The 144,179-nt window shown below is 43.3% G+C and overlaps 1 protein-coding gene across 4 annotated transcripts; it reads right to left on the bottom strand.

Annotated features, from left to right (window-relative positions):
- Positions 1 to 27,060: 27,060 nt before the first annotated feature.
- On the bottom strand, positions 27,061 to 135,196 carry LOC307096443 (gamma-taxilin-like). Of its 4 annotated transcripts, XM_079766056.1 has the most exons (11): positions 135,051 to 135,182; positions 131,000 to 131,131; positions 112,741 to 113,044; positions 110,988 to 111,079; positions 51,518 to 51,688; positions 48,067 to 48,261; positions 45,188 to 45,307; positions 41,746 to 41,820; positions 38,829 to 38,921; positions 30,189 to 30,284; positions 27,061 to 29,253 (listed from the first exon to the last, which is right to left on the bottom strand). In XM_079766056.1, exons 3-11 carry the CDS (start codon positions 113,027 to 113,029, stop codon positions 28,933 to 28,935), a joined length of 1,452 nt encoding a protein of 483 aa, XP_079622182.1. In that variant the 5' UTR covers positions 113,030 to 113,044; positions 131,000 to 131,131; positions 135,051 to 135,182; the 3' UTR covers positions 27,061 to 28,932. The 4 variants fall into 4 exon arrangements, with proteins under 4 accessions (XP_079622182.1, XP_079622181.1, XP_079622183.1 ...); XM_079766055.1 differs by lacking the exon at positions 131,000 to 131,131 and having other exon boundaries at positions 135,051 to 135,196; XM_079766057.1 differs by lacking the exons at positions 131,000 to 131,131; positions 135,051 to 135,182 and adding an exon at positions 134,917 to 135,040.
- Between the last annotated feature and the right edge of the window lie 8,983 nt (positions 135,197 to 144,179).

The following is a 144,179-nucleotide window of genomic DNA, read 5'->3' as shown; positions in this document are numbered from 1 at the left end:
TTCAATGCACTCCCCATCAAAATACCAACAGCATATTTCACAGACCTAGAAAGAACTCTCCAAAAATTCATCTGGAATAAAAAAGACCCCGAATAGCTGCAGCAATCCTGAGAAAGAAGAATAAAGTAGGAGGGATCTCAATACCAGATTTCAAGCTGTATTACAAAGCCACTGTTCTCAAAACAGCCTGGTACTGGCACAAGAACAGACATATAGATCAATGGAACAGAATAGAGAATCCAGATAGCGACCCAAACCACTATGCCCAATTAATATTTGACAAAGGAGGCATGAACATACAATGGAGTCAAGACAGTCTCTTCAATAAATGGTGTTGGGAAAATTGGACACACACATGCAAAAAAATGAAACTAGATCACCAACTTACACCATACACAAAAATAAACTCAAAATGGATACAGGACTTAAACATGAGACGGGAAACCATACAAATACTAGAGGAATCCACAGGCAACAAAATCTCAGACGTATGCCAAAAGAACTTCTTCACTGACACTGCCCCTAGGGCAATGAAAGCTAAAGAGAAAATTAACAAATGGGACTACATCAAAATAAAAAGCTTTTTTTACAGCAAAAGAAACCATCAACAAAACAACAAGAAATCCCACTGCATGGGAGAACATATTTGCAAATGCCATCACTGATAAAGGTTTAATCTCCAACATCTACAGGCAGCTTATGCAACTTAATAAAAGGAAGATAAATGATCCAATAAAAAAATGGGCAACGGACCTAAACAGAATATTTTTGAAAGAAGACAGAAGGAAGGCCAAGAGACACATGAAAACATGCTCAAAGTCACTTATTATCCGAGAGATGCAAATCAAAACAACAATGAGGTACCATCTCACACCTGTCAGAATGGCTATCATCAACAAATCAACCAACGACAAGTGTTGGTGAGGATGCGGAGAAAAAGGAACCCTCGTGCACTGCTGGTGGGAATGCAGACTGGTGCAGCCACTGTGGAGAACAGTATGGAGTTTCCTCAAAAAACTGAAAATGGAACTCCCATTTGACCCAGTAATCCCACTCCTAGGAATATATCCGAGGAAACTAGAAACACCAATCAGAAAGGATATATGCACCCCTATGTTCATAGCAGCACAATTTACAATAGCTAAGATTTGGAAACAGCCTAGGTGCCCGTCAGCAGATGACTGGATCAGAAAACTGTGGTACATCTACACAATGGAATACTATGCTGCCATAAAAAAGAAGGAATTCTCATCATTTGCAGCAACCTGGATGGAAGTGGAGAATATTATAAGTGAAATAAGCCAGTCAATGAAAGAAAAATACCACATGATCTCACTCATTTATGGATAATAAAGAACATTATAAACTGATGAACAAAAAGATAGATACAGAGACAGTAAAGCAACAAACAGACTTTCAAATTACAGGGGGAAAGTTAGGTAGAGGTGGGGGAGATAAGAAATCAAATGAAGGACTTGTATGCATGCATATAAGCATAAACAATGGACGCAAAACTCTGGGGGGTGAGGGCATGTATGGGTTTGGGGTGGGGGGGGTAATGGTAAGATATGTACACATATAATACCTCAATTTAAAAAAAAAAGACTGAAATACATTAGGGTAACACAAATAACTTAAGTAGAGGGCTTCCTAAAACACCCAAACTCAGGAGATCTAGAGACTGCACCATGTGTCCCCAAAATACAAACTATATATGACCTTCCCCCAAAACCTGGATGGCATAGAAATTTGATCTCAGACATAGAAACAAATACAGAGACAGCAAAAATGGAAAGACAAAGAAACAGTCCCTAATGGAAAAAAAAAAATCACCTGAAAAAGAAACAAATGAAATGAAGGCAAATGATGTGTCAGATAAAGAATTCAAAGTAATGGTTATAAGAATGCTCAAAATCTGACAGAATTACAAGCAACTCCATGAGAATTGTAAGGAGCTGGATGAGAAATTCACCAACATGAATAAGAATCAAGAGGAAATGAAGAATGATATAGCTGCAATAAAGAACAAAATGGAAGATTTCAACAGTAGAATAGAGGAGGCTGAGGACCTAATCAGCAAATTAGAAGACAAGGTAGAGAAAAACACTCAATCAGAGCAGCAACTGGGAAAAAAATTAAAAAGCAGAAGGAGAGCCCAAGGGAGCTGTAGGACAAAATGAGAGGAAGCAACATACGTGTAATAGGGAGCCAGAAGGAGAAGAGGCTGTACAAAGAAGAGAAAGCCTGTTTGAGGAATTAATGACAGAAGACGTCCCAGTCTTTGGAAGAAAAAAGTCACACAAGTCCAAGAAGCACACAGAGAAACAAGCAAGACCAACTCAGAAAGACCCATACCACGACACATCATAATTAAAATGGCAAATATAAAAGACAAAGAAAGAATTTTAAAGGCTGCCAAAGAGAGACAGAAAGTTATCAATAAGGAATCTCCCATTAGACTATAGGCTTATTTCTCAACAGAAACACATCAGCCCAGAATGGAATGAAGTATATAAAGCAAGGGACTGAATACAAGAATATTCTATCCAACAGTTTAAAATTGAAGGTGAAATCAGGAGCTTCACAGACAAAAACAAACAAACCACAAAAACTAAGGGAGTTTATTACCACCAAACCAACAATGCAAGAGATGCTAAAGGAACTGTTGTAAAAAGAAGGAGGAAGAGAGAGAGAAACACAGGCATCAAGAATAAAAATGGAAACATAATAACCTTAAATGTAAATAACCTTAAATATAAATGTAAACAACCTTAAATGATAATAACCTTAAATGCAAATGGATTAAATACTCCAATCAGAAACACAGAGTATCCGAGTGGATAAGGAAATGTGATGCATACATATGTGGTCTACAAGAGACCCACCTCAGAACAAAGGAATCACAAAGACTGAAAGTGAACGGATGGAAAAAATGTTCAGGCAAATGGAAATGAAGAAAAGCTATGGTAGCAATACCTATATCTAACAAAATAGACCTCAAAGCAAAAGCCATAACAAGAGATAAGGAAGGCCACTTCATAAAACTAAAGGTATTGATACAACAAGAGGATATAACACTGCTAAACATATATGCACCCAATACAAGAATATCCATAAAAATAAAAATTTCTGGAAGATATCAAGGGTGAAATCAATAGCACCATAAGCATAGCAGGGGACTTTAACATTGTGGGACCCTGTGAAGAATACATTGGATGTTCAAGCCACTCTAAGCATGGGCCAAATTGAGGTGCTTAAGACCAAGATATTTTTATATGGGTGCAAGGTTGCCTCAAGCCTCACATTGCACAGATGTGCCTTTCTGTAGTCCAATACCATGGTTATTGTTTGGCAAAAGCCTTCTTGTTTGAACTTGTTTGAGCATGTATATAAACTGTCACTGACCAGCCTGCCATGGCTGCTTTTGTGAGAAATAAAGCATGTCCCATTTGCCTGTTTGCACATGTGTGTTCTTCCAATTCCCGTTCCCAGGAGGGTCAGGTCCTTAGTTGAAGAGCTTGCATCCAACAAACACCCACTGATATCAAGGAATAAATTTTCTAGCCAAAAAAATCAACAAAGAAACAGCAATCCTAAATGACTCACTAGATTAGATGAAACTAATTGACATCTTCAGAACATTTCACCCCAAAGCTACAGAATACACATTCTTCTCAAGTGGGGGACATTTTCAAAGATAGACCACATGTTAGGACACAAGCTAAGTCTCTACAAATTCAAAAAGACTGAAATCATATCAAGCATCTTTTCATCACAATTTCATAAAATTAGATATCAACTATAATAAAAACACTCAAAAACAATTAAACATATGGAGGATAAATGCCATGCTATTAAACAATGATTGGGTTACCAAAGGATTCAAAGAAGAAATAAAAACCCTGGAAACAAATGACAATGAAAACACAACAATCCAAAAATCTATGGGACACAGTGAAAGCAGTCCTGAGAGGGAAGTTCATAGCATTACAGGCTTACCTCAAAAAGAAAAAAAAATTGGGCCCTAACCGGTTTGGCTCAGTGGATAGAGCATCGGCCTGTGGACTCATGGGTCCCAGGTTTGATTCTGGTCAAGGGCATCTACCTTGGTTGTGGGCACATCCCCAGTAGGGGGTGTGCAGGAGGCAGCTGATTGATGTTTCTCTCTCATCAATGTTTCTAATCCTCTCTCCCTCTCTCTTCCTCTCTGAAAAAAATCAATAATATATATTTAAAATTTTTGTAATAAATTATCTACTCCTACAACTTAAATAATTAGAAAGAGACTAACAAGAAAAGCCCAGAGTAAGTAGAGGGAAGGAAATAATAAAGACCAGTGTGGAAATAAATGATAGAAAGACCAAAGAAAAACAATACAAAAGATAAACAGAACCAAGAGCTGGTTCCTTGAAAGGATAAACAAGATTGATGAACCTCTAGCCAGGTTCACCAAGAAACAAAGAGAGAGGACCCAAGTAAAATCAGAAATGAAAGGGGTGAAGTAACAACCAACAATACAAAGTACAAAGGATTGTAAAAAAAAAATACTACAAGCAACTCTACTCCAACAAACTGGAAAACCTAGATAAAATGGACATATTCTTAGAAAAATACAACCTTCTAAAATTCAATAAGAATCAGAAAACCTGAATAGGCCAGTAACTAGTGGTGAAATTGAGCCAATAATAAAATAATTCCCAGGAAACAATAGCCCTGATCTGGACAGTGTCACAGGGGAGTTTTACCAAACATTCAAAGAAGAACTAACAGCTATCCTCAAACTATTCCAAAATAATTAAAGAGGAGGGAACACTTCCAAAATCTTTCTAAGAAGCCAGCATTATTTTAATTTCTAAAACAGATAAAGACACTGCAACAAAAGAGAATTAAAGGCCAATATTTCTGATGTACAAAATGCAAAAATCCTCAACAACAACAACAAAAATAGCAAATAGGATCCAACCATCATTAAAAAGACCATAACCATGACCAAGTGGGATTTATTCCAGGGATGCAAGGGTGGTATGATATCTGAAATCAATAAATGTGATACAGTACATGAAGGGATTGCAATACAAAATCACATGACCATATCAATTGATGCAGAAAAAGCATTCAACAAAATTCAACACGATTTATTGGAAAAAACTCTTAGCAAAGTGGGAATAGAGGGACTATACCTCCACATAATAAAAGCCTTATATGACAAACCTATAGCCAACATCAAACTCAATGGGCAAAAAACTAAAACCATTTCCTCTAATGACAGGGATGCCCACTTTCACCACTCCTGTTGGACATAGCACTGTGCATATATGCATAACCCATGGACACAGACAGTAAGGTGGTGAAGGCCTGGTATTGGGTAGGGATGCAGGGACAGGGTGGGAGAGGTCAATGGTGGTAAAGGGGACATATGTAATACTTTCAACAATAAAGATTAAAAAATAGGATAACCTACTTTAAAAAAAATAGATAAGATTTGAGCAGGCATTTTTTAAAAAGCAAAGAAAAACCCCACAAATAGCCAATTTACACATTAAAAGTGTTTCATATTACTAATACTCAGTGAAGTAAAAAGTGAAATTAGGTTAAGATCCATTACACTGAAACAAAATGACTATTTTCCTAAGTTCAACTATTTCAAATTTGGGGACATCTTAATCTCATACACAGCTCCTAAGAATTGATACATAACACTTTAGAAAAATTTGGCATTATTAATTAGAATGGAAAATAGCCCCAATGTGAGGATCCAACATTTTTATAATTTATAAAGATACAGAAGGAACTCCTGTTTGTGTATACTTGTTTACTCTACAACAATGGTTATAACAGCCTTGTTCATAATACAAAAATATAAAAAATAAACCAAAAAACAAATTGGAATCTATCTAAATATCAAATATCCATCTATAGATGATAGCCACAACTACATACAAGAACATACAAGTGGAAAACTATAGGAATTAGTAAGGAAATTGTTTATCATAAAAGTCAGGATTGTGGTTCCCTTTGGGGTGAGAAAATTGATTAGGATAGGCAAATGGTATGCTTCAAAGTGCTAATAAAGTTCATAACAAGGGTAGTGATTGTATGGATGAATTCTTGTAATTATCTATTATTTATGCTCATATATAATTTCATATTGCTAATGTGTTTAGATGTCACTATAAATTTGTAACTTAATATAGAAAAAGAAATAAAAAATGCAGAGGTGGAGGAAAAAAGATGGCAACTGGCAGGAAGGTAGGGAGAGAGAGAGTGTGAGTGAGGAACCCATAGAGGAGAGTGTACACATGTGTGATGTGTGTGTGTGTATGAGCTAGGGTCAGTTAGATTCTGCAGGTCTTCCAAGGGGCTGCCTAACCGGGCAGTCCTAGATGGCGGAGCCCCGCGCACAAAGTGGACACTTCCCGGTGGCTGGTGCGGACGCGGAGACCACGCCATCTTGGGAAACAGAGCTGCCTGAGACTCGGATCCTGGCTTCTGACACAAACCAGGACCCTGCAGCCACTGGGGACAGAGAACTGCTATCACAGCTTCAGACCAACAAACAACAAGAATCCAGACTTCCCGGCAGATTTCCGTGAGTCAAAGAGCCTATCCCCCTACCCACAGGCGCGCGGATAGCGCCATAGTAACTGATAGACCGGCCCCTCGCCCAAGCTGCAGAGCGCCCTCAGCCTCGCGATAGCGCCAAAGTAACTGATAGACCCGCCCCTCGCCCAAGCTGCAGAGCTTTGCGCAGGGACGCACTCCCCCTTAGGGAATTTGGCACGCGAGACAGAAGCAGCTCCCCTTCAGGGAAGTCTGTCAGTGCGCACAGAGGGCTCCCCTTCGGGGAATTTGGGGGAATTTGACTTGCGGGTCACAGCTCCCCTATGGGGAATCTTAGAGCGTGCACAGAGGGGCTTCCCTTTGGGAAATTTGGTGTGCAGGACGGACTCCGCCCCCTTCGGGGAATCTGGGAGAGTGCACGGAGCCAGCTCAACTTCAGGAATTTGAGAGTGTGCTCCCTAGCCGGTTTGGCTCAGTAGAGAGAGCACACACAGGACGCAGCTCCACTTCAGGGAATTAGGCCGGACACAGCTGCCTGGGATCCCTGACTCACAGCGCATTCACACTAAGAGCCAGCGACCCCAATTGTTGGTGCATGCACACACAGGGACCCTGATTCTCAACGAGAAACTGCACAAGGCAACAGAGACTCTGACACTCGATTCTTGGTGCAGACACAGGGAAACTCTGACTCCTGGCACATGCTAACGATCTCATTTTCGGCACATACCAACAGTGTGGTGCAGAAAGGGCCCCTGATTCTAAGTGTGCACATGAGACCACACAGAACACAGGGGACACTGACCCTGGGCAAGTCTGGTTCCCACCAACCAAAGGCAGACACACGTCCTAGTGTCAGAGCACTTCAGTGAAACTTGGGTTGAGCGAAGTCCCCACAGCACACGGCCCAGGTCCACGCAAACGGAAGTGTGAGCTTTCTGGTGATAGCCAGAATTGGAAAACAAAATAACTCACAGAGGAAAGAAAATGTGGAGTCGCCAAGAAAGGAAATTAGTGAAACTGAAGCTTGCAACATGACCGAAAAGGAGTTCAGAGTAATGGTCATGGAATTTATACATCGGATAGATGAGAAAATCAACAACTTATGCAAGAATCAGGAAGAAATGAAAAGTGATATAGCTACAATCAAAAACACCATGGAAAGTTTCAACAGTAGACTACAAGAAGCAGAGGACCGAATTAGTGAACTAGAAGATCAGGTACAGAAACAAGCTCAATCTGAACAGCAATTGGAGAAAAAAATTAAAAAGCAGGAGGAAAGCCTAAGGGAGCTTCGGGACAACATGAAACGAAGTAACATGCGTATAATAGGGCTGCCAGAAGGACAAGAAGAGCAGCAGGGATTAGAAAATATATTTGAAGAAATAATGTCAGAAAACTTCCCGGATATGGGAAAGATAAAAGTTATGCAAGTACAGAGATTCCCAAGCAGGATCAATCCCAAAAGACCCACACCAAGACATGTCATAATTTCAATGGAAAATATAAATGATAAAGAGAGAATCTTAAAGGCGGCAAGAGAGAGACAGAGAGTTACCTACAAAGGAACACCCATCAGATTGTCAAATGATTACTCAACAGAAACACAACAAGCTAGAAGTGAATGGAAGGAGGTATACAAAGTGTTGCAAAGCAAAGGACTGAATCCAAGAATACTATATCCAGCAAGACTATCAATCAAAATTGAAGGGGAAATCAGGAGCTTTGCAGACAAAAAAAGCCTCAGGGAGTTTATCACCACCAAACCAGCAATGCAAGAATTGCTAAAGGGAATACTGTAAAAAGAAGAAATAAACAGGTAAGAAGGAATACAGACACAAAAATAGATATGACTACAAACAAATACCTTTCAGTAATAACTTTAAATGTAAACGGACTAAATGCTCCAATCAAAAGACATCGAGTAGCTGAATGGATAAAAAAACACGACCCATATATATGCTGTCTACAAGAGACCCACCTCAGAACAAGAGACTCACACAGATTGAAAGTGAAGGGATGGAAAAATATCTTTCAGGCAAATGGAAATGAAAAAAAAGCTGGGGAAGCAATACTTATATCTGACAAAATAGACCTCAAAGTAAATGCCATAACAAGAGATAAGTAAGGCCACTTCATAATACTAAAGGGAGAAATCCAACAAGAAGAAATAATTCTGGTAAACATATATGCTCCCAATATAGGAGCACCCAAATACATAAAAAAAAACTCCTGGAGGATATCAAGGGAGAGATTAATAGCAATACAATCATAGTAGGAGACTTTAATACCCCACTATCACCACTGGACAAATCCTCTAAACAAAAAATCAGCAAAGAAACAGCAATCCTAAATGACTCACTAGACCAGATGGAATTAATTGACATCTTCAGAACATTTCACCCCAAAGCCACAGAATATACATTCTTCTCAAGTGCACATGGGTCATTTTCAAAGATAGACCATATGCTGGGTCACAGGCAAAGTCTCTTCAAATTCAAGAAGATAGAAATTATATCAAGCATCTTCTCAGATCACAGTGGCATAAAACTGGAAATCAACTACAATAAATACAATCCAAAGAAATCAAACACATGGAGACTAAACAGCATGCTATTAAACAAGGACTGGGTCACCAGAGAGATCAAGGAAGAAATAAAAAACATCATGGCAACAAATGACAATTAAAACACAACAATCCAAAATCTATGGGACACAGCGAAAGCAGTCTTGAGGGAAGTTCATAGCTCTACAAGCCTATTGCAAAAAACAAGAAACAATGGTAATAAATTACCTAACCCTACAACTCAAACAGCTAGAAAAAGAGCAGCAAGAAAAGCCCAGTGTAACTAGAAGGAAGGAAATAACAAAGATCAGAGCACAGATAAATGACATAGAGACCAAAGAAACAATACAAAAGATCAACAAAACCAAGAGCTGGTTCTTTGAAAGGATAAACAAGATTGATGGACCTCTAGCCAGGCTCACCAAGAAGCAAAGAGAGAGGACCCAAATAAACAAAATCAGAAATGAAAGAGGTAAAAAACAACAGACCCCGCTGAGATACAAAGGATTGTTACAAAATACTATGAACAACTCTATTCCAACAAACTGGACAATCTGGAGGAAATGGACATATTCCTAGAAAAATATAACCTTTCAAAACTAAATCAGGAAGAATCTAAACAGTTCAATAGGCCAATAACTATGAAATTGAAGCAGTTATCAAAAAGCTTCCGGCAAACAAAAGCCCGGGGCCTGACGGCTTCACAGGAGAGTTTTACCAAACATTCAAGGAAGAACTAAAACCTATCCTCCTCAGACTATTCCAAAAAATTCAAGAGGAAGGAACACTTCCAAGCTCCTTCTATGAAGCCAGCATCACCCTAATACCAAAACCAGATAAAGACAACACAATGAAAGAGAATTACAGACCAATATCCCTCATGAACATAGATGCCAAAATCCTCAACAAAATTCTAGCAAATCAGCTCCAGCAGTACATCAGAAAGATCACACACCATGACCAAGTAGGATCTATCCCAGGAATGCAAGGATGGTACAATATCCGCAAATCAATAAATGTGATACATCACATAAACAAATTGAGAGATAAAAATCACAGTCATATCAATTGATGCAGAAAAAGCATTTGACAAAATCCAACACCCTTTCTTGATAAAAACTCTCAACAAGGTGGGAATAGAAGGCTCATACCTTAACATAATAAAAGCTATATATGATAAACCCACAGCAAGCATCATAGTCAATGGACAAAAACTAAAAACATTTCCCCTAAGAACAGGAACAAGACAGGGATGCCCACTCTCACCACTCCTGTTTGACATAGTACTGGAAGTATTAGCCATTGCAATTAGACAAGAAGAAGAAATAAAAGGCATCCAAATTGGAAAAGAACAAGTAAAGCTGTCTTTATTTGCATACGACATAATATTGTACATAAAAAATCCGAAAGACTCAGTCAAAAAACTAATAGACTTAATAAATGAATTCGGCAATGTAGCAGGATACAAAATTAATGCCAAGAAATCTATGGCCTTTCTATACACCAATAGTGAACTTAAAGACAGAGAGACTAAAAAGGCAATCCCATTTACCATCGCACCAAAAAAATTAAGATACCTAGGAATAAACTTAACTAAGGAGGTAAAAGACCTATACACGGAAAACTACAGGACACTGAAAAAAGAGATAGAGAAAGATGTAAACAGATGGAAGAACATACCATGTTCATGGATTGGTAGAATCAACATCATTAAAATGTCCATACTACCCAAAGCAATCTATAGAATCATTGCACTCCCCATTAAAATACCAACGGCATATTTCACAGACCTTGAAAGAACTCTCCAAAAATTCATCTGGAATAAAAAAAAAAAGAACCCGAAAAGCCACAGCAATCCTGAAAAAAAAGAATAAAGTAGGAGGGATCTCAATACCAGATTTCAAGCTGTATTACAAAGCCACTATTCTCAAAACAGCCTGGTACTGGCACAAGAACAGACATATAGATCAATGGAACAGAATAGAGAATCCAGATATTGACCCAAACCACTATGCTCAATTAATATTTGACAAAGGAGGCATGAACATACAATGGAGTCAAGACAGTCTCTTCAACAAATGGTGTTGGGAAAATTGGACAGATACATGCAAAAAAATAGATCTAGATCACCAACTTATGCCATATACAAAAATAAACTCAAAATGGATACAGGACTTAAACATAAGACGGGAAACCATAAAAATACTAGAGGAATCCACAGGCAGCAAAATCTCAGACATATGCCAAAAGAACTTCTTCACAGATACTGCCCCTAGGGCAATTGAAGCTAAAGAGAAAATAAACCAATGGGACCTCATCAAAATAAAAAGCTTTTTTACAGCAAAAGAAACTATCAACAATAAGAAAGCCCACTTCATGGGAGAACATATTTGCAAATGCCATCACTGATAAAGGTTTAATCTCCAACATCTACAGGCATCTTATGCAACTTAATAAAAGGAAGATAAATGATCCAATAAAAAAATGGGCAACGGACCTAAATAGAATCTTTTCAAAAGAAGACAGAAGGAAGGCCAAGAGACACATGAAAACATGCTCAAAGTCACTTATTATCCGAGAGATGCAAATCAAAACAACAATGCGGTACCATCTCACACCTGTCAGAATGGCTATCATCAACAAATCAACAAACGACAAGTGTTGGCGAGGATGCGGAGAAAAAGGAACCCTCGTGCACTGCTGGTGGGAATGCAGACTGGTGCAGCCACTGTGGAGAACAGTATGGAGTTTCCTCAAAAAACTGAAAATGGAACTCCCATTTGACCCAGTAATCCCACTCCTAGGAATATATCCGAAGAAACTAGAAACACCAATCAGAAAGGATATATGCACCCCTATGTTCATAGCAGCACAATTTACAATAGCTAAGATTTGGAAACAGCCTAGGTGCCCGTCAGCAGATGACTGGATCAGAAAACTGTGGTACATCTACACAATGGAATACTATGCTGCCATAAAAAAGAAGGAATTCTCATCATTTGCAGCAACCTGGATGGAATTGGAGAACATTATGCTAAGTGAAATAAGCCAGTCAATGAAAGAAAAATACCACATGATCTCACTCATTTATGAATAACAAAGAACATTATAAACTGATGAACAAAAAGATAGATACAGAGACAGTAAAGCAACAAACAGACTTTCAAATTACAGGGGAAAATTTAGGGAGAGGTGGGGGAGATAAGAAATCAAACGAAGGACTTGTATGCATGCATATAAGCATAAACAATGGACGCAAACCTCTGGGGGGTGAGGGCATGTATGGGTGTGGGGTGGGGGGGGCAATGGTAAGATATGTACACATATAATACCTCAATAAAAAAAAAGGTTTAATCTCCAACATCTACAGGCAGTTTATACAACTTAATAAAAGGAAGATAAATAATCCAATAAAAAAATGGGCAACGGACCTAAATAGAATCTTTTCCAAAGAAGACAGAAGGAAGGCCAAGAGACACATGAAAACATGCTCAACGTCACTAATTATTAGAGAGATGCAAATCAAAACAACAATGCGGTACCATCTCACACCTGTCAGAATGGCTATCATCAACAAATCAACAAACGACAAGTGTTGGCGAGGATGCGGAGAAAAAGGAACCCTCGTGCACTGCTGGTGGGAATGCAGACTGGTGCAGCCACTGTGGAGAACAATATGGAGTTTCCTCAAAAAACTGAAAATGGAACTCCCATTTGACCCAGTAATCCCACTCCTGGGAATATATCCGAAGAAACTAGAAACACCAATCAGAAAGGATATATGCACCCCTATGTTCATAGCAGCACAATTTACAATAGCTAAGATTTGGAAACAGCCTAGGTGCCCGTCAGCAGATGACTGGATCAGAAAACTATGGTACATCTACACAATGGAATATTATGCTGCCATAAAAAGGAAGGAATTCTTACCATTTGCAGCAACCTGGATGGAATTGGAGAACATTATGTTAAGTGAAATAAGCCAGTCAATGAAAGAAAAATACCACATGATCTCACTCATTTATGGATAATAAAGAACATTATAAACTTGAACAAAAAGATAGATACAGAGGCAGTAAAGCATCAAACAGTCTGTCAAATTACAGCAGGAAGGTTAGGGAGAGGTGGGGAAGAGAAGAGATCAATCAAAGGACTTGTATGCATGCATATAAGCATAACCAATGGACACAAAACCCTGGGGGGTGAGGGCATATATGGGAGTGGGGTGGGGGTGGGCAATGGTAAGATATGTACACATATAATAGCTTAATAAAAAAAATTGGAAAAAAATGCAGAGGTTTTGCAGAGGTCATTATTATTCAACTAGTGGCCCGGTACACAAAATTCATGCATTCGGGACAGTGTGGGAGCCTCATGACCCATCACCCCAAAGAGGTAGTCCCTGCCCACCCATCTGGGGCTCTTTGATGGTTTGCCCCAAAGAGGTAGGCCAGAGCCGGGGAGGCCTGAAGACCCCTAGGCCAGGCCATGATGGAGGCCTGTGGACCCCCGGCGCAGACACATGGAGGCCCCGCCGCTTCCCTACCCCCGGGCCAGGCTGCAGTGGAGGGGCCTCTCCATGCACCTATGAACTCCCAGTGCAGGCATGCGGAGAGGCCTTTCTGGCATGGCCCTGCCCCCCATCCCTGACACTGCAAGTCCCCACCCACCCGGGCCTGCTGCACACACAGCCTGCTGATTGGTTGTTACTTTACCCTATTATTAGACTAGTAGCCCGGTGCATGAAATTTGTGTGGGGGGAGGTGTCCCTAAGCCCAGGCTGCACCCTCTCCAATCTGGGACATCCCTCTCATAATCCAGGACTGCTGGATCCTAACCATTCACCTGCCTGCCTGCCTGATCACCCCTAACCACTCTGCCTGCCGGCCTGCTCACCCCCAACTGCCCTCCCGCCAGCCTTCTTGCCCCCAACTGTCCCTCCCGCCAGCCTCATTGCCCCCAAATGTCACCCCTGCCAGCCTGATTGCCCCTAACTGCCTCCCCTGCCAGCCTGCTGTCCCCCAACTGCCCCACCCCCTACCAGCCTGATCTCTCCCATGGCCCCCCACTGCTGGCCTGCTGACCCCGAACTGTCCCCCGTGCCAGCCTTCTCACCCCAACTGCCCCCCACCAGCCTGTTTGCCCCCAACTGCCCCCCCCACCGGCCTGATTGCCCCCAACTGTTCCCCACTGCCTGCATGCCCACCCTGCCAGGGCTTTGTGATCAATGATGTGTAGAGGGTGGCCCTGGCCACCCGACTGGCTCTCTGGGATCAATGGCAGAGTAGAGGCAGGCGTTTCCCACCTGGCCTGGGCTCCCAACTGCTCACCTGCCTCCCTTCCTGATTGCCCCTAACCGCTTTGCCTGACAGCCTGATCACCCTTAACCACTCCCCTGACAGCCTGATTGATGCCTACCTGCTCCCCTGCCAACCTGTTTGCCCCTGACTGCCCTCCCCTGCAGGCCTGGTCACCCCTAACTGCCCTCCCCTGAAGGCCTGGTCCCCCCAACTGCCTTTCCCTGCAGACCCAGTCACCCCCAACTTCCCTCCTCTGCCGGCCTGGTCATCCTTAACTGCCCTCCCCTGCAGGCTTGATCACCCCCAACTGCCCTCCCCTGCTGGCCTGATCCCTCCCAACTGCCCTCCCCTGCTGGCCATCTTGTGTCCACATGGGGGCAGGATCTTTGACCACATGGGGGCAGCCATATTGTGTGTTGGAATGATGGTCAATTTTCATTACTCTTTTATTAGATAGGATAGAGGCCTGGTGCATGGGTGGGGGCTGGCTGGTTTGCCCTGAAGGGTGTCCCGGATCAGGGTGGGGGTTGTTATGGGGCGACCCATAAGAGATGACCACCAGAGACAGAGATCAAAATTTATGAGCCTTTAATAAACTGGCCAGTGACTGCAGTTGCAGCACTCTACCGTGGTAAAGGCCGAGCTGCAGTGCAGATCACAGGTGTTAAAGCAAATTTATACTCAGAAACCACAAGAGGGAGTTAGGACAGTTACAATGACAACCCAAAGGTTACAAAAGTTATTTCAGCCGTTTCCAAGAAACTCAGAGCACAGGTGCAACGCCTGGGCACGCTTGGCCTGAGCGTGACCCACTACATCCCTCCAAACTCTAACCGACCCATTGTTCAGTGACCTACTCCACCTCCCCCTGTCCCAAGGTATCCTGCCTCTAGGCAACGGAAGAGCTGTACAATGTTTGCAGCCCAGAACATTTCCTACTGGTCTTTACGGTGAATCAAATAATTGATTCAGATTCCTCTCCTCCTTCCCTGGGGATTCGCTGGTAATGCGTGTGGAGGACCATGAGCTTTACAGCCTGTATTCTACTTTGGATGAAGTTTAGTAAGCACTTGGCAAAGCATGGGCCAACAGTAAAATGAGGAGCAGGAGGACCAGAGGTCCAGCTATGGCTGACAAGAGGGTGGTTAGTCATGGTGACCAAAGTGAACAGGTTTTCATACCAATTTCCTTCGGCCCCTCTCCTTTCTTCCCGATCTAAGAGGCATTTCCTAAGCTGACTTAGACTCTCCCTAATGATGCCGGAGTGGTTTGTATAAAAACAACAGGCCTCCCCTAGTGCTAAGCACAAGCCTCCTTGTTTTAGAAACAATAAATCTAATCCCTTCGGGTTCTGCAGGACTACCTCAGCTAGGGAGCTTAAGGAGGCTTCTATCTGTCCTACCGATTTTTCAAGGGTGCTAAGGTCCTGATCGACCTATTGTCCTAGCTCTTTCTAGTTCTGATGTCCTGTTATTAGGGCGGCAGTTCCAATGGCGGTAGATCTGGCCAGGCCTAGTCCCACTAGAAGGGGGACCAGGACAGGTGCCCTCTTATACCTTCTAGGTTCTAATCTTAAGTGTTCCCTACCTCCTTCCCCCGAGTAATAGTATACTTGTGGTAGGATATGAGTAAGGATACATATGCCAGGATCTGTTGGTGAAAGCAAAGAAGGGAGGAAGGCACAAGGTACTATCTCATTGCTGCACACCCACCAAGTTCCCTCTCATGCTACAAAATACCTATTTAAGGATTCACCATACTCTTGAGGCAGTTCTGTTACCTGAGTGCATGAGGACAAGTATGGGGAGGACCCTAAGGGATGGTTCACTGGGGCTATGCATGTTCCAGCCCCATGTAGGTCCTCCAGAGTAAGGTGGGATTGATGTTCCCATACACAGCAGCCTTCCGGCAGGCTTTGGATAGAATAATTACGGATCTCAGACGCACTCTGCCCAAAGGAAATATTTGCCCAGATACCCACAAAATACGGGGGTTCAGGATTTAGGCACAGCAGCAGTCTTTGGTTATGTTGGGGGAGGTCTTACTAAGGAAGCGGAACATGGCCTCCCGTGTCCCCAGCAGGCCCCGATGGGACGTCTCCGGTAGGAGCCTAAGTTCTCCTTGTGCCTCGGTTGGTCCTGGAGCTGGTTTTGGAGTCTCCGTGTTGTTCCATCTGGGGGTTCTTGTCACCACGGGGGCCTGTGTCACCTTAGGGGGCCTCGGAGGTTCGGGTTGGAGAATGGGACGTAAGGGACCCACAGGGTCCCGGCCGGAGACATATAGCCGGATACCCCAGGTCTTACCTCCCTCCCAATAGTCTGCCCTCCAGTTTAAGGGTTGGATTATAATTGGGTTACAGTTCCCGATCGTGCAATTAGCGGTGGGGGCCCCTGGCCTTACTACCCGGGTGAGCTGGAGTGTTGGGTCAACTGTCTTCCACAGGGCTAATGTCTCACATCCCCACGAGGCACAAAAATAGTCCTCTTCACCTCCACACCCGGGGGGTCCTTCTCGAGGACATATATAACGTTGGGTTCTCCAAGTCCTCTCTCAAGGTCTAGCATCCCGTACCCATAGGTTTTTGCAGCAACATACCCAGTATTTCCTCTAGATAACCCTGTACCCCTTACTGTAGGAGGGCGATTCCATCCTTCTCCAAATATCTTACATAGGTCATCCCCAATTGTGGGGGCTCCAGAGGTGGTCACCCTACCGGTGGATTTTCCATCTAGGGTGCGGGTAACTTCCCACATATAAACCGGAGCTTGGTGGGGGTTTTCAATTGCTTGGATATTCTCTGCACAGGTAAGGAGGCATAAAAGAAGGGTATTTATGTGGGATCCCATGTTAGTCTGACCTTGAGGGGGCTCTCGGTGCGCCTTGCTGTCCATCTTTCAGCAGTCTCGTCAGCTTTATTGACCTGAGTCCGATGGATCCAACGCTTCTTTCCCCCAACCTTAACGGCAGTTGGGGTGCTCAGGATGACCTGGAATGGCCACTCCCACCGTGGCTTGAGTACCTGGGTCGTGCCTCTGCACCCAGACTAGGTCGCCAGGAGCACACACAGGTGGGCTGTCCGGGTCCGGTGGGTGGGCTTCCTGGTGTGCTGCCCTGACGATCCGCCTTGCAGCCGCTGTGCTGCTCTGGAGCGCCTGCAAAGGCCTGAGGAGATTTCTATTAGATAGCACAGCTAGCTCTTCCTCCCTTAGCTGCAAGAGGAGAGGTGGCGGACGGCCAAACATGATTTCAAAAGGAGTCAGCCCTTTTACATATGGGGTGCAGAGAGCCTTGAGTAGGGCAAAGGGGAGGAGACTTACCCAGTTCTCGCCAGTCTCTAATTTTAGTTTAGTTAGGGTTTCCTTAAGTGTCCGATTCATTCGCTCTACCTGCCCAGAACTCTGAGGTCTATAAACACAATGCAGTTTCCATGTGACCTTAAGGGCCTTAACTAACGATTGGGTTACCTTAGCAATGAACGCTGGGCCATTGTCAGATCCCATGAATAAAGGGAGGCCAAACCGGGGGAGAATTTCAGAGAGGAGTTTCTTAACTACTACCTGTGCTGTTCCAGCCCTGGTCGGGTATGCCTCTGGCCAGCCGGAGAAAGTGTCCACAAATACTAGGAGATATTGGTATCCTCCCGATCCACTGGGCAATTCAGTAAAGTCAACTTCTCAGTGTTCACCAGGGCTTGAACCTCGAAACCGGGTTCCTGGCGGGGTGGTTATCAGAGGTCTTGGGTTCACTTGTGCGCAGATCTGGCATCTTCTGGCTATATCCCGGGCCATTTTATGCAACCCAGGGATATAGTATTCTCTTCCTAAAAGCTCAGCTCACTTAGTTCCTCCTAGATGTGTGCTCCTGTGTGTTTGGGAGGCGATGGTCCGTCCAAGGGCTTCTGGGACTAATAGTCTCCCATCTGTTAACTTTAGCCACCCATTGGTAGTTTCCTTCGCCTGTAACCTCCTGGCTGTATCCTCTTCCTCGGGGGTGTACCTGGGGTTTGGCTCCAGATTCTGAGTGGGTATGGCTGCAGCACTTCTAGGGGCCCTACTGTTCTTTTTGCAGTCTCTTTAGCCATTTTGTCAGGAAATTGGTTGCCCTTTGTCACAGGGGAATTGTCCTTTTGATGCCCTTTGCAGTGGATGACTGCAACTTCTTTAGGGCCCCAAATGGCTGAAAGAAGGTTTAGTATCTCTGGAGCATTTTTAATCCTTCCCCCCTGAGGTAAGGAGGCCCCTCTCCTGATATAAGGCTCCATGTATATGCACTGTGGCAAAGGCATATCTACTGTCCGTGTAGATATTGATTCTCTTGTCCTTTCCCCACCGTAAGGCCTGGGTGAGGGCTATGAGTTCTGCCTTCTGTGCTGAAGTCCCATGTCCTAGGGATTGTGCCCATATGACTCTTTCTTGTGTAACTACAGCTGCCCCAGTATACCTGACACTGTCCTCCACAAAGCTGCTCCCACCGGTGAACAGGGTCTCCTCAGGGTTGGAGATGGGCTGGTCTGTTAGGTGGGCCCTCAAGGAGGTTAGGGTAGTCAGGGTCTCTTCACAGTCGTGGAGGTGAGTTTCAGCTCCCTCATTGGGGAGGAGAGTGGCGGGGTTTAGGGGTGTAGTCTTCAAGAAGCTTACCCTTGGGGGGTCTAGCAGGAGCACCTGGTACTGGGTAGTACGAGCATTTGACAACCAGCGCTCAGGTGGGCTGTGCAGTAGAGTTTCTACTGCGTGGGGCACAACCACTTGTAAGTCTTGGCCAAAAGTCTGTTTAGAGGCTTCCTTAACCAGTATGGCCGTGGCTGCTATAGCCTTCAGACAGCCTGGCCATCCTGCCTCTTGGGCAAGTAGGCAACTGGCCTCTTCCAGGGCCCCAGAGTTTGTGTTAGTACCCCTTTGATTCTGCCACAGAAAGCTGGAAGGGCTTGGTGAGGCCAGGCAGTGCCAGAGCTGGAGCACTCACGAGGGCCTGCTTTAACTTTTGGAACGCCTTTTCCTCTACGTCCATCCAGAAGAGGCTTGGGTTCTTACCCCCTGTAGCTGAATATAGGGGCTTGGCTATTTCAGCAAAACCCAGGATCCAAAGTCTGCAGTACCCTATGGCTCCCAGGAATTCCCGTACTTGCCGCTTTGTCTTTGGGGTGGGTATTGAGAGGATGGCCTGAACTCTATGATTTGAGAGGGTCCGCTTACCTTCTTCGATGTTATATCCTAGGTACATTACCTTGGTTGAGCACAGATGGGCCTTATTGGCTGACACACGGTACCCAAGTTGATCCAGCGTCACCAGCAGGTCCCAGGTTGCCTGTTGACATTTCTCCCGGTCCCCAGTAGCAAGTCATCGACATACTGGAGTAGGGTGACGCCCGGGTGACTATGACGGTACTCCTTTAAGTCCTGGTTCAGAGCCTCATCAAACAAGGTAGGGGAGTTCTTAAATCCCCGAGGAAGCCTTGTCCAGGTTAACTGTTCTGACTCCCCCTCTTCTGGTTTTGTCCATTCAAAAGCAAAAATTGGCTGGCTCTGTGGCACCAATGGGAGGGAGAAAAAGGCATCTTTTAAGTCTAAGACCGTATAATATCAGTGCTCAGGCCAGAGCCGGCTCAGGAGGGTGTACGGGTTGGGCACCATTGGGTGGATAGTCTCTACTCTTTTATTAACTTCTCGTAAGTCCTGGACTGGCCTAAAGTCCTCTGTCCCAGGCTTCTGGACGGGGAGTAAAGGGGTGTTCCATGCAGACTGGCAGGGAATCAGGATCCCAGCCTCCCTTAATCTTAGGATGTGCTTTTCTATCCCTATTTTCGCCTTCTGGCTCATAGGGTACTGCTGCACCCTAACTGGGGTGGCTGTACTGGTTAGCTGGATCACTATAGGGGGTCTGTGAGCTGCTAATCCGGTGGGTTTCCTTCCGCCCAGACCCCCGGTATTTCCTCTCGGAGCCTCCCAAGGTAAGGATCCTGCGGAGGGGGCTCTGAAGGTCCTTCATGCAGCCTGTATTCCTCCTCTAGGGGACAAGTGAGGAGGAGAATCGTTTTTCCTAGTCTGTGGGTCCCCAAGAAGCACCTGAGGTTCCCCTCCTTCAAAGGAAATTGTGGCCTGGAGTTTGCTGAGCAGATCCCTCCCTAGGAGGGGATAGGGACATTCAGGCATAACGAGGAAGGAATGGGTAACAGTCTTTTTCCCGAGGTTAGCAATCTGGGCTTGTGTCCGGGGTAAGACTTTATTCGTCCTGTGGCCCCCTGGATGGGAGTTCTGTCCTTAGAAACTGGCTCAGCTGGGTGTTGCAGTAAGAGAAGGCGGCTCCAGTGTCTATTAGAAAATCTACTGGCTTGGCCCCCACATTTAGCGTTACCCGGGGCTCCTGGGGGCCCACAGAGCCCTGACGCCTTCAGTCCACACCTTCCACTAACACCGGGACTGCCTCATTCCCTGGCCGCTCAGGACACTCCCGTTTCCAGTGCCCTTCTTTCTTACAGTAGGCACACTGGTTTTTCCCCAGCCGGGTCTTTTGGTTCTGTCCTCTCTTCTCCCATTCCATTCTTCCCATCCCTCTTTGCTGTCCCTTCACTTCATTCATGGCTAGAAGGACCTTTGCCATTCTGGTGTTTAGGTTAGCAGTCCGATCTTCTCGGTTGTTAAAGACCTTCTGGGCTACCTCAACCAGTTCTGAAAGTGACTTCCCCTCAAAGCCTTCTAACTTCTGTAATTTTTTTCTAATATCTGGGGCCGACTGGGACACAAACGCTACATTGATAGCCCGCCGATTCTCTGGGGCATCAGGGTCTATTGGGGTGTACACCCGATATGCCTCACAGAGCCTCTCAAGGAAGGCAATGGGGCTCTCGTTTGGTCCCTGGACTGTTTCTGTTACTTTGGAAAGGTTGGTGGGCTTCCTAGCTGCCGCTCGGATGCCCCTCAGGAGAGTCTGGCGATACCTGTCGAGAGCCTCCCTTCCCAGGTCAGTGTTGTGATCCCATTGTGGCCTTCCGGATGAAAAAGTAGCCTCGATCCTCCCTGGGTCTGTGGTGGGTTGGTCTTCTGGCCCAAGGACTAACTTTCTCCCTTCCCCTCTGACTCTCTCTCTCTTCTGAGGTGAAAAGGGTCTGAAGGAGCTGCTGGCAGTCATCCCAGGTTGGCTGGTGGGTGAAAAAGACTGACTCCAGGAGTGAAATCAGACCTTGGGGATTCTGGGAGAATGATGGGTTTTGGTTCTTCCAGTTGTATAGGTCACTGGTTGAAAATGGGACATAGATCATAAAAGGCTGACCATCAGGTCCTAAATCAGGGGGACTCGTCTGGCATAGAGGTAACATGGGAGCAGGGCCACTGAGATCTGTCTCTCTCTCCCCTCTGCTGGTCAGGTCCGGTGGGCCATAAGGGGTCCCGGTCCGGGTGTGGGGTGGACTGAAAGGGTTGTTCATGGACAGAGTCTGAGTGGGAGGCCAATTGTCCGGGCCCACAGGGGCCATGGACTTGGGTCCAGATTTTCTCTCACTCTGGGCGGAGGCACCTGCGGGAGTGTGGGGTAGAGGGGTGTTGCCAGGGTCAGGTTCCCAGGGGCTCCTCCTGCTTGTCCCGTTGATAATGTTGGTGCCAGAAGTGGCGGGACAATGGAACTAGGAGGCATTTGTGAGGGTACTGGGGCCTCCCCAGAGGCAGAGGGGCCCACCTACAGTTGGGGCTCTGGAGGGGGAACATAAGGGTAGGCCAGTGGTTGGGGACTATTCCTCGGGGTCATTTGGTAAGACCTTAGGGTCTACCTTCTTGTCTCCTTTTGGGGAATGAGCCAATAAAACGGTCTGTCTCTGTCCCAATTTCCTTTCTTGGCCCTGGCAATTTTTCAACCACCGGGGTTTTTCAGTGAGAATGTCAATTCAAATTTGAATATAAGGGATTTGGTCAGGGTGACCTGGATGGCCATAAACAATATGATGAACCTTATAAGCCATTCCTAAGTCATAGGTCCCGGTGGATGGCCACCCAACCCCAAATGTGGGCCATTCTAATTCACACAATCTCTGCAAATCAAGACTATTAACCAACGTCCCGTAGTCTCCTCCGCGCTGTTTGAAGCCTGAAAATTCTTAAGAAAACATTGTAAGGGGGTAGACGTAGACATAGACGACTGGCCCTGGCCCATTTTAACAAAGACAAGGACAACAAAGACAAGACAAACCAGACACGTGCACCCTAAGGTCACACGTAACAGGGACCCCAGGTGCCGTCGCACCCGGGTGTCCAGACTCGGAGGCTTCGCTGCATCCAGCCCTCCTGTAGTCCACCAGGGGAACATTCCACAAACAGAAACCAGGTGCTTACCTCCCCACTGGAGGTCCAGGTGGCTCTTACTTTCAGATCGCGAATTTTGGAGGAGACACTCCGCCTCCCTGGAACCCAGGATGGAGACTGGAGTGTCCTCACCTGGGGTGTCCACCGGCAACGTGGCTGGAGTGTATCTCGCTGGGGTCTCCAAATGTTATGGGGCAACCCGCAAGAGACAACCACCAGAGACAGAGATCAAAATTTATGAGCCTTTAATAAACTGGCCAGTGACTGCAGTTGCAGCACTCTACCGCGGTAAAGGCCGAGCTGCAGTGCAGATCACAGGTGTTAAAGCAAATTTATACTCAGAAACCACAAGAGGGAGTTAGGACAGTTACAATGACAACCTAAAGGTTACAAAAGTTATTTCAGCCGTTTCCAAGAAACTCAGGGCACAGGTGCAACGCCTGGGCACGCTTGGCCAGAGCTTGAACTTCTAACTCCCTCTAAACTCCAACCAACCCATTGTTCAGTGACCTACTCTACCTTCCTCTGTCCTAAGGCATCCTGCCTCTAGGCAACGAAGGAGCTGTACAATGTTTGCAGCTCAGAACAGGGTTCCCTTGGGGCATGGGGCAGCCTAGGCAAGGGGCCTGCGGTGGTTTGCAGGCCGGCCATGCCCCCACAGTGACCCAAGCAGAGGCCCTGGTCTAGGATTTATTTATCTTCTATAATTGAAACTTTGTAGCCTTGAGCGGAGCCAAGCCTCCTGTTGCTCTGTGGCCACAGCCATTTCTGTTGGAATTTATTTATCTTCTATAATTGAAACTTTGTAGCCTTGAGCAAAGGCCAAGGCAGGCCAGGGCTGCGGAAGCTTGGCTTCCTCCATCGCCAGGGGCAACTCAAGCCTCCTGCTCTCTCCAGCTCCGTGGCTGCGGCCATTTTTGTTGAGATTTATTTATCCTCTATAATTGAAACTTTGTAGCCTTGAGTGGAGGCCTGGGCCCGCCAGGGTGTGTGGAAAGCTTTGTTTCCTCCATTGCCGGGGAAACACAACCTCCTCCTCTCTCTGTGGCCACAGCCATCTTGGTTGGGTTAATTTACATACTCGCTCCTGATTGGCTGGTGGGCGTGGCTTGTGGTTATAGTGGAGTGATGGTTAATTTGCATATTACTCTTTTATTAGATAGTACTATATATACACGAAATTCATGCACTGGTGCTGGGGGGTGTCCCTCAGCCCTGCCTGAACCCTCTCCAATCTGGGACCCCTCAGGGGATGTCCTACTCCCAGTTTAGGTCCAATCCCACAGGCAGTCGGACATCCCTATCACAATCCAGGACTGCTGGATCCTAATCACTTGCCTGTCTGCCAGCCTGATCATCCCTTAACCACTCCCCTACAATCCTGATCGACGCCTAACTGCTCCCCTGCCAGTCCGATTGCCCCCAAATGCCCTCCCCTGCAGGCCTTGTTGCCCCCAACTCCCCTCATCTGCTGACCTGGTCACCCCCAACTGCCTTCCTCTGCAGGCCTGCTCACCACCAACTGCCTTCCCCTGCTGGCCATCTTTGACTACATGGGGCGGACATCTTCTGTGATGGCATAAAGGTCAATTTGCATATTACCTCCTTATTATATAGGCCCACTGCACGAATTCATTCATGGGTGGGGTCTGGCCAACCCAGCCCCAATCAGCGGATCAGGGCGGGCCTGTCGGGAGGAGACGGCGGGAGGTTAGCTGGTGGACCCGCCCTGATCAGGGCCTGATCAGGGACAGGCCAGCTGGAAGGAGGGGTAGTAGACAATTGGCTGGCCAGGCTCAGCCCCCATTGGGCTGGTTTGCTGGCCACAGTGGGTGTCATAATGACCGCTTATTCTGGTTGCTGGCTCTCTCTATATATAGACACCTGGTACACGATTTCATGCATGGGTGGGGTCCCTCAGCATGGTGGTGATTGAGGCCTATCAAGGGGAGGGACCATGCGAGACTGGCCAGCCAGAGGAGGGGCTGCAGAAGGTTGGCCGGCTAGGGGGAGGGGCCACAGGAAGTTAAGTTGGCCGGCCATGGGAGGTTGGCTGTGGGAACACACTGACCACCAGGGGGAAGCTCCTGCATTAAGAGTCCATCCCCGGTGGTCAGTGCACGTCATAGCAACTGGTCAACCGGTCATTCCAGTCGTTTGGTCGCTTAGGCTTATATATATATATACTAGTGGCCCTGGCCTGCTCACCCCCAACTACCCCCCTGCTGGCCTGCTCACTCCAAACTCCCCACCCCCACCCCCCACCCCGCTGTCCTGATCACCTCCAACTGACCCCCACTGATGGCCTGCTCACCCCCAAGCGGTCCCCCTGCTGGTCTGCTTACCCCCAATGGCTCCTGCCATCTCATCCTGGCCTGATCACCTGCTGGCAACCCAAGGTCCCAGCCCCTCTTTTTTTTTTTTTTTTTCAGCGCCTCCTTGAGTGGAGGGCCGGCTGGAAGCAAGTATCTAGGATTTATTAATCTTCTATAACTTAAACTTTGTAGCCTTGAGTGGAGGCCAGGGTCGGCCAGGAAGCTTGGCTTCCTCCATCACTGGGGGCAACCCAAGCCTGCTTCTTGCTCCAGCTCAGTGAAAAAAGTACCCAGAAAGAAATAGCCAACAGTATAGTGATTACCAGAATGAAAGGAGGGTGGGCAGATGGAAGATGATAAAGGGTGGGAAATAATTAAAGCGGAGGGACTTGACTTTGAGTGGTGAGTGCAGGATGCATTATGCAAATGATGTATTGAGTTGTACACGTGAAACCAATGTCACCTGGATAAATTAAATATAAATTCATTTAAAAATAAAATGAAGTTACACAATTTGTTTCTATGTGGAAACTTTTCTAGCATCATGTTATGTAGTATTTTAAAATGACTTCTTTCAAATATCCTATCTAATAAAAGAGTAATATGCAAATTGACCACACCTCCGCTATACCCACAAGCCACGCCCACCAGCCAATCAGGAGCAAGTATGCAAATTAACCCAACCAAGTTGGCTGCAGCCACAGAGAGAGCAGGAGGCTTGGGTTTCCCCGGTAATGGAGGAAGCCAAGCTTTCCGCCTGCCCTGGCGGGCCCAGGCTTCCACTCAAGGCTACAAAGTTTCAATTATAGAAGATAAATAAATCCCAACAAAAATGGCTGCAGCCACAGAGCGAGCAGTCGGGAGGGACCAGGTCTGCAAGGGAGGGCATTTGTGGTGATCAGGCCAGCAGGGGAGGGCAGTTGGGAGGGACCAGGCCTGAAAGGGAGGGCAGTTGGGGACAATCAAGCCTGCAGGGGAGGGCAGTTAGGGGTGACCAGGCCGGCAGAGGAGGGAAGTTGGGGGCAACCGGGCCAGCAGGGAAGGGCAGTTGGGGGGGGGGGACCCAGGCCTGCAGGGGAGAGCAGTTGGGGGGGACCAGGCCTGCAGGGGAGGGCAGTTAGGGGTGACCAGGCCTGCAGGGGAGGGCAGTTAGGGGTGACCAGGCCTGCAGGGGAGAGCAGTTAGGGATGACCAGGCCTGCAGGGGAGGGCAGTTAGGGGCAAACAGGCTGGCAGGGGAGCAGTTAGGCATCAATCAGGCTGTTAGGGAAGTGGTTAGGGGGTGATCAGGCTGGCAGGCAGAAGCGGTTAGGGGCAATCAGGAAGGCAGGCAGGCGAGCAGTTGGGAGCCGGCAGTCCTGGATTGTAGGCCAGCAGTCCTACCAGGATCGGGCCTAAACGGGCAGTGGGACATCCCTCGAGGGGTCCCAAATTGGAGAGGGTGCATGCTGGGCTGAGGGACACACACACCAACGTGCACTGGGCCTCTAGTTACAAATAAAAAGCTTATTGCTATAATTCTTACAATTTTGATAAAATAAGAAACTTGCTTACATAGGATTGAAGGACTTAACTTTTGCTTAAATATCACTGAAATCCTATATATAAGTATCCTTGCTAAGATCAGCTAGCACTAGAGAAATTCAAGTCTTGCCCAAGTTATATTATAGAAATATTCTAGAATCACCCACTTCAAAAGAAAAAAAATGCCAACAGAGCTCAGGCTGAATAAAATGACTTGCCAACCAATCAGAGAGTAGTCTCCTCTACTCTATTCTCATCTTATTTACATTGTGTAATAATTAACTAAGAGAAATTAGCTTTTTATAAGAATTATCTTGGAACTTGATAATAATTCATCATTAAATTTAAAGAACACACAGAGGCTGTTAAATTAATCATTTCATATTTACTAAACCTTAACAGAGTAGAAAAAATAAGATTCATATTAGTGAAAAATCTCTACAAAATATCTTTGAAAAATGAAGACTGCCTCATCAATTCTGTATTTCCATGAAGGATGTGAGCTATAAAAATAAAGCAGTGTATTTAGTACTACACCCTTTTTTTGGTTATTTTCATTTACAGTCTGAAAGAGGTAGATTTTTCTGCAACAACTGAGAAGTGAATTGTGATAACAGGTGTAATAAGACAGTCATACACAACTAAAAATTAAGTCTCATAACCACAAAATGTATTTCTATAAATTTGAAGATGAAATGCTTTGCTATTTTGCACCCACGTTCTTTTGTCTACATTAAAATCCACTACCTAATTGTTTTAGAAGTTTCCACAAAAAGGTGCACAACACAATTTAACTTATTTCAGCATTTAAACTTTTTGTGGGTGAGCTATAGTATTTTCCAAACACGGTTGAAAAACAAAGGGTCAGATACCATATATTTTAGATTTGCTCAAGTAGAAAAACAGACTTGGCCAACTTGGGTTCAAGAACATAGTAGAAACTGTGAATCCTACATACTAATTTAAAAAAGAACTATTCTCATTAGTTACCGTGACCTCTTTTTTTCACTTGGTTAACAAATTCTAAAAGGAAACTGAAAGCTTACCAAACAATCCAGTTCCTTTTAATATCTTCTACTACTACACAATATTATCTAATATACTTAGTTCACCTAAAACAATAGACAAAGTGCTGTCACTCATAAAGCTCTCAGCTCCATTACCTTCTACACAAAACAAGTGACCCAGAGAAGTGTGATGGGCTACACAACTACTTAATAAAATGTTAAGAGCTTACAAGCAGCAGGGTCCTAGTAAAATATGCTCAATTTTAAATTCTATTTCTGACATGTACCTTCATTTCTTTTCAAAGAATTGGGGACAATATTTCATTTAGTAGCTACTAATAAAATTTGGATGGGGGATTGTTTGATTATGCTAATTCTGGCATAGTAATTAGTCAAATTTCATGTACATTGTTTTTTCTTCAACATCTAGCCTGTTGATTATCATGGCCAATGATGGAAATTTTTAAATATTTCACACTCTAGGCTCTTTTTCTTATTGCATAATTTTGCATTTTAACCCATTTTAAATCACAAGTGTGACAAGGAAATTTAAATAAAATATTAAGTTTTTAGACACTGAAATAAAAGAAATTAAGGAATGAAATTACAATGTTCAGAAATTTCCCCATTTTATATGCAGAGACCTAGTACCGATTTCTTCTTTATATGTCTGTTCTAACCTGAAATTAAAGCAATATAATTGTTTTTAGTCACATACAACATTTAGCACGTTTGTCCAATGACTTGTCTATATATCCTGATTTCTTTACAAATGGTATGTTCATATATATGTAACTTACCAAAACTCTAAATCAAGATGTGCAGTTATCTCAATTTGTGAAGTGATTATTATCAAAAAGCTAGTATGAATTAAATATGCTCTGCTTGTTTCATATCCCACACTTAGGTTTTATTTTTCACTTGGTATTTAAATGAGCTATCACACGAAACTAATCATTTTTATATTTTCTTGTGTTATTGGCTAGAGAGTTTAAATTAATTTTTACATAGGAACCCATTGTCAGAACAAATCTAAATTTAATGATAATTATATGCAAAGGAACAGATAAGACAATGAACACAGAAACATACATTAAAAGGACAAGGTAATGAACACATATTCCAATAAAGGGAAAATAAGGCAGCTATGCAATGTAGCTCTGGAAATGTATACATTAAACAATACAAAACTGCTAGGCAGCCTCCTGTATCGAATAGTTCAGAAGTTCCAAGAAAATACAGAAGTGGTAGAAAATGTAATAAAACTTTCATCTGAAAATCAATACTAGCTGCTTCAGAAAAGTTATATAGAAAATATATCTTTCAATATAGTCATCAGTCTTAACTGAGTTCAGTAATCTCATTAACTGAATCAATGCCCTGAAGAGATTATGTGGGACGGGTCTTTTGAACAGTGTTTTGTTTTATTTTCTGTCTTGGTTTCATCCTGCAAGTAGATTCCTGGAGCTCTCTTAGAGGAAGTGTTCAATTCTTTCTGAAAAGCAACAGTAGTACAGGGCTTTATCACAGCTGTTGCTAAATCTACATCTGTTTCTTTTACAGAGACTTGCTCTTTCAGGACTTCCACCTTCTCATTGAGCTCATTTCTTTCCATTTGAAGAGCTCTAAACAGCTTCTCTAACCGTCCCAGTTTCATTTGAGAGGACTTGTATTCTTTATCACGAATAGTTTTCTGAAGAGAAAAAAAGACAGAATTTATGTAATCTTTGTATATATAAAAAGAAATTAGATTATTGTATACAAAATTAACTAATCTAAGCCATACTTGAAACTACTTTTTATCATCTCTTGGACATCACAGTATATATACTGATATTTAAAGTATTTATAATTATATGAAGCAATGCAAAAATTAAATTCTTTGTCATATTTTCTTCAAATAATCAAGATCTACTTCATGACTTTAAGCAGTAAGTATTAAGGAAATTCAGCATCTTAATTTAAAATGCTAGAAATAGGAATGTTTTTATGTCTACATAAATTTTTTTTTCTCTTCCACTTTTTAGAGCCCTAATGTTTTCACATTGTGAAATGTTATAAACTAGCCCTACCAAGTTTATGTAAGTGAGACATTTAGAAACTGTATATGGAATTCATTTCACTGTTATTTACAACAAGTATGACAAAAAGTAGTTTGTCACCTTTTGGAAAGAATAAGTCAGGGCAGAAAAGCAGTAAGTTACAAGTCTGTGTTCTCTCCATAGGAATTCTTAATCAAATTGTCTTTACTGAAGATCACTGACTCTCAGGTTTTGGCCTTTGAACCAACATCAGTATTACTTGGATAATGTTTAGAATTGCAAATTCTTGGGCTATATCCCAAATTTAATGAATCAAAAACTTTGAGGGGAGCAGTATGCCAAGTTTAATAAATTCTTAATCTGCATAAGCTCATTTACTATAGAAGAAAGCAAAATTGAGATACTTTAAAGCTGTCTATAACATACACCTGAACTAATTAGTTGGGGAAATAAGTTTACATACCTAAATCTAACTTAAATAAACTAATCAAACCAGCAATTACTTTAGTAAACATTGGATATTCCAGCCTGCCTTAATATTGAAATAAATAAGCATTCACTATTCAGTCATGTAAAACCTTCTCACCTCTTCAGCCATTTGTAGAAGTACTTTATTATTACTTTCCCATTTGGTACGCCATATTATCATTTCTTTTTCCAGTTTCTTAATTTTCTTTGTCATCTGTGAATCAACACAATATGAACTTAAATTCTATATTGAATTCTCTGACCTACCTACAACAGAAAGTTTTTTTTCTTTAAAAGCTCTTTTATTTTTATAAGTTTCCTAATAATCTTACTCTTTATTCTTTTGGCAATTTTTCCATTTGTACTTTCCTATTGATATTTTAGTGGAGGAATATGTTTTAATGTATTTGACCCCTGGATTATTATTTTTAATACTAGAGGCCTGGGGCATGGATTTGTGCACACTGAAAGGAAATTAATTAGAAAGTGGCTGGCGGGTTGGGACTGGGCAATTATAGGCCAGACATGCCCTGGAGCCAATCTCCTGTGGTCCCTCCCTGGCCTGTTGCACCTGAGGCACACTGGGGCTTGAAGGTCATTTGCGGAGTGAGCAGGGTCCCTCCTGCAGATGGGGTCCCTCGGCCTGGCTTGTGGGGATCGGGCTGAAACCGGCAGTATGACATCCCCCGAGGGGTCCCAGAGTGCAAGAGGACACTTTGCAAGACTGCTGTTGCTCTGCAGCTCCTGCATTGAGCATCTGCCTCTTGGTGGTCAGTGTGCATCATACCTACCAGCTGGTTGGCCAGTCGCTTAGCCTTTTACATTTGCAGATTTTTTTTTTTTTTTTACTGTTGATAGTATTACGTCTCCCATTTTCCCCCTTCAGAAACATTTTATAATATTCCTCCCCTCTCTCATCACTGCACTTGCCTCTACTAGCTGATAGTCTGCATGTCTTTATAAAAACCAAATTTTATGTTCTTAGTTTCAGAGGAAGAACTAAGTGCTAACTTCAGATACCGCACTTAACTCTCTCATAAGGCTGCAATGCATTTCATTCCAACGGAAGATACAAGACTTCCTACTTCCTCAGTTATATATAAAAAAAGTCCTTGTTCTTGAGTTTGCTGAATATAGTACACTAGAGGCCCGGTGCATGACATTCTTACACTGGGGGGAGGGGTATGGAAGGGGGTGTCCCTCACCCTGACCTGCACCCTCAGGGGATATTGCTACAACGTATGTCTGGTATTTTGCTGCCTGTGGATTCCTCTAATATTTTCATGGTTTCCTGTCTTATGTTTAAGGCCTTTATCCATTTTGAGTTTACTTTTGTGTATGGTGTAAGTTGGTGGTCTAGTTTCATTTTTTTTGCGTGTATCTGTCCAATTTTCCCAACATCATTTATTGGAGAGACTGTGTTGACTCCATTGTATGCTCTTGTCTCCTTTGTCAAATATTGAGCATAATGGCTTGGGTGGATTTCTGGGTTCTCTGTTCTGCTCCACTGGTCTATGTCTCTTCTTGTGCCAGTACCAGGCAGTTTTGAGAACAGTGGCTTTGTCATACAGCTTGAAATCTGGTATTGAGATCCCTCCTACTTTATTCTTCTTTCTCAGGATTGCTGCAGCTATTCGGGGTCTTTTTTTTTATTCCATAAGAATTTTTGGAGAGTCTGTGAAATATTCCATTGGTATCTTAATGGAGATTGCATTAAATTTATAGATTGCTTTGGGCAGTATGGACATTTTAATGATGTTGATTCTACCAATCCATGAACACTGTATATTCTTCCAACTGTTTATGTCTTCCTCTATCTCATTTTTCAACATCCTGTAGTTTTCCGAGTACAGCTCTTTTACCTCCTTAGTTAAATTTATCCTAGGTATCTTAATTTTTTTGTTGCAATAATAAATGGGTTTCTTTAGCTTCTCTTAATGTGAGTTCATTATTGGTTTATAAAAAAGCTATAGATTTCTGGGTGTTAATTTTGTATCCTGTTACATTGCCAAATTCATTTATTAAGTGTAGTTTTTTGATGGAATCTTTGGTGTTTTCTACAATATTAAATCATCTGCGAATAATGCCAGTTTTACTTCTTTCCCAATTTGGAAGCCTTTTATTGCTTGTCTGATCGCTATGACTAGCACTTTCAGTACTCTGTCCAACAGGAGTGGTGAAAGTGGGCATCCTTGCCTTGTTCCTGTTCTTAGGGGAAATGGTTTTAGCTTTTACCCATTGAGTATGATGTTGGCTGTAGGTTTGTCATATATGGCCTTTATCATGTTGAGATATACTCCCTCTATTCCCACTGTGCTGAGATTTTATTCTAGAAATGGGTGTTGAATTTTGTCAGATGCTTTTTCTGCGTCTATCACTATGATCGTGTGATTTTTGTATTTCAATTTGTTCATGTGATTTATCATGTTTATTGATTTGCAAATATTGTACCAGCTTTGCATACCTGGAATAAAACTCACTTGATCATGGTGTATGGTCTTTTTAATATATTGCTGGATGTGATTTGCTAACTTTTTTTGGGGATTTTAGGATCTACGTTCATCAGGGTTATTGGCCTATAATTCTCTTTCTTTGTAGTGTCTTTATCTGGTTATGCAATGAGGATAATTTTATGCTGGCTTCATAAAAGGAGTTTGGAAGTGTTCCTTCCTCTTGGGTTTTCTGAAATAGTTTGAGGAGTATAGGGGTTAGTAATTCTTTAAAGTTTGATAAAACTCCCTGTGATGCTGTCTGAACCCCGGTTTTGTTTGCTGAGAGTTTTTTTGATTACTGCTTCTATTTTATCAGTTGTTATTGGCCTATTCAGGTTTTTTGATTCTGCCTGATTCAGTTTTGGGAGATTGCATTTTTTCTAGGAATTTGTCTATTTTCTCTACATTGTCCAGCTTGTTGGCATGTAGTTATTCATAGTATTTTCTTACAATCCTCTGTATTTCTGTGGTGCCAGTGATTATTCCTCCACTTCTGTTTCTGATTTTGTGTCATGTCTGTTTCTTGATGAGTCTGGCTAATGGGTTATCAATTTTGTTCATCCTTTCAAAGAACCAGCTCTTGGTTTCAATGATCTTTTTGTATTTATTATTTAGTCTCTGTGCTATTTCTGCTCTAGTCTTTATTATTTCCTTCTATTTGCTCTGGGCTTTTGCTTTAAGTTGTATGGTTAAATAGTTTATTGCTTATTTTCTTGTTTTTAGAGGTATGCTGGTAGTGCTATGATCTTCCATTTCAGGACTGCTTTTGATGTCTCCCAGAGATTTTGGGTTATTGTGTGTTCATTTTCATTTGTTCCAGGAAGTTTTTTCTTTCTTTCTTGATCCTGTTGGTAACCCAGTCATCTTCTCTAATAAAATGGTAATATGCAAATTAACCATCACTCCGCTACATAAGCCACGCCCACCAGCCAATCAGGGCGGGTATGCAAATTAACCCCAATCCAAGATGGCTACAGCCACAGAGAGCAAGGTTTCCCAGATAACAGAGCAAGCCAAGCTTTCCATAGCCGTTGCAGGCCTAAGCCTCCACTCAAGCTACAAAGTTTCAATTATAGAAGGTAAACAAATTCAAACTAATGGCGGCAGAATGGAGCTTGAGAGAGCAGGCCAGGGTTGCTGGCAGCAACAGGGGAAGCAAAGCTTTCCGCACACCCTGGCTGGGCCCACCCGCTTAAGGCTACAAAGTTTCAATTGTAGAAGGTGAATTAACTGCCACAGAAATGGCTCCGCCCCGGAGGGAACAACAGGCTTGGCTCCACTCCAGGCTACAAAGTTTCAATTGTAGAAGGAAAATAAATCCCAGATACCAGGGCCTCTGCTTGGGTTGCCAGGAGGCGTGGCCGGCCTGCAAACCACCACAGGCTCCTCGCTCAGGCCGCCCCACGCCCCAAGGGAACCCCACCCTGATCCGGGACACCCTTCAGGGCAAACCAGCTGGCCCCCACCTGTGCACCAGGCCTCTACTTAATAAAAGAGTAATATACAGATTGATCATCACTGCAACACACAATATAGCTGCCCCCATGTGGTCAAAGATCCTGCCCCCATGTGGACACAAGATGGCCACTACAAGATGGCCAGCAGGGGAGGGCAGTTGGGAGGCACCCAGCCTGCAAGGGAGGGCAGTTGAGAGGGACCAGGCTTGCAAGGGAGGGCAGTTGGAGGTGATCAACCCTGCAGGAGAGGGCAGTTAGGGGTGACCAGGCCGGCAGAGGAGGGTAGTTGGAGGTGATCAACCCTGCAGGAGAGGGCAGTTAGGGGTGACCAGGCTGGCAGAGGAGGGAAGTTGGGGACAAACAGGCTGGCAGGAGAGCAGTTAAGCATCAACCAGGCTGGCAACGGAGTGGTTAGGGGGTGATCAGGCTGGCAGGCGGAAGCGGTTAGGGGCAATCAGGAAGGCAGGCAGGCAAGCAGTTGGGAGCCAGCAGTCCTGGATTGTGAGAGGGATGTCCGACTGCCCTTTTAGGCCCAATCCCACCAGGATCGGGCCTAAAAGGGCAGTCGGACATCCCTCCAGGAGTCCCAGATTGGAGAGGGTACAGGCTGGGTTGAGGGACAACCCCCCGCCGTGCACGAATTTCGTGCGCCGGGCTTCTAGTTGTTTAATAACATGCTATTTAGCCTCTATGTGTTTGATGTTTTTGGGTGTTTTTACTGTAGTTGATTTTTCTTTTCTTTTTTAAATTTTTATTGATTTCAGAGGAAGGGAAAGGGAGAGATAGAAACATCAATGAGATAGAATCATTGATCGGCTACCTTCTGCACGCCTCCCACTGGGGATGGAGCCCACAACCCAGGCAAGTGCCCTTGACCTGAATCGAAGCTGGGACCCTTCAGTCTGCAGTCCAATGCTCTATCCACTGAGCCAAACCAGCCAGGGTTGCAGTTGATTTCTAATTCCATTCCACTGTGGTCTGAGAAGATGCTTGATATGATCTCAACTTTCTTACTCTTGTAGAGACTCGTTTTGTGTCCTACCATGTCATCTATCTTTGTGAATGATCCATGTGCACTTGAGAAGAATGTACATTCTGCTGCATTGGGGTGAAATGTTCTATATCAATTAAATCCATCTGATCCAGTGTGTCCTTTACAGTCTCTGTTTCCTTGTTAAGTTTTTGTCTGGAAGATCCAGTGAATCAGAGGGGTGCTAAAGTCCCCTTCTATGACTGTATTGTGGTCGATCTCTCCCTTAAGGCCTTTAGAGGTTTTTTTCATAAGTTAGGTGCATATGTTTATCAGGGTAATATCCTCTTGTTGAATTGATCCCTTTAGTATTATGTAGTGACCTTTTTTGTCTCTTGTGATGGCCTTCATTTTAAAGTCTATTTTGTCAGATCTGAGTATTGTTACTCCAGCTTTTTCATTTCCATTTGCATGGAAAATTTTTTCCATCCCTTCACTTTCATCCTGTGTTTTTGTTGTTGTTGTTTTTAGGTGGGTCCCTTGTAGACAGTATATAGTTGGGTCATGTTTTTGTATCCATTCAGCTACCCTATGTCTTTTCATTGGAGTGTTTAATCCTATTACATTTAGGGTTATTATTGATAGGTATTTATTTATTGCCATTTTAATTCTATACGGCTAGGTTTCTCTCTCTGTTTCTTCTTCTCATTACAGCAATCCCTTTTGCATTTCTTGTAATGCTGGCTTGGTAGTGATGTACTCCTTTAGCCTTTTTTTGGTCTGGGAAGCTTCTTATTTAGTTGTCTATTTTTGAATGATAGCCTTGATGGATACCGTAATCTTGGTCTCAGATCCTTGCTTTCCATTACCTCAAGTACTTCATGCTATTCCCTCTGGTCTGTAGAGTTTCTGATGAGACAACAGGTGTCAGCCTTATGGGCACTCCTTTGTAGGTAAGTTTTCTTTTCTCTTGTTGCCTTTAAGATTCTCTGTCTTTAATTTCTGACCCTTTAATTATGATGTGTCTGGGCGTGGGATTGTTTGGGTTCTTATTTAGGGTTCTCTGTGCCTCCCAAACTTGTGTGATTTTTCCTTTACCAGGTTAGGGAAGTTTTCTGCCATTATTTCTTCAAACACCTTCTCTATGCCTTTCTCCCTTTCTGCCTCTTCTGGCACACCTGATACTCTAATATTGTTATGTTTCACATTGTCCCACAGCTCCATTATGCTGTCCTCCTGTTTTTTGTTTTTTGTTTTTTCTTTGTGGTTCTCTGATTGATACTTTCAACTCTGTCTTCTATTTCACTGATTTGTTCCTTAGTTCCTCTAATTTGCCGTGTATTCCTTCCAATGTGTTCTTTATTTGTGTTGTCATTCTTTATCTCAGACTGTTTTTTCATGCTGCTGAGCATCTTTACCATCATTACTCTGAACTCTGTTTCAGATAAATTTCTTATCTCTGCTTCATTTCTCTCTTCTTCTGGAGAATTCTCTAGGTCTTTCATTGGAGGTTTATTTCTTTTGTCTCCTCATGTGGCTTTCTGTATGGGTTTGTGACTATGTATGAGGTAGATCCTCTGCAACTCTCAATCTCTAGTGCTGGACAGTATTAAAGGCTGTTTCTGACTAATTGGATGAGGCAAAGACTCAAAGCCCCCAGAGACTGCCTTTGCCGATACCGATTTGAATTGCCCCCAGGCAATCCTCCTCAGGAGAGCTTTTATTTTATCAGGTTGGGGCAGTTGCTTCTGCCTGGAGGCTATTTGTTATTTTTAATCTCCTTAGTGGCCTCAGGGCAAGGTGTTTTTCAATAGGGTGTGTCAACTGTCTTCCCCCCAGACAAGGCAGATGTCTATGTGGGAAAGATGTCCTCCCCGTGTCAGGGAATGACTCAGCCCAGGAAACTTGGGGTGTCTGCCTTCTGAGCTCTATCCCCCCAAGTCCCCAGTCCTGGCATCTGCTCTCACAGCTCCAGTCCATTCTGTTCTCTCTGCCAGAGCACAAAGTGGGTGGCTCCACAGGGAATTTTGTGTGTTGGGCCTTTAAGAGGGTGCCTGAATTTTCAGCTGTTACTCTCTGGCAGACAGCACCCTGCTGATTTTCAGAGTCAGATGTTATGTGGTTACCCTCCTTAGTTTTGGTGGTCTCTATTGGGGGGCCCAGCTTAGGGATTAGACCCCTGAGTTCTCAGTGGCAATCCCCACACCTGAGTTATCTCTCCAGGACTTCAGTTGCTGTCTGTGGGTGCCCAGCCAGCCTTTTTTTTGCCTCATCCCCTCCTATCAGTCTCTATGGGACCTCCATTTTGTGTCCTCTAGTGTCAGGGTTCTTTCCTGCCAGTTTTCCATTGATTATTCAGGAAGTTTTTTTGTATTTTAGCTGTATTATCAGTTTGTTCCTAGGAACATGACCATTCAGCATCCACTTACTCTGCCGCCAGTTTTAATTTCCCTCCTTATTCTCATTTTTAACAATGAAGAAAAAGAAAGATTAAACCACATGTCAATGGTCTCTAATAAATAATTTAAGTAATTATTAATGTGAGAAATCTGATTACTGTATACAAGCATTCAACCAGTATGCAATATCTGATAATAATGACTAATATATATTGACTGGTTATAAAATATCAGGCCTTATTGTTATTTATCTTCTAATGACAACCTTTATTTAAAATCTCAATTTTAAAGGGGAAATGCCAAATTAAATAGCTTGCCCCAAGGAAGTCACATAATGCAAAAACAGATCTCAGTTCCAGAATCTATGCTCCAAACTAAGGTGTTCCCTGTTTATTTCAGGACAGTGACAGATAACTGTACTCTTTAAAATTTAATTTCAGCCCATATTCTGAAGTGGAATGACCCAGAACAGTTTTCTATGACAAACTTTAGTTTTTAAAACTGATAAGGATGTCCTTGTATGCTATATTAATAAGTAAAGGCAAATTTATAAAAAAGTAAAAGTATTTTAGGCATTAGTTAGATCCTTAGAAATAATCTATTCAAACCAAAATGTATTACTATGCTTGGTCTGGTTCTTAAAAAAATCACACACAATTTACACAACACTTTGTAAAAGAACTGAGAAAAAATCATCTGAAAGTGATTTAAAAAAAATCTACTCCTAGTTCTGGTCAGTGGGTCAGTTGGAGCTTTGTCCTGTACATTAAAAGGTCATGGGTTTGCCCTCGCTGGTTTGGCTCAGTGGCTAGAGCACTGGCCTGCAGATTGGAGGGTCCCAGGTGGGATTCTAGTCAAGGGCATATGCCCAGGTTGCGGGCTCATCCCCAGCAGGAGGCATGCAGGAGGCAGCCCATCAATGATTCTCTCTCATCATTGATGTTTCTCTCCCTCTCTTTCTCTCTCCCCCCTTCCTCTCTGAAATCAATAAAAAATATATATATATTTTAAAAAGGTCATGGGTTTGACCCTTGGTCGAGCATCTACCTAGGTTTTGGATATGGTCCCCTGGTTGGGGTATATATGGGTGACAACCAATTAATGTATTTCTCTTTCCAACTCTCACTTCCTCTCTCTCTCTAAGGTTGATAAAACAAAAAGCATATGCTCAGGTAAGGATTTAAAAAAACTACTTCTAAGAAAAATTGTCCTTATTAGGAGAATTCTCTTTAATAATGACAGAATTTTGAGGGTATGGAGACTATTAGCAACTTGAGGCAATTTCGGGACAGAATGCATGAACATGCCAGTGAAGGATCAGAAAAGATAAACTTAACATTGTATCACAATATAAACTCTTCCAAACAATAATACTTAATCATATTTAAAATAACCACATGTAAATTTTCTAGCAATATTCTACTATAAATTTGCAAATACCTTTTCCATTTCCTGCCTGAAGGTTGTAAATAGCTCATTGCTTTTTGCCATGGTAGTCTGGAATTCTTCAAATTTATCCATATAAAGAGAAAGCTACCGAAAAAAGTATGAAATATTCTGAGTTCCAGATAAGTAATTTAAAATCCAAAAGACTTTAAAAGAAGATAATATAAACACTTGTGACTTGTTAAATGTAATAAAAATAAGAACAAACAAATAGCAAATCTTGGACCAACCACACAGGAGTTAGCTAAAATTCTGATAAACCACTGAAATTTATAAAATTTTGTTTAATCTGTGTAAATGCTTAAAAATATTCCATCAATGATAATAAAAACTAATGTACAGTGGTATGGCTATAAATATCATACAATTAATGTTTTATGCACTACCACTCTCCTTACATTTCAAAAATTGTTCTTGGAAAAAGGTCATTCTTTTACGTATACCACCTGCATAGTTTTTAGCTTTATTTCAAGGCTATCTTTGTCTTGAACATGGAAGGAAAATGAAACAAAAGAATGGTTTGGTTGAAAAAGAATTTAGTGGGAGTATACTTGAGAAAAAAGGAAAGCTAAAAAAGAAACATGTTTCACACCCTGAAAGAATTTTTATTCTAGCTGGAAAAAGAATGCTAACTGAATGTAGAATGCAGTCATCTATTTTGGGGGGGAGAGTGTCACCATAGTAGCCAGAAAAAAAAGCATGTGCATCAGCCCTGAACTATGACTTAAGGGTTAAATTACTTTATTTAGAATAGGATGGATTACTTTATAAATTTTCTAATATAACTAAATTATTTTCAGTATGAGAAAACATAGGTCAAAAGAAATACTGTATTCCACAGGGAACATGCTCCAAGATTCCAAATGCATACCTAAAATAATACATAGTACATATATACTATGTTTTCTCCTATACATACTTACTGATGATAAAGTTTAATTTATGAATTAGGCATAACAATATATCAACAAAAATAGATAATAAAATATATCTTTGATAATAATATACTGTAAAATTTATGGGAATGTAATATGTCTCATTCTCTCTGACAAATGGATACCAATCAGATAAACTGGTAGCATATACAATGTAAAGATGCTGGACAATGGGATGATTTATGTCCCAGGCAGAACAAAGCATCAGGTACAAGATTTCATCATGCAATACAGAATGCAAAGGAATTTAAAATTTATAAATTATTTATTTCTGAAATTTCCATTTAATATGATAAAACTGCAGAAAGTGAACCCATGGCTAAGGGTGACTGATGTAAAGTGTTTTGCCAAAGAAAAATGACAGTGCCTCTGAAGCTGCTGATCTGGGGAGTGTAGGAGAAGAAACAATGTTAGTGGCTCAGGCAGATTGAGGGAGTTCTGATACTTGAGGGAGGTGAGAAGTTATGGCAGTTTTGACATGGTCCATTTTTATTGAAGATGGTACATCCAAGTAGACTGCCCTATCTGAGAAGTCAATGTTGGCCCAGTCTGTTAGTTAGTTGTGAGGTCATCAACAATTGCTGGAAACTGGTATGGTAAAAGCAAATAAAGAAACCAACTCTTGGGAAAGACACCTACATCCACATATAGGAAGTGGGAAGACAAAGAATTGACAGCAAAAACAAACTAATAATTAGATAAGAAGACTTAAGAGTAACAAATCACAGACTGACATCAACAGAACTTAGTGAAAAGGCTCGCCTGTGACTTATTACTACAACAATTATCAATGAATCACATTAAGGAACATCTTTCCAAACTATACATAGGCTTTTTCTACCTTCCCCACATTGATTTTCTTCTCTATTTAAGTGAACAACTGAATGTTTAGGGCTAAGGGCCTAACTGGGTAGCAAATTGGTTAGAGCATCATCCCAACATGCCAAGATTGTGGAATCCATCCCTGGTCAGGACACAGCCAGGAATCAATCAATGAATGCATAAATAAGTGGAACAACAAAATTCTCTCTATCTTTCTGTTTTCCTAAAAACAAACAAACACACAAAACCAAAAAATAACCCACAAACAATTAAATAAATGTATAAGGTTATGAGTAAGGGGTTTAAATTTACTAGAAGCCTGCTAATAGGATCAAAACATAAACTTCTGATATTTGATTCCTCTTCAACTGTCATAATAAGTTAGTTTAGTTTTATAGACTATCACTACATTATAAAATGTTCCCAAAGATAAGGGTTGCTCATGAAGATAGATGCATGCCACTTTTAATGTATTAGTGTACTTTAGAACTAATTAAAGGAATTATTACATTAAACATTATATGTTTTAAACAGGTAGTACTTTCTTGAACAGAATATAATCTAGTTAACTAAAAGAGAATAAAGTATGCATATAAATACCTAATTGCTTCTGTCTGTTCAAACTAAGTAGGTTTAGTAATACTTCAAATATGGAAAACCCATTTTCTTTCCTCTGTCTTATAAATGAGTTTGAGCATCTGCTTACTTTATTCCACAAAAAAGACACTCCAATGGGATAACAGAAAAAGATTGAGCTGACATACAGAGAAAAACTTAATTTTTTTTAAAGTACTGACACATACAATATTACCTGGGGAGTGGGCATGTGTATGCATAAGCAGTTTTTTAAATTACATATTGGAAAAAATATGTATTTTTTTGCCAGTTTTACTTTCCTCAAAGAACAAAATTAGAGATAGTAAAAAAGTATGTAGGATAATAGAAAGGGCAAAATAAAAAAGGCTGACTAGTCATCCTTATTTCCCATGGACTGAGGGATTTCTTAGGACATGGAACTTACAATGTAAAATCAAGACAAGTCAAATGCATGGAAAAAAATCCAACAGGGTAAGAGATCTATTTGTCTGTTCTAGCTGGCTCTGCCTGGGATCAAGGAAACTCATAAATTCTATTATCCCCTATTGTCAAGTTACCTGTTGTTTTAATTGTACTTCTTGATGTTTCATTTCTTCATATTTGTACCTCGATTCAGTTGCTTCTTTTAATAACTAGAAAACAGAAACATTCTGGCAAAATACTAATAGTAATTAACATATGTCTAAAATGCCAAATGACCAGATAGCCTTAGCCTTTATTCATTATTTATGAAAGAATCACAGGTCAGTGGGTGAAACATCCTATTACATCTCCTGTCAATTATTTCTATCTTTTTTCTATACCAGTTTGACACTTAGATATGTAAGAATAATATTTTAGCTGCTAGAAGTATCCTGGTGGCATAATAAGGTTTATCAAAATCAGTGTTAAATTCTGCTATTTTGGACTAAAATAATTAGACCAAATGGAAACAGAAAGCAAGACTAGGAATCTTGACAGTATCTGGGTGGCTTAGAAGCCCTTCTATTCCATGAGTGGCAATATGAGGTAGAAAAAATATGGAGCAAAATAATGAAAACAGAGATCAGGTTTCTGACTCTGTTTCTGGGACGGAGGGTCTAGTCAACACAGAGTGGGGCAAAGGTAGGTTTATAGTGGGAAGTACACAAAACACCATTTATCCTTTTATTATTATTTGTTAGTTATTGTATTATTTTCTATACAAATAACTGTAAACCTACTTTTGTCCAACGCTGTTTACATGGATTTAAAAGAAAATTATATAGTAAAGTTGCAAGGTAGATAATTTTGAAATTCAGTCTTTAAACTTCTTAAAACAAAATGTTATACACAGTCCGTTAAACCTTTAAAAACCCTTAAATCAACCAGAAAGAATACACATGTACTACATGTATGTATATGTGTATGTATATTGAAAACAGCAATCACTTCTTTATTTATGTATCGGATACCATTGTTGGCTTTCACTGAAGGTCCACTCTGTGAAAATGCATCTCTCTAAACCTTTGACCTGCACTTAAGAGTATGAGTTGTTCACATCCTGAGGAATACTTGAATGATCCATTTAATGAAATAGTCCATCCTATATAATAAAGAGGTAATATGCAAACTGACCATCACTCCAACACACAAGATGGCTGCCCCCATGTGGTCAAAGATGGCTGCCCCCATGTGGACACAAGATGGCTGCCACAAGATGGCTGGCAGGGGAGGGCAGTTGGGAGGGACCATGCCTGCAAGGGTGGGCAGTTGGGGCAACCAGGCCTGCAGGGGAGGGCAGTTAGAGGCGACCAGGCCAGCAGGGGAGGACCAGGCCAGCAGGGGTGACCAGGCCTGCAGGGGAGGGCAGTTGGGGGGACCAGGCCTGCAGGGGATGGTAGTTAGGGGCAACCAGGCTGGCAGGGGAGGGCAGTAGGTGTGACCAGAACCAGCAGGGGAGGGCAGTTGGGGGCGACCAGGCCAGCAGGGGAGGGCAGTTAGGGGTGACCAGGATGGCAGGGGAGGGCAATTAGGGGGAACCAGGCTGGCAAGGGAAGGCAGTTAAGGGGAACCAGGCCAAAAGGGGAGGACAGTTAGGAGCGACCAGGCCAGCAAGGGAGGGCAGTAGATGTGACCGGACCAGCAGGGGAGCACAGTTGGGGGTGACCAGGCCTGCAGGGGAGGACAGTAGGGGCGACCAGGCCTGCAGTGGAGGGCAGTTGGGGGGAACCAGGCCTGCAGGGGAGGACAGTTAGGGGCGACCAGGCCAGCAGGGGAGGGCAGTTAGGGGTGACCAGGCTGGCAGGGGAGAACAGTTAGTAGCAATCGGGCCAGCAGGGGCGCAGTTAGGCATTGATAGGCTGGCAGGGAGTGGTTAGGGATTGATCAGGCTGGCAGGCATAAGTGGTTAGAGGCAATCAGGCAGGCAGGCAGGCAAGCAAATGGTTGGGAGCCAGCAATCCTGGATTGTGAGAGAGATCCCAGATTGGAAAGGGTGCAGGCTGGGCTGAGGGACACACACACCTGCACAAATTTCATGCACCAGGCCTCTAGTCTTATGTAATAAAAGGCTAATATGACCAAACAGCAGAAACACCAGTCACTATGATGTGCACTGACCACTATGGTGCAGAAGCTCAACATAGGAGCTGCCCCCGGGTGGTCAGTGCGCTCCCACAGGGGGAGCATCCCTCAGCCAGAAGCAGGCAGTGCTAAGAATGTCTGACTGATGGGGAACAGGTCTAAGCCATCAGTCAGACATCCCCTAAGGGCTCCTGGACTGCGAGAGGGTGCAGGCCAGGCTGAGGGACCGCCCCCCGCCCCTGAGTGCACAAATTTCGTGCACCGGGCCTCTAGTATTATTATAATCAGTTACCACCTCATTTAAGTTACATATATAGTTTAATTTGCATATGTTAAGTATGGGTTCTCACTATGATCACAGTTGGAAAACTTGATATAAAATACTAGAGGCCTGGTGCACAAAATTCATGCTCTCATGGGGGCGTCCCTCAGTCCAGCTTGTGCACTCTCAGTCCGGGAGCCCTCGGGGGAAGTCTGATTGATGGCTTAGGCCTGTGGGTCATCCTCAGTGCTGCCGCGGAGGCGGGAGAGGCCGCCACCGCCACTACGCTCGCCAGCCATGAGCCCAGCTTCTGGCTGAGCGGTACTCCCCCTGTGGGAGCACTCTCACCACTAGGGGGAAGCTCCTGCATTGAGCGTCTTCCCCATTGTGGTCAAGCGGTTGCTCCACTGGCTGATTTGCAGATTAGCCTTTCATTATCCTACTAGAAGCCGGTGCATGAATTCATGCAGCAGTGGGGTCCCTCTGCCTGGCTTGTGGGATCGGGTCAAAACTGGCTCTATTACATCACCTCAGGGTCCCAGATTGTAAAAGGGCACAGGCTAGGCCAAGGGACCCCACTGCTGCATGAATTTGTGTACCGGCCACTAGTCCTATATAAAAAAAGCATAGCATGCAAATTGTCGCCTCAACGAAAGTTCTTCTAGGAGTTCGACCAGAGGGCAGGCTGGCCAGGGGAAGGGAGGAAGGTCCCAGCTGACGATGCTGGCAGGTGGCCAGGGGAGGGGAGGGGAGGGAGTACTGTCCTGGAAGCCAGCAGCCGCTAGGGACCCTACCAGTGAATGAATTTCGTGCACTGTACCTCTAGTATAAGTAGATAACTGTCTAGTATAACTAGGATAACTGTCTCTAGCTCTCAAAGCCAAACTTGCCAAATGACTGCCACAATTTTGAACCTTGTGATTACTACCTAAAATTCAAGACAATACTTTATACAAAAAAATAAAAAATAAATCATGTATAGGTCTTTCCACTAATTTGGTCTAAAAATTCCAGTATATTTCTTATATGAAAATTTCATTAGAAATAAAAGGCTGAATGTATTTTAACATTTCTCAATCTAGAGTAAAAAAAAAATTGCATGATTTAGATGTAAAATGTTGAATTAGTTTAAATGGTATTAAAAGCTTTGATTATAATTCTGGCAATAAATTTCTTTAAGAAATAGAACTTACAAACTCTCTCTCTCTCTGATGTTTTTCATCAGCTTCCTTTATGAGTTGTGTTGTTTGCTGAAGCTTGGCATCCACAAGCTGTTGTTGCAGTTCCTTACGTTTGAACACTTTATCAATACGCTACAGAAAAAAAATAAAATTTCTTCCAACACTTAGTAAAAAAGGGGACACATGGATGAAAAGAAATAACATAAGCTACAATTATTTGCTTCAATGTTTTTCCTGTTAATATAATCATAGCTAATAACATTAAATGTTTCTGTCCCTATACTTGCAGAAACATCTATGTACATCACCTTGAAACCATCCTGAACCTACAGGAATCATCCCCTTTGATTACTACATGGTACCCATGGTTGTTGAAGGTAAGTTATCACCCATCAATAATTTTGTACTTCCCATTCTGCTCTACATTAAAAATTAGGTCTAAGTTTTCAAAAAGGATGGAGATTAAACTACTAAACTCATTCATAACACACATAAATTCCTGAACATTTTTTTTTCTCATTAGATTTCCCCAAATTTCTTAATGCAGGTAAGTAGCATGATATAATGGTAGAAATAACCTTAAGTCAAACGCAGGTTCAGTGAATGGCCTTGGGTAAATTCTGTCCCTTAATAAACCTCAGTTCCTGTATCTATGAAGGTGAAAACTATATATACTTTACAGAGTTATAAAAATCCATGCAATGATTAAACTATTTAAGATGCTTAGTGCCTAGCATGTGTTATATACACAATTGGTAAGAGAAGAAGTTATTATTATTTTCAAACTCAATTGTTAAGTGATATTTATGGAAAATAAAATAATTAGAATACTGTTCTCAGATGAAGAAATAGTATAACGCTTTTAGTTTTAAAATCCTATGTGACAGAAAAAAATGCTGGTTTATAACAGGTAACTTAATTAAGTTTTGAGGAGTACTTGAGATCTGTCTTTGATTGAAAATAGTTTATTATATTATTAAATTATATCTTAACCAAAAAAGAAAATTTGGTTAACACCTAAAAAACACAAGCCTTACAAGTAATATGATATAAAAATATACTTTAAAATTCACATTAATAGGGAAGTAGACTGTCATTCTTAAAAATTTAAAGACTCCATTAAATAAAATAAGAACTTTATAAAAAATAAATCTAAAATTAAAATTCACGCCTAAAACAAGTTTCCTTATTGCAAGGAAGAGGAGAAAGGAGAGAAACCTACACATTAAAAAGAGCTGAGACACAGTAACTAATAAAACATATAAACCTAGTTTGGATCTGATTTTAACAATCTTAACTGTATGGGTGGGACATAGAAATGTAAATAGTGACAAAGCATTTGATTAAGTGATTATTGATAAATTCTTAGGTGTAACCATGTTATTGTGGTTCTGCTTCAAAAAGAGTCCATGACTGTCATTTCAGGATATGCATTCAAATAGTGCTGAGAGTGATGTCTTGTACTTATTTAAAAACAGGTAAAATAACAGTTGCTAGACACAAGAGTGGATAACTTCTGAAGCTAACTGATGTATTCTACTTAAGTTTGAAACTTGCTATAGTAAGTTAAAAAAAAAAACTGTTAAAAGATGCAAGAGAATAGTCATATTAAATATGTTTTCAAAGACAATGTAAAACTAAATTAAAACAAATCTCAAATTTTGAATTGAAATTGGATAAATGCTGTAAGTGCTCTTTTGGTAGCAAAACTCATAAAACTTTCCATTTTAAATGGTCATAACCTTTAAAAATTAAAATCTTTTCATGAAAGGAACTCAATGTACACAAATAAAAGCAACAATCTTTACTATCTTAAAGCATAATAAAGACAGGAAGGCATTCTTTGAAAAACCCAAAGCCTCTCTTAAAGTAAGGAAGCTAAAATAAGCAGTTTATCACCAATTTGCTTCTAATCTAGACACTATCTAACTTCCAGACTAGCTTATAAAATAAACACAATGATCTGGTTCTGCAGACAATGATCAATCCCTTAGACTTCTTACTTCTTTAGGTGTGTTATAAGATGGATTAGAAGTTTCATTCGCTTTCACTCCAAATAATATAGTAGGTGGAATGCAATGGTACTTATACATTGTACAGATATTCATAGAAGTCTAAGATAGAGTATTTGGAAATACAATGTGTATGCTAAAATCACCATCTTCCAAGTATCACATTGGCAAAGAAGTAGTACTTAAAGCTTCTATTAGAAATTACTTCAGATGTCCAAAGCCACTGACTCCTGGGCCATTGACTGAGGATCCCAATTACTCCTTCAATTCACATGGTGCCAATCCTTTTCTAATAAACTAGAAGCCCGTTGCACGAAGTTTCGTGCAATAGACCTTCCTTCACCTGGCTGCCAGCACCAGTTTTCCGCCAGCACCAGTTTTCGTCTGGCCACCCGCTGATCGGAGCGCCTCCTGAAGGCTGAGGGTGGGACTCGGGAGGCGCTCTGATGGGGGGCGGTGGCCAGAGGAAAACTGGTGCCGGCAGCCACGCAATTGGCCACCGGCGTCTTCTGCCGCCACCGGCGTCTTCCGCCGCCACCGGCGTCTTCCGCAGGCCCCATGGGTCCTCCCGCGCCAGCCGTTTAGGCCTGCGGGAGGAGCAGGGGACGGGGACTCGCGAGTCCCCGCCCCCCGCTCCTACTGCCAGCCAATCGGCCACCCTGAGTCCCGCCCCCCGCGCCTCCAGCCGGCCCAATCGTGGGCGTAGCGGAGTGATGCAATTTGCATATTGCCTTCTAATTATGTAGGATGCCTGATTTCTAACACGCATATACAAAAGATCTAAAATATTGTCCTATAACAGTAGCTTTAAATTAGCAATGAATAGTAAAAAATTTTGGTAATAATGAGATGCTGTCTAAATAAATAAAACATCTTTACCTCCTCTCTCAGTGTGTATTGTTCAATGAGCCTCTTCAGCTTCTCTCCCAGTTCAATGTTTTCCTGACGAAGTTTGGCGTTGTGTATGTCATGTTGTTCCAGCTGTGTTTGAATTTCAGTTAAAGTAAACTGGAAATGTGAAGTTGCTTTTTTACGACTTTCTTCTTCTTCTCTTGCCTGCTGCATATTTTCTTCCTTTTCATTGAAAATAATTTCTGTTAATAGTGTTAAACCTATAGATAAAATGCTTATACAAAAGATGTTGTTGCTATGTGAGATAATGTTACTTCTGAGCTACAATTTCTTCTGACTATAAAGCTCTTACTTAAGAGCTCTGAAATTGTTCTAAATAAATTATCAGGCAGATAAAACTGCCCTGATATAAAATAAGTATTATCTGACCATCTAGACATTCACTGCACTAAAGTAGTAGGAGCTTCTCCAGTCAGCTCTTCCACATGAAATGTCCTTCTCAGTGTTTAGGCAGATCATCATCCTATTAGATCAGCTTGAAGAGATATTCTTTCCAGATGATAGATCCTACCATTCAACAAAATGCTGACTTGTTATGTGAAAAAATGAAACAACACCACCGCCTACTTTAATACATCAAAATCCAAGGTTTCATAAGCAAGAAAACACAAAACTCTTATACCTGATGAAGATCCATTTCATGAACTGTCCTATAATCTATATCCTTGAGGACTTGCTGTGACAGAGTAAGCTGACATCTTGCTTAATTTCATCGTACTCCAACTATACATTCTTACGGATTTCTAAAAGCAGACATGTCCCCATTATATGGATTCTTTCTAGCACTTCTGCTCTTTTCCCTTGTTTTCTCATTGACACATAGCTGAAGAAGGCCTGAGAGCAGTAGAGAAAACTAATACATTACCATCTGTAGTATAGCTCTACCTCCTACTTTCTTGTTTCAAACTCATTTTCACACATATCTATTGCTAGTAATCTCATTTCAAGTAGACATTTCATTCCTTATTCAAGGAGGACATGGTAATCAACTACATTGATGGTCAGCAGAGCTTCTGGTGACCTTGAGCTTTTTAAGCTGAAGGACTATGTATATAACATCCCTAAACAGGAAAGTAGATTCCTTTAATGAAATTAGATATATTCAGGAGCTCTTCCTTGAATCCCAAATCAAAAGTTAGATAGAAAGAGTGAGTCTTCAAATTTTGCTCAGCACTAGCCCAAGCAAAATAAAAAGCAGGGTAGTATATCTTTGAGGACCCCACAAAGTCCTCTGTTCAGGAACTCTGTCCACCAGAGCAAGTGTACTTAGTTCAGTCACCAGTTATTACACTAGAGACCTGATGCACAAAATTAGTGCAAGAGTAGGCCCCTCCATCCCCTAGTTGCTGGCACTGGCTTCCCTCTGGCCCTCAGCAGGCACCCGGGACCTGGACTTCCCTCGCAGCCCCAGCTTCGTCCAATCTAATTAGCATATTACAATTTTATTATTATAGACTAGAGGCCCAGTGCACGAAATTTGTGCATGGAAGGGGGCGTTCCTCAGCCTGGCCTGCATCCTCTCCAATATGGGACCCCTCGGGGGATGTTCGACCACTGGCTCCTACACTTGATCTTAGCCAAAAGGCCGAGAAGCGATGACCACTGGCTCCTAATCGCTCAGTTGCCTGCCTGCCAGCCTGAACGCCCCTCACTGTCTCCATGTGCGGCCAGGTGGCCTCCAACTGCCCCCTCCCTGCCAGCCTGGTTGCTCCTAACTGCCCCCCACCCCCGCCGGCCTGGTCACCACTCACAGCCCCCCCTGCCAGTCTAATTGCCCCAACTGCCACCCCCTGCCAGCCTGGTCACTCCCAACAACACCCCTGGCTGCCCTGGTTACCCCCAACTGCCCCCCTGCCAGCCTAGTCGCCCCTCACTAATGCCCCTGCTGGCCTGGTTGCCCCACGCAGCCTGCTTGTTAAGTCATTTGACCATCCCTCACTAACCCCCCTGTTAGGCCTGGTTGTTCCACACAGCCTGCTTGTTCAGTCATTTGATTGTCCCTAGAGCCAGACTTGGGCAGCTGGGGGGCTGAGGGAACTGGGGGATTCCAGAGGCAGGCACGAGAAGCGGCCGGACCTGCCTGGGGGCGGGCCAGGCCGGGCCGTGCTGTGCTTCTGCCGCCCCGGTGGGGATGAAGGAACTGGGCAGCGCCATCTTTGAGGGCGTGGCAGTCAATTAGCATATTACCTCATTGGCTGTTGGTGCCACCATCTTTGTGAGGGCGTGATGGGAAATTAGCATTTTCCCTTTATTAGATAGGATTGAATTGCTTAAATGAGGGGGGGAAGCCTTTTTCAGCAGGAGGAGATGCTCTTGGCAGACAAAAACACATAATCCCTATATCTGGACTGATAGCCAGCAATATGCACTATACTGCCAAACCGGTCATTAAAAAATTGAATCACTTTCTTACACCAGACAGCTGTTGCTCTTAAAACCCCTCCTCAGCCCCCACTTTAGGTTCTGCGTTTGCAGTTCACCCAGAGTAGGTCTGATTGGTTGGTTTCTCTGCCAGTCAGCATCAAAAGCTCTGCCTCCTAGGCAGCCACTGCCTGCTCGCAACTCACCCAGACTTGGTTTTGACTGGTCGGTTTCTATGCCAGTCACCATCTCCGAGCCTATCTCTGGACCTGACCATAGAGGTGGGGCTGATCATCAGCCTCCCCATGCTGCTGGCGAGCAGGCTGAACTGCTGACCTCTGGGAAAGAGAGAGAGGCTTGGCTGCTGGCGAGGCCAGGAGAGAGAAGCAGGGTCTGATCATCCTGCTTCTCATCCAGGCCTCGCCAGCAGCTCCTGCCGCTGATCAGCCCTGGCTCTCTCTCTCTTCGAGAGGTCAGCAGTTCAGCCCGCTCACCTGCTACACATGCAGCCTGATGTTCAGTAGAGCCTCAGTCGTTGTGGATGTTACAATCCTGGCTGTAGACTAGAGGCCCGGTGCACGGAATTCATGCATGGGGGTAAGAGAGTGTCCTTCAACCCAGCCTGCACCCTCTCCAATCTGGGACCCCTCAGGGGATGTCTGACAAACCAAAATGTGGGACATTTTACAAAGTAACTGGCAGTCGGACATCTCTCTCACAATCAAGGAACGTTGCCTCCTAACCGCTCGCCTGCCTGCCTACCTGATTGCTCTAACCACTTCTGCCTGCCAGCCTGATTGCTCCCTAACTGCTCCCATGCAGGCCCGATCACCTCCAACTGCCCTCCTCTGCCGGCTTGATCGCCCACAACTGCCCTCCCCTGCTGGCCATCTTGTGACGATGTCGTGCGAGGTCGTGACACCAGATATGCTTTTTATTATATAGGATGTAAGTCTCACTACTGCAAAACAAGCAAGGGTTTATTTTAAATAGATATTCACTGATTATAAAATCAGCCTAATTACCTCCTAAAAAACAAATAAATAAACCATCCAACCTTTAATGTCTTGTTGTAACGCTGAAGTTCTCTGCAGAGAGACTCTAGTTTGCTTCTTGCCAAAACAGCCTTGTTATGTTCACTCTGCAAGTGAACTTTCTCTTTCACAATCTGGGATTGCTTCTTCTGTAGAACCTTCATTTGTTTCTGAACATTCCAACTCTCCTCCAGCTAAAAAACAAGCACACTTAGAATTTAGAAATTACAGTAAGAACCTTTGAGTTCCAAGTGAAAGAGTTACAGTCATGGAAACTTTTCTACTACTCTCTTACTCAGTTGTGAAAGCCAGTATACATAAATAAGTGTATGAAGAAAACAAATCTCAATGCATATTTTAAAACATTAAAAACAAATCTTTAAAAAAAACTTTAAAATAGTAGTCTTGGTGACACTTTAATAAAGCTTTCATGGCCCTGACTGGTTTGGCTCGGTGGATAGAGCATCGGCTTGCAGACTGAAGGGTCCCAGCTTCGATTCCGGTCAAGGGCATGTACTTTGGTTGCGGGCACATCCCCAGTAGGGGGTGTGCAGGAGGCAGCTGATCGATGTTTCTAACTCTCTATCCCTCTCCCTTCCTCTCTGTAAAAAATCAATAAAATATTTTTATTTTTAAATAAAGCTTTCATGAAGAATAAATGACAAGAGCAAGAGATAGCTAAGAAACCTATCAAGCAACAATATATTTATGCCTATTAAAAACACTTCTATTAAAATTCATGATGGGTAAAAAGAATAAAAATATAATGAGAAGGAAACTAGACCTTTGGCAGTAAGCATGCAATACAATATACAGATATTGATTCATAATGTTGTACAACTGTAACTTACATTAACCAATGTCACCTCAATAAATGTAATTAAATAATAATAATAATTTTGCTTTTCTATTTTATCTTGGATCACAAGCACAGCACATTTAAACTGGTATAGGTTCTGTACAAATTATCTGTAACTCAACCTCTTTCTTTCCCACTCTAAAGATTCTTATATACCAGAACATGAGTCAAAATAGTATCATACCTATTTTAACTGTACTCTTTAATGGTAACAGTAATAACAAATTGCTGGTGTTGTAGCTAAGAAGTGACTGTCCTATTTCACTAAATTACACTTATTTGACTAGGTACTGGAAATTCAGCTAATAAACATCCTATCTAATAAAGAGGGAATATGCTAATTTCCCATCACGCCCTCACAAAGATGGAGGTACCCACAGCCAATAAGGAGGGAATATGCTAATTGCCATGCCCTCAAAGATGGCAGCGCCCACAGTCACAAAATGGCAGCGCCCAGTCCCCTCCACCCCGCTGGGGTGGCAGGCACATGGCATGGCCGGGCCCACCCCCAGGCAGGTCTGGCTGCTCCATGCGCCTGCCTCCCGAGTCCCACAGTCCCCTTAGCTCCCCAGGGCCAGCCCAAGGTGCAGGCAAGCCTCAGATGGCGGCTGCCCAGGGCTGCCTGAGGCTCAGGTAACCAGGGATGGCTGAGGCTTGTGCTGCCAGCAGTGGCAGCAGCAGAAGTGTGATGGGGGCGTCGCCTTCCCCTGATCGCTAGGTCACCTCCTGCCCCTGAGGGCTCCTGGACTGTGAGAAGGGGCAGCCGGGCTGAGGGACCCACCCCGCTCAAGTGCATGAATTTTCATGCACCGGGTCTCTAGTTAATGATATAAAAGCCATCAAAAGAGCTCCAGTGATGGATACATACACAAGAAAGTTACAGGTATGTAAAAATGGCTTTTCTTTCCTCTAAGAAAAAAAAGGCATAGTCATCTGCTTCAAAAGAAAAGATAAAATGAAGCTAAGGGTTTATAATTAATGAAAAAGGCAAATAATACTGTGTGGTTTTTATAATAGTGCATCCATGAGGATAGATTCAATAAACAAGAGGCGAAAGTGACATCATGGGAGGTGGCAGAGTAGAAAGGCCAGGAATCTGTCTCCAAAGCAAGATAATAACTGCACTTGCAGAAACTGTCTGATATATTTTGTAACTCTGAAGTCTTTTCAAAGGCTTGGACCTTTCAGGGAAATGGTTGGCCAGTAAGTAGTGGTAAATTTTGGTTCATCTTAAGTCAACAGTGCTATAGCAGCTCCTCATTCTTCTACTCCATAGCCATCCCTGTGGCAGGTAGCCATACTAATACTTCTGAAGTTTCTTTTCCCTTTATTGTTTCTCCCATTATAATCATACTAGTAGCCCATTGCAGGAAGATTCCTGCAATAGGGCTTCCTGCTGTGCTCTCCCCTATGCCACCTGCTTGCCTCCCTTCTCTGCTGGCCCCGCCTGCTTGCTTCTCCGCAGCTTCACTCCCTTCTGCAGTGCTTGGCTTCTTTCTACGCTGTCTTGATATGCAAATTAACCGCCATATTGGTTGGGTTAATTTGCATACTCACCCTGATTGGCTGATGGGCATGGCTTGGGCGTAGTGAAGGTGCAGTCAATTTGCATATTACTCTTTTATTAGGTAGGCTACTGTTTTTTTTACTTTGTCCCTTTCTTCCTTTAGCTCTTTGGAAATTTTAAATATAGCTAATTTAAAAGTCTTTAATAATTCTACCATCTGAACAAAAACATCTTCCTCTTGGACAGTTGCTGTTGATTTTATCTTTTCCCTTTGAAACAGTCATATTTTTCTATTTCTTCATATGCCTTAATGTTGTTTGTTACTGAAAAATGGGTCATTTCAATTTTACAATGTAATTCTGGATATTAGATTATCTTCCTTGAACACGGTTTGTTTTCTTATTTTTGTGGAGTGTCTCTGTTTTGGAGATTAGCCTAAGATGTAAACTTGGGGTGATCGAAGCCAGGACGATGGCTCCTCATCCTGTGGAACCCTCCAGGGTTTCCGGCATCAAATGTTAGGTCACTGAAGAAGGAACACATGAGACCACAGTGGTGAGGGATTACAAATTTATTCTATCATCTGCACACCAGGTGGCTGAGTCTAGATGGCTCCAGCACCCAGTGACGGGAGTCAGCGGCTTTTAAAGGATTTTTGGTGGGCTTTGTCTGGGCAGAGACTTCTTTATGCATACCCAGAGGGGAGATAATGGAATGTGATCACCACAAGTGAAATGTGGTCTCCGCTAAGGGTATGTCCATAGTGAAATGGACTGAAAAGCCAGTTCCGGGGGAGGGGTATCAACTCAATTGATCGATTAAACCTAATACAGCTCCTACCATCTACCCATGCCCCTGGCACTGGGAAGAGAGAGCAGAATGAAATCGAACCCCATATTTTTGTGAATGAGGCCTATAATTATATCTCATAACTCTGGCCTGAGGGGCAGGTTTCTAATTAAACACCCATCTAGGGCCAAGTACAATCCTTACCAGAGACCAAGGATGACCATTTTCCACACTCTCACTCTACCACATCCCAGGAAAGGTGCCACTGGTTTTGTGTTTGCTGACCAGAGGACTCATTCTCTGACAGTCTGGGGAGTTAAATGAGATGGTAAAAAAACAAAAAGGAAAAAAACAAAAAAGAAACCATTCTTAATTGGATATCACCCCAGTGCTCAGAGCAAAGAGAAATATACATATGCCATTATTTCCCTAAAAGAATGTATTTGCATACTCTAAAAGCTGCTGTATGACTTCTAATCAACCAGAAATGAGGTGCTGAGATCCCCCTTTGGGGACACTGACAAGTTTTGACACAACCTCAATACTGGGAACCACTAAGAATAAAATAGGCTGCTTAGGCAATAACAAAAGTTTAAGAGAAAAGCAAAAGCTATGTAAGTAGGGTGGGATAAAGTTCACTTCCTACACAAGGCCACTCATAAGACTGGGAGAAGTATCTGTTGTATATTATACATAGGAACCAACAAAGAGTGACTGGTGGATTCCAAAATGCTATGAAGTAAAAGCCACACAACAGCTACACCTGGTGCCAAACTGGAGTTACAGCTAAAATTTAGAGTAATTACACCTGAACAGGAGCATTATATTTAAGGATTAAAAAAAGGAGATACACAGAGACTGTTAATGTTAGGGGCATAAATAAAATACTGGGGACTAGCTACAATTATAAGAAATATTGCCCTGACTGGTTTGGCTCAGTGGATAGAGTGTCAGCCTGCGGACTGAAGGGTCCCGGGTTTGATTCCAGTCAAGGCCATGTACCTTGGTTATGGGCATATCTCCAGTGGGGGATGTGCAGGAGGCAGCTGATGGATGTTTCTCTCTCATCAATGATTCTAACTCTCTATCCCTCTCCCTTCCTCTCTGTAAAAAATCAATAAAATACATTAAAAAAAAGAAATATTAATCATGCTCTGTTAACTGTAACTGCTTTGTTCTCATTAAAGAAGGCACTTTCTAACTTGGCTAGGAATTGCATGCAGGACATAGGAGCTCATCTGAAAATGTAGCCCATTCTCCACATCTAGGAATTGCCTATTATCATGGAAATATTAACAAGCTTGTTGCAAAAATCAGAGCTGCCAGTCCTTTGAAGACACCCAGCCCTTTGCATAACTCCAGGCTTTTGCAAATCCCCAGCCTGCATTACCTGTAAACTGCCCATTTTGCATACCCATTTTTATCTCTTTTGCTTACTTCCCCATGTAATTTTTGTTCTTGTGCCCCATATAAGCAGCTGGCTATGGTGGTGGTGGGGGAGGGAGTAAAGCAGAATTTTGTGGATGATCTGCTGCTTTCCCACACTGCCAGGGTTACTAGAATAAACACTCATATATGAGTCAATTTTGTCTCTGCTAAATTGGCTCAAGTAGTGACAGGCAGCACAGATACATTGATTGTCCAGTTACAGTAAAAAGGACAGAAACAGAAAGATGAATGGTCCCTCCATTCTGGGACAGGAGCAGTGTAGTTGGAGAAATTGCAGCTATAAAAGTCCCACAGAGGAAAGTAGTGAAAAGAATTTGAGAGGAAGGACAGGCAATTAGGGAATAAGGGGGAATCCATGGGAGAGGAAGGCATATGTGATGAGCAGACAGCTCCAAGGTGCCAGAATTGCCTATCTTAACATTCACAGAGTATAGAGGAATGTTACAAGATAAGGGGAAGAAGAAGAGGGGGCACGAGGTGGGATCTGAACTTTGAAACTGACCCTGCAGAAGAGTGACCAATTAGGAAAGCATGGGGAAACATAAATTAAGGAAGGATCATGTTCAGACATAGAGCTGCCAGCCTTTATAAACCCACGGATAAAGAAATTCAGGATCTGAACTAATTTTTTTCCATTAGAGAAGCAGGTTTTTCCCATTTGAGGACTCCTCCCCAGGGGGAGTCTGTATAAACTTCTACATGATTGCTTAAAAATGTTTTAGTCCATAAATTTATTCTTTAAACTTCGTAGGACAAAAATCCACAGGGAGAGCCCATAGAGTTCTAGAGAGTGCACTGAAGAGACAAAGGAGTCAAGCAGCTCTCCCCCTCAAAAGGGCCAGCGCAACCCCAAGCAGAAGACTGTCCTTATCTGTTCCTCCAAGTCCTGCATGAGGGAAGGGAGCAGGAAAAGCATAGCTCAGTTTTGAGAGAAAGGAGGCACTGCTGAGAGCTAGGAAATTCAGAGCACAATCTGCCCAGAGGCTCCAGTCCTGAAATTGAGGAGGAGCAGCTATGGAACAAAAACAAGTTCAGCTCACACCCTCCTGTGGCACAGTTGGTACCACCCCAAAAGAAGTCTTTTCCAATGTTTCCCAGGTCTCAGTGACCCCATCCCATCCTGTCTTGCTTAGTTGGGGGCAGCTGCATATACCCAAACTGGAAGGGTGATGTGCTCCAGCTGAAGGAGCTAGAGTTGCAGACTAGCAGAGATTGAATGGTATAACTTGGAAGTAGGGGTAAGACTCTCTCTGTTAAGTGCTGAACCACGCTGGCCCCAAATAGGGATACATTCATCCTATCTGCCCAAACTGGTCATCCTGATCCACTGAGCCTGAAGCCTGAGGAAGTTCAGGCAACATCAAGGGGAGCAGATTAGCAGACTTAAGGTGGATGCTCACCTCAGGGAGCCTTGGTCTTTTATTAATCTTACCCTAGTTCAGGGCTCCAGGAACTCAATGCATCTACACAGGGCCTCTCCCAACCCAGTAAGTACAGACACAAACACTGAACAGTATGGAAGCTCCAGACAGGTAGCCTAAACTGGTACAGATTATTTTCGGACATGAAACCCACCCAAGTGGACTCAAAATCAACACAACCAATGGTGGGCTTTAGAAAACACTAGAGTGCAGCCCAACCAGCAACAAAAGTAACACACTCAAAGGAAGAATCCGGCAGGCATCAGACCCTACTAAGAAAAATTTATCTCAGGGGCAGGCCCTTATAGCCACACAGTCTGAAGAGTTAACTCCACCCCAGAAAGGCCAAGCTCACTCATTAAGATGCAACTATAAGTGCAATACATAATTCACAAGAAATATTCCTGGCGGATGGAGTATTGGTGTGTGGACGAAAGGGGCCACATGCTAACCTGACAAGCTCAGGGGAGGCCTGCGTGGCAGTCTTGCAAACTCAGAGACCTGGAATAACCACAAAGGATGGTTTGAAAATTAAATATTTAACTACAAACAGGTTATAGTGGGTAGTCATGTCCTAGTCCGATATCTTCCCTGACAAAGATCAACTTAGATCTTTTTTACTGAGCCCATTTGCCTTTTTGCCTCTAAGATAACATATCTGTGAGATGTCTGTGAGATGTCTGGGTAACTTGTAACTTCCTTTACCCTGGACCCCTCAGGGCACAACAATGGCACCGGGACATTCCCTCATTGTTATCAAGTTAATTGTCAACTGTTAATTACGTTAAGGTATCCTGTATCCATCTCTGTAAGAGAAGCACATGTCCATCATTTCACTTTTCACCCTATCCCAGAGGTTTCCCCGCTTTGCTTTGTCCCACCTCCCTAATCTGTCACCAATGGATTTCATGTAACTCACCTACGTCCCTTTCCTTTGATTTCAATGTGTAAATATAGATGTAACCCTGCATTCTCCGGAGCATTATCTCAATTCATTGAGGTTCTGCTTCCCGGCATATGTCGACAGTTTGGCTCAAATAAACTCACAAAATTCTTTACAGGTTTCAATGGTTTTTTTTCGTTAACATTACTTGGCGTAGTCGCGGCAGGATTCCAAAGAAGCTCACCCAGGACCACCTTGCGGACTCGGATTCGGTGCTTGGATCCAGCAAGGGGCCCATTGAGCTCCGCCGGCTCCCCGCCGCATCAGGTGAATTTGGGTGAGTTTTCTCTTGGATCCAGGACCTTCCCTTGTTTTGGTAGAGGGTCTGACTTTATTTGAGCTGTGTTTTAAAATCCTCGAGGTGAAACTAAGATTAAGGGTTAATAGAACCCAGGTTAAGGCAAGACTGGAGGAAAAAAAACAGGTGGCTGGTTTTGATTTTGGCTCTTCAATTGGAATTGCTTTCTGAGAGTCTGAGCAAAATACCTTCGCTAAACTTATGAGAGCTGAACTCGTTCAGCTCCGAAGATAAAGGGGCACATCCTCCCTCCTGCCCGATTCTCGGGTGTTCTTAGGCGACTAAGAACCTTGTGGAGGTGTCAGAGGTCATCCCTCACAACGTGAAGGAGCCCCATAGGGAAATTCCAACTCAACTGTAATTAACTGATTGGCTCGTCCGGGGGAGCGCACATAAGGCCTGGTAAGCCAGCGCCCCGAGCCCTTCTGGCTGTTTTAGACAGCCAGGAGAGAAACCGAGGCACGTAAGAGGGTTGAATTGCGACATGAGGGGTGAGAGCCTCATGGAGCTCAACCCATAAGCAGTACACTTTGCAACCCACTACATAACACCCCTAGAAAAATTTGCTCAGACTCTGCAGATATTCAATAATAAACAATAAATTTTAAAAGATGGGAAATTGCACCTCTGAGGTTGCTAAACCCCAAGAATCCCAGCCCCCTGTTAACACTCCAGCAGGGTACATGTACAATTCATATGGAATTTCAACTTGCAAGTATCTACAAAAATGGGAGAGTTTAACTAAAAATGATACCAACTTGAAATGGCCAAAGTGGGGAACTTTTGACACCCCCAAATTGATTTTTCTGCGCGCTCAATTAGAAAAAGCCGGCTCTAAAATTAAATTTAATGAATGGGAAGCTTATCTTGATTGGAAATTAGAGGCTTCCAGGAGAGGATCGGATAAAATATCTTCTCTACAAGAAGTTAATAAGAAAATTTTGGAGACTGTCTCTGAACTAAAGAAGGCTACTGAAGCAAGTAAGTGCCAAGACCCCATTCCTCCCCCTCTCACTGCCCCTCCGCTATACCCTTTGCTGTCTGAGCTTCCTTGTGTAGACTTGCCCTCCACCTCTCTTCCTCCTCCTTCTATATCTCCTCAACTACCATTCCCTGCTGACCTAGGGAAAGATGAGAATACAAACTCAGAGAAAGATGATTCAAGAATTCTAACAGCTCCTTTCCGGGAAAAGCCTGTCTCAGGTAGAGGGGATCCAGCAATTGTATATGTTCCTTGGACTAGAACAGAATTAAGAAACCTAGCTAAAGATTTTCCTGACCCTCTGCAGGACCCTGATGGGTTTGCAAAGGAATTTGATTTAACTGTTAGAACGTATGATCCTGGCTATTCTGACCTGTTCGAATTAATACACCTACTGGTTTCTGAGAGCAAGGCAACAGAATGGCTGAATAAGGTTCACTGGAATACTCCTGTAGATGATTTTTTAAAACAGAAAGAGGCAGACAGAGAAAAATGCAGGGAATTGGCCCACCGGCTTTATCAAGCCATACCTGAAATTTTTCCTCGGAGAATGGACTGGACCAAGATCCAGCAATGTAAAAGAAAGCCTGATGAACCAGTGCTTGATTTCTTCGAACGTTTTGAAAAGACTTTCAAACAATATTCAGGTCTGTCGCTGGACAGTTTCAAGGATCATCGAAATGATCCCTTACTAAATTCGGCATTTTTGGAAGGACTAGATGAAGAACTTGTAACTCTGATCAAACAACATAAATTGACCTGGCAGACTACCCATGCTGATGAACTGGCTATTTTGGCTGATCAGCTATCTAAAACTATCCAAAAGAAAGAAAAAGATAAACTTACCCAAATTATGAACTTACAGCTTCAACAATTAAGCAACCAAGCCAGTTCTACTCCAAAGTCTCTTAGAAAAGGAGAGAAAGGAGTCTGTTTTTACTGCAAAAAGCCAGGCCACCATAAGAAAGACTGTAGAAAACTGAAATGGGATTTGAAAAGAGAAAACAGACAGAAGCAAGCATAGGGCTGCTCCGAGGACTATGAGAGGGTACTTCCCCTTCTCCTTACTAATACTTTAGGAGAAATTGAAATTATCATAAAAGGAGAAGTTACTAAAGCCCTTGTGGACACTGGGGCCACTTTATCTGTTCTTAACCCTACCCATCTAAGTTTCCCTCTCCCTCGGAGCAAAGCTTCAGTACAAATGGTAGGGGTATCTAACCAACCAATGACTGTTTTTAAGTCAGAACCTGTCCCCTTTCAACTTGGGGATGTTACGGGGCAACATATATTCTTACTGGTCAAATCGGCCCCAATTCACCTGATAGGGAGAGATTTTCTTGAAACCCATGATGCCCATATATCTTTTTCCCGAAAAGGTGAAATGTATTTAGAACTAAATGAATCAGATACTGAACCAATTGGGAAAATAATGATTTTAAAGGAACTTTCACCAGAGGAAAATAATCTTGAAACTGAACATTTGTTGCAAAAAGTTCCAATGCAACTTTGGGCCCTTTCCAGTACAGATATTGGCAAGATTGAGTCAGCCACTCCTATTAAAATAACTATTGATAGTACTTTGCCTTTGCCTAATATTCGCCAATATCCTCTAAGACCTGATGCACTAGCTGGAATTAAGCCCATTATACAAGATTACTTAAGAAGAGGACTTATAATTCCATGTACAAGTCCCTGTAATTCTCCTATCTTTCCAGTAAAGAAACCAAATGGGAAAGGGTGGAGATTTGTGCAGGATCTCAGAGCTATAAATAGGATAGTTATTCCCCGACATCCTGTGGTTCCAAATCCACATACTTTATTATCAGCTATTCCTGAGGACTGCCAATATTTTTCAGTAGTAGATTTATGTAGTGCTTTTTTCAGCATTCCTGTAGAAAAGGACAGTCAATATCTCTTTGCTTTCACTTGGGAAGATCGACAATTTACTTGGACTGTGATGCCCCAAGGATATACAGAAAGTCCCACCTATTTCTCCCAGATATTAAAAGCTGATCTAAATGATGTTAAATTTCCTAGAGATTCCACTCTAATTCAGTATGTGGATGATTTACTTGTATGCTCTAGGACATTACTAGACTCTCAAAAGGACACAATTTACTTACTGCAACAGCTAGCTATAAAGGGACATAAGGTCTCAAAGGATAAGCTTCAATTTTGCTTACCTCAAGTAAAATATCTTGGCCATCTTATATCAAAGGATGGGCTACTGCTTAACCCGGAAAGACTTAGAGGAATCCTATCTTTTCCTCTTCCAAAAACAAAAAAGCAGCTTAGAGGATTCCTGGGCTTGACCGGATATTGTAGAAATTGGGTTCCAAGCTTTTCATTAGTAGCCCAGCCTCTTTATGCCCTGTTAAAGTCCGATACACCTGATCCAATTCAGTGGAACCCTGAAGGGAAACAAGCTGTTGAGACTCTAAAGGAAGTACTGTCTAAAGCTCCTGCTCTGGGGCATCCAAACTATAAACTTCCCTTCTTCCTTTTCACATATGAAAGTAAGGGCAATGCTTTAGGAGTTTTAACTCAGAAACACGGAGACCACCATAGACCTATAGGGTATTATAGTCAGCAACTAGATTCAGTGGCAAAAGGGCTCCCTCCTTGCATGAGGGCCATCTCAGCTACAGCCTTGTTATGTAAACAGACAGAAGAGATAGTCATGGGCTCCCCTTTAACTATATATGTTCCTCATTCTGTTGAATCCTTGCTGAACTCTCATCACACTCAACACTTCTCTGTCAGTCGACTGGCTTCTTATGAAGTACTCCTGCTCTCTGCACCTAATATTACTTTAACTCGGTGTAATCGCCTTAACCCTGCTACGTTGTTACCCTCTTTACAGGATGGAGACACCCACAATTGTGTTTTACTTACTGACCACCTTCTTGCTCCTAGGAACGATTTACAGGAAACTCCTATTGATAATGCTGACTTAATTTGGTTCACAGATGGATCCTATCTAAAGAATGAACAAGGACATTTCCGAGCTGGATATGCTATAACTTCCATGGTGGATATAATTGAAAGTTCTTATCTGCCTGGAATCAGATCTGCCCAGCAAGCTGAACTCATTGCTTTGACTCAGGCTTGTCAATTGGCCAAAGGTCAGGTAGCCAATCTCTACACTGATAGTCGCTATGTATTTGGTGTAGCTCATGACTTTGGAATGTTATGGAAGCAGCGAGGCTTCTTAACTTCCTCTGGGAAGCCCATAAAAAATGGAAAACTGGTTGCAGAACTTTTAGATGCCATACAGCAACCAAAACAATTGGCAATTATAAAAATTCCAGGGCATTCTAAAGCCACCACCATGGAAGCAAAAGGTAATCATTTTGCTGATGCTGCAGCTAAGCAGGCAGCATTGAACAGTCAAGTTATCCAGACCCGGGAATGTTCTTTACTTCCTATTGAATCAATAAAAGATTATCTTTTACAGTTTCAACACACAGCCACAGAAGACGAAAAGAGAATATGGCAACAAAAAGGGGGAACTTTTGACCTAGATAGACAGATATGGCTTGGACCCAATCAGAAACCTATTTTACCTGTAGGGGCCCAACTACCTGTACTTCATCATGTACATGAGCTAACGCATTGGGGTCCTGAAAAGATGATTTCATGGAGTAAACAATATTACTGGAAACCTTCTCCTACAGTAGCTCATAAAGTGTACAGCAAATGTTCTATCTGTCCAAAATATAACCCAGGAAAACCACTCCATGGATCCCAAGGACATTTCCCACTTCCTTTGGGCCCATTTGAGATATGGCAATTGGATTTTATCCAAATGCCATCATTTCAAGGTTACAAATATATATTGGTCATGATTTGTATGTTTTCTCACTGGGTTGAGGCATTTCCTTGCAGGAGAGCAACAGCCTTAACAGTTGGTAAATTGTTACTAGAAAAAATAATTCCTAATTGGGGAATTCCCTCTGAGTTGCATAGTGACCAAGGGACTCATTTCACTGGGCAAATAATAAAATCCATCTGTAACATTTGGCCTATACTACAGCATTTCCATTGTGCCTATCACCCCCAGTCTTCTGGACTGGTGGAACGTACCAACGGTATAATCAAAACTCAACTAGCCAAAATTTCAGAAGCCTTTAATCTCCCCTGGACAAAAGCTCTCCCCATAGTACTCCTCAACCTGAGATCTACTCCTTTTGGTAAACATAAGCTTTCTCCTTCTGAAATAGTCACTGGTCGCCCTATGCATCTGGACGAAGGGGCATATGAACCAACTTTACTAAAAGGAGACATTTTACATTATTGTCAAGGGCTTATTAACCAACTTAAAGAAATTGATAAATTGGTAACAGATTCATTTCACAGTGCGCTCCCGGGAGACAAAGGGTTCAAAGATCACGGCTTACAACCAGGAGATTTGGTGTATTGGAAAAGACACCAAATAAAAGATTCTCTCCAACCTCGTTGGAAGGGACCTTACCAGGTATTACTAACTAACCCATGTGCAGCTAAACTTAAAGGAGTTAGCTCATGGATTCACATTTCTCATTTAAAAAAGGCTCCTGACTGTGAATGGACGTCTACTCCCATCTCCGACACCATCTCCGTCTGCAGCGGAGATCAAAGACTTTTCAAGGACAAGGAACAGCTGAGACCTTTCGAGGACAAGAAGTCGCCGACCACAGAGGCAGACAGCTATCCCAAGACGACATCAACAAGGCCTGTATGCTCACAAACTGATACTGCTTGAACCTTGTTTTATACCATCTGATTGTTATTGATTGAATGTACATAAAATTATTTTCATATTATTATTATCCTCCTTAGAGTGTCCTAGTGGAAAAAATCTGCCTCCCCAGACTTCCTCCCTTATTAGATATGAAAAATTTAACTTGGATACCTGCTAATCTTTCCCACCTAGTACACAATGATGTTCTGATTATCAGGTATGATCGTGAAATTAATGCTTTATTGGCCACACATTGGTCTTCTCCTACTATCAATATAAGCTTTGGTACATATTTTTCTGGCTATATCTACTATAAAGGACCCACCTTAAGCAAATATCTCCAAGAACACCTCCCTGATAATTCCACTGGTAGAATTCTATATGGATCTAACCTGGATGAATACTGTATAGCTATAGAGATGGATGATGAAAAGCTAAGAAAAACACCTGGATATGATGGCAAAAGGCTTGCAGCAGCCTGTCCTATCTGTCATAGCATATCTTGTCCTCAGACTCACCAGCCATGTTCTTGTGGCTGGATGTCTGTGAAGCAAGAAAGAAATCAATAGGTCCCTATTTCAGAAATTATTGGCATTACTTTGTGGGTAGATATGTCTGTAACTACCCCACCATCCTTGCGTCCTGGACGCTTATGGGAAGCCCTATGGAATACTCAAACTCTAGCTCATTTGGGGGTCACCTCTACCTATTTAACTATGGCATGGGAAACTCAACATTTTTGGATACACTCAGTATATCCTAACTGCTCCCAAGCCATAGCTACTCAATGGCAACAACATTCCTGGTGGATCCAACAACATTGGCCCCCTAATAGAAGAAAAAGGGGAATACTTGGAGGAGTAGGGGCTGGCCTTGGTATTCTGGGACAAGCTGAACTTGCAGCTAATGAAGAACGTCATTCATTAGAAAAAGATTCTTTATCTCAAATAGGTCATATAGAGGGAATGCTGTTTCAGGAAGAAGGAAAAGGGTGGAAAGCAGCATGGAAAGACAATAAAGCCTTAGTTTCATGGATAGAACAGACTCGACAGACTCTAAAAACTCATGCACAAACCCAACAATGGGAACGTGCCTGTGCCCTAACTCAACAGGGCCTATTGTCTATGTTAATGCAAATGGAATCTGAAGTGGCTATGAAACAATGGCCAACTATAATGGCTGCAGAAGCCCAGGCCAGACACTTATGGGACTCATATGGTTCCCCAGGAATTTGGAAAATTTTGGATGGGAAATGCGATCTACGACGTTGTGTCTTAAAAGCCCAGGTGCCTCGGTTAAATTCCCAGTAGTTCAACTGGCCAGCATAGGGACCATCCTCAATAATACTAGAATACTTCCAATGGGAAGTAGATGGGCCATATCCTACCTAATAAAATAGTAATATGCAAATTAACCATCACTCCGCTATACCCACAAGCCATGCCCACCAGCCACGCCCACCAGCCAATCAGAGTGAGTATGCAAATAATCCCAACCAAGATGGCTACAGCCACAGAGAGCAGGAGGGAGGCTTGGGTTTCCCAGGCAACAGAGGAAGCCAAGCTTTCCGCCTGCCCTTGCCAGCCTAAGCCTCCACTTAAGGCTACAAAGTTTCAATTATAGGAGGTAAACAAATCCAAACAGAAATGGCGGCAGCCACGGAGTTGGAAAGAGCAGGAGGCGAGGGTTGCCCCCGGCAATGGAGGAAGCCAAGCTTTCCGCACACCCTGGCCTGCCCAGGCCTCCGCTTAAGGCTACAAAGTTTCAATTATAGAAGGTACATAAACCCCAATAGAAATGGCTGCCGGCCACGGAGCAAGCAGGAGGCTTGGCTCCGCTCCAGGCTACAAAGTTTCAATTGTAGAAGGCAAATAAATTCCAGATACCAGGGCCTCCGCTTGGGTCGCCAGGGTGCGTGGCCAGCCTGCAAACCACCATAGGCCCCTCGCCCAGGCCGCCCCACGCCCCAAGGGAACCCCCACCCTGATCCAGGACACCCTTCAGGGCAAACCAGCTGGCCCCCACCCATGCACCAGGCCTCTATCCTATCTAATAAAAGAGTAATATGCAGATTGACCATCACTCCAACACACAATATGGCTGCCCCCATGTGGACACAAGATGGCCTCCACAAGATGGCCAGCAGGGGAGGGCAGTTCGGAGGCACCAGGCCTGCAAGGGAGGGCAGTTGGAGGCGATCAACCCTGCAAGGGAGGGCAGTTAGGGGTGACCAGGCTGGCAGAGGAGGGAAGTTGGGGGCAAACAGGCTGGCAGGGGAGCAGTTAGACATCAATCAGGCTGGCAGTGGAGTGGTTAGGGGGTGATCAGGCTGGCAGGCAAAAGCAGTTAGGGGCAATCAGGAAGGCAGGCAGGCCCCCTTGAGGGGTCCCAGATTGGAGAGGGTGCAGGCTGGGCTGAGGGACACCCTCCCCCCCCCCGCCCCCGTGCATGAATTTCGTGCACCGGGCCTCTAGTTTAAAAATAATAAACAATGGGAAGCCATATCACTGTCTGATTGTGAAAGTCGGAAAGGTGAATGGTTATGCCCCCAATCCATATGGAATACTGAATTCACCCAGTCCTGGCCTATTGTATCTACCCCCATGAATAACAACATATGGTATATGGGAAAGGGGCGTTTTTGCTGGGAAGGGTTAAAAAACTCTTCTGTTATAATAAGTGATTTTTACTGTAATAACACCAAGTTTACTTTAAATAATACTGGAATATGGTGTAATACTGAAATTATAGGCAAAATAACTTTGCCTGAGGTTCATAAAACCTATGATAATATTGATACTGAAAAACCAATGTATTGGGAAATTGAACTTAATCCTCCCCATGAAGTCATTTCTATGGAAACTAATTGGCCAGAAGAAAAATTAGAACTTCTAGATGATGAAATAATAGAGAGTCTTAATTCATCCGGCCAAACATATCATAAAGTACAAATGACGGTGGATGAAGGAGGAAAACATATAATTAGCTTAATAAAAAATTATGATAATACATGTAAAGGGTTTTTCGGTTGGCTGGGATGCTTGTTCCCCTTAGACTTTTCTTTGTCTAATATTAGACATTTTCTGTTCCTAATCACTGTTATTGGTTTACTATTGTTACTTTTGTCCATAATATGTAAATGTTATATTAGATGCAGAAAAGCAAAACGTAAGACAAACAGCAAAAAGACTCGGATCATGGTGGCTCAAAAATTAGAAATGATCCAGAATACTTTTAACAAGGATATATAGGATCTGACTGCCTCCCATTTACCTGCCTTTTTAAAATATATAATTCGACCTTAAATGCCATCTAAGGTTATGGTCTCGCCCCCATCCCCAGTGGTCCACCTGTTCAGCAAGACATGCTGACACTGAGACATCCTAGGAATGAGCCTTCCTAGCAACGTGAGATTCCATTATCCAACCAAAAGGTTGGTCATCAATGCATCCTTTGGATCGATTTATGACCAAAAGGGGGATGTGTGGACGAAAGGGGCCACATGCTAACCTGACAAGCTCAGGGGAGGCCTGCGTGGCAGTCTTGCAAACTCAGAGACCTGGAATAACCACAAAAGATGGTTTGAAAATTAAATATTTAACTACAAACAGGTTATAGTGGGTAGTCATGTCCTAGTTCGATATCTTCCCTGACAAAGATCAACTTAGATCTTCTTTACTGAGCCCATTTGCCGTTTTGCCTCTAAGATAACATATCTGTGAGATGTCTGGGTAACTTGTAACTTCCTTTTTACCCCGGACCCCTCAGGGCACAACAATGGCACCGGGACATTCCCTCATTGTTATCAAGTTAATTGTCAACTGTTAATTACGTTAAAGTATCCTATATCCTTCTCTGTAAGAGAAGCACATGTCCATCATTTCACTTTTTACCCTATCCCAGAGGTTTCCCCGCTTTGCTTTGTCCCACCTCCCTAATCTGTCACCAATGGATTTCATGTAACTCACGTATGTCCCTTTCCTTTGATTTCAATGTGTAAATATAGATGTAACCCTGCATTCTCCGGAGCATTATCTCAATTTATTGAGGTTCTGCTTCCCGGCATATGTCGACAGTTTGGCTCAAATAAACCCACAAAATTCTTTACAGGTTTCAATGGTTTTTTTTCGTTAACAGGTGATATGGAAGACTGTGCCACTGAGCCCAACAAGACACCTCAAGAATGTACCAGCACATCACCTTGCTTTGCAGTGGTCAGGTTGAGCCTCATAGTCAGCCAGCCTAAAAGTTGATCCCAACAACAAACAGGTCCACTGCAAACAAAACACAATTACAACAGGAGTACCTACATAACTCACAACAAGGACATTCCTGAAGCATCCAACTCAGGAGATCATGAAGACTGGGTCACTGGGTTCATGGGGAACTTACTACATAAGGTCACCAACAAACTGGGAGTTATAGTACTTCTATACAATACATATAAGCAAAAAACATAAACAGCTAAAATAAGGCAACAAACGAAGTTGGAGGAATCACAATAACAAAGCCCCAAAGAAAGGAAATAGAGGGATCATACCTCAACATAATAAAAGCCTTATATGACAAACATACAGCCAACACAATACTCAATGGGCAAAAACTAAAACCATTTCTCCTAAGAAAAGGAACAAGACAAAGTTGCCACTTTCACCACTCCTGTTTGACAGAGTACTGGAAGTGCTATCCACAGCAAAGAGAAAAGAAGAAGAAATAAACGGCATCCAAATTCGAAAAGAAGAAGTAAAATTGTCATTATTTGCAGATGACATGATACTGTACATAGAAAAGCCTAAAGACTGCATCAAAAAACTAAGAGACTTAAATGAATTTGGCAATGTAGCAGGATACAAGGTTAACACCCACAAATCTATGGCTTTTTATATATCAAAAATGAACTCACAGAAAGAGAAACTAAAAAAATTTTAAAAATCCCACTTACCATTGCAACAACAAAAAAATCAGATACCTAGGAATAAACGTAACTAAGGAGATACAAGACCTGTACTCGGAAAACTACAGAACATTGGGGAAAAAAGAGATAGAGGAAGACAAAAAAATTGAAGAATATACCTTGTTCATGGATTGGTAGAATAAACAGCATTAAAATGTCCATTCTACCCAATGCAAACTATAGATTCAATGCACTCCCCATTAAAATACCAACGGCATATTTCAAAGACCTAGAACAAACTCTCCAAAAATTCATCTGGAATAAAGAAAGAACCCGAATAGGTGCAGCAATCCTGAGAAAGAAGAACAAAGTTGGAGGAATCACAATAACAAGTATCAAGCTATATTACAAAGCCACTGTTCTCAAAGCTTCCTGGTACTGGCACAGGAACAGACATATACTAATAGACGAATGGAACAGAACAGAGAACCCAGAAATCCACCCAAGCTATTGTGCTCAATTAATATTTGACAAAGAAGGCAAGAGTATACAATGGGGTCAACACAGTCTCTTCAATAAATGGTGCTGGGAAAACTGGAGAGATACGTGCAAAAAAAAAAATAAAAAATGAAACTAGACCACCAACTTACAACATTAAAAAAACCCAAACACGCAAAATGGATAAGAAATTTAAAGGTAAGACAGGAAAGCATACAAATCTTAGAAGATGTTATAGGCAGCAAAATAGGAGACATTTGTCATAGCAATATGTTAACGACACAGCTTCTAGGGCAATGGAAACTAAGGAGAAAATAAACAAATGGAACTACATCAAAAGAAAAAGCTTCTGAACAGCAAAAGACAACATCAACAAAACAAAAACAACAAGAAAGCCCACTGCATGGGAGAACATATTGCCAATGTTATCACCAACGAGGGTTTAATCTCCAAAATTTACAGGGAACTCATACAACTCAACAAAAGGAAGATAAATAATCCCATCAAAAAATGGGTAAAGGATCTAAATAGACACTTTTGAAAGAGGACATTCAAAAGGCCAAGAGTCATGTTCAAAGTCACTAATCATCCGAGAGATGCAAATTAAAACAATGAGGTACCATCTCACACCTGTCAGAATGGCTATCATCAACAAACGACAAGTGCTGGCGAGGATGTGGAGAAAAAGGAACCCTTCTTCATTGCTGGTGGGAATGCAGACTGGTGCAGCCACTGTGGAAAACAGTATGGAATTTCCTCAAAAAACTACAAATTCAACTTCCATTTGGCCCAGTAATCCCACTTCTAGGAATATATCCCAAGAAAACAGAAATCCTCATCAGGAAGAACATATGCACCCCTGTGTTCATAGCAGCACAATTTACGATAGCTAAGATTTGTAAATAGTCTAAGTGCCCATCAGATGAATGGATTAGAAAACTGTGGTACATCTACACAATAAATACTACACTATTATAAAAAAGAAGGAATTCTTACCATTTGCAACAGCATGGAAGGAACTGGGGAGCATTTTGCTAAGTGAAATAAGCCAGTCAGAGAAAGATAACAATCACATGATCTCACTCATTTGTGGAATATAATGAACAACATAAACTGATGAACAAAAATAGAACCAGAGTCATAGAAGTATTGAACAGACTTTCTAACCTATTAACACGAAAGCAGGGTGTCAGGGGGTACGAGGTCAACTAAAGGACTTGTATGCATGCATATGAGCATAACCAAGGGATACAGACAGTAGGGGGGTTAGGACATGTGCTGAGAGAGTGGGGACAGCTGGGGAGAGGTTTTGGGGGGAAAAAGAAGATTTATGTAATACTTTAAATCAGCGGTAGCCAACTGGTGGTCTGCAGACCACTCGTGGTCCAAGAGAAAATTTTGGTAGTCCATAGAAAAATTTGGACATTATTTGCATTTTTTATGTTTTATTAATCCTAATATTAATCCTAATCCTATATAATAAAAGGCTAATATGCAAATCAACTGAACTGCAGAATGACCAGTCGCTATGATGCACACTGACCACCAGGGTGCAGACACTCAACGCAGGAGCTGCCCCCTGGTGGTCAGTGAGCTCCCACAGGGGGACGCTGCTCAACCAGAAGCTGGGCTTTTGCAGCACTAAGAATGTCCGACTGCCAGCTTAGGGGGGAATGGGCCTAAGCTGTCAGTTGGACGTCGCCCGAAGGGCCCCGACTGCAAGATGGCGCAGGCTGGGCTGAGCAACCCCTCCCTCCGAGTGCACAAATTTGTGCACTGGGCCTCTAGTAAATAATAATAAAACAAAAAATATTCTAAGAAATTCTTATATTCTGACTGAAGGACAATTTTTGCCTTTACACTGCACTAAATTCACAAAATGTACTTTTGTCTAGTACATTTCCTGAATTCCTCTTTCTAGTAATGAGAGAGGAGGAAAAAGGAGGGGTGAAAGTATTGTTTTGACCATTACAGGAGTCACCTGCTCCATGATAACTGATTCTCATCCGATTGTTTTATTTTATTTGTGTATTGTATGTAATTGTGTATTTTCTTCAACTGTTATATTTAATGGCATCAAATACTTTGACTTTAGTAACTATCATTTCTTGTTTGGTTTTAGATTTGAGTGAAATAAACCCATAATGAGTAAAAAAAAGCAAAGGAATATTTTGCATTTCTTTAGTAATACAAAAGATAACGTAACTAATGATGATAGTAACAATAGTAATATGTGTACTTCACTTAACCAGTGAGCTGATCAATGAATCAGTCTCCACAGTCCTCGTTAGGCACCATTAGAAAGAGCATTTGAACTGGAGGTGGAGAGAAGAAAAAACTCAAAGTATCAAGAAAATATGATTAGAACTACTTGAAATTTGGATTTGTTCAAGAACTTTGTAGGATCTGGATCCACGGCTGCTTTGTGTTGTTTGTTCTGAGAATTTATCCAATGATGCCATGAAACCTTTGAAACTTGAAAGACACTTACAATCAAAACACCCAGATTTAGCTAAAAATACCACTTGAATATTTTTAAAGAATGCGTGAAAATATGCAAAAGCAAGTAATTGCTCTAACAAAAATGACTGTTGGAATAAATTCTTATTAAAGGCTTCTTATCTGATAGCACTTCAAATCGCAAAAAATAAAAAGCTGTATTGGATTGTGGAAGAATTAATTAAGCCCTGCATGTTACAAGCCTGTGAAGAGGTTTTGGGAAAGCAGGCTGTCCAGACACTGAAAGCAATTCCTATGTCCACTAACAGCTTGCATACCTGGCAGATGTTTTTTCACTATTAAGTGAACTGTCAAACGCAGAATTGAAGACATAGCTGAAGATATTGAAAATCAAGTTATAAAAATGGTGAAAAATTCAAGTTGACGAATCAACGGTAATAAGTAACAAGGCACTTCTCCTGTGTTTTGTGATGGCTGAGTGTGCAGGAGAGTTACAGGAAGAACTATGTTCGCTCAACTTGCCAGGTTTAACAACTAACTTTGAGATTTTTGAAGCACTTAAGAGTTATTTCCTGGAACATGGGATTGAATGGAAAAAATGTATTGAGATATGTACAGATGCAATGCCACAAACATGACTAGACATCATCTTTCAGGAATTGTTGCAAAGGTGAAAAATGTTGGTCACCCAGACATTTTGTCTACAGACTGCATTATACATCATGAGCAACCTGCGGCGAAAAAAATGTCCCCAGGACTACATGAGGTATTCAACACAAAGGGCTCAATTCTTGAATATTTGAGGCACTTTGCAAAGAAATGGGTTCTCAGTATACTCACTTCTTCACACAGAGGTGAGATGGCTGTTGAGGGGCAAGATACTAACCTGGCTGTTCGCCCTGCGCGAAGAAGTCAAAATATTTTTCCAGCGGCAAAATGATCCAAAATTACAAGAACTCTTCTCCGACGATGAGTGGGTAGCCAAGCTTTCATATGTGGCAGATATTTTTTCGCTATTAAGTAAACTAAACATATCCTTGCAAGGACAACTTAAGGATGTGTTCAGTCCCAGGTTTGATTCCATTCAAAGGGCATGTATCTTGGTTGCAGGCACATCCCCAGTATCTAGAGGAGGCAGCTGATCGATGTTTCTCTCTCATTGATGTTTCTAACTCTCTATCCCTCTCCCTTCCTCTACATAAAAAATTAATAAAATATATATTTTTTTAAAAAAAAGGATGTGTTCACACTATGAGGTAAAATGGATGCTTTCCAAAAGAAAATATTACTGTGGCAAACAGTTGACTGAAGAAGATCTGCAAATGTTTTTAAACTTTGATGAATATATGAAAAAGAAGGATGTCAACTGGCAGTTGGTAACCATTGTTCAACAGCACTTACAATAGTTTACAGAATCTTTTACAAGATCCCAGACATGGCAATAGGTGGATAACAGATCCATTTGCAGCCAACATTGAAGATAGCAATTTAAGCATGAATGTCTATCATCCGATGACAGTCCCAAAGCTAAATTCCAGTCATCCTTACAAGACCTCATTTTTGGATCTCAATTAAAAGTGAATACCCCCATTGATGAGTGAAAAAGCAGTGAAAATTTTGATTCATTTTTCAACAAACATATTTATGCAAAAAAACATTTTCATCAGTCACAGCAATTAAAACTTGGTACAGGTCTCTGCTTGAAATAAATACGGCTCTCCATCTTGCAGTAAAGTCATTGGAGTAAAAAATCCATAAACTTATTTCAAGCAAACAGGAGCAAATATCACACTCTAAAAATGTGTAATACTTAAGAAAGTTTCAATTATTTCATAAAAATTAAACTTATTCTAATAAATTTGTTACAATTAAACAACCTTTGAATATTTTGTTATGATTAAATAAGTATTTATAAGTATTTATAACGTTGTTATATTAAATAGATGCCTTTCATATTAATAAAATGGAAGTTCTTTGATCATTATTTTACAAATGTATTTAGAAAAAAATCATTTTAGTTGTCTGCAGGATTTAAAATTATCAATTTAGTGGTCCATGAGGTCCGAAAGGTTGGCGACCGCTGTTTAAAAAAAAAAAAGAAAATGAAACATCTCCAGAACAAGAACTAAGTGACATGGAAGAAACAATTTATCACAGGATTCAAAATAATGGATTAAAGATGATCAAACAATTCAGCAAGGACTGCAAGCAACTTAATGGGAACTACAAAGAACTCACTGGGAATACCATTAGCTTAAACAAACAAACAAACAAAATAACAATAATGAGTTTCCACCTCCTACCTGCCAAAATGACTCCCAGAAATAAATGAACAAACAAAAAGTGCTGGTAAGACAGGGGGGTGGAGGCATGTGTGGGGAGGGGTGTGGGATGGGAATGGGGGAATGAGGACAAATATGTGATACCTTAATCAATAAAGAAATAAAAAATAAATAAATAAAAAATAAAATAATGTATAGCAGAAAAAAAAAGTGCTGGTAAGGATGTGGTGAAAAGGGAATGCTAGTTCATAGTTGGTGGGAAAGCAGACCCACCAATTATGGAAAACAGTATGGAGATTCCTCGAAAATCTAAAAATGGAATTGCCAATTGACTCGGTGACCCCATCTCTAGAAATATATTGTAAGAAGACTGAAACACCAATCAGAAAACATATATTCAGCCTTTGTTCACAGCAGCATTATTTACCATAGCTAAGATCTGGAAAGAGTCCAAGTGCCTATCAGAGTATAAAATGCTGTGGTAAATTTAGAAAACAGAATACTGCGACTTTACTCAAAAGGGAGTGGCAGGAAGTATACAGAGTAATGAAAAGCAAGGGATTGAATCCAAGACTACGCTACCCAGTAAGGCTATCATTCAAAATTGAAAGTGAAATCAGGAGCTTCACAGACAATAAAAGGCTAAAGGAGTTTATTACCAAACCAGCAATGAAAGAAATCCTAAAGGGACTGCTGTAAAAAGAATAGAAAGAGAGGGTAAAACAAAAGCATCCTATCTAATAAAGAGGAAATATGCTAATTGACTATCATGCCCTCACAAGATGGTGGTGCCCAGTCCTCTCAGCCCCACCTCATCCAGCCTCAGTCCCCCAGTCCCCTCAGCCCCACCTCATCCAGCCTCAGTCCCCCAGTCCACTCAGCCCCACCTCATCCAGCCTCAGTCCCCCAGTCCCCTCAGCTCCACAGGGGAAGGCAGTTGGGGGCGATTGGGCCAGCAGAGGAGGGGAGTTGGGGATGATCATGTCGGCAGGGGAGCAGTTAGGCATCAATCTGGCCACCATGGGAGCGGTTAGGGAGGCTATCAGGCTGGCAGGCAGAGTGGTTAGGAGCCAGCAGTCCCGGATTGTGAGACGGATGTTCAACTGCCAGTTTAGGCCCGATCCTACAGGGATCCCAGATTGAAGAGGGTGCAGGCTGGGCTGAGGGACACCACCATTCACCCCGCTATGCACAAATTTTGTGCACTGGGCCTCTAGTAAAGAATAAAAATGGCAACAAATAATAACCTTAAAAGTAAATGGATTAAATGTAAATGCTCCAGTCAAAAGACATAAAGTGGCTGAATGAATAAGAAAACATGACCCATATATATTCTGTGTACAAGAGACCCAAGTCAGAACAAAGAACTCACACAGACTGAAAGTGAAGGGATGGAAAAATATCTTTCAGGCAAATGAAAATAAAAAATAAAAAAGCTAGGGTAGCAGAACTTTTATCTGACAAAATAGATCTCAAAGTGAAGGCCATAACAAGAGATAAGAAAGGCCACTTCATAATACTAAAAGGATTGCATAACTCTGGTAAACATATATGCACCCAATACAGGAGCACCCAGATACATTTAAAAAAAAAACAACACAATAAAAAGCCGGCTGTAAGATATTAAGGGTGAAATTGACAACAATACAATCATAGTAGGGGACTTTAATACCCCATTGACATCACTGGATAAAATTCAACAAGGAAACAGCAATCCTAAATAACTCACTAGATCAGATGGGAACTAATCATCAGAACATTTCACTCCAAAGCTATGGAATATGCTATATTCTTCTCAAGTACATATTGGGCATTTTCAAAAACAACTGAAAGTGAAATCATGAACTTCACAGACAAAAAAAAAGGCTAAAGGAGTTTATTACCAAACCAGCAATGCAAGAAATCCTAAAGGGACTTCTGTAAAAAGAAGAAATAGAGAGGGTAAAACAAACGCATCCTGTCTAATAAAGAGGGAATATGCTAATAATAAACTCCTACAAATCAGGACACAGACTAAATCTCTACAAATTCAAGAAGACTGAAATCATATCAAACATCTTCTCAGATCATAATGGCATAAAACTAGAAATCAACCACAATGAAAATACTAAAAAATAATCAAACAAAATAGCATGCTATTAAACAATGAATAGATCACCAAAGAGATCAAAGAAGAAATAAAAAACACAGTGGAAACAAGTGACTATAAAAACACAACAATCCAAAATCTATGGGACACAATGAAAGCAGTCCTGACAGGGAAGCTCATAGCACTACAGACATACCTCAAAAAACAAACAAAGAAAGAAACAAGAAAAACTTAAATTATCTAACCCTACAACTTAAAGAATTTGGAAGAAAGTGGTAAGAAAAGCCCAGAGTAAGTAGAAAGAAGGAAATAATAAAGATCAGAGAGGAAATAAATTATATATACCAAAAAATAAAAAGTAAAAACCAAGACAAAAGATCAATGAAACCAAGAGCTGGTTCTTTGAAAGGATAAACAAGACTGATGAACCTCTAGCCAGGCTCACCAAGAAGCAGAGAGAGGACCCAAATAAAATCAGAAGAGGTGAAGTAACAACCGACTCCACAGACATACAAAGGTTCATGAAAAAAATGCTATAAACAACTATATTCCAAAAACCTGGACAACCTAGATGAAATGGATTTATTCCTAGAAAAATACAATCTTCTAAAAATCAGGAAGAATTTTCCTGAATAGGCTGAAAATTATTGCTAATATTGAAGCAGTAATAATAATAAAAAACTTCCAGCAAACATAAATCCTGGTCCAGACAGTTTCACAGGGGAATTTTACCAAATATTCAAAAACTAACACCTATCCTCCTCAAAAAATTCAAGAGAAAGGAACACTTCTGAGTTCTTTCTATGACACCAGTACCAGATAATGACACTACAAAGTAAGAGAATTACAGGCCAATATCCTGATCCATATTTCATAGATACTAAAATCCTCAACAAAATATTAGCAAATCATCCAGCAGTACATTAAAAAGTTCATATAACATGATCAAGTGTGACTTTTTCCAAGAATACAAGGCTGGTACAATATAGACAAATCAATAAATGTGATACAGCACATTAACAGATTGCAAGACAAAAATCACATGATCATATCAATCGAAGCAGAAAAAGCATTTGACAAAATCCAACACCTTTTCTTGATAAATACTCTCAGTAAGGTGGGAATAGAGGGATCATATCTCAACATAATAAAACCCTTATATGACAAACCTACATCCAACATCATACTCAATGGGCAAAAACTAAAACTATTTCCCCTAAGAACAGGAACAAGAAAGGGATACCCATGCTTATGGAAGTGCTAGCCATAATGATCAGATAAGAAGAAAGAAAAGGCATCCAAATTGGAAAAAAGGAAGTACAACTGTCATTATTCTCAGATGACATGATATTGTACATAGAAAACCCCTACATTTAATAAATAAATTTGGCAGAGTAGCAGGTCACAAAATTAATACCCAGAGACCAAAGGTATTTGTATACACCAATAATGAACTCACATTAAGAGAAGCTAAAAAAACAAAAACAAAAAAGAACACCATTTACCACTACAACAAAAAAATTAACATACCTAGGAAAATATTAACCAAGGAGGTAAAAGACCTGTACTTGGAAAACTATGGGATGCTGAAAAAAGAGACAGAGGAAGACACAAACAAGTGGAAGAATATACTGTGTTCATGGATTGGTAGAATCAACATCATTAAAATGCCCATACTACCCAAAGAAATCTATAGATTCAATGCACTCCCGATTAAAATACCAACGGCATATTTCACAGACCTAGAACAAAATCTCCAAAAATTTACATGGAAAAAATTTTTAAAAGACCCCAAATAGCCGCAACAATCTTGAGAAAGAATAACAAATTTGGAGGGATCAAGTTATACTACAAAGTCCACAGCATATCTTAGTTTGCCAGAGAGCTGGGAATCCCAGAGGACCCCAGCTTTACAGGAGAGTTGTGTGGGGCTAATTTTGTAATCCCCCTAATAAAATACTTAAATGTAAGGCAGGAAAACATAAAAATCTTAGAAGAATCCATAGGCAGCAAAATATTAGACATCTCTAGTAGCAATGTTTACAAATACAACTCCTAGGACAATGGAAACGAAGGAGAAAATAAACAAATGGGACTACATCAAAATAAAAAGCTTCTGCACAGCAAAAGAAACTATAAACAACAACAAGAAAGCCCAATACATGGGAAAAGATATTTGTCAATGTTATATCTGATAAGGGCCTAATCTTTATAATTTATAGGGAACTTATACAACTTAACAAAAGGAAGATAAACAATCCAATCAAAAAATGGGCAAAGGATCTAAACAGACAATTCTCAAAAGTGGACATATAGAAGGCTGATGTGGAGAAAGGGGAACTCTCATACACTGCTGGTGGGAATGCAGACTGGTGCAGCATCTGTGATAAACAGTATGGATTTTCCTCAAAAAATTAAAAATGGAGGAAATCCAAAATGTTGGCCAACAGGATGGTAGTCAGCAACATAGAATGTGAGTGAGAGCAAAAGGAGAATGTATTGATGTACGGTGAGTGTCTGTATTTGTGAGTGAGGGACAGTTATATTCCACAGGACTGTTGGTCCAGGTTCCCCTGGCCAGTCAGCCTCTACTACTGCTAAAATCTCTCCTGGAGTGGCCAGCTCTTGCTGCAGAGACTGCACTATCTTAAAGGGGAGAGGGGCTGTGATCAGAACCCCAGCCTTACCTTCAATCGGGGAGACCTCAGATATCTCCTGGGACTCTACATCCACAACATCCAGGGACCAGCTGCCTCAGCTGCGAACCCATGAACACCAAGACTCCAGCCTTCCTGGCTGTGGGCACCTACAAAGTATGTGCAGCAGGAGACAAGGTAGCAGCAGAATATGTGGATGGGTCCTGCACCTTCTCACAGATGAGATAGAAGAAACAGCTGAATTGAGTAACATCCACCCAGAATTGGCAAATTAAACACAGCTGGTGAGGCAATCAGTGGACAGAGAGGTCAGAGATTGCCTGGAGAGAGATAGGATCTTGGTTCCGGGCTGGAGGGACAAATAGGCGCAGCGGGGACTAGAGTCTCAGAGCGAGACTGCACTCCACCAAATCCATGACCCTTGGGGTCAGTGTAGCCCTCTAATGTGGAAGGGGGTCCACAGGGCTTCTGGCAGAGGGAAACACTGGATCTAAGCCCACAGCCATTGGAGACTGTGCCCAGAAAAGCAGCCTGAAGGTCTATACTGGCCATGCAGTGCAGCAGGGGAGAAAGACACAAGTCATAGGGGTTCTTTTGTCTTTTTTACTTCCTTGCTTTTGCTTGCTAAGCCCAGTATATAGGATCTTTCAATTAAAAACACTCACCAAGGCTGCAGGAGAAAGCTGGGTTTTTGTTGTTGTTTGTTTTGTGTTTTTTTTGGTGGAAACTGGGGAGAATAGGGAGAGACGAGCAGGAAACCTGCTCTGAGACCGTTTGTCCCTGGAACCCAGTCTTAAGTGCGGCAGTGGAAGAAGAGTTTACACACTGGGTTGAGAGGCCATTTGGTCCCAGAAACTAATACAGCAACAATGTCACTCAGAGGATGTGTCAGAAATGGACTCTTGTGGAAATACAACTGAAGGCAGGCAGAGAAACAATGAGCAGAGAGATAGATCCCACCTGCTTGAAACCAAGGTTGTGGCCTATGACACAGAGGAGAGGCGGATCACAGGGAACTTCAACATTGTGCTGACTACCTGACAGGAAACAGACGTGCCAGCCAGAACAGTAGAGAGGGGGTTTTAAACCAGTTCCCATGAGTCATTGAAGCTCCGCTGAAGCAAACAAACTTCACTACTTCATTTTTTTTATTTTTTACCTTTTACTTAATAAACTGAGATATTTCTTCCTTTTTTCTCATTTTGTTTTACTTTTTTATTGTATTTTTAATTTTTGTTATTACTATTATTTTTCCTTTAAAAAAGTTTTATTTTATTTTTATTTATTTTATTATATTTTATTTTTGGATTAGTGTTCTACATTCTATTTTTTTTTTCTTTTAGCATAATTTTACTCAATTTTTCCTTTATGACAACATTCTCTTCCTCACTTTTCTTCTTTTTCATTCTGTTTCTCTTACCCTGTTACTGCTTTAGTTTTTCTCTATCCTTTCTTTTGATTCCCTGTTAAAACTTGATCTTACTCATATATCTAATTTCCTTTCCCCTGCTCCAAGTCCATGAACACCTTTTCTCTTTCTTCACTAGCCAATTTTTCTTCTTTCACTTTTTCCCCTTTCTTTCTGTTAGTTTTTTTTCTTCTGTTTTTACTCTCCTCACTTGTTCTCTTCTTCTAATAGCATAATTAGTTTCAATAACCAACTCAGGCCTATCTGCTCTATTCTTTTCCAAAATTAGATGAATACATAGATAGAATAAAGGGGGAAATATTTTATATGTGTATATAAATTTCCTTTTATATATACATACTAGAGGCCTGGTGCACAAAATTCGTGCATTGATGAGGGTCTCCTCAGCCCAGCCTGCCCCCTCTCACATACTGGGAGCCCTCAGGGGATGTCCTACTGACGGCTTAGGCCTGCTCCCCATAAGGAGCGGGCCTAAGCCGCAGTCTGGCCTCCCTTTGTGAGAGACAACCAGGCTAATCAGGAAAAGGCACCAGCCCCATCACACCACTGCTGGAGCCACTGCAAGTCACCGCAGCCACCAAGGTATTTTCATCAACACGGACTCCAGTCCCTTCACCAAGAAAAAATGACAACTTTCTTTAGGCATTTTCAAGATGTGTCTTTCATAGAATATGCATTTCTTTCTTTTTTTTTTTTTATCCTCACCTGAGGATATGTTTCCATTGACTTATAGAGAATGTGAAAGAGAAAGGGAAAGACAGAGAAAAACATCAAAGTGAGAGGAATACTTAGATTGCTTGCCTCCTTCATGAGCTCTGACCTGGGCCCCAGCCAGGGAGGAGCCTGCAACTTAGGTACATGCCCTTGATCAGAATCTAACCTGGACTCTGCGGTTGGCAAACATAGCATTATCCACTGAGTCAAACTGGCTAGGGCAGGATATGACATTTCTTAGCCCTCCAGCAGGGGACCTTTGTTTTTTCTCGAGAAGTGTGGTGGAAAAGCCCTAGATCACCTTTTTGGATTCTTATACCCAAGTTACTAAGAATATTACCAGTGGCATACAGGGAGCTTAGCCAATGAGAGGTCAGAAAAGGTGTTTCCTCTGTAGTTCACACCTATCTCCTGTGATCTCCGGCTCCGCCCCTGCCAAGGCCTAAAGCCTCCAGCCCTTGGCAGGGGACCGCCAGCTGGCACGATTGCCAGGCTCCGCGCCTGGCCAAGGACTCAAGCCTCTGTTTGAGGCTCGGGCCCTGAGCAGGGACCCTCAGCTGGCTCCACCCCCAGCCAAGGCCGCAAGCCTCTGTTTGAGGGGCCCTGGGCAGGGAACCCCAGCTGGCTCCGATCGCCCTGTTCCACCCACGGCCGAGGCCAAAAGCCTCTGGCTGAGGCTTGGGCTCTGGGCAGGGACCCCCAGCTGGCTCTGATCACCCGCAGGGGACCCCAGCTGGCTCAATCACCCAGCTCCACCCCCAGCCAAGGCTGCAAGCCTCTGGCCGAGGCTTGGGACCTGGGCAGGGACCCCCAGCTGGCTCCAATCGCCTGCAGGGAGCCCCAGCTGGCTCCGATCGCCAGGCTCCGCCCCAACGGCCAAGGCCTCAAGCCTCTGGCCAAGGCTTGGGCTCCGGGCAGGACCCCCAGCTGGCTATGATCGCCCCGCTCCGCCTCCAGCCAATGCCGCAAGCTTCTGTTTGAGGCTCGGCCCCGGGCAGGGACCCCCAGCTGGCACTGTCCCCCGCTCCATCCAAGGCCAATGCCGCAAGCCTCTGTTTGAGGCTCGGGCTTGGGCAGGGACCCCCAGCTGGCACTGTCCCCCGCTCCATCCAAGGCCAAGGCCTCAAGCTTCTGTTTGAGGCTCGGGCCCTGGGCAGGGACCCCCAGCTGTCTCCCATCGCGGGGCTCCACCCCCAGCCAAGACGGCAAGCCTCTGGCTGAGGCTTGGGCCCTGCTCAGGGACCCCCAGCTGGCTCCAATCACCGCAGGGGACCCCAGCTGGTTCCAATGGCCCAGCTCCGCCCCCAGCCAATGCCGCAAGCCTCTGGCTGAGGCTCAGGACCTGGGCAGGGACCACCAGCTGCCTCCGATCACATGCAGGGGACCCCAGCTGGCTCTGATCAGCTGTGGGGGACCCCCCCTGGCTCCGATCTTCCCCTCTGATCTTCGGCTCCAATATCCCAGTTCCAACAACCGGTGCTCTCCGAGGCTGCAGCCATCTTGGTTAGGTGTATTTGCATATTCGCTTTCTGATTGGCCGGTGGGCGTGGCTGGTGGGTGTAGCGGAGTGATGATTTGCATATTACTGTTTTATTAGATAGGATTTTAACATGTGTATATACCTTTTCTTATATATTTTTAACATATGTATTTTAATATATATTTTTTCTTCTTTTTCTTGGTATTTTGTTTTTTACTTTTCTTCTTATATATTCATTCTCTTTCTACCTCCTTTATAAGAATCATGGCAATTTCCTCATTCATTAATTCCCTGACATTACCTTTGAGAAATAAGATCTGCCTCCTCAGATTCACCTGGGTGTTTGTTGTTTGCATTTTATGGATTAGTTGCTGTTTTTTTGGAGTTTTCTCCCCATATACATATTTTTCCCTATTCTTTTTCCTTATCTTTCTTTTCTCTCTTACCTTTATTCCTTTTCTCAATATCATTTTTGCACTCTTTTCTCTCCTCTAATTTTCTTTTCTCTGGTGGTCACCTTTATTTTGGGTTATTGGTATTGTGAATACATTTGTGTGTGGTAACCTGGGTGCTGTGTCTTGTCGTATTGTATTTTGTGCCTTTAAGTCAATGCAGGAGAGACATGTCTACACACCCAGACATCCTGAGAGGAGTAAACGTAGGGAGACAAAGAAACAGCCCCCGTACAAAAAAAGAGGAGGAATCACCGGAAAAGGAAGTAAACAAACTGGAGGCAAGCAATTCGTAAAAGAATTCAGAGCAATGGTCATAAGGACCCTGAAAAGGATGGAGACAAACAACAAATGTGAAAGAATCAAGAGGATATGAAGAACCAAGAAGAAATGAAGAATGACATCGCTGCAATAAAGGACACAATAGAAAGCATCAATAGATTAGAAAAACGGTGGAACAACCAGTTGCTTTGACATGCACTGACCACCAGGGTGTGCGCGCGCAGAACATGGCAGGTGTCGGCAGCAGGCAGCAGAGCATGGAACATGGTGGGCATCAGCCACAGTGGGATGGTGGAGCAGGTGAGCAGGGACGCCAGACCAAGGCAGGCCACCAGGAGCTGTCATCAGGGCAAGCCTCTGGTAGTTACTGAAAATTCTTTGTTCCCACATGCCGCATTTCCACCCAGCACTTTCACCTGCTGCCGGCACCATCGCACCTGAGGGCTTCGCCACCTCCCCCTGCTCCTGAAGGGCGACTGGGGCAGCAGTCACTGCTGGCACCCAATGACGGCGCCGTCCACAATCGCTCCATGCTGTAAGCGGGTGTGAGTGGGGCTGGTGCCATCAGTATGTGGGAGTGCAGCAGCAGGAGTGGGGCTGCTGGCAGACAGGGGACCAGGGGCCGTGGCAGGAGGGGCTGCACAGAGGTGCGGAGGATGCGCCCAGACTTGCCCTGTGCCCAGTGCAGCCTCACGCCCACAGTTCCTTTTAAGGTGCACAAATTCATGCATAGGCTCCTAGTAGTCAACAATACTGTACTGTGTATTTGATAGTTGCTAAGGCAAAAGATCTTAAAGTTTTCATTACAAGAAAAAAATGTGTTACTATAAGTGTTGACAGATACTAGACTCACTGTAATCATTTCACATTATATATATACTAGAAGCCCGGTGCACGAAATTTGTGCACAGAGGGGGGTTGTCCCTCAGCCCAGCCTGTACCCTCTCCAATATGGGACCCCTTGAGGGATGTCCGACTGCCCGTTTAGGCCCGATCCCACCGGGCAGTCGGACACCGGGATCGGGCCTAAACAGGCAGTTGGACATTCCTCTCACAATCCAGGACTGCTGGCTCCCAACTGCTTGCCTGCCTGCCTTCCTGATTGCCCCTAACCGCTTCTGCCTGCCAGCCTGATCACCCCCTAACCACTCTGCTGCCAGCCTGTTTGCCCCCAACTTCCCTCCTCTGCCGGCCTGGTCACTCCTAACTGCCCTCTCCAGCAGGGTTGATCACCTCCAACTGCCCTCCCTTGCAGGCCGGGTGCCTCCCAACTGCCCTCTCCTGCTGGCCATCTTGTAGTGGCCATCTTGTGTCCACATGGGGGCAGGATCTTTGACCACATGGGGGCAGCTATATTGTGTGTTGCAGTGATGATCAATCTGCATATTACTCTCTTATTAGATAGGATAGAGGCCTGGTACAGGGGTGGGGGCCAGCTGGTTTGTCCTGAAGGGCGTCCCAGATTAGGTGGGGGTTCCCTTGGGGCGTGGGGCAGCCTGAGCAAGGGGCCTGTGGTGGTTTGCAGGCCGGCCACGCCCCCTGGCAACCCAAGCAGAGGCCCTGGTATCTGGAATTTATTTTCCTTCTACAATTGAAACTTTGTAGCCTGGAGCGGAGCCAAGCCTAGGGCTCCCTCCGAGGCCGGCAGCCATTTGTGTTGGGGTTATAATTGAAACTTTGTTGCCTTAAGCAGGTGGGCCCGGCCAGGGTGTGCGGAAAGCTTTGCTTCCCCTGTTGCCGGCGGCAACCCTGGCCTGCTCTCTCAAGCTCCATTCTGCCACCATTTGTTTGAATTTGTTTACCTTCTATGATTGAAACTTTGTAGCTTGAGTGGAGGCTTAGGCCTGGCAAGGGCAGGAGCTTGGCTTACTTTGTTACCTAGGTAACCTTGCTCTCTGTGGCTGTAGCCATCTTGGTTTGGATTAATTTGCATACTCGCTCTGATTGGATGGTGGGCGTGGCTTGTGGGTGTGTTAGAGGTATGGTCAATTTGCATATTTGTCTATTATTAGATAGGATAGACCCAAATCATTTTGTTGTACACCTGAAAGTAATGCATATGATGTTATGTCAAAATAAAAATATCAATAAGTCAATACATAATGCAACTGTATGTTGCCTACAAGAGATTCACTTTAGATCCAAATCACAAACAGGATAAGTGTAGAAAAAATATTCCGTACATATAAAAATATTCTATTCAACACAAAAAATATAGGTAGTAAAAACATTCTACAAATATAGAACCAAAAGAGAACTGGGGTAGGTATACTAATACTAGAGGACCAGTATATGAAATTTGTGCACTGGAGGGTGAAGGAGGATGTCCCTCAGCCTGGCCTGTGCCCTCTCACAGCCTGGGATCCTTCTCGCAGTCCAGAACCCCTCGTTCCTTACTGCTTGGCTCGCTGTTCCTTAGAGCTGTAATGGAGGTGGGAGAGGCTCTCGTCACTGCCGCTGCACTGGCCAGCTGTGAACCCGTTTTCTGGCTGAGCGGCAGTCCCCCTGTGGGAGCGCACTGACCAACAGGGGTCAGCTCCTGCATTGAGCATCTGCCCCTAGTGGTCAGTGCAGTGGTTCCACCATAATGGCCGCTTAGCTTTTATTATATAAACTAGAGGTTCGGTGCATGAAATTCATGCATGGGTGAAGTCCCTAGGCCTGGTTGGCGATCAGGGCTGATCAGGTTCCCTGACTCCCCGCCTCCTCCTTCCCTTTCTGCACACCACCACCATGCTGTTTCCCCCCTCCTCGCTACTTCCATTGCCACCTGCGTCCACCAACACCAATCTTCAGTTCCCCATCCCATCCCATCCCATCCCATCCCATCCCATCCCATCCCATCCCGGGCCTGACCATGATCAGGCAATCGGGGCTTGCAGGCCAGAGACAGGGACCAAGCGCCACAGAGGCAGGTGGGTGGAGAGCCAACTGGGGCCTGCCAGCTGGGGGAGTAACGGGAGTAGGGTCCCGGGAGGTTGGCCGCCGGCCCCAAGGAGGGAGCCAGCCCTCAGCCCCCTGAAGAAGGGGCTGCATCTGCTGCCACCAACCTCCAGTTCCCCGTCCCAACCCAGTGGCCCAGCCCTGATCAGGTGACTGGGGCCTGCCCACTAGGGTGAGGACCTGGTGGTTGGCCGGCAGGCCCCATCGGCAATCAGGGCCTGCAGGGTGGAAGCAGCTCCTGCATTGAGCATCTGCCAATTAGTTGTTCCATCCTTACGGTTGCTTAGGCTTTTATAGATAGATAGATTACGGAAGGTTTATTCCTCACTTGCTCCTGTACAAAAGAATCTGCGTATTTATTTTACAGTATGATTTACTGACACGTCACCACCATGCATTACATGGAAAATTGAATTTTTGAAGGTTGGAGAACCTTAGGAAATTTCACAGGTTCAATTAGACAGGAGAACATCAAAAAGTTAAATGATACAATTTTTCATCCATTTGCTGCAGCACCAGAAGGGGAGGGGCCCAGGCCCAGGCCCAGGTCAGCTCAGTGCCCTAGACGGTCCAAGTATGAACCTAACAGTGAAGACCCCAGGCTTGGCTTGGCTTGGGGCTTCTATTTATGACTCCAGAGGTCAGAATTATTTAAAGTTGGGTTAGCCCTTTGTCTACAGAGCAATAAACCTTTCCTTGGAATGTTGGGGAGACCTGGACAGATCTTTCCTTGAACTGTGGCAGAAGGAAAAAGGGCCACCTGTGGCGGTGGGTCCACATGAGAGAATGTGACATCATGTTTAGGATCCATTGATGTCCTCATCCCTCTCATCCGACCCCAGTTTACTTGTGCATTCCCAGGGGAAGCCTTCTGATACCTGCCAGATGGCTCAGACTCTCACAGCACTCTGCATACATATCCCTGTGATTATGTGATTAATGCCACCTAAGGGACAGCGTGTAGGACTGTTTGTTGTCAACTTGGCACCAGTACCATTCCCATCCACTGTGAGGAACTTTGTTTCTCAGGATCCCTTTCTTAGCAGCTTTCCAATGAGAGGAACCTGCAGGAGCTTTGGACAGTGAAGCAAAACAGAGGTCATTGTTCTTGTGGTGGCTGTCTGCATTGCTCCTCAAGTTATCACATTGGTAACTGAATGTCATCTTAGTGGCACCTTAGACTTCCCAGTGAGCTCTGGATTCTCTACTGGTTTCAGCATTTGGGGCTGAAATATTTAGTGACTGCTTCTCTGATCTTCCCTTCTATATGCCCATTCACCCAGATATGGCACATGTGTAAATCCTAATTGTTGTATGAGACACATTGTTTCTTTTATACTTATGGTGGATCCATTTTCCAATGGGACTCAGACTGACATTATGAAAGAAGTGTCTGTGTTGCTTCCCTTGCCTTCTTCAGAAAAAACGTGTATAATACATATAGCATCTGATAAAATATGTTGTATTTTATTGAAAAGAGGCCCTGAGCACGGCAATCAGGGCCCATCTTTCCTGGCTGCTGGCAGCAGGCCACGTGCCCTGCCCCCCACCACTGGTAGCCCTCTGTGTGTGGGGCGACCGGAGGGGTGATCAGGGCCCCATTCACGTCCACTGCCACCAACCCCGGGCTCCCCATTCCCCATGAGGCGACTGGAGCCTGCAGGCCAGGGGGAGGAACCAAGAGGTTGGCTGTTCTCACCCACTCACTAGTCCCACTCCCACCACCGGTCAACCTCTGTGTGTGGGGCGACCAACAGGGCAGGGGCCTTGGCCAGACACCACCACATCTGCCACCACCCACAGCTGATTCCCATTCCCCATTGGGCAATGGGAACCTGCCAGCTGGAGGAAGGACTGAGAGGTTGGCAGGCAGGCCTGTGGGCTTGGGGGCAGCTCCTGCATTTATGGTCTGCCCCCTGGTGGTCAGTGCATGTCATAGTGACTAGTTGTTCCGCCGATCATTCGCCGTCTGATCGATTTGCATATTACCCTTTTATTATGTAGGATCAGAATATTATTAAGGTGGCAATACTATTCACAGTGATCTACAGATTAAATGCAATCCCTATCAAAGTACCAATCATGTTTTTGCAAAAGTAAAAAAATCCATCTTGAAATCATATGGAATCTCAAGGGATCCAGAAAAGCCAAATATTGAATAACCACACTTCCTGACTTTAAAACTTACCAAGCTACAATAATCAAAATAAACTGAGACAAATATACACACCAATAGAACAGAATAAAGAGCACAGAAATAAATTCTCAAATACAGAGTCAAAAGATTTTTAACACGTTAAGCACCAAGCCTGTTTTGTCTTCCTTTCCATTTAGCCCATGATATCCAATTTCACCAATATGCAGGCGGCCAGAGACTGACAAGGTCCCAACAGAAAGTATAGTGTCAGTCACCGGTGACTGACATGGCACTTAACGTGTTAACAAGTGTGCCAGGAACAATTCAAAAGAGAAAGGAGTGTCTCTTTAACAAAATATGCTGGGATAACTGAAGATTCACTTGCGAAAACAATGTTAGATCCTTACCTCCTTACCTAACACCGTCTATCCTATATAATAAAGAGGTAATATGTAAACTGACCCTCATACACTCGCACAAGATGGCCGCCCCCATGTGGTCAAAGATGGCCGCCACAAGCATTGCTGTCTCTCTCTCCTCTCTCCCTCTCTCTCTCTCTCTCTCTCTCTCTCTCTCTCTCTCTCTCTCCCCACTCCCCTCCTTCCTCCCTCTAGCCCTCTCCTTCAGCCTCCCTCTCTTCCACTCTCTGTGAAAAGCAATGGAAAAAATATCTTCAGGTAAAGATTAACCAAACACAAAAAACAAAAAAAAACTCTTATTCTTGTGACCACATGGATAGCTCCCACGAAACCATCCAGGAGTTATTATGCTAAGTGAAATAAGCCAGATAAAGACAAATAGCATATGATTTCACCCATATGTGTAATCTAATCAACAAAATGAACTAACAAGCAAAATAGAATGATACTTTTAAGCTTTTAAAACAGGGCACATAACGTATTTTAGTTTTAGGAATTTTTAGTTACCCTAGATCAGTGGTCGGCAAACTGCAGCTTGAGAGCCACAAGCAGCTCTTTGGCCCCTTGAGTGTTCTAAAGCCACTTCTTCAAAATAGACTCGCTCAGGCCGAAAACCAACTTCTGCGCATGGGCCATGAAGTTTCAATCGCACTGTATGTGCGCACCCGCACGTGGTATTTTGTGGAAGAGCCACAGTCAAGGGGCCAAAGAGCCACAGGTGGCTCATGAGCCACAGTTTGCTGAACATTGCCCTAGATTATATTGATAAGATTCATCCATATTGTTGCATTTGCTATATGGATAATCTGAATCAATGAACAATACAGAGTGGCCAGATTATTATGATCTCTGAACGCATAATATCTGGCCACTCAGTGTATATCCTATATAATAAAAGGCTAATTGCAAATTGTCCACTCAACCAGGAGTTCGACCAGCAGGACGGCCAGCCGGCCAACTGCCCATGTCCCTTCCCCCTGGTCAGGCTGGCCGGACCCCACCCATGTACGAATTCATGCATTGGGTCTCTGAGTGGCCAGATTATTATGCATTGAGAGAACATAATAATCTGGCTACTCAGTGTATATCACTTTTCAAAAATAACAAGCATATTCACTCTCTTATTATTGGTATTTGTATTATTCCTAATTTTCTTTACTATCACAAGGTTATATTAACCTTCTTATATATGCAGTAGGGGCCCAGGGCACGAATTCGTGCACCAGTGGGTTCCATCTGCCTGCCTGCGGGATTGGGCCAAAACTGGCTCTCCGACATTCCCTGAGAGGTCCCGGATTACAAGAGGGTCCTCACCGCTGAGGGACCCCACCAGTACACAATTGGGGCCGGGGAGGGACATGGGAGGTTGACCAGCCGGGGAAGGTCCGAGGAAGGACTGCAGAGCATGCCCGGCCGTCTCGCTCAGTACCTATCGGCCGGACCCCAGCACCAAGCTAAACTACTGGTGGGAGCATCTGCCCACTGGTAGTCAGTACACATCATAGCGACAAGTTCACTGCCCCCTGGTGGTCGGTGCACGTCATAGCGACTGGTTAACTGTCTGCCCCCTGGTGGTCAGTGTATGTCATAGCGAGCAGTTGAGGGGCCTTAGCATATCGTTAGAATATTATGCTTTGATTGGTTGAACCGCCAACCCGATACTTAGCATATTAGGTTTTTATCATATAGGACTAGAGGCCCGGTGCACAAAATTCGTGCACAGAGGGGGGTTGTCCCTCAGCCCAGCCTGTACCCTCTCCAATCTGGGACCCATAAAGGGATGTCCAACTGCCCAGGGATCGGGCCTAAACGGGCAGTCGGACATCCCTCTCACAATCCAGGACTGCTGGCTCCCAACTGCTTGCCTGCCTGCCTTCCTGATTGCCCCTAACCCCTTCTGCCTGCCAGCCTGATCACCCCCTAACCACTCTGCTGCCAGCCTGTTTGCCCCCAACTTCCCTCCTCTGCCGGCCTGGTCACCCCTAACTGCCCTCTCCTGCTGGGTTGATCACCTCCAACTGCCCTCCCTTGCAGGCTTGGTCCCTCTCAACTGCCCTCCCTTGCAGGCCAGGTGCCTCCCAACTGCCCTCTCCTGCTGGCCATCTTGTGGTGGCCATCCTGTGTCCACATTGGGGCAGCTATATTGTGTGTTGCAGTGATGATCAATCTGCACAGTACTCTTTTATTAGATAGGATAGAGGCCTGGTACAGGGGTGGGAGCCAGCTGGTTTGCCCTGAAGGGTGTCCCTGATCAGGGTGGGGTACCCTTGGGGCGTGGGGCGGCCTGAGCGAGGGTCCTGTGGTGGTTTGCAGGCCGGCCATGCCCCCTGGCAACGCAAGCTGAGGCCCTGGTATCTGGAATTTATTTTCCTTCTACAATTGAAACTTTGTAGCCTGCACAGAGCCAAGCCTGGGGCTCCCTCCGAGGCCCGAAGCCATTTGTGTTGGGGTTATAACTGAAACTTTGTTGCCTTAACGGGTGGGCCTGGCCAGGGTGTGTGGAAAGCTTTGCTTCCCCTGTTGCCGGCGGCAACCCTGGCCTGCTCTCTCAAGCTCCATTCTGCCGCCATTTGTTTGAATTTGTTTACCTTCTATAATTGAAACTTTGTAGCTTGAGTGGAGGCTTAGGCCTGGCAAGGGCAGGAGCTTGGCTTCCTTTCTTACCTAGGTAACCTTGCTCTCTGTGGCTGTAGCCATCTTGGTTTGGGTTAATTTGCATGCTCGCTCTGATTGGATGGTGGGCGTGGCTTGTGGGTGTGGCTTGTGGGTGTGTCGGAGGTATGGTCAATTTGCATATTTGTCCATTATTAGATAGGATGTTGATGAAGGTATATAAGAACTTCTTTAGAGTGCAAAAGTGGTATTGCTGTAATTTCTAAAACTTTTAACTCTACACATAATGTCAAGACTTACTGTGTCGATTGTTTTGCCAATATAACACTAAACTGAATGATTATCTTTAACCTTTTGCACTCGGATGTTGAGTGTGACTCGACACGGTTAGCATTAGAATCAAGAAATCGAGAAAAAAGCAAGTGTGTGCAAAGGGTTAAGTCCCAAAATCAGTATAATATACTATGTCCACTTATCTCAATAAATTAAAAAAACACATTAAGCTTTAAAATATATGGACATTATTGCATTGATTAGTAATTTTCAGCTTTGATGCCAGCAATTCTTATTTTTTTTTTTTTCATTTAAAAAATGGTCATTTTTATGTGACTTTAAGCCAGTGATGGGCAACCTTTTGAGCTTGGTGTGTCAAACTTCGCCAAAAAACTGAGCATAACTCGGGTAGTGTGTCACTTTGAGGAAAAAACATTATTTCGCGATATTTATAGTTTAAATAACATAAATGTATAATTGTTATATGTAATTGTATTTAATAAACCAAAAACTAAATATTTAACTTACCTGCTTAGTGACTTCTTTGTTCATCCATCAGTCGGTTTCTTTTGTTGGTCTTGATATTATTTAGCTTGTGTGGGGTGCCGTGAACTAAGATAAGTGAGTGGGAGGGGAAATTCTTTAACTAACCTGCCTATTAGTGACTTTTTTGTTGCTGAATTTCATTGGCTAAATCTTCAATTGAAGGTTGGTATTTTGTACACTTCAGGCCCAAGCAAGCGCTACTAACTTCATCTGTCAATCTGTTTCTTTTGTTGGTTTTGATATTATTTAATGCTGAGAATAAGGCCTCACAAAAGTATGTAGAGGAAAAAATTGTGAGTAAAGCCATTGCTCTATTTTTCAGGGTGCTAAAAGTGTCTGGTAGTCGGTTCCAGGCACTACAAATTTCCTGTTCGTAGTGGCACTCCTCTTGATTCTCCAAGCGGCACCTTTCCAGATTCTCAAGCTTTGACCTCAAGTCGACAAACACCTGAGCCCAGATACTGTCTTGAAATTCTGCAAGTTGCATCTCCAAATCATCAATTTGCATCCATTGGAAACCATTTAATTCCAAACTACTGTAGACGACTACATCAGGATACTTAATTATTTTCATGGTCTGTTCTAGACTTCTAAATTGACTAAATCTATCACTAAACTGGTCAAGTAACAAGTCTAAAACATGCTGGTACTTCATATGCAAGAGTTCCATTTCATTTTGTACAGCTGCACTGGCCTTCTCAAAATACTTTGTTACTCGAGGAAAATACTTATAAGTTTTAGTTTCTACATCTCACTTGAAAATTTTAATTCTACTTTCAAAAGCTTTTATGTATCCAAACATAATGTCAATACTTTTGCCAAAACCTTGTAACTTTAAGTTCAGTTCATTAATATGAACAGAGAGATCTATAAAAAACATCAGGGTGTTGACCCACTTATCATCATTAAGCTGAGGAAAGTTTCCCAGATCCTTATCGTCAAGAAATACCTTAATTTCTTCAAAGCACTCCACAAAGCGCTCAAGAACTTTGCCTCGGCTCAGCCATCTTACATTATTGTACATCAGCAGTCCACTGTAGGTGGAATCAACCTCCAGTAAAAGTGCCGAAAATTCTCGCTTGTGAAGGGGGCGAGCAGCTATTAAAGTAACTATTTTTGTAACAACTGACATTAAGTCGGTGAATCCTGCCTTGGCACATAAAGCCTCCTGATGGATAATACAATGAAAAGGCACAATAGGATGTCCAATAGCTTCTGTAAACAATTTGACAAATCTGACTTTTTCCCCCACCATATTTGGTGCCCCATCTGTCGTCACTGACACAACTTTAGAGATATCACGAACTGTTTGTATAACAACCTTCCATATTTCTCTTCCTGATTTACTTGTTGGCACTGATACTAACTTTATCAACTCTTCTCTCATTGTGAGACCATCAGAATATCAACCAATAATGGCCAACTGAGCATGTGATGTGACATCAGTAGTTTCAAGAGAGATCGAAAAATATTTACACTTCCTTATGTCTCTCTTTAATTGATGTTGTACGTTTGTGTTTAGACTCATCATTACTCATTATGATATTTCTACTGAGTGGTAACTCAGATATTCTCTTAATAATTGCATCTTTATTCTGCATATCGTGAAATAGAACTGGTGCACATCTTAGGAGAGTTTCTTTAATAAATTCTCCCTCACTGAGCGCTTTTCCATGTTGAGCTATAGAGTGAGCAATGCTCAAACTTGCAGATGTTAAATTTGTAGAGCCTTTCATAAATTTAAGGATGGAATTAGATTGGCTCTTATAAAGGTGTAGCTGCCTGGAAATGTATTCCTTCCTTTCATCCTCACTTTTTTCCAAGAGCTGGGAATGATTAGTTTCAAAATGTCTATTTATATTCCACGTTCTGCTTACTACCGTTTCAGTACTTAGAACGCCAAATGATCTGCCATTTTTTTCTATAAAGCCATACATCTCGGTCCATGTCTCTTGGAAAGGTCGGCCACTGCTACTACCACTTCCTTTACTTAACCTTAGTTTTTTATTTTTTGGGTTCTCCATCAGGGGGGCAGTGACAGAAGATAGAATTATAGATAGCTTGTTAGGCCTGCAGGCAATTAGGGGTTAACTAGCCTAACTAACCACAAAATGGTGCATATAACTGTCTTTTAGGAATGGGCAGGGTTAATAAGCAGAAATAGGGGTTAATAAGGATGCACAACAGTAATAGTGGTGAAATGGAGTCTGCACTATGGAGCAAGATGGTGTTCCTTATGTGAATTAAAATGGCTGCCGCTATTTCTAATGGCGGGAAACGGCACCCATAGCACACCACAAACCCTCGCCTCTCCCAGCCTCCCCCTCACTTATCTCAGTAATGATGGATTAGAAATCCATGACACCCCAGAACAGTAGATAATGGTTTCTGTGGTTAACTGTTATTTGGTTACTAGAGGCCCGGTGCACGAAATTCATGCACAGGGTTGTGTGTCCCTCAGCCCAGCCTGCACCCTCTCCAATCTGGGACCCCTCTCACAATCCAGGACTGCTGGCTCCCAACTGCTCGCCTGCCTGCCTGCCTTCCTGATTGTCCCTAACCGCTTCTGCCTGCCAGCCTGATCACCCCCTAACCACTCTGCTGCCAGCCCGATTGATGCCTAACTGCTCCCCTGCCAGCCTGATCACCCCTAACCACACCCCTGCCAGCCTGATTGATGCCTAACTGCTCCCCTGCCAGCCTGTTTGCCCCTAACTGCCCTCCCCTGCAGGCCTGGTCACCCCTAACTACCCTCCCCTGCAGGCCTGGTCACCCCTAACTGCCCTCCCCTGCAGGCCTGGTCCCCCCCAACTGCTCTCCCCTGCAGGCCTGGGCCCCTCCCCCCACAACTGCCCTCCCCTGCAGGCCCAGATGCCCCCAACTTCCCTCCTCTGCCGGCCTGGTCACCCCTAACTGCCCTCCCCTACAGGCTTGATCGCCCTCAACTGCCCTCCCTTGCAGGCCTAGTCCCTCCCAACTGCCCTCCCCTGCTGGCCATCTTGTGGTGGCCATCTTGTGTCCACATGGGGGCAGCCATCTTTGACCACATGGGGGCAGCCATCTTGTGTTTTGGAGTGATGGTCAATTTGCATATTACTCTTTTATTAGATAGGATTGGTGATGGCAGGCGCCCAGAGATGCGTCCCCCGCTGCATTCGCTGCTCCCTGCTCTGCCGGTGGAAGTGAGGGCCAAGATCCTGGCTTAACCGGAAGTCCCAGAACTAGACGCTCTGTGCCGGACTTCTGTTGTTTTGGCCTACAGACCTCCGGCACAGAGTGTCTAATAGGGGAGGATGAAACATTTGCGACTAGAGTCTTGGAGTTAGAGTAATTTATAGATCCACATTTTGTTCAACACTCTAACTCCAAGACTCCAGTCGCAAATGTTTCATCCTCAGGAGCAGCAAATGTTTCATCCTCGGCATGCGGCCGGCTCAGTGGCCATGTGTCATCAGAAATGGCTACGCGTGTCAGTGCTGACACGCGTGTTATAGGTTCGCCATCACTGCTTTAATCTAAAAAAAAAAAAATACTCTGGTAAGTTGTCTGTAAATGTATCTCAACTATGGCCTGCTCCTCACAGATAATGTGAAGCTCACAGATTTACAGCCCCAGCAATAATTTGTAGATCCACATTTTGTTCAACACTTAGTATAAAAATTCTTAACTTCTACAGCTAGAATGGACATAAAATGGCATCTCATTTTGTTATTTTCTATTTTATTAAATTTACTAGAGTAACACTAGTTAATAAGATTATAGATTTCAAGTACACATTTCAATAATATGTGATCTGGATATTGCATTGTTTGCCATCACCCAAAGTCAAATTATCTTCATCACCACATATTTGATCCCTTCCTTTACACTTTACCAACCCCCGACTCCTTTCTCTCTGGTATAACCACCATACTGTGTTTTTGATTTGCATTCCTTGATTACTTAACAGGGTCAAACATCTTTGTTGTTTCTTTTCAATGAAATGACTCCTTATGTCTCTTGTCCTTTTTCTACTGTAATAGTTGTCCTTTCTTACTATCTGTAGATGTTATTCATGTACTTTTGATACTACTCCTTAGGTGTTGTACATATCTTCTGTTTGAACCAACCATTTGACTTTCTCTCAGGTGTATTTTATAAATAGGGATTCATTTAAAAAGATTCAAATCTGGCATTTTTATTTCTAAGCACATTTAGTGTTTTGAGAACTTTGGTGTCTTAAAGAATTGTAAGGTTCTTAAAGATATTGGTTCCTCAATAACCAGAGAGGTCTATTGGGCCTCCCAGCCTGCAGGCTGTGGCTGTGACTACAATGTAAACTGCATATTGTCCCTCCTCTTCAGGACTACCCTGCAGTGAGGAGCAGGCCAGAGTTGAGATATATTTACAAGTACCCAAGTCTTCCTATTTTTCTTTTTTTTAATTAAAATCACATAAAAATTACCATTTTAAAAATGAGAAAAAATTGCTAGGATCAAAGCTGAAAATTATTAATATGCAATAATGCCCATATATTTTAAAGCTCAATATGTTACTTTTATTTCTTTATTAAGATACTAGAGGCCTGGTGCACGAAATTCATGCTTTGGGGGTGGACAGGGGTTCCTCAGCCTGACCTGTGCCCTCTCACAGTCCAGGACCCCTCACTCCTTACCATTCGCCTGCTTGCTGCTCCCTATCGCTCAGCTCACTGCTCCTTAGTGCTGCCGCGTAGCACTGCTGCTGCACTCGCCAGCTGTGAGCCTGTCTTCTGGCTGAGCGGTGCTCCCCCTGTTGGGAGCATACTGACCACCAAGGGAAAGCTCCTGCATTGAGTGTCTGCCCCCTCGTGGTCAAGTTCATAGTGACCAGTCATTCCACCATTGGGTTGATTTGCATATTAGGGTTTTATTATATAGGATAGGATATTGAATGTGAACTGTAAATATAAAATAAAATTTAAAAAAGATCTGAATAAAATTTTAGATTTGAAAAATTTTTAATATATATATATATTTAATTCTCACCTGAGGATGTTTTAAAATTGATTTTTAGAGAGAGAAACATCCACGTGACAGAGAAATACCAGTAGGCTGCCTCTGCACCTGCTGACCCACCGGGATCTAACCTAAACCTAAGTGTGTGCCCTAACCTAGAATCCAACAGGAAATCCTTTGGTGTATAGGCTGAGACTCCAACCAATTGAGCCACCTGGCCAGGATAGATCTGAATAAAAATTTTTAAGTGTACCTCCAGGCCTGGTTGGTGTGGATCAGTAGTTAGAGTGTCCTCCCATGCACCAAAGGGTCATGGGTTCGATTCCAGGTGAGGGCACATACACAGGTTGTGGGTTCCATCCCTGTCGGATTGCTTGGGCAACTGATCGATGTTTCTTTTTCTCTTTCCCTTTCCCTTTCCCTAGAATCAATGAAAAAGCATATCCTTTGAGGAGGACTTAAAAAGGAAAAAAATGGTGGTTTTGTTCAGTGGATAGTGCTTCTGCAGGCGGACTGAAGGGTACCAGTTTGGATTCTGATCAAGGGCACAGAATTGCAGGCTCAATCCAGGACCCTGATTGGGGATTCAGCAAGAGGCAACCAATTGATGTCTCTCACATTAGGTTTTGTCTTTCTCCCTCCCTTCCACTCTCTCTAAAAAATAATCAATGGAAAAATGTCCTCAGGTCACTTAGCATAATGACACACATCAATGTCACTAAGATCACATTTTTAATCCTTTTTTTATAGCTAAATAGTGATCCATTGTGTATATATACACAAACACATTCACACTCATATATATATATGTTCCTACTATTCATCCATTGGTGAACACTTAGGTTGTACCATATTTGCCTATCCTATATAATAAAAGCCTAATATGCAAATTGTCCCCTCAACTGGGTGTTTGACCGCTCACTATGATGTACGCCGACCACCAAGGGACAGCATGAAACATGGCAGGCATTGGCAATGCGGTGCTGGCAGCAGGTGGCAGTGGAGGCACTGCCAGCCCCAATGGGCCCTGATGAGAGCGGGACCACGGCGGGATGGTGGAGCAGGTGAGCGGGTGGCACCAGGCCAAGGTGGGTGCAAGCAGGGGCCTGATTGCCACGCCAATGGCAACCAGCAGCAATGGTGGGGGTGGGGCTGCTGCCCAGCTCCCAGGCACTGAGGGAGCCGGGTGGGGGGTCTGGCCCCAATCGATTGCCCTGCAGATGGTGACCAGCAGCCAGCAGGCCCTGGCCGCCTGATCAGAGCTGGGCCCAGGCTGAGACAGGGAACTGGGGTGGGTGGTGGTGACCAATCTCCCTCAGCACCTGGCAGGGGGGCTGTGACCTCTTGCTGGCTACCTGGGGGTGGGAGTGACGGGGATGGAGGTGCGGTGAGCATACAGGGTGTCTGCTGAGGTCACTCTCACTTCCCTGCTAACCTCCCCCGGGATGCCAGAGCTTACACGCCAAGGAAGCTCCTGCACTCAGGTGCTGGGCACCAGTGAGGAGCCCGCCCCACATCTTTGCAACCTCTTCCCAGTGAGCCGGGCCGCAGCCACCAGGACTGCAGGGGCCAGTCAGGCTCTCTATGAGTTTGTGCAGGAGCTGGTCTGTGAGGCTGGCTGGGAGAGAGCGGGCTGCCCACCAGGCTTCCCATGCAGCGCCGCTAGGTGGCCCAGAGGCCCATGCTGTGCCCCAGCGCATGGCATGTGGCCGTGTTCACCACATCTCCACATGGGGACTCGGGCACCATGACTCAGGCAGAGCAGGGCGCACGGGAGCCCAGGGGCCCAGAGGTCAGCTGGGACCTGTTCTTCCACGTCAGACACTCATGCTTGGATCGCCTGGCAGGCCTAGGGACCGTACCTATGTTGGAATTTTGTGCACCAGGCCTCTAGTTGTAAATAATTCTGCAATGAATATGGGGCGGATTAATTTTTATTGTCCTCACTTGAGGATATGTTTGTTGATTTTAGAGAGAGAGACAGAGAGAGGGAGAGAGATATGAAACATCAGTCGGTTGCCTCTCATACACATCCTGACAGGGAATCAAACCATTTTGGTATATTGGACGACACTCCAACTGAACAATCTGGTGCTTAATGAATTAGTATTTTTGTTTCCTTCAGATAAAATTATAAAAAGTAGAATTGCTGAACTATATGGTAGTTCAATTTTTAATGTTTTGAGAAACTGCCAGCCTTTTTCCCATAGTAGCTGCACCAATTTACAATCCCAACAGTGTACAAGATTTCCCTTATTTCCAAATCACTTATTTCTTATGTTTTTGATGGAAATCATTCTGACTGGTGTGGGGTGATATCTCATTGTAGTTTTGATTTTCTGATGACTCATGATGCTGAGCATCTTTTCATGCACATGTTGGCCCATTTTTATGTCTTCCTTGGAAAATGACTATTCAAATCCTCTTTTTAATTAAATTGTTTGTGGATTTGGGTTTGTTTTTTGCCATTGAGCTGTATGAGTTTTATTTTTTTTCTTTAAATTATGTATTGGTCATAGAGAGGAAGGGGAGAGAAAGAAACATTGATTTATTGTTCCTCACACTTAAGCATTCACTGGCTGCTTCTGTATGTGCCCTGACCAGGGATAGAACCTACTACCTGATTGGCATATCAGGACAATATTCTATCCAAATGAGTTACTCAGCTAGGGCCTGTATACCTTATTAGGTATCTGACTTGCCAATACTTTCTCCCATTCAATAGGTTGTCTTTTCATTTTATTGATTTTCTTTGTTGAACAAAAGCTTTGTCTGATGAAGTCTCATGTGTTTTTATTTCTTTTGTCTTTTAAAGATAATGTCCAAAAATTCAAGCCCCAAACCATGTCAAGAAGCTTACCACCTATGTTTTCTTCCAGAAGTTTTATGGGTTCAGATCTTATATTCAAATTTCTAATCCATTTTAAATTCCTTTCTGTGTGCAGTATAATACAATAATCTGATTTCATTATTTTGCCTGTGAAGTCCAATTTTTCCAAAAATAATTATTAAAGAGACTATCCGTTTCCCTTTATACATTCTTGGTTGTCATATCTCTCAATCATGTATGCATGGGTTTCTGAGCCCGTTTTGTTCTGATCATCTATGTGTATGTTTTTATGCCAATTCTACACTGCTTTGTAATAAATATAGTTTGAAATCAGGGAATGGAATGCCTTTAGCTCTGGTTTTCTTTTGCAAGACTGCTTTGACTATTTGGGATCTTTTGTGATCCTAAACAAACCTACATTTTAGGTATGTTTGTTCAATACCTATGAAAAATACCTTTGGAAGTTTTGCAATAAAATTGAAGTTTGCGTTAGGTAGTAGGGACATTTTAGCAATATTAAGTCTTCCATCCATGAAAACAAATACCTCTCCACTTATTTGTGTCTTATTCCATTATTTTTTATCAATGTTGCATAATTTTCAATGTGCAGGTGTTTCAACCCTTTGGTTAAATTTATTTCTAAACATTTACTGTTCTCTTTCTCACATCCTTTGCAGTTTGATGACTTTCTTTAGTGGTATAGATTCCATCTTTTTTCTATCTCATTCTCTTTTACTACGGACCTGGTGCACGAAATGCGTGCACTGGGGGAAGGAGGATGTCCCTCAATACGGCCTGCATCCTATTGCAGTCTGGGAGCCCTCACTCCTTACTGCCTGCCTGCTGCTCCTTAACCACTTAGCTCACTGCTCCTTAGAGCTGCTGCAGAGTGGTGCTCCCCATGTGGTAGTGCACTCACCACCAGGGGCAGCTGCTGCATTGAGCGTCTGTCCCTTGGTGGTCAGTGCACATCATAGTGACCAGTTGTTCCGCCATTCCATCAATTTGCATATTAGACTTTTATTATATAGGATGTATCTGCTACAGATTTGAGTATAGGTATTATGTGCCTTACATGTAAAATCTACGTTTACAATAGTCTATTATAATTGGATAAGTTACAATGCACTTTAAAGCTCTACATTTTTTCTCCCCACCACGTTCTGTTTTTAATGTCACATTTTAGTATCTTTTGTGTGTCACTTAATTATTGTAGTTATTTTTAGTACCTTTGTCTTTTAAGCTTCACACTACATTTATAAGTAATCAAGACATTGTCTTTCATTAATATTTACCTTTATTGACATTTATAATTTCACATTTCTTGGTAAATAATGAGCATGTAATTTCTTTTCAGTACCTTTAATATACCTTGAAGGATGGTTTAGTGGTAATGAACTTCCTTACTTTTTGTTTCAAAAATTGTTTATCTTGCCATTTTTGAGTGGTAACTTTGCCAGTAAAATATTCTTGTTTAGAAGTTTGTTTATTCAGCACTGATTATATCAGTGCTTCCTTCTGGACTACAAAGTTTCAGATAAAATGCCTGCTGATAGTGCAACAGGATTCCTTTGTCCCTTATTTTTCACTTACAGCTTACTTATTTGCTCTTTAATTTTTATGTTTTAAGTACAATGTGTCTTACTGTGGGTTTCTTTGTGTTCTCTTTAGAACTCTGTGCTCCCTGGATCTGGATGTCAGTTTCCCCAGGATAGAGAACTTTTCGGCTATTTTTCTTCAAATAAAGTTTCTACTTTATCTTTCTTAACTCTTTTTATGTTCCCCCTAAAATGCTAATGATGATGTCCTTTGTTTCTTAAACTACCCTCAGTATTTTTACTCATTTTATTTATTTGCTGCTGCTACTGGGTAATTTGCACTGCACTGTCTTCCTCATGTTCACTGATCCTTACAGCAGTTTTCAGTACCATTATTTGTAGTCTTCACTTCTCTAACTTCAATTGGTACTTGGTTATATTTTCATCTTTGTTGAAGTTCTCACTGTGTTCACCATTCTTCTCCTGAGTTCAGTGGGCTTCTTTATGATCATTACTTTGAAATCTTTATTAGGTAAATTACTTATCTCCATTTTATTAAGGTTTTATCCAGGTGTGTTTTTTTTATTCTTTTTCCTGAGATTTTATCCTGTTCTTTCCTTTGGGATACATTCCTTTGTTTCTTCATTTTGTTGACACTCTCTATATTTTTGTATGAAAGAAAAAATAGCCTCCTGTCACAATCTTGAAGGAGTGGCCTCATCTACATGAACCCATTGTTCTACTTTGCCCTAGTTCTTGCTTATCTCTTGAAACTTTGTGACTATCCAAGCAGCCTACTTTATTTTTAATAGCTCCCTGTTTTAAGGATGTGTCAACACCCCAGTCTCTCAAAGAGTGAATGAGGAGAATCATAGTCAGCACCTAGAAGATGCCAGATCCTCAGCCAACCACTTTTGAAGTTGCAAATATGTAAAGTTCTATGCCTTGAGAGCACATGCCTTATCAGAAGCCTGCTCCTCAGGCAAAAATTCTTAGACAACTAAGTAGACATCTTTTGCAGAAGGACCTGTATGTTTCTGTCTGATACCTGTACAATACTCTGGGGTAATGGTAGTCTGCCAAGAACTGTCTCTGTTTGTTACAGTCCCATGGGAAGCACAAATGCAAGTAACCTGATTTCTAAAGCCAGACAGTAAGTGTGTCCCCAAAGCAGCAGCCACAAAAACCAAGATATCAGACATGTGTTAAAGCTCCCCTTCCAGGGATATTGGCACTGTGGATCGTAACTCAGGAAAAATACAAAGATGATACCTGCTTAGGAAAAATAAATAAATAAAAAGATGTCTCCCACCTACTTTACCAAGACTTTAGCAAGACATAGGGAAAGCACAAAAATGGCACCTACTAATGAAGGGTAAAGATGATACCACACAAATACACAAAACTAAAGTTAAAAGACAAAAAAGGCACCAGAGAGCTTTATCAAAGTAGTGGGAGAGTGCAAAAATAATACCCATGAATGCCTCCATCCATGAAAAGTATCCTGACAGGATCTTGATCTTAAGATTAGGCCCATGGAGGACAGGAAGATGGCGGCCAGCAGGATGGCAGTAAGGATGAGAGAGTGAGTGAGTGAGTGAGTGAGTGAGCAAAAGGGGAGTGTGTGGACATATATGGTGTATGGTGTGTGTGTGTGTGTGTGTGTGTGTGTGTGTGTGTGTGGCAAATAGACCCTGCAGGACTTTCAGGGACTGGTGGACCAGACTATCCTAGACTGAGAGCCCCTGATACCGCTGCAATCTTTCGCAGGGAGGCCACCTCTGACAGAAACCACACCATCTTGAAAGGGAGAGCTGCTGTGAGCAGGAACCCAGCCTCACCACCACCAAGACTGGCCTCAAACACCATCCTGGACTCTACAGGCACTTGGCCAAAGGCATGTTACCTCAGCATGTTACCAAAGTCGCAGACCTATGGACATTGGGACTCCAGCCTCTCTGGATGTGGCCTCATATTAGTTTCAGAGTATGGCCCCATCCTGTCAGCCGCTATGTCGTTCCTGGGCACTGCACATGCTGCCTGTGAGTCTCAAACTACGTTACCCACGCACCAATCCCCTGGCATCACCCAGTCCCTGAGCCTCCTGCAGGTGAGCCTCTGACAGCACCCCCTCTACCCACTAAGCATTCAGCATGAGCCGTGGCCAAGTCTTGCAGGCAAGCTTCTGACTGTGTTTCTTGCCCACCAAGCCCACGGCATAGCCCTGGCCCCACGTGTACGACCAGCGAGCCTGGGACTGTGTCCTCTGCCATTCAAGACCACAGCATCAGCCCCAACACTGTGTTTCCCGCAGGCGAACTTCTAACTGCATTACCTGCCCACCAATCCCACAGCATCGGCCACAGCCATGTGCATCACACAGGTAAACCTCTGACTGCATTCCCTGCCCGTCAAGCCAGCCTTGTTGGACCCAGACCTGCACATCATGCAGGCAAGCCTCTGACTGAACTCCTTGCCTGTCAAGTCGACAGGATTGACCCGGCCCTGCATGTCCCACAGGAGAGCCTGCGAAGCACCTCCTGCTTGCCAAGACCACAGATTCGTACAAGAAGAGCAGCAAGGATTAGAGAATCTTTTGAAGACATAATGACAGAAATCTTCCCTGATTTGGGGAAGAAAAGGCACACAAACACAGAGGGTCCCAAACAAGATGAACACAAAAAGGCCCACACCGAGACATGTCCTAATTACAATGGCAAATGTTAATGACAGACTCTTAAGGACTGCAAAAGGGAAAAAGAGTTACCTACACAGGAACTCCCAGTAGATTATCAAATGATTTCCCAACAGAAACACATCAGGCCAGAAGGGAATGGAAGAAAGTATATAAAGTGATGCAAAGCAAAGGACTGAATCCAAGAAAACTCTAACCAGCAAGGTTATCATTCAAAATTGAAGGGGAAATCAGGAGCTTCTTTGCAGACAAAAAAAAAGGCTAAGGGAGTTTATCACTACCAAGTTAGCAATACAGAAATGCTAAAGGGACTGTTGTAAAAAAAAAAAAAAAGAAAGAAATAGAAAGGGAAGAAGAATCACAGGCACATAGAATAAAAATGGCTACAAACAAGTATCTATCAATAATAACCTTAAACGTAAATGGACTACATTCTCCAATCTAAAGACATCGAGTAGCTGAATGGATAAGAAAACATGACTCATATACTCTACTAGAGGCCTGGTGCACGAAATTCATGCACAGGGATGTGTATCCCTCAGCCCAGCCTGCACCCTCTCCAATCTGGGATCTCTCTCACAATCCAGGACTGCTGGCTCCCAACTTCTCGCCTGCCTGCCTTCCTGATTGCCCCTAACCGCTTCTGCCTGCCAGACAGATCACCCACTAACCACTCCCCTGTCAGCCCGATTGATGCCTAACTGCTCCCCCGCCAGCCTGATTGCCCCTAACTGCCCTCCTCTGTAGGCCTGGTCACCCCTAACTGCCCTCCCCTATAGGCCTGGTCCCTGCCAACTGCTCTCCCTTGCAGGCCTGGGTCCCCCCACAACTGCCCTTCCCTGCAGGCCCGGTCGCCTCCAACTTCCCTCCTCTGCCAGCCTGGTCCCCCTAATTGCCCTCCCCTGCAAGCTTGATCACCCGCAACTGCCCTCCCTTACAGGCCTGGTCCCTCCCAACTGCCCTCCCCTGCTGGCCCACAACTGCCCTCCCGTGCAGGCCTGGTCCCTCCCAACTGTCCTCCCCTGCTGACCATCTTGTGTCCACATGGGGGCAGCCATCTTGTGTTGGAGTGATGGTCAATTAGCATATTACTCTTTTATTAGATAGGATAGAGGCCTGATGCACGGGTGGGGGCCGGCTGGTTTTCCCTGAAGGGTGTCCCGGATCAGGGTGGGGGTTCCCTTGGGGCATGGGGCAGCCTTGGCGAGGGGCCTGTGGTGGTTTGCAGGCTGGCCATGCCCCCCAGCGACCCAAGCGGAGGCCCTGGTATCTGGGATTTATTTATCTTTTATAATTGAAACTTTGTAGCCTTGAGCGGAGGCCAGGGCCGGCCAGGAAGCTTGGCTTCCTCCATTGCCGGGGCAACCCAAGCCTCCTGCTCTCTCCAGCTTTGTGGCTGCCACCATTTTTGTTGGGATTTATTTATCTTCTATAATTGAAACTTTGTATCCTTGAGCGGAGGCGAGGGCCAGCCAGAGCAGATGGGAAGCTTGGCTTCCTCCATTGCCAGGGAAACCCAAGCCTCCTGTTCGCTCCGTGTCTGCAGCCATCTTGGTTGAGTTAATTTGCATACTCACTCCTGATTGGCTGGTGGGCATGGTTTGTGGGCATAGCAGAGGTATGGTCAATTTGCATGTTTCTCTTTTATTAGTGTAGATATGCTGTCTACAGGAGACCCACCTCAGAACAAAGGACTCACACAGACTGAATGGGAAGGGATGGAAAAGTATCTTTCAGGAAAATGGAAATGAAAAAACAACAACAAAAAAAACAGGTAGCAATACTTATATCTGACAAAAAGACCTCAAAGTGAAGGCCATAACAAGAGATTAGGAGGGCCACTTCATAATACTAAAGGGTTCGATACAACAAGAGGATATAACTCTGATAAACATATATGCACACAATGCAGGAGCACCCAAATACATAACAAAACTCCTGGAAGATATCAAGGGAGAGATCGACAACAATACAATCATAGTAGGGGACTTTAATACACCAATGACATCACTCGATAAATCCTCTAGACAAAAAATCAGCAAAGACACAGCAATACTAAATGACTCACTAGATCAGATGGACTTAATTGATATCTTCAGAACATTTCACCCCAAAGCTACAAAATATACATTCTTCTCAAGTGCAAATGGGACATTTTCAAATACAGACCACATATTGGGACACAAGCAAAAACTCTCCAAATTCAAGATGATTGAAATCATATCAAGCATCTTCTCAGTCACAATAGCATAATCTATCTAATAATCTATCTAATAAAAGAGTAATATGCAAATTGACCATCACTCCAACACACAAAATGGCTGCCCCCATGTGGACACAAGATGGCTGCCACAAGATGGCCAGCATGGGAGGTCAGTTGGGAGGGACCAGGCTTGCAAGGGAAGACAGCTGGGGGCGATCAAGCCTGCAGGGGTGGGAAGTTAGGGGTGACCAGGCTGGCAGAGGAGGGAAGTTGGGGGTGACCAGGCCTGCAGGGAAGGGCAGTTGGGGGTGACCAGGCCTGCAGGGGAGGGTAGTTAAGGTCAAACAGGCTGGCAGGGGAGCAGTTAGATATCAATCAGGCTGACAGGGGAGTGGTTAGGGGGTGATCTGTCTGGCAGGCAGAAGCGGTTAGGGGCAATCAGGAAGGCAGGCAGGCGAGCAGTTGGGAGCCAGCAATCCTGGATTGTGATAGGAATGTCCGACTGCCCATTTAGGCCTGATACCAGGATCAGACCTAAACAGGTAGTCGGACATCCCTTGAGGGGTCCCAGATTGGAGAAGATGCAGACTGGGCTGAGGAACACACACCCGTGCACGAATTTCGTGCACCGGGCCTCTAGTCACCCCCAACTGCCCTCCCCCCCCGCCCCCGCCAGCCTGGTCGTCCCTCACTGCCCCCCTGCCAGCCTGGTTACCCCTTACTGCCTCCCCTGCTGGCCTGGTTGCCCCTCACTGCCCCCCGCCCCCCCCCCCGCCAACAGCCTGGTCGCCCCACGCAGCCTGCTACTCGGTCGTTTGGTCGCCCCTCACTAACTGCCCTGTCGGCCTAGTCGCCCCACACAGCCTGTTCGGTAGTCCGTTTGGTTGTGATGGTCGCTTAGGCTTTTATATATATAGACTAGTGGCCCAGTGCATGAAATTTGTTCATGGGGTGGAGAGTGGGGGGCTGGGAGGGGTTGTCCCTCAGCCCAGCTTGCACCCTCTCCAATCTAGGACCACTTGGGGAATGTCTGCCTGCTGGCTCATAAGCACTCACCTGCCTGCCTGCCTGATCACCCCTAACCACTCTGCCTGCTGGCCTTCTCACCCCCAACTGCCCACCCCGCCAGCCTTCTCACCTCCAATTGCCCCCCTTTCCAGCCTGATCGCCACCAACTTACCCCACTACAGACCTGCTTGCCCAACTTACTCCCCGTTGGCCTGCTCGCCCCCAACTGCCACACCTGCCATCCTGCTTGCCCCCAACTGTCCCCCCTGCCAGACTGCTCACCCCCAACTGCCCTCCCCTCCTGGCCTGATCGCCCCTAACAGCCTCTGCCTCAGCCCTGCCACCATGGCTTTGTCCGGAAGGATGTCCAGAGGGTCTCTCAGTCTAATTAGCATATAACCTTTTATTAGTATAGATTAGAGCTGGTGCACAAAATTTGTGCGGGGGGGTGGGGAGACCTCAGTCCAGCCTGCATCCTCTTCAATCTGGGACCCCTCGGGGATCCCTGTGGGATCGGGCCTAAACCGGCAGTCAGACATCCCTCTCACAATCCAGTACCACTGGCTCCGAACTGCTCACCTGCCTGCCTGATCACCCCTAACATCCTCTGCCTGCTGGCCTGATTGCCCCTAACTGCTCCCGCTGCAGGCGGGGCTGCCCCCAATTGCCCCCCCACCCAGGGCCTGGTCACCCCTAACTGCCTCCCCTGCCAACCTGGTCGCCCCTTACTGCCCCCCCACGTGAACTTGCTATGGGGATCGGGCCTGAACCGGCAGTCAGACATACCCCAAGGGGTCTCGGATTAGAGAGGGTACAGGCAGGGCTGACGGGAACCTCCTCCACCCCGCACAAAATTTGTGCACGAGGGTGTAGGGTCCCTCAGCCCATCCTGCACCCTCTCTAATCCGGGATCCCTCTCACAATTTGGAATCACTGGCTCCTAACCACTCACCTGCCTGCCTGCCTGCCTGAAGTCCCTAACTGCTCCGTTGCTGTCTTGATGGCTCTAAGTGTTCTCCCCTACTGGCATGATCCCCCTAACTGCCTCACTACTCTCCCCTGCCGGCCTGATCCCCCTAACTGCTCTCCCCTCCTGGCCTGATCCCCTTAACTGTCTAACTACTCCCACCTGCCAACCTGATCCCTCTAACTGTGCCCTCCTGCAGGCCTGATCCCCCTAACTGCTCTCCCCTCGTGGCCTGATCCTCCTAACTGCCTAACTGCTCCCTGCTGCCAGCCTGATCCCCCTAACTGCCCTCCCCTGCTGGCCTGATCCCCCTAACTGCCTATCTGCTCTCTCCCTGGCATGATCGCCCTAACTAGCTAACTGTTCTCCCCTCCTTTTAAGAGGTGTTCCTCATTTACTACAGTCTTTTGGATGTCCTAGATAAGAACCTTCACTGGTTTTCAAAGCCCAATATTTTGGATATATAAGACAGTTTCCATTGAAATAGTCACATGATGAAAAGTCAAATGGGCAGTGATAAAAAATAAAAGATAAAGGGACGAAGGAGTTCAATTTAGGTAGAAAAGTATCAGAATAAAAGGCTAACTAGTAGACTGGTAATATGGCAGATCCAGCCAGCCATGAAAGGGGCATCCCATAAAACTGGTGTGCTTGATGTGAGATACAAACCCTTTTCTCCTCAAGGAGAAGCTCCAAGTTTGTGAATTCCCTCTCAAAGTGGATTACTACTATGGGGCGGGGTCTATCTGTCTTTCTGATCTCCATGTGTCTCGTTTTTTTGACAGGGATATACTCCCAAGGTAGTATACTCAGATACATATCCTAACTATTGTTTTATGGAAAGTTTTAAAACATTTTTTAAACCAAAGTACATGTACCTCTTATTATTCCCAAGAATTACTGCTCTGCATAGGCATAAAACTAAACCAAAAATAAGCTATCATGTATCACTTCCTAAAACAAATTCAATAATTCTTACCATATACTCTCCCTCATGCCCTACAAAATTGTAAATAAATAAATGAAACACCACTTGATTGCTGAACCTGCTTGTCTAAGCCCTGGAACAGCAGGTTAGGCCATCACCTGGGAACTTCTTAGAATGCAGTATCTTAGCCATCTCCTCCAACCCACCTCATATCACTTTAATCTTTTTACACATATTGCATCAGAATATGCAATTTGACAAGATACCCAAGTGACCTGCATAAGTTTGAAAAGGACTGTCCTGGACCACTGTGCTAACTCTATTCTTTCTCCCCTAATCCTTTTATAGCTGGCTGCATCTGTTACATCACCAAGTCCACTACTTAATCTATTCTGCTACTTTTTCTACCTAATTTTCACTCCTTTATTCATCTTCCTTTTTTTCCTTCCTTTTTTTTTTTTTTAATTTATTTCCATCTCTTTTAAAATTGCTCTTTTGATTTTCATCATCTGGCTATTCCAGTATAGCAGAAATTTTCAATCTTTTTCATCTAATGGCACATATAAACTAGTTACATTCTGCAGCACACCAAATAACCTGACCAAAAAATAGATATAAGTCTAATTCACACTTTTTAAGAGTAAAAAGTTTGCAAGAGGCTCTTATGTTGGTTGTCATTTGTTCCCAGTCTAGGGGAAAAAAGGTCAGTGAGCTGACTAAATTAGTCTGGTATTGCATGTCTTAAAAATTTCTGAGGCACACTAATGTGCCTACAGCAGCACACTCATTGAAAACTGGCATGCTAGACTATTTCATAGAACTCACAATCAATCAAAATGGTTTAAAACTTTCACCTCTAATATACAGTCATGTACTGAATTTCTGAATTTAAATACAGAACATATTCATTCCCAACAGAGAGGCATGTAAACATACAAATGAAAATGCTGACCTAGAAATGTTTGAGGCTGATTGAGTTTTAGGAGATCTATTTCACATCTCAAAAGCATTACAATGTTTCAACATATCCTATCATAAACCAAGGCCATACAACCAACTTAAGTTCTAAGAAATTAGAGTCTTCCTTAACACTGTAATAGAATATAAATTACATTTAAAGCTATATCAAAATTATACATTAAAAGTTTATCAAGCAGATGTACATTTTGACATATTTTACATGGGCTTTGCTCCCTTAATACTCACAAGATCAGCGTATTTCTTACAGAGAGCTGCCAGCTTCTCCTCTGGAGTTGAGAGAGTATTTAAGGCTTGCATCAATAATAATACTTCTTTTCCTAATAATTTAACAAGATAAAAGAAGAAAAGTACCAGAAGATAAAATTAATACAACCTGTAAATTCCAAATAAAATTTATGTTCAGACACTGAGAATATAATTTAAGGCAATATAATTAGGTATAGAGATTCACCTGCTAAATTACAAACTACTTTCAAATTGTGATTGAGTAGCCCCACATCCAAATTTCTTCACTCATCCTCTAACGCTGGTAGATATTGGCTAACTGGCACTTAAACAGTAGTAATACTTATTAAAAGTTTAAAAACACTAGCCAAATCACTGATTCCAAGTTAAGATATTTTCCTTAAAGATGAGAATGTTTTTAAGAACATCCTCCTATCAGGAACAAATATACAAGAAAGTTCAAAAAGCAAGCACACACTGCCTGTATGTAAAATGCACATAATCCATTATTAACATTTTTCCTGAGTTGTGTTTTCTGATGATTTACTAAGCATAATCTTAGTATTAACCAAGTATAGTGCCAAAAAAAGAAAGACAAATTAGCTCATCCCTTGAGAAAAGAGTTTTAAATAGTACTTCAAAAACTTTGGTGGGGATAAAAAGGGGGCTGAAATAAGTGTGAGAAAGTAAACAATAAAAGTTTTATTTCTTGATCTGGGGGTAGGAACTCTTTTTTTCCTAAAGTGTTGACTCTTGTACGTAAAATATTTTTCTTTTTATTAATCTGAAGAGAACTCTGATATGTGGTATACTTTATAGACTTCTATGGATATGGAAAGGAAGAACAGAGTGACTTCAAAATGAGTAATTTCCTACACATATAAAATTTTAGCACTAAAACCTTTTCTTATTCAAGTCCAAATAGAAAGAGGAATATAATTACTAAATGTATAATTAGTAAGAGTAAAAAGTAATTTAAAATTTTCTGTAGGTTTTACGATCCATTTAAAACTAAAAAAATTTAACCTGAAACTGTATTTTACAAACACTATTGGGGCTATTATTTTTGAAAATATTGGTCTTGTTTGCAAGAGATTATACTTTTTATATTCTTGAGAATAGATTAAAGAAAGAAAATTCTGGTTATAATCATGTACAGAAGTCAGTCAAATCAGACAAGGTAACTATTACGTATAAATGGAATACAATATTGAGGGGCAAACAGAATGGCAAAATAAGAATTTCAGATTTTATTCATGACATTTAACATACCACATTCTAATTACTAACTGTCAAACTAATACAGCAGTAGGGAGGAAAAGATACCTTAAAATCCACTCTTATTAATCCACTTTCTAAACAACAGATAACATCATTTTTAAATTTTAGTGAATATCCTTTAAATAAATAAATGAAGCATGTATAGTTTTAACAGCAATTACTGATCAAATAACAAGGCAAATCAAATACCATTTCTGCAAAACTGGCCACCAATATTTTCAGAAGAAATAATTTTTGATTATTCAGAGAGAAATAACCATGGTTCCTACAACTAAGCTTCCCAGTCTGCTTTGTTCACCTCCTGCATGGAATTGTAGCAGACAGGCACACTGACCTGATCAAAGAAAATAGACGTAGTAGCTAAGTAACATCAACCTCAAACCTGGTCATATTCCATAATCAGATGTGCTGTAGAAAATATAAGTAATGAGCTGTGTATAAAAATGTTTAACCACTAAGCAGAGAGTATTACCTAAAGTTCTTTCTTTGTTCTTGTTGCACTCTGAACCTTGTTGACTTTCAGAAGGCTCTATTCCAGCTTTAAGCCCAGGAGGTTTCTCTCTCGACTCTTGCATGCAGTACACTTGGCTCACCAAATTCCTATTTTTTATTATAAAGTCACTGCCTTCATCCTCTTCCAGTGAATGTTTGTTACCTGTGCCACCACAATTTGAGTCATGATGTTGAAGAATATCCTTTGACTGAGAGTTACACAACATGTCTGCTTTTACTCCTGGTCTGCAAATTCTAGATTCTTCCATTGTACCAATCACAAGCTAGAGAGAATAAGGTGGGGCGGGGGAGGGAGGAAGGAAAGAAGGAAAAAGCAGTTAAATATAATTAAGGGGAGAAACCTATGCCATACAGCAAAGTACAGTTTTTTATTTTGTTTGTTCATTTTTACAATGTAGTTTATACGTTGTTCATGTTTACATGCACATGGTATGATCAATAGTATATGTCATCATTTGACAGGGATTTTTCCCCCCCTTTCATAGTTTTTTATAAAACAATAATGTTTCTCTGAATCAAAAAAGAGAAAGAAAGGGAAGGGACTACCATAAAGATGGATTAGAAACCCCAAGGCTCTGTGTCTTCAACAATGAAGTGCTGGCAGGATCTATTAGAATCAACTTCTGAAGAACTCCAGAATCTTCTGAAAACTTACAGCACAAAATAAAAACTTATAGCTCAACAGAAAATAGCCCAACAGAAGACGTAGTGAATAAAAATGTAGAGCTCAATAGAAGGCTTAGTGAATAAAAAAGCAGCTGCTTTTAGTAGGAGAGTCCTGTGCAATTTCAAACTTCCTACCCACCATTCCTCACACCCCAAGGTCAACAACAGTCTAACGACAGCAGCCCACATTTATTTATTAGTGCAGGCTAATAGTGCCAGAGGAAACATTACTTTGAAAACCTTATGGTCTCATCCATAAGGTTTTCTGACTACTTCCTAAGAAACCTGTACATGAATTTGCCTTTATTTCACCCTTGGGAGAGCTGTCCTGGGAAGCTTTTAGATAAACATATACAAGTACTAACTTCAACAATAATCAAAAAGGCTTTTACAGATTACCACAAGACTAATCCATGATCTCAGTCTGGTTTTCAGTCTTGCCTTCAAGCTGTAAAGTGAAGGCTAAGGCATAGAAGTAAACAGCTGACTAAGCATTCTAAACTGCTAAAAAGAAAACATATATTGCTTATACTTTTGGACCAACTCTCCCTCTCTTCACATTCACCAATTTCCCTGTGTACCCTGTATATGTTCTGATGTTAGTCCCCCTCAAGTAGAAAGATGGCTAGGGTTGAAGTCAAGGGTCTGCCCATGCCCAAGAATAGACATGGCTGCTGTGTTGCATACTAGATAGAACTCATTAATTCTCATTGCTCTGGCCTATATTTTTTCTGATAAACTTTTAACAGCTGTGTGATCTGTAATTTAGAAAATTACACAGACTGGCAGATTAAAGACCTCTCTCTTTAGAACCACAACTGGGGAAATAAATCACAGCTCCTAAATAAATTATCTGAGTTATTCACATAGATACCCACACCAAGTGAAATCAAGTCAAAGGTCAAGCCAGTATTACCTAGATTGCTATAATTGCTTGTTGGGTTTCATCACTGTGTTGATCATGGAAAAACGTCCACCATGAGACTGGGAACAAAGTAAGGAATTCTTCATTTTTGACCCAGTTGTCTCCAGATTGGAAAGGGAACAGCACCAAGGGTACTGACTCCACCTTATCCAGGAAGTTTGAGCACATAAAACCTTTGAAACCTTCTCTAGGCTATTGGTCAGGGATACCTGATTGATAACCACCTCAGGTCATAGGGGTTGCTGCTCTACTCCCAGATAATCTGTAGTCTGATAATGGTACACTCTGGCATTTTTATACCCCGCCTCCCCCCACCCCCCAAAAAAATCCCATTTACCAATGAAACAAAACAATTAAGATACTTAGGAATAAAGTTACCCAAGGAGGTAAAAGACCTGTACTCTGAAAACTACAGGAAATTGAAAAAGAGATAAAGGAAGACATAAACAAGTGGAAGAATACACTGTTCATGGATTGGAAGAATCAACATCATTAAAATGGCCAAACTATCCAAAGCTGTCTATAGATTCAATGCAATTCCTATTAAAATATCAATAGCATATTTCACATACCTAGAACAAACACTCCAAAAATTTATATGGAATAAAATATTATCCTGAATAGCTGCAACCATCTTGAGAAAGAAGGACAAAGTAGGAGGAATCACAATACCAGATATCAAGTTACACTACAGTGCCACTGTTCTCTAAAAAGCCTGGTACTGGCACAAGAACTGGCACATCAATCAATGGAACAGAACAGGGAACCCAGAAATTGACCCAAGCCATTATGCTCAACTAATATTTGACAAAGGAGGCAAGAGCATACATTGGAGTCAAGACAGTCTCTTCAATAAATGGTGTTGGGAAAATTGGATAGATACATGCAAAACGATGAAACTAGACCACTGACACAATACACAAAAATAAACTCAAAATGGGTAGAAGATCTAAATGTAAGTCATGAAACCATAAAAATTCTAGAAGAAACCATATGCAGCAAAATCTCAAGACATCTTTCATAGCAATGTTTATAGATACATCTCCTAGGGCCAAGGAAACTAAGAAGAAAAATAAACAAATGGGACATCAAAATAAAAAGCTCGATCACAGCAAAAAGAAACCATCAACAGAAAAAGGGAGCCACTGAATGGGAGAACATAGTTAGCAATGATATATCTGATAAATGGTTAAAATACGAACTATATAAGGAATCCATAAAACTTAACAACAGGAAGACAAATAATCCAATTTAAAAATGGACTAAAGACTTAAATAGACACTTCTCCAATGTGGACATACAGATGGCCAAGAGACATATGAAAAAATGCTCAAGGTCACTAATCATCAGAGAGATGCAAATTAAAACAACAATGAGGTACCATCTCACACCTGTCAGAATGGCTATCATCAACAAAACAAACAACAAGTGCTGTTGAGGATGTGAAGAAAAGGGAACCCTCGTGCACTGCTGGTGGAAATGTAGACTGGTACAGCCACTATGCAAAACAGGATGGAGTTTCTTCAAAAAATTAAAAATGTAACTCCCATTTAACCCACTTCAGTGATCCCACTTCTTGGAATATTTCCTAAGAAATCAGAAACACTATCAGAAATAATACATGCATCCATATGTTCATAGCAGCACAATTTAAAATAGCTAAGATGTGGGAATAGCCTAAGTGCCCAATCCAGCAGATGAGTGGATTAAAAAAACTGTGGTACCCAAGCACACTCTTGAAGTATAAAATGGGGCCTAAAAGATTCAAACCCGAGGTTGTGTCTTATGACAGTGACATAGTCCTTGATCAGAAGAATAATGACAAGTTGTTAAGTACATTGCCCTCAGTCTTCCTGGGGTGGCCCACACAGGTTAAAAGGAAGACATAATGGATCTCTGTAAGGGCAATATGATCTTTCTAGACAAAAGGACTGCTGTGATAGGGAATGAATGAACAAAAGGTGAAGTTACAGTTACTGAAAATAGACACTTGTGGGAGCTAAAAAAAAAAAATTTAGGCACTGGAGAAGTAATATGTTAGACTCAAAGAGTATAAGAAGAAACATTAATCATTCTGTGTCTTTCAAAAGTTCCCCTAAAGTATTGCTCATAAAAATATACCGCTTAATATGGCTCTCCAAAACTGTTGCTAGCCCCTTACATTTAACAAATTACATGACTCTGTCTTCCAGCCAGATTGCCCCTTAACTGGAAAAAGCCCTGGATGCCCCAGCTTCTACACCTTCCAATAAAATGCTTATCAACATCACTGAATGGCTCTCCCACCCTCATTACTCTATTTATTGCCAAGCCATTCCAAAAATAGATAAATGCCATCTAACCTGTGTCATGAGCAGACAGGACATACTGGATTGAGTGGCCCAACATAGAGAAGGATGGGATTCAATTACTCAACTAGAAACCCTAATGATTACAAGTTGGACAGGGAGCCATGCCATAAGGCATTTTAGACATGTATCTATTGAGAACACAGATGTAACTTCAGTTGAGGAACTCCAACAATTATAAACACTTTCTTTCCAGAGGTAGCAGATGTGCCCCTTCTTATATGGAAGTCAAGCATTAACTTGCATGCCTTCAGAAAACACTCTGTCTTCTACCCTAAGAGATGATCACAAAGGATTATCAAGTGTTTAGGCTACACAACCAGTATTCCTGCAGCCCTCAAATAATGTGAATTGCTCTACAAAATAAGATTACCATGAGGAAATGGCCAGAGAGACAAATGACTCCCAAAAATGGCAGGCATTCACCAACAAAAAGTAGAATAGGATCTATCTGCAACTTTAGCTAAAATGGATAGCATTTAGGTCAGTCTCAACTCTATGGCTAGTGTTACTAGTGATGATAAAATTGCCCACTTTCTTCTTGAACACATCTTGCTGTACTTGGATCAACTGGAAATATCAATATGGAGTCTTAAGGGAGAAAGACATCTTGCTTTCTGAGGTAGACTCTGTTTATGAGATTTGTTAAGCTAGTTTGGTCTAGAACTATGAAGATAAAGCTGGCAGCCTATTGATGGGTATCCTATGAACAAATCTGGTTCCAACTTATGTTGGTCAGATTAAACACTGTGGCCTTGAATTGTATACTCTAGGGAAAATTCACCAGGACTCATGACAGTGTTTCTGCTTCTCCTCTGAATACATTCACAGACTGTCTTTGTTTCTGAATAGATATTTCAAAGATGCCCATAGAGTAACAGCTTTGGAAGAAAACAGATTATGTTCTCTACCTTTAAAGCAATGGGCAGGTTTGCTTACTGCCAATATGTTTCTGATTGCCTCTGTAATTAATTACCACAAGCTTAATGGCTTATCTTATTTATCTTACATTCCTTTTGGAAGCTCTAGAGGAGAATCTGTTCTCTTGCATTTTCAAGCTTCTAGAGGTTGCCTGCACTCCTTGACCCCTTTCTTCATCTTCCTAACCACTGGCTCCTAACCACTCACCTGCCTGCCTGCCTGCCTGAAGTCCCTAACTTCTGGTATATGCATTTCATATCCAGAAATGGTGAATCAAGTTTTATGCCTAATTGCCATCTTTTTTGGATCTCATACTTCTCTTCCTCTTTCATTTTTAAGACTCATTGTTATTTCCTTGGTCCACCCAGATAATTCAGGATAACACATCAAAATCCTAGTCTATGCAATCACATCTTTGCAGGTCCCTTTGTCCAATTTGATCATTCACATGACCCTGCTTAAGACATGAATATCTTTGAGCAGTCACTATTCAGCCTATCATACCACCCATTATAAAAGTTCTCTAAGCTTAGGATTATTCTTCAGAAATGCAAATATTATCTGGTTCTCTTTACATGATACTTTAGATACAGAGGTTCAGAAAACAAGTATAAATGAAGACACTTATACAAAACAAACCATGATCTTGTCTCCAAACTTTTCCCAGTATCCATAAACTATTGAAAAATAGTTGTCTAAAAGTAAATTAAACTCTTTGAACCTTCCTAGTTTCTTTTTTCTATGATTATTCATATTTGGATATTTGCCAGACCTATTTCTAGAAAATAAGTCCATCAATATAAATAACTGTTAATATCCTACCTTATAAAAGAGAAACATGCAAATTGACCACACCTTCGCTACACCCACAGCCAATCAGAGCGAACAAGATGGCGGTTAATTTGCATATGCGGGCGCTGAGTGGCCTGGGTCCAGGAAACATCTTCCGGACCCAGGCCGCTCCTAGCCTGTAGGCTCATGCTTAGGTCCTGAGCGGCAGGGGTCCCAGAACGCCCCCCTGGCCACTCGAAGCCTATGGGTGTAGGTGCCAAGCAACCTTAGCGACATGGGGATGTTCCGCCCCGCCCCCAGCGGCTTGCAAAGCCTCCCACATGAAGCAGCGGTTTGGGGCCACGCCCCCAGCCAAGTGCCAAGGACCAGGGGCTGCTGCTGGCCTCTGGGGTGTGCCGAGACCCTGGTGGCCACTGCTGCGTGCTGCCCAGGGTCCATGCATGTCCCGAGCCTGAGGCCCATGGTCAGGCTGGCTGCTGGCCTCCCCCAGCCGCTTGCAAAGGCTCCTGCACAAAGTGGCGGTTTGGGGCCACGCCCCCAGCCAGACGCCCAGGACCGGAGGCTGCTGCTGGCCTCTGGGGTGTGCCGAGACCCTGGCGGCCACTGCTGCGTGCTGCCCAGGGTCCCTGCAAGCCTCGAGCCTGGGGCCCATGGTGGGGCTGGCTGCTGGCCTTGGGGCGTTTGGAGACGGGGATGTTCCCGCCCCGCCCCAGAGGCTTTCCAAGCTCCAGCACCAAGTGGCGGTTCGTGTCCATGCCCCCAGCTTAGCGCCCTCCACAGGGGGATGGCTGCTGGCCTCTGGGGTGTGCGGAGACCCTGGCAGCCACCACCGGGTGGCAGGGACACGCCCCTAGCCCAGTGGACACAACCCAGGGGCTGCATGAGCTGCAGAGGATACACCATTTAAAAAAAAAAATTTATTGATTTTTTTTACAGAGAAGAGGGGAGAGGGATAGAGAGTTAGAAACATCGATGAGAGAGAAACATCCATTAGCTGCCTCCTGCACACTCCCCACTGGGGATATGCCTCCAACCAAGGTACATGCCCTTAACAGGAATCAAACCTGGGACCCTTCAGTCTGCAGGCCCACGGTCTATCCACTGAGCCAAACCAGTTTGAGAGTAAATAACTTTTCTGACAACTCATTGGCTAAGCTCCCTGTAGGCCACCACTTGCAGTGTTCTTGGTAATTTGGGTTATAAGAATCCAAGAAGGTGATCTAGGGCTTTTCCACCACACTCTTGAAGGAAAAAATGAAGGTCCCTTGAGGGGTCCCAGATTGGAGAGACTGCAGGCTGGGCTGAGGGACAACACCCCCCCACTTCCCCCCTCCCCGCCATGCATGAATTTCGTGCACCGGGCCTCCAGTATATTATAGTAACACTAGAGGCCCAGTCAGTGCATGATTGAATCATGCACGTGTAGGGTCCCCTACACGCTTTTGCTTTTGATCACAGGGAGCTGGGTGCCTGTCTGCTGGTGTCTGAGTGGACAGGCATCCAGCTGCCACGCTTTCACTTTCGATCGCTGGTGCACCAGGCATTTCAGAAGCCTCCGGCGTGGCGGAGGCTTCTGAAAGGCCTGGTGTCTGAGCGGAAAGGCATCCAGCTGCCACACTTTTGCTTTTGATCGCGGGGAGTTGGGTGCCTGTCTGCTGGTGCACCAGGCCGTTCAGAAGCCTCCAGCGCGGCGGAGGCTTCTGAAAGGCCTGGTGTCTGAGCGGAAAGGCATCCAGCTGCCACACTTTTGCTTTTGATCGCGGGGAGCTGGGTGCCTGAGCGGACAGGCACCCAGCTCCCACGCTTTTGATGGTCCGTGGCCGCTGAGGGGGGCTACCCTGCTGTTGAGAGGCGCAGGGGGTGGGACTCCCACCCCTGCGCCTCTCAACGGCCGCTGAGGGGGGCTGCTGCGGACACCTGGCTACTCTGCCGTTGAGAGGCACAGCTGGGTGTCCGCGCAGGCCCCCTCAGCGGCCGCGGATTTGGCCTCGATCTGGCCGTTGAGAGTCGCAAGGGGCGGGAGTCCCGCCCCCCTCAGTGGCAGCAGATCCTTGCCTCTCAATGGCCGGATAGGCCACCCCGAGTCCCGCCCCCCAGCCTCCCACTGCCCAATCGTGGGCGTAGCGGAGTGATGGTAATTTACATTTTACTCTATTATTAGATAGGATTCCAACCTTCAAATGAAAACTATAATTCTAGGACATTTCAGTCAGCCACAATGACTTTGGCAGCTTCTCAGTACTTAAAGACTTTTCTGATGTGACTGGTACTGTCAGAAATCTAATTTTTAATATTATATACCAATATCTGGAAGATCTATACAAATCACCGAATCATTCTTTTCCACATGACAATGCATTACAAAATGACTGAAAGGTATAAGATCCACTTAAAGGAAAAACCCCAGACCACTAGATTTTAACATAACACATTAAAACAAGTTCACTAACAGGGCTTAATTTTAAGTAGGATCTATAATAATAAAAGTGTAATATGTTAATTAGACCAGACATCCTTCTGGAGATCCTTCTGGATGACCTTCCAGATGAAGCCGGGGCTGCAAGGGAAGCCTGGGTCTCAGGTGCCAGAGGGAAGCTGGTGCTGGCAGCCGGGGGAAGGAAGGCCTACTCTTGCACGATTTTGTGCATCGGGCCTCTAGTTAAGTAATCCTCCTATATAATAAAGAGGTAATATGCAAATTAACCCTTACACCCTCACAAGATGGCTGCCTACAACCAGGCCAGCAAGGGGGTTATAGTGAGGGATGACCAAACAACTGAACAAGCAGGCTGCGTGGAGTGACCAGGCCAGCAGCGGGGTTAGTGAGGGACGACCAAACGACTTAACAGCAGGCTGCGTGGGGTGACCAGGCCAGCGGGGGGGGGGGGGGGGGGGGGGGGGGGGGCGGGCGTGAGGGGCAACTAGGCTGGCGGGGGAAGTGGGAGGCAGCTGGAGGAGACCAGGCCAATAGGGGGGTGACCAGGCCGATGGAGGGGGGTCAGTTAGGGGCGACCAGGCCAGCAGAGGAGGGCAGTTGGGGGCGACCAGGCCGGCAAGGGGGGGGGGCAGTAAGTGGCAACCAGGCTGGCAGGGGTGGGAGCAGTTAGGGGCGACCAGACCAGCAGGGGAGAGTGCAGTTGGGGGCAACCAGATCAGTGGGGGGGGGGGGGTAAGTTGGGGGCGATTATGCTGGCAGGTGGCGCAGTGAGGGGCAACTAGGCTGGCAGGGGGAGGGCAGTAAGGGATGACCAACCTGGCAGGGGGGCCAGTTAGGAGTGACCAGGCCAGCAGGGAGGGGGCAGTTGGGGGCGACCTGGCCGGCAGCAGGGGGCAGTTAGGGGCAACCAGGCTGGCAGGGGGAACAGTTAGGGGTGATCAGACCGGCACGCAAAGGCAGTGAGAGGCGATCAGGCCGGCACGGGAAACAATTAGGAGCAATCAGGCAGACAGGCAAGTGAGCAATTAGGAGCCAGTGGTCCAAAATTGTGAGAGGGATGTCTGACTGCCGGTTTAGGTCTGATCCCCAGCCTAAATCAGCAATCGGACATCCCCCAAGGGGTCAAGTGCACCTTACTGACCTGGGTTACAGGTTCAATCCCCAGCCCCAATTAGGGTGCATGCAGGAGGCAACCAATTTATGTGTCCCTCTCACATGGATGTTTCTCTCTCTCTCTCTCTCTCTCTCTCTCTAACCCCACTTTGCTCCCTTCCTCTTTCTCTCTCTTCTTCCTTCTCTCCCTCCCTTCCATTCTCCAAAAATCAATGGAAAATAATATTCTCTGGTGAGGATTTAAAAAAATGAAGTGATAGCATAATTAGATTATATACGATGTTTGCCTTATAAAACAAACACAAGTGATTGTATTTCAAACTAACACCTGTGGCTAATCCTGTATAATAAAAGCCTAATACACTAAGTGTCCAGTTATCCATTCAACCAATCAAAGCATAATCTACACTAATAAAAGAGAAAAATGCGAATTGACCATACCTTCGCTATGCCCACAGCCAATCAGAGAGTATGCAAATTAACCCAACAAAGATGGCGGTTAATTTGCATATGCTGAAGGAGGGAGGAGTGAAGACTGAAGACAGCATAGAAGGAAGAGGAAGGGAAAGCAGAAAGCAAGGCGGCTGTGGGAGGGAAAGCGCGGGCAGGGTGGGCGGCGGCCGCAGCAGAAAAGTGCGGGGCAGCAGCAGAAGAGAAAACACGGGCAGCGGTGGCAGGAGGGAAAGCGCGGAGGCGGGCGGCGGCTGCGGGAGGGAAAGTGTGGGGTGGGGGGCAGAGACGTGGGAGGGAAGGGAAAGCACTAGGCAGCGGCGGGAGGGAAAATGCGGGGCAGCGGTGGTGGTGGGAGGGAAAGCGCAGGGGGGGCAGCGGCTGCGGGAGGAAAAGTGCGGAGGGTTGGGGGCCAGCGGTGGTGGGAGGAAAAGCATGGGGTGGGGTGGGATGCAGAGGCGGCAGGGAAAGCGCAGGGGGGCGGGAGAGGTGGCGGTGGTGGGAGGGAAGCCCGCCGGAAGCCCTGTTCTTGCAGGAATCTTCCTGCAACGGGCCTCTAGTATGCTAATGATATGCTAAGGTTGCTCAACGGCTCGCTATGACATGCACTGACCACCAGGGGGGCAGACGCTCCAACCAGCAGATTAGCTTGCTGCTGTATGGCCATGCTCTGGAGCCCTCCTGCAGTCCCTCCCCAGCTGGCCAACCAATCAGGGGGGCTGCATAATCAACCCAAAAGGGGACGCCCAGGCCACCCTCTGCAGAACAACCCATCGGGAGGCTCCACGATCGAACAAGGTGGGGGGGTCTGCGATCATCCTCTGTGGGGCGATCAATCAGGGAGCAGCACTGCAGCGGGTGGGCAGGGCCTCCCTCTGCAGGGTAATGGATCTGGGGCCCTGCAATCAATCGCCCCACAGAGGGAGGCTCAGGCCACTGGCCAGTGATGCTGTAGCATGTGGGTAGAGCCAGCCAGTGATAGCCACGTGGAGGGAGGCCAGCCAAGCGATAGCAGGAGGTGACAGATGGCAAGCAATAGCAGCGGCGGGGGTGGGGCCAGATGCCAGCAGCCAAGGGAATGAAAGCCCTGATCACCAGACATGCCTAGGGACCCTACCCGTGCACTGCGGAGTACCCAGCTGGATCAGGGCCGATCGGCCTCCCCAACCTCCCGCAGCCCCTCTCCCCTGGCCAGCCCTGCCCCCAATCACCTCCCCCACAACTCCCGACGCTGACAGGAGGGAGCCTGATTCCTGTGGTCCCTCCCCGCAGCCAGCGTTGGTGACAGAGTATGTCTGAAGACCAACTATTGTCACAACGTACCTCTGCAGCCAAAGAAAGCTGGCATCATGGACAGAATGTATCTGAAGACCAATTATTGGCACAGGCCGGGCTGAGGGACCCTCCCCAAGTGCACGAATTTCGTGCACCTGACCTCTAGTCTTCAATAATTATGTTAAGAGAACATGAGATAAATGGAATGAATAATTCCTTTGGAGCCAAAAGAGCAATTCTCGGAATATACCACTTACCACCTCCTATGTGGCCATGGGGAGAGGTCAATCTCTTAGTTTCCTATTCTGTAAACCAGGATGTACAATACCTACCTCACAAAGTTGTAAGAAGATTAGATATAAAAAATGTGAATTGTTAGTCCATAGTCCAAATGTTTTAATAATTTGAGAATAAGGACTTTTTACAAAATGCACTCTCTCTTAATTTCCTATTACTATTGCCACAAATTACCACAAACCTTATAGATTAAAATTCACATTTATTATCTTAGAAGTCCAAAATAGGTCAGCAGGGCCACACAGCATAATATATCCACAGGTATCAGACATTAGAACACAGGCACCTTTCCGAGGGACATTATTCTGTTTACCACACAATCACAGTAATGTGATCTACATTTCAAATCTTAAACAACATATTATCTTCTAAAACACTTAGCCCTGGCTGGCTTTGCTCAGTGATTAGAGCATCAGTCCAAGCACCATAGGGTTCCAGATTCAATTCCCAATCAAAGGCATGTACCTGGGTTGCAGGTTCCGTCCTCCCCCCCACACCACCCCCCCATCCCCATCTTGTCAGGACGCCTGTAGGAAACCATCAATCATTGTGTCTCTCTTACATCGATGTTTCTCTCTCTTCCTCTCCTCCTCCCTCCCTTCCACTCTAAAAAACCAAGGGAAAAAATATTCTTGGTTGAGGATTTACAAAAACAATCCTACCTAATAATCCTACCTAATAATAGAGTAATATGCTAATTGACTGTACCTTTGCTACACCCACCAGCCACGCCCACCAGGAAACCGTCGCAGGGACACTGGGTGCGGCCGAGCCCAAGGCTGGGAAAGCCTCGGGCACCAGTGGGGAGCCTGCACGGATCGCAGGCAACCACCGGGGGTCAGCTCCTGCGATCCGTAGCAGGGAGGCTGGGGTGCAGCTGAGCCCAAGGCCGCCGCCCGGGGCCAAGCCCCGACCCTGAAAAAGAAGGCAGAAGGCGGTGGCCACAGCCAAGGCCTGCATCCCTGGTGCGGCAGAAAACTGGTGCAGGCAGCCAGGAGAATGAAGGTCTATTGCACGAATCTTCGTGCAAACGGGCTGATAGTACATAAATAAAAACTAAACTACTAGCACAACTTTTAGAAACCATTTCCCAGGTAACTAGTCTAACTTATGGGAACAGAAAAACAATGTCTTCTTTGCAAATAAATATTACTATGGCAGATTAAAGGTTTAAAAAGTGGAAAGTCATTCTTCGGAGATTTTAAAAATATTACATGGAATTTAAATCAACCCCCAAGAAAATAGATATTAATAAAAATTATTCTAGTAGCACAGGAAGACTGCATTGGTAATCTGATAGGCAAGTATTTTCTATCAAGTAAATTAATTTACAGAGGTGTTATGTGTCAACATAAATTAACTAGGAAATAAATTGAATCAAACAAATATAATCTCAGGATTTATATCTTTTCTCTTCTGAAAATGTCTACTTTGAAAAACATTAAACATTGCTAATCCTCAATGCTGTTAAACACTACATTCAATTTTTTAGACATATATTTTTTGTCATCTTTTTTTATTTTGTTAATCCTCACTTAAGGATATTTTTCCACTGATTTTTAGAGAGAGTGGAAGAAGGGGGAAAGACAAAGAGAAATATTGATGTGAAAGAAACACATCAATTGGTTGCCTCCTACAACCAGAGCCTCCATGGAGGAGTCTGCAACCCAGGTACATGCCCTTGACTGGAAATGAACCCGGGACTCTCTGGTCCACAAGCTGATGCTCTATCAACTGAGCCAAACTGGCTAGGGCTACATTAAATTTTTATTACATTTTAGCTTTTTCAAATACTGTCATATCCATTGTTTTTTATGAAAGTTATTTACATTATTACCAAAGAAAAATAAAGTGCAGGGTGAGAAGAAAAAGTAGGCAAAGTAGTTTATTTGAGACATTTGTTTAAAACTTACTTAATACAAGCAATCACTTTTCATGCAAGAGGTATGCTTTTTGTATTATCAATTACACAATCATATACTATATAAACTTCACTGACTAAGAGTTATGTCACTAAAGCAAGTTTTTAATTTTTAATCAAATTTGTTATCCACATGACCACTTCACAAAATTAAGCTTACAGTGGAGGGACATCACTGATAATTGTAAAGGGGGCAGTTCTAGAAATAGATTCCTACTCTAAAGCAATGATTCAGCTGGCAAAAACTGCCCAAATCAATTTTTTTGACATTCTGAAATCTAATAAAAAGTTACAACAACCAATGGAATGCTTATTGAAGAAAGAAGCTGCTACATTGTAAAAGACCATTATGACATTTTAAGATACCTACCTCTCCTTCCCTAATCTCTAGCTATGAAGTGGGTAACATTCTGATGCTTGCTATTGCCAGACTGGGTGATCAAGACTTTGCTCTTAAGAACACTAATGGTGGGTTTTGACTTATATGGCAGCTCTCCCCAAAGACTGGCTCAGGGATATGTCTTATTTTGCCAGCCTCGGAATTTTGTCAGGGCTGCTGTAGACTTCTGGTGTCAACTGTTAAAATAGCAGCCACAGCCACCTGAACCAAGGAATAATAAATTGACAACAGATGCAGCACACAGAATAAAAAGCATATAAAGAAGATTGGAAAAGAAGGCACATGAAAAAATAGGACTTTTCAAGAAGCTCCATGTATCTCAGGAAATGTAGAAGACTACATATATCCAGGGCAAGATGTATGCTCAGAAAATTCAATGTTTTATATCTGGTTGTGCACAAAGAGGAAGTATATATGCTAAGAAAAGTTTGAAAGGGTTAAAGAAGTTCACGAAACAAAGCTAATTTTACAATTACAATTTACACATTCAAGGAAATTTCTTTCAAATCAGTAGCTAATCTTGAAGTTAATAAAACAGACTTCAAAGACCACACAGGACAAAGTATCTATAATAATAAAAGGGCAATATGCTAATTAGAACGAACATCATTCCAGATGTCCTTCCTGACAAAGCCGGGGCGGAGAGAAGCTGGCCTGGGTCCCAGGTGCCTATGGGCAGCTGAAGAAGGGAAGCAGCCCAGGTCCCAGGTGCCAGAGGGAAGCCGGTGCTGGCAGCTGGAGGAAGGAAGGCCTACTCTTGCATGAATTTTCGTGCATCAGTCCTCTGGTACATAACATTCCAGATGACAACTCAAATATGCCAAACAGAAGGTGCAAGTTTTCAGGTTATTAATAAAAGAATAATCATGATGAAATTGCTAAAACCTATGATAAGAACAAATCTTCTACCTGTGAAATTGAAAAGAAAAAGAAATCTGTGCTGATTCTGCTGTCACATCTCAAACTGCAAGTTACAGTCCTAGTATGTGGTAAAAGTACTAGAGATGGAAAAGATATTAAATTTGTGGGTGGAAGGCCTGAACAGAAAACATGTTTCAATTCACAGCATCATTTTATACCAAAAAACACTGAGCCTATGTGAAGACTTCAGCAAGGGATCTCCTGAGACAACTGACACCAAACCACTTACTGGAAGTAGGAGTGATTATTCAGGAATAGGTTTGGACTGAAAAATAAATAACTAGAGAATAGAGAGAAAGAGACCACATTCACATAACTTTTATTACTATTGTAATAACTATTCCATTTTTTATTACTGTTGTTAGTCTCTTAATATACCTAATTTAAATTAAGCTTTATCATGGGTATGTAAGCATTGGAATAAACAGTATATACAGGGTTCAGTATTCCAGTGGGTTTCAGGCATCCACAGGGAGTCTTGAAAAATATCGCCCATAGAAAAGGAAGGGGCTATTGTACAAACTTTATAAAATAACTCACTATACAAGTAAGACAAAGTCACTAAACAAAGAACTACAACCAATAATGAGCAGCAACAACAAACCTTTCCAGAGTTCGGTATTCATAACTGCCTGTTCCTTACTTACTGTCTTGACCAAGTATTACTGAAGCTATTTTTCTTTCCACACACACCTGAATTCTGGCTTACCTATGATAAAGCACTAAAACACAAAATATGCCCTTATTAACAGCTAATCCCAATCATTAGCTAAGACACATTTCCCTGTACAACTGCAACAAACATCTGTCTGCTCACTGTTTTGTTTGCTCAATTTCCCCTTAAAAGATTCTATTAATCCTGCTTACCTTTCCCAATGAAAGAAAAATAATTATCTGATATTGTACTTAGTTTAGATGGAAAAACATAATAGTCAAAAAATTACAACAAAAAAACTACAAGTAGTAGTTGGTTTGCGACATCCCATGCACTGAAAGGACACCGATTTGATTCCTGGTAAAGGCACATGCTCAGGTTGTGGGCTAGATTCCCCATGTAGTTCTTCTCTCACATTTATATCTCTCTACTTCTCTTTCTCTCTCTCTCTCTCTCTCTCTCTCTCTCTCTCTCTCTCTCTCTCTCTCTCTCTCTCCCCACTTCCTTCTCACTCTATAAACACATAAATTAAATAAAATAAAATAAGTAAGAAACATGAAAGTTTGGGAAGCTTACAGGAATAAAAGAAATTAAGACAAAAATGTTTTTGAGGAAGAAGGCCTGACACTAAGCTTACTAGATATATATTTTAAATCAATTGTTGTAAATATCTGCCTATTTACAAAGTGCTAAAGGGAATCAGAAAAACAACATATCAACAAAATAAGAGCATTAATATGTTACTTTAAAATGAACCAAAACAGAAATTACACAGCTAAAAGTTCAATAACTGCAATTAAAAATTCACGACATGTCCTGGCTGATGTGGCTGTGATTGGAGTGTCGGTCTGCGCACTGAGGGTTGCTGGTTCGATTCTCAGTCAAGGGCCATGTGCGTGAGGTACAGGTTCAATCCCTGATCCCAGTCAAGATGCATTTGGAAGTCAACCAATCAATATAACACGTCAATGTTTTTCTCTCTCTCTCTTTCTCTCTTCCTCTCTCCCTCCTCTCCCACTGTCTCGTAAAGTCAATGAGAAAAATATCCTCTGGTGAGGATTAACAACAGCAACAAAAAAAATTCACTACACAAGTTCAACAGCAGAATTTAGCAGGCAGATGAATCAACAAACAGAAAGCTAGATCAATTAAAATTATGCAGTTTGAGAAACTGAAAGAAAAAAATCAACAGAACTTAAGAGACTTATGTGACACCAGCAAGTATAGTGGTATACACATAATGAGAATCACAGAGGACGAGGAAAGGGGCAAGAAGCATATCTTAAGAAATAATAGCCAAAGAACATCTCATATTTGATGAAAATCATCAATCTACACATATGCTCAATCTAAGTATGATAAACTCAAAGATTATCCTTCAAAATGAAGATATTAAAACACTAGAGGCCTGGTGCACGAAATTTGTGCACGGGTAGGGTCCCTAGGCCTGGCAGGTGATCAGGGCCAATTGGGGTCTCCCTTCCCCGGCTGCCAGCTGCAGCCAGGGTTTTCCTTCGTTCTGCCTTGCCCCTGGTGGTCAGCGCACATCATAAGTGAGCGATGGAACTCCCAAGGGGACACTTTGCATATTAGCCTTTTATATATATAGATTCCTGATAGCCCTGGCCAGTGTGTTCAGTGGTTAAGAGCGTCAGCTCAAGCACTGGAGGGTCTCAGGTTGGATTCCTGGCTCCAGTTGGGGCATGTTCAGGAAGCAATCAATTGATGTGTCTCTCTCACATTGATAGTTCTCTCTCTAAATATCAATGGAAAAAATATCCTGTGGTGAGGTTTAACAAAAAAAAGAACAAAATAAAAAAACATTCCCAGTTAAATAAAAACTTCTAGTAGATCTGCAATACAAAAAATCCAAGGAGAGTCCTTCAGACAGAAATAAATGGACAGTCCAAATTAACTCAAAACCATAACCAAATAAATAAACAATAATAATAAAGATAACTGTACAATAATTATAAAAAAGTTTTATTGTATTTTTGGTGTGTAGCTCCTTTTTTATCTACATGACTTAAAAAGCAACTTAAAAAATAATTATAAATCTACATTATTAGCAAATAGATGCATTAAGATTTAATCTCTGACAAAACAAGACAGACCTGTATACAAGCAGATTTTTTATATAGTAATGAAACTAATTTGATGTTAATTCAAAAAAATAAATGTAAGATGTCAACTGTAATACTGCCCCCCAGGAATCCACTAAAAAGTAACTACACAATATAAAAAAGAGAAATGAGAACAGAATTAAAATAATCTATTACAAAAGAAGGCAGTATGAAGGAAATGAGAAAAAGATAAAAGACAGATAAAAAACAAAAAGCAAAATGGCAGAAGGATATTCTTCCCTTACAGTAATTAGTTTAAATGTAAGTGAAATAAACTCTCCAATCCAAAGGCAAAAAATGAAAAAAAAAATTAATGTATTCTTATTAATTTCAGAGAGGGAGAGAGAGATATAAATACCAATGATGCGAGAGAATCATTGATCAGCTGCCTCCTGCACATCCCGCACTGGGGACTGAGCCCGCAACCTGGACATGTGCCCTTGACCGGAACTGAACCCAGGACCCTTCAGTCCATAGACCAACTATCCACTGAGCTAAACCAGCTAGGGTAAAAACGACACATTTTTTAAACCATAATCCAATTATATGCCATCGACAAAAGAATCGCTTTATATATAAATAGACTGAAAGTAAAATGACAGAAAATGATATTCCATGACAACTGTAAGCAAAAGAAACATAACCCTGGCCAGGTGGCTCAGTTGGTTGGAGCACTGTCCATACACCAGAAGTTGGGAGTTTAATTCCCTGCCAAGGCACATAGCTAGGTTGCGGGGTCTCTCCCCATTGGGGATGTTCAGGAGGGAACAGATTGATGTTTCTCTCTCACACTTGTGTGAATATGGAAAGTTTGTAGGCAATGCCATCCTCCCTCCTTCTTCCACACACACCAAAGGGTTTGAGGTATGGTGCTTCATACCAGTCAGGATGCTAAGTAAAGCCTGGGTGTATGTTGCAGGGGAACAATGCAGCACCCTCCTTCAGTCAGTCATAGAAAAGGGACAAAGTCTAACCTGTGTCGATGGACTGAAGCCTTGTCCACCATGAAGTGAATGGGCCCAATCAGGACATTCAAGAGTAGAAGAAATGCCAAAACAACAAAGTATATTTTCTTGTCAATGGTGAAACCTCTTTCCAAAGGAAACCTAAAAAAAGGCATAATATCTTACATTTATGCTGGGGATATTGGCATGTCTTCTTTCATACCAGTTTCCACACTGACTCTGTGGGTGTAAAAAACACCTTGTTGTAAGAACTCGAGGTTATAGAGGATTATGTGAAAAGAGCCTTGGATTGTGTTCTGACTAGAGTCAGCTGGGCTGAGAAGAAGAGGTGGGTTGGCAAGTACTGGCACTTGGAGTCCACACAAGTGCTTGACCTAGTTGCATTGGGACTTATTCTGTGAGCACAATTCCATTTCCTCTGTTGGAAGCATCAAATGCCTGTAAATGTATCAGCAGTTGACTGGCATCTATTTGAATTCCCACAGTCCAGGTTACCCATGGCAGAGAGAGCACCCCTTACTGCTCCTCTCAAAAGAGCCACTGATACTTAAGTCTCATGCATTATCACAGCTTTAGAGGAGAGACAGGTTTCTCCTGATGCATTAGAAAGCATTGTAGGGCAAAGGAAACTAAGGGGAAAATAAAATAAAAAGCTTCTGCACAGCAAAAGAAACCATCAACAAAACAAGAAGAAAGCCCACTGCATGGGAGAACATATTTGCCAATGTTATCTCCGATAAGGGCTTAATCTCCAATATTTACAGGGAACTCATACAACTTAACAAAAGGGAGATAAACAATCCCATCAAAAAATGGGCTAAGGACCTAAATAGACACTTCTCCAAAGCAGACATACAGAAAAGAGACATATTAAAAAATGCTCAAAGTCACTATTCATCCTAGAGATGCAAATTAAAACCACAATAAGGCACCATCTCACACCTGTCAGAATGGCTACCATCAACAAATGATAAGTGATGGGGAGGATGTGGAGAAAAGGGAACCCTTGTACACTGCTGGTGGGAATGCAGACTGGTGGAGTTTTCTCAAAAAATTAAAAATGCAACTCCCATTTGACACAATAATCCCACTTCTAGGGTTTCTTATCCTAAGAAACCCAAGGCACACATCCAAAAGGATATATACATCTCTATGTTCATAGTAGCGCAATTTACAATAGCTAAGATTAGGAAACAGCCCAAGTGCCCATCAGCAGATGAGTGCATAAAAAAATAGACTACTACAATGGAATACCACGCGGCAATAAAGTAAAAATCCCTTACAATTTGCAACAGCATGGAGGGACCTGGAGAGTTACACCGAGCAAAATAAGCCAGTCAGAGAAAGATAAAATATCATCTCACTCAAATGTGCAATCTAATGAACCAAATAAACTGATGAACAAAAACAGACCCAGAGTCACAGAAGCATGAACAGACTGTTGAACTTCGGAGGGAAGACAGGGGAGGGTGGGTGGGAAGAGATCAACCAATGAACTTATATGCATGAGTGCATAACCCATGATAGAGTGGTGAAGGCCTGGGGTGAGTACAGGGTGGAGTCTGGCCAGAGAGGTCAATGGGCAGGGGGCCATACATAATACTTTCAGTAATAAAGATTTATAATAAAAGAAAAGCATTGTAGAAAGGGGTGGGAACACAAACATTTTGATTCTATGGCAAAATAGGAGAGGTTTTGTATTTGCTATGCAACTCTTTAAAAGAGTTATCTTTGTGCCCAGGCTCATGTGGCTCGTTCGAGTCATCCTGTACAATTTACAATAGCTAAGATTTGGACCTGGAGAGTATTATGCTGAGTAAAATACTGTTTATTATTTCTATTCATGGCATATACCTACATTGTAGGTTCGATTCCCGCTGGGTGCATATGGGAGGCAATAGATCAATGTTTCTCTGTCTCTGAAATCAGTGATAGCATATCCACAGATGAGTATTAAAAAAAAAAAAAAAAGTGGCAAACCTACAATTGCACAAAATAGTCTTGAAAGCAAAAAATTATTACAAGACAAAATGCATTAAATTTTGGTCAAAGAATCGTCAATGAAAAAATATATGACTACAAATGTATATGCACCTACCATCAAAACTGAAAAATGCAGAAGGAAAAATAAACAGAAATCATGGAAAAAATAAGCTATTCTAAAATAACAGAACCCAATAAAAGCCATCTCCTAAAGAGTCATTTTTCTTTTAATTTCCTCAATAACTTTTAAAATAACTAAAATTATACATTATTTCTGCTTCCTAAAAAAGAGGCTCAGAAGTTAAAAAATATTTTTCAAGTTAGTGATCCAGAAGAAATTTAAAAAATTAATGATCATAAAGAATTTACGTACAAGTGATTTTACTGATAGAAGATATTTTCTCAACTTTTTAAAGTGAAAATTGAAAAAGTAATATTTAATCAAGTATTTCAATCTCAAGCCATAGTCTGTTAAATGAGGAAAGGAACTGAAAAGTAAAAAGATTCCCAGAAAAACATGAAGCAAGGAAATGAGAAAATGAGTATACAAAATGAGACAATAGAAACACAGATAGGTTCTACTCATATCCAGCTATTAACCAGAAAAGGTTTAAATGCTTATTGATTAAATCTTTCTTGCTAATTCAACAATTTTCTATTCTCATCCTAAATAGTATAAATAGGAACTTATGTTCCAAATTCCAGTGTTTTGCTTTCTTTTTAATCAGAGTTATTCCTTGGGAAAGAACCTACAAAATCATTGCCCAAAGTGACAATTTGTACTAGGTATAGCAGAGATTTTGAACTGGTGTGCCTCAAGAATTTTTAAAACATGCAAGATGGGCACTGATTTCTTTTTCCTTAGATTGTTAAATTTAAAAATGACAACAGCCAAAACAAATATATTTTTAAGTGTGCCACAGAATTTTAGTAATTAATGTGTACTGATATGAAAAAGATTGAAAATCTCTGGAACATGTTCCATCCTCAGCTTCTTTTTCAAACCTGCAAATACTGTATCTTTTGAAGCTCATTAGACATATTAGAATATTATTTTACAATTTCAGGAGTGAAGGTTTCAATATATTCAAATGAAAGGCCCTTTCCCTGCAATTTATCACTCCAACGTGTGAAAACCGTACACATATAGCCCAGCTGCTAGATATTTGTAGAATTCTAAGCACTAAGCCCAGAACAAGTGGAGTTCTACCATTATGAAGGTCTCAACATTCTTGTATTCAGAGAGAGGTAAGTAAAAGACAAGTGGAATATTACAACGTGCTTTCCAGAATGAAAGACAAAAGGCTAGGTGGGAAAAGGCTGAAGCACACCACAAAGGGAAGAAAGAAGGAAGACAGACACACACCACACACACACAGTGAATGAAATAGTTATTACAAAGACTATGATGCTCACCAATTTTGTTAGACCGAGGTCCTCCGAAACCACCTCCGCATCGTTTGGCCACATGTCGATTCTGGCAAGAGCCACAAGTTCAGGAAACAAATGACCCTAACATCTCTGACTCGGTCTCCAACCAGTCCGCGATTTGGCGGACAGCAAAAGACCAAAAAAAAAAAAAAAGGGGGGGGGGGGGGGGACACCGCCATTATTTAACTGCGCAACAACCTGGCCTTGTCTGCCCGGGCTCACCTCTCTGAGCGTCAGCGCACCTGCCGAAACCCGAGGGCAAGCCCTCACTGCGGCGCCCACCACCGAAGGCACCTGGACAGTGTGGGGTGGAAGAATGGACAACGGAGTCCTAGGATCGTGGGGAGACCATGTATCGCTTGCCGCACGTGGTGTCACAAACTGCACTCCCCTGCCACATTCCCTTTATCCTTCAGTCTGGACTATATTTTCATCTTCATTACTCAGCTGAGAGTTCTAAAATCCAAAAATTCCCCTCCACTCCGTTTATTCCGATACAACGCCACACACACCTGTTCCCGATGTCGTCACCCTTGGAGGAAAAAAATCCGAAAGTTCGTCTGGTGGCTAGGGTTAGTGTGACAAGCGATCCAGTTCACTCTATACCCTGGCGCCCAGGGGCAACCAGGACATTTCCCGAACTTACCGGCTACCGGCTTGGTTGTAGTCCGATCCTTTCCGGTTTCAAAGGTGTCCTCAGAGGCGCCGCCTATTCCCCATGCTCCCTCTTTTACCTGCGTCGCGCAGACGTAACGGAAGTACACCCAAACTCTAAAAGGAACTAGCAGCCTGGCAGCCAGTGGCGCTCCTAAGCTTCCGAAATCCAGAGGCCAATGACTGCGCCGCAGGCTACCCACGTGACCGGAGATGGTTTGGTCCCTACGCTTTACTGTGAGATAGGGGTGGGGAGCAAATGACACTGGGCTGGATTTATAAACCAAAGGGCAAACAGAGGGCGAGTGAGTTCGCGCAGACCGAGAAACATTATGGAAGGCACTGCAAGTCCCAGCAACCCGCGCGACCCTAATTCTGAGTTTAGGATGGGGATTAGAGCGCAATTGTAAATTCTGAAAAGAAAATCCGACGTGCTACGCGTGCAGCCCACTGGGATTTGTAGTTTTCAAGGGGAGTATGTACCCCAGTGATTAAAGGCACTAGAAGAACTTTGGAAATATTCCAATGTTTGAGAGGACGAAAGATCAGGGTCAGGTGAGAACAATCATAATGTGTTTGTGTTCCAGTTCGGTCACGTGCTGTTCTCAGCCAGAATCATTTGGGGCAAAGGGGTCTTACTTCGCAAAAAAAGCGTACTGGCTTTTAGAGTACTGGCTTTTAGAATTTCAGTTTTCCTGCTGGACACCTGTCTAGAGCTCTGCCTCTATCCCAGAATCCTCAACATCGTTTACCCCTCCAGAATTACAGCATAAGATAGAGATCACTGAGATCTTTGGCTAACCCACCCTTCATTCAAACACAGTGATCCACAATTGCTTCAGGATTCCTTCTAGTTGAAACGATTCTATTGTCTCCACCATGTTTCCTTTCTTAGTTTTATAATAAATTTGGTTTCTGAAAGGTTTAAGTCCATGGTGCTAGAGCAGGCTAAATAGCCATCTCAGACGGTGAATAAAGAAAAACTGAATTTTTTAATGAATGGCATATTCTTAAGGGAAGGGCTACACAGCACTGAGACAAGGGGTTGAGGTCAATAATGGCAGCAAAAATGTACTTAGGCCAGTGAAACAAAGAAGGGTATAGAAGAAGCAACAGGGAAGTCTCAGTTGGGCTGCCTTAGCTCACTAACAAGTGAGAGAAAAGGGGGCCTTGGAAATAGATTCAAGGGGTTAGCCCCAGATGAGCTGCGGCTGCCCATTGCTCCCCTGGTATTGACAGTGATAGGGGCAGAAATAGAATGTTGGGCAACCAGCTAGAATTGTAAGAAATATTAATCATGCTCTGTTACCCATTATTGTTTTATTCTGATTAAAGAAGGCACATTCTAACCTGGCTGGCAGCTGCATTGGGGACCTGGGAGCTTACCTGGAAGTGCAGACCATCATCCCCATTTGGAGCTGCCTATTATCATGGAAAGATTAACAACTTTGCTGCAGAAACCAGAGCAGCCAGACCTTTGAAGATCTCTGCACTTTTTTTCCATATCACTGAATCCTTTAAAGAACCCTCTGCTTACCTGTAAACTGCCCATTTTTTTGCCTATTTCTCCAAGTAATCCTTTGTACATCTACCAATATAAGCAGGGTAGAACAGATTTCTGTGGATGATCTGCTGCTCTCCTATGCTGTTGGCAGGATTGGAATAAAAGCTCATAATTTTCAAACCTATCTGCTTAATTGGTTCAAGTAGTGGTAGTGACAGGCAGCACAGACCCATTGGTTGTCTGGTTACAGTTTCAAGTCCCTGAGGCCTCTTAGAGGTTAGGAAATATATAACGTGGGGGAAGGAGAGAAGGAAATGGCACTATTGCACTCTTTGGAGGGAGAGTGTGCACTGGATCCTTTCTTAGTTTATTTACTTCTTTCTTGCTGGTGTAAATCTTAGGGGAGGTCCTAGGGGAGGACTTAATAGAATATTCATCATCTTCTCAGATGTAGTCTTTGAGGGTCCTGGGTCTCTACTGACTGGTTGACACCAGGGAAAGGGGTCATTATTCAAAGTAGCTTGTCCTGAGGCAGCCATGGTGTCATTTGTCTGGTTTTCCTGGTTTTCTGGGCTTGGAGCTGAAATACACCTGAGGCCTAGAGGTTATCTTTAGGGAGGAACAGGTCAGAGGGACTAAACCTCCTGACCGGTGATATGATAGGGGAGGATAGGTTACCCTCAGGGCAAGGTTCCTATTTTCCAAGTTTTACCACTTATTAGGAATCTGGGGCTTTCTGCCTTTTAAGTTGCTGTACCTAGCCCATCTTCCTGGCTCTCCTCATGTCTGTCGAACAGTTTCTAGGTTTGTTTTTTTCTTTGTTTTTGTTGTTGATATTAGGGTTCTGAAGAATGTTTCTTTTTATTATTATTACTAGAGGCCCAGCGCACAAAATTTGTGTACGGGGGAGGGATTGGGGGTGGGGAAGGGACTACTTCAGCCCAGCCTGCACCCTCTCCAATCTGTGACCCCTCGAGGGATGTCCAACTGCCTGTTTAGGCCCAATCCCAATCCAGGACTGCTGGCTCCCAACTGCTTGCCTACCTGCCTTCCTGATTGCCCCTAACCACTTCTGCCTGCCAGCCTGATAACCCCCTAACCACTCCCCTGCCAGCCTCATTGATGCCTAACTGCTCCCTTGCCAGCCTGTTTGCCCCTAACTGCCCTCCCCTGCAGGCCTAGTCACCCCTAACTGCCCTCTCCTGCAGGCCTGGTCACCCCTAACTTCCCTCCCCTGCAGGTCTGCTCCCCCCAACTGCTCTCTCCTGCAGGCCTGGGTCCCCCCTACCTGCCCTTTCCTGCAGGCCCAGTCACCCCCAACTTCTCTCCTCTGCCGGCCTGGTCACCCCTAACTGCCCTCCCCTGCAGGCTTGATTGCCCCCAACTGCCCTCCCTTGCAGGCCTGCTCCCTCCCAACCCTTCCCTGCTGTCCTGATATTCCACAACTGCCCTCCCTTGCAGGCCTGGTCCCTCCCAACTGCCCTACCCTGCTGGCCATCTTGTGGCAGACATCTTGTGTCCACATGGGGGCAGCCATCTTTGACCACATGGGGGCAGCCATCTTATGTGTTGGAGTGATGGTCAATCTGCATATTACTCTTTTATTAGATAGGATAAAGGCCTGGTGCACGGGTGGGGGCCAGCTGGTTTTCCCAGATCAGGGTGGGGGTTCCCTTGGAGCATGGGGTGGCCTGGGCAAGGGGCCTGTGGTGATTTGCAGGCCGATAACGCCCCCCACTGACCCAAGCAGAGACCCTGATATCTGGGACTTATTTATCTTCTATAATTGAAACTTTGTAGCCTTGAGTGGAGGCTAGGGTCAGCCAGAAAGCTTGGCTTCTTCCATTGCCTGGGAAACCCAAGCCTCCTGCTTGCTCCGTGGCTGCAGCCATCTTGGTTGGGTTAATTTGCATACTCACTCCTGATTGGCTTGTGGGCGTGGCTTGTGGGTGTAGTGGAGATATGGTCAATTTGCATGTTTCTCTTTTATTAGTGTATATAGGTGTTCTTTATAAATACTGGATAAAAGATCCATATCAGATATGGTTTGCAAATACTATCTCCCATTCTGAGTTAATTTTTTCAATATTTATAAAATCCAATTTATTTTCTTTTGCACTTGGACTTTTGATGTTGTATGTTAGAAACCATTGCCTACAGATGTGATGATTTATGGTTTGTTTTGTCCCAAACGTTTTGTAGTTTTAGTTCTTACCTTTATAACCTTAAACTATTTGAATTAATTTTTGCGTATGGTATATGGCAAAATTTAACTTCATTATTTTACTTGATAACCAATTATCTTAGCACCATTCTCCCCCATTCAGTGGTTTTCACACACTTGTAGAAAATCAACTGAACAAATTGTGCATGTTTATTTCTGAGATCTAAATTTTATTCCATTTATCTACATTGTCTGTCAGAAGTATTGTCATGTGATTTTGAGAAATTATTTCCAAAATGATTTGGTTTTCTGGGCCCTATGTAATTCCCATATGAATTTTAGGATCACCTTGTGCATTTTGGGGAAAGCAAAGCAAAACATAGAAGTCTTTCCTTTTTTTGTTGTGTTTTTTTTTGTTTGTTTGTTTAGGTCTTTTAAAAATTCAACAATATTGTTTAGTTTTTGTGCACAAGTACTGCACTTTTTTGGTTAAATTTATTAGTATGTGTTTTATTCTTTTTGATGCTATAGTAAGTAGAATGTTTCCTTAATTTAATTTTTGGATTATTCATTTCTAGTATATGAAAATACAAGTAGCCCTAAGCGGTTTGGCTCAGTGGATAGAGCATTGGCCTGCAGACTGAAAGGTCCCAGGTTTGATTCCGGTCAAGGGCATGTACCTTGGTTGTGGGCACGTTCCCTGTGGGGGTTGTGCAGGAGGCAGCTGATAGATGTTTCTCTCTCCTCGATGTTTCTAACTATCCCTCTCCCTTCCTCTCTGTAAAAAATCAATAAAATATATTTTAAAATACAAGTAAATTTTGTGTGTTAATGTTTTTTACGGCAGCTTTGCAGAATTCATTTATTATGTGTGTGTGTGTTCCCATTCCTTTGTATTTTCTGTATACAAGAGCATGTCTTGCAAAAGTGTTATTTGTTTTCTTTGCATATCTGGGTGCCTCCAGTTATTCTGTTTCTTCAGAGTTGGGTCCTTAGTGTTAGAGTTTGGGGTGATGCTTGAAGAAAAAAATCACAAAACTCAGGATCAAGTTTCCAAAGTAAAAGTTTGCAATTACATTAAGAAAGCAAAGGACTGAAAATATAGTCCCTAATTTGTAAAGGAAAGTTCTGGCGTGTCTTGCATGATGAAAGAGAGGTCAGGGAAAAATTTTATTGGAAATCCCTTTTTCTTATCCTTACTTTCAACCCAGCCTGGCAGTTCATTACTGCCAGATTAATGGGATACTTCTTATAGCCTGCAGCCAAGGTGGTGTGGTCATGCCATATCACCTACACCTTTCTGTCCTCCACTGTGGCCAAATAGACCACAACTCTATATTATTTGCCATCCCCCTCAGCTGGGAAGGAGGGAGTCCTCAAGAAAACCTTCAGCTCTTCAGTCAGGTTAAGTGACAGCTGGTTCTGAATTTACTCTGTTCTGATCCCCCTTACAGCTCTGCCCCACGTTGACATACAGGATGTTCTGTGTCCTGGAACAGTAGGGAGAAAAAGGCCACAGTGTCCTCCTGCCCAGGTGCAGTGTGCAGGCTGGCTCCTTGCTACATACAACTAGATCACAACTCCACTCCCACACCCCCATTGAAGAGGTGACATCATTTGGAAGGGACTTGTATGCTGGGTACTCAGTGTTCTACCAGCCTCCAGGGCTGGGCAGTAGAGCCCAGAGGAGGACTGAATAGCTATGATAGTAATTCCCTGCATGGGAGAATGGCACCTTCAACATCTTGTCAACACTGTTATAGTCAGACAGTCTTTGCCAGTGATTCAGTGTTTCTTTATGACTTCCTTCTCCACAATACTATAATAATATGTGCAAAGCACACAAAACTGCACTCTCTGTGGAATATTGATGTCTCAGGACAGCATTATATGGGTGAACACTGCACTGCACTTTGCTCAAAGAAAGCCCTATTCCCATTCTCCATGGAAACTATCTAATCAATAATTCCCGAACCTACACCAGGACTAATTCTGTTGTCCCTCTAGGAATTAACTTCCTCTCAGGTCCATAAAATTCTTCCACCATGAATGCTTTAACTTTGTCTTTCTGGGAATTGACCATGTGAACAGAAAGGATGAAAAGGCAGTCCCTGTGATTTCCAGACTGTGGAAGGAGCTGCCTAAAATGTGGGCTTTGGAAGCTGCCTCACCCAGAGTATGGTGGGGATTTCAAATAGAGAGATCTCAGAAAATAATTCAGTATTTACTAAATAACATTGACTTTTAAGGCAGATGGGGCCAGGTGGAGGCAAATTTCACCTGAATTCTAACCCCAGTTCAATGAGAAATACTAGACTGGCTTCCTGAGAATATATGAGGAGTTTTATATCTGTACTAGGAGAACAGTGGCACAATCCTGCAGAATTCACACAGGTATTTGAAGACCAAAATATATTAGTAGAATAGGAAAAAGCATGATATAAATACAGCCTAACCCTTTCACTTTACTATGATCAATGTTAGTTTCTTATCCTAGAAAAAACAGTCCTTTTCTGATTAAAAGTAAAAATTTAAAGCTCTTTTGCAAATCTATATAGTAATATAAGCAACCTAATACTTTGAAACTCTTTTCTGTTACTCCCAGTTAAGTTTCTGATGTAACATCAGAGCTTTCTAAATGCTATAAAGACATTGGGAGTAAACAAAAAGATTCTGAGGTCTTTAGTGGAAAAATTAATGTTTGCAGCACACAGTTCCAGGTTCTCTCCTTTTATTGTCTTGATCTATTTTACAACATTATCAATTGTAGATAACTTACAGCAATGAAAAAATAATTCTTATTTACAGGCATTTAAATGAATTCTGGGCAGTGGATGTTTGGTGAACTGCCCCCCCACACACACATCTCCCACCCCCACTTTTCTAGCTACAAGCCAACAAATTCCAATGATTCCCAGTAAAAAACAAAATCTAGGAGAGAGGCATGAGATGGATTCTCCCTCAGAAGGAACCCATAGAGAGAAACAACCCTAGTAACAACTTGATATTAGACTTCTAGTTTCCAGAACTGTGAGAGAATAAAGTTATTTTATTAACCTAGTTTATAGTAATTTGTTATATCAGCCCTAGAAATACCATTTACATAAGTATCTCAACATTTCTATACTCCATACTAAAATGATGCTTTTTTTCTTTGAACTGATTATAATAGCTCACTGATACTCTGGTTAACTACAATCATTATATATAATAAAAGCCTAATATGCAAATTGTCCCCTCGACTACAGTTCCACTGGGAGTTCCACCTCTTGACCAGTTGCTATGATGCACACTGACTACCAGGGGCAGACGCTCCGACCAGTAGGTTAGCTTGCTGTGGGCACTGGTGGACTGGATTGGAAAGTGAGGTGTGAGGTGAGAGCCCTCAGCAAGTTCCCAGGGTTTGGCAGCCCTGGCCAGAGGCAGGCAGGAGTGGTAGCCAGGAGGGACTAGGTGGCGTGGGAGGTTGCTACACATGATCTGTGGACTCTGCAGCACTCTGCAGCCTGTGGCATTCTCAGTACACAATTTATAATCTTCAGAGCTGCTTCTTTTTATTTGTTAAGTTTCACTAACTACTCCAGGAGAGTGGGTAGCACCATTATGGGGGAACAAGCCAGGCATGTCTGCCCGAGGCCAAGGGGTAGCCTTGGGCTCCTGGTAATGCTGTAGAGAGGGGGGCAGGGCTGAATCTGAAAAACCGAATCCAAAACTTGAAAGGAAGCTGTAGGCAGCAAGCGTTAGAGAGCTGCTGGGTGGGGGCAGGCAAGGAGCCCGGTGCCTCTCCCATGGGACAGACTCCAAGTCCCTCCCTCCTCCTCCCTGTGACCCTTCACCCCAGCTCTCCTCCAAGGCCCTGCCTGGGCTCGCCCCTCACAGCTCCTCACCTCCACACAGCTACACAGCCCTGCCACACTGCCTGTCCTGCCCACACCACCTCACCCCATGCAGTTATGCCCCCAGAGGAGAAAGGGGGAGGCTGCAGACAGGAGATCGCAGGAGGACACAGAGCAGGGTCCACCAAGTTAGATGGAGAGCAGGGATGGAGAGACCCCACAGGACTGGGGAAGGAGGGCCATTCAGAAGCATTGCCCTTGGTTGAAGTAGAAATCCTGACTCCATTTTACAGACCCCAGCAGAGTGTGTGTGTGTGGGGGGGGGGGGGGCGAAGACAAAAGAGGTTGTGAGGAGACTGGATGGAAGGAGAGCAGCGAAGTTTGATTCATGGCCTATTTATTTTTATTTTTGTTAATATATTTTTATTGATTTCAGAGAGGAAGGCAGAGGGAGAGGTAGAAACATCAATGATGAGAGAGAATTGATCTGCTGCCTCCCACACACTGCCTACTGGGGATTGAGCCTGTAACCCAGGAATGTGCCCCTGACTGGAATTGAACCCAGGACCCTTCAGTCTGTAGGCCATGGCTCTATCCACTGAGCTAAGCCATCTAGGGTGACCCATGGCCTATTTAAAACCACTGCAGTAGGCTGAGCAGGGGTCTTACCACAATGGTGTTACCTGATAATGAGGGTGTCTCTCCTTATGTTGGGTAATCGGAATTGCAGTGAAGTAAACACACACCCATGAAGCCTGCAAAGGGTTTCCATGAACATGATGCAGTTTACTTTGTGTGGCAGCTGAAGAGGCTGCCTGAGCCTTGTAGGACATGAAGTCTCCAAGACCAGGGGCTGGAGGGAAAGCGTGTGCTGAGCATTCTGCACTGTGAGTTACAATCTACACTAATAAAAGGGTAATATGCTAATTAGACCAGGTGGACTGGACATCTTCCTGACATCTGACTTTCTTCTGGACAAAGCAATGGTGGCAGGGGCCAAGGCTGAGGCAGTTAAGGGTGACCAGGTCAGCAGGGGAGCAGTTAGGGGGCCGCTGGGTTGACATGGGGGAACTTAGGGGGCAGCCAGGCCAGCATGGGACCAGTTAGGGGTGATCAGGCAGGCAGGCAGGCGAGTGGTTAGGAGCCAGTGGTTCCAGATTGTGAGAGGCCCACAGGGATCGGGCCTAAACCAGCAGTCAGACACGCCCGGAGAGGTCCCAGATTGGAGAGGGTGCAGGCCTGGCTGAGCCCCCCCCCCCCCGCATGCACGAATTTCGTCACCGGACCTCTAGTCTATATACACTGAGTGGCCTGATTATGATGATCTCTGAACGCATAATAATCTGGCCACTCAGTGTATATCCTATATAATAAAAGGCTAATATGCAAATTGTCCCCTCGACCAGGAGTTCGACCAGCAGGCAGGCCGGCCAACCGCCCATGTCCCCTCCTCCTGGCCAGGCTGGCCGGACCCCACCCATGCACGAATTCATGCACCGGGCTTCAGTGTATACACACACACACACACACACACACACACACACACACACACACACACACACTGAGTGGCCAGATTATTATGCATTCAGAGATCATAATAATCTGGCCACTCAGTCT

The sequence above is a fragment of the Cnephaeus nilssonii genome, assembly GCF_951640355.1.
Source record: "Cnephaeus nilssonii genome assembly, chromosome: Y".
Taxonomy (NCBI): domain Eukaryota; kingdom Metazoa; phylum Chordata; class Mammalia; order Chiroptera; family Vespertilionidae; genus Cnephaeus; species Cnephaeus nilssonii.
Note: the sequence above shows the minus strand (reverse complement) of the source record. Positions and strands in the feature narration are given on the sequence as shown.

Bases quoted from the DNA above. Each gene is read 5' to 3' on its own strand.
- LOC307096443 (XM_079766055.1), bottom strand. From the start codon at position 113,029: ATGGAAGAATCTAGAATTTGCAGACCAGGAGTAAAAGCAGACATGTTG. The intron at 111,080-112,740 runs GTAATACTCTCT...TTAAATTATTAG, and splicing joins GAACAAAGAAAGAACTTTAG to GAAAAGAAGTATTATTATTG. The intron at 45,308-48,066 runs GTAAAGATGTTT...TTTTTTCTGTAG, and splicing joins AATACACACTGAGAGAGGAG to CGTATTGATAAAGTGTTCAA.